The 144,179-nt window shown below is 39.7% G+C and overlaps 1 protein-coding gene across 6 annotated transcripts; it reads left to right on the top strand.

Moving 5' to 3' along the window:
• Window positions 1-37,537: 37,537 nt before the first annotated feature.
• On the top strand, window positions 37,538-110,673 carry CYRIA (CYFIP related Rac1 interactor A). Of its 6 annotated transcripts, none has more exons than XM_063314728.1 (13): window positions 37,538-37,828; window positions 67,307-67,357; window positions 69,635-69,670; window positions 94,912-94,992; window positions 100,584-100,705; window positions 101,787-101,892; window positions 102,356-102,492; window positions 102,589-102,666; window positions 103,623-103,739; window positions 103,839-103,918; window positions 107,097-107,223; window positions 108,831-108,901; window positions 110,347-110,673. In XM_063314728.1, exons 4-13 carry the CDS (start codon window positions 94,923-94,925, stop codon window positions 110,408-110,410), a joined length of 972 nt encoding a protein of 323 aa, XP_063170798.1. In that variant the 5' UTR covers window positions 37,538-37,828; window positions 67,307-67,357; window positions 69,635-69,670; window positions 94,912-94,922; the 3' UTR covers window positions 110,411-110,673. The 6 variants fall into 6 exon arrangements, with proteins under 6 accessions (XP_063170798.1, XP_063170833.1, XP_063170806.1 ...); XM_063314736.1 differs by lacking the exon at window positions 37,538-37,828 and adding an exon at window positions 37,982-38,075; XM_063314763.1 differs by lacking the exon at window positions 94,912-94,992.
• Window positions 110,674-144,179: the final 33,506 nt, after the last annotated feature.

Here is a 144,179-nt window from a genome sequence, read left to right as displayed (position 1 = left end):
GTAGCTTATCTGTATAACTTCCCAGGCTCTTGGATTAAACAGGTGCTCCAGATCCTGGGAACTGTCCAGTCAAGGTCAGATCCTGCAGTCTTGGTCCTGTGGAAACAGGGTCATGGGGCTTTAGGGCCAGACTTTGATAAAAACCTGAGGATTGCCTTTTGAGTTTGGAGCTTCTGCGCAGACCCTGGTACTGGGTGCTGTGTGCAAAATGGGCTTGGAAAGCTTCCCCTCAGACTTAGGGCTGAGTACTCTGGGTGGAGCCGCCCTGGGGTATCCCCGCTGTCCTTATTAAGGGGCTCCTGACAGCCTCTGGGAGTTTGGGTATCAACTTGTTTGGTATGTTATGATTTTTATTTCTTTATGCTATGCTTTTTATGCTTCTATTTAATCTGCCTAAACTGTGTTTCGGTTTAAATCTGTTTGCTTAAGTTAATAAGAGCCAGTTTGGTCTAGTGGTTAAGGTGCTGGGCTAGAAACCAGGAGACTGAGAGTTCCTTTCCTTAGGCAGGAAAGCTGGCTGGGTGACCTTGGGCCAGTCTCTCTCTCTCAGCCCAACTCACCTCACAGGGTTGTTTTGTGGGGAAAATAGGAGGAGGAAGGAGTATGAGGTATGCTTGCTGCCTTGAGTTATTTATAAAAATAATAAAGACAGGATAAAAAAAATAATTAATTAAATAAATAAATAATAAAGCTTAAAATCTCTTTATCTACTGGTGTGCTTATTGTCTCTGGATCTAAAAGAGCTAATTTTCTGAGCACCTGATCACTGCTTGGACACTTGGCAGAACATGTATATTTTATGTTTGTAAGGAAAGTTACAATAATGTTTACTAGTTTGTAGACAATGCTATTTTTATCTGCATAAGCATGTGTGTGCATGTATAATGTATTGTATAAATGCAATGTTATTTATAGCATTATTACCCCTCTCTGTAATGGCTCAAAATTGTAATAGTGCTTATTTGGGTTAAGCAACTACAGGTGTGGATTTGCAATCTTAGTCCATTTCCATATTTGATGAACATGGTTTTCCTCCTCAAATATTTTATCCGTTCAATCGTGTCTGATTCTCAGAGACTGCCTGGAGAAGTCCCTGCAGTTTTCTTGGCAAGGTTTTTCAGGAGTGGTTTGCCATTGCCTCCATCCTAGGGCTGAGAGAGTAACTGGCCCAAGGTCACCCAGCTGGCTTTGTGCCTAAGGCGGGACTAGAACTCACAGTCTCCCAGTTTCTAGCCTGGTGCCTTAACCACTACACCAAATTGGCTCTTTTTCCTCCTCAAAAGCTACTGCATAATACAAGATAATGTTTTTGAATAGGCATGTACTGGTAGTCCTCGCTTAATGACCACAATTGGGACCAGAATTTTAGTTAAGCGAAGTGGTCATTAAGCAAATCTGACACAATTTTACAACCTTTTTTGCGACATTTGTTTAGCGAATCACCATGGTCATTAAGCAAACCATGTGGTTGTTAAGCTATTCACATGGTTCACCATTGATTTCGTTTGCCAGAAGCTGGCTGGTTGAAAATGGCAATTATGTGACTGCAGGATGCTGCAACAGTTGTAAAGGCAAACTGGTTGCCAAGTGCCCAAATGGTAATCACGTGACAGTGGGATGCTGCAATAGTCGTAAGTGCGAGGACTGGTCATAAGTCTGGTTTTTCAGCACAGTCCAAACCGTCACTAAACGAATGGTTATTAAGGGAGGACTGCCTGTATAGAATCATGCTGCCAGATAACCCTATCCCTCAGACAGCCACAATGGGTATGTGAACAACCACAGGTGTGTAGTTCAATCTGAGAAGATGACTCAACTGAGCAAACTGCCCTGTAGACAACACAACACGCTTTCCCATTTGCCATTTAGGTACATGGAATTGTGAATTTAGTTTCCAAAGTCCTGTGGATTCGTTGATGGTTACATTCTGTTCTTCCCCAGCTTTTAATAATTTCAGTTGTTTGGTTGCACAGGAAGTTATTAAGTTAGCTGATACTTTATCTGTTTAATAGTACCTTGAAAAATCAACAAGGGAGCTTGAATTTGCTTGGGATGAGAAAGTAGTTACATTCCCCACCCCTTCAATTACAGTTTATTTCGATATTTTGCTAGGAATGAACACCATCTGCTGGATCTAAATTGACAGGAAAAAATGAAAAGCAGATTTTATGTGTATATGTGTTATGTATTCCTGCTACTTTAATCCAAATTGATCAATCAATCAATCAATCAACTACTGTAAATTGAGAACAAGGAAGAGGGAAGCCAGAAATTAAATATTTATCTATATTGTTTTAGGGTTTTTTTTTTCTGTCTCTCTCTTTTCTTTTTCTACTATTTTTAACAGTTACGAATAATAATATAGTAGAGATTTTTCTATTAAGCTCAAAACTTCATATATCTTTTTTTTTTAAAAATATCATGAAAATAACAATGTACTCTGCTTGGTATCTCTTATTAATGTTATATTGAGCATTAATTGTATAACCTCAGTAACTATCTATAGGTGCTTTCTTTTTTGGAAGTATTTCTCTGTTTTGAAAAGAAAAGCGATGGGAAGGGAAGAGAAGAGATCCAATAACACTGCATTCTTATAAATATCTGTTTCCATAGTAAATCCTCTCTCGGCAGGCTTTACATTTTTTTAACTTCTGATCTTCTAGTAAGGTAAATAGACATAATTTTATCACATACACTTTTAATGTCACAGCATTTGTAATGATTAGATAATGATGCCTATGCTGGTGAGACATAGAATACAAGGAAGCCCCTCTTGGACTTCTATAATGGCACAAAATCTGCCTAGCTGAATTGTTTTCTTTTCCATTAAGGAAAAGTGGGAAACCCAAACTAAATGCAGCTCTCAATTAGTATGTTTCTGGTATTCTTGGACAGTTTCCAGGGTCCCTGGGCTCACTGCTAGCACCTGCCTTGGGATCCTTTTTTAAAATTATTTTTAAGGCCAGACTGGTTCTCTGACCATCACCAGAAAACAAGGTCGAGATGCCATTTAAATGACCCAAGGTCTTAGAATGAAGGTACTGGACCCAGACGCTTGGGTCTAGAAATGGGAGATACATTCATTTAATTTTCAATTTAACGAAAAATTATCTAATTTCACATTGTGAACTAATTCACAAATCAAGATCCAATTTTTTGTTCAAAGTTCCATCTCTAAATTTTGGAGAGCAATTTGCCAGTTAAAAAAATCTGTTTCAGAAAAGTCTATGCAGAAATGCATATATGCCTCCAAATAATGCACACAAATATATTAGTTAAATGGTTTCTAAAATGAGTGTACCTTTGGCAGAGTTAAAAACCAGCTTGTGTACACCTAGAAGATAGGTGGGATAGTAGGAGACAGGCCCAAGTATGGAGACCCAGACAGCTTCTGGGAGAGGAGGTTTGATACCTTCAGCTTTTACCCTATGGCTTCAGCCATCCCCTGTTTTATAGAAGACAAGCAGGCGGATTTGTTTGTTTGTTTGTTGTTCCAGAAACATTTATTTCTGTTTCCAGTGCGCACACATATTTTGACCATCTTCATCTTCACAGTTTCTCATTTACTTACTAAAATATGTATTATGACTCACTTTTGGATTCCATGCTACAACTGAAACAAATCATAGTAAAGCAACAGATACTTAGGAAAACAATAAAATATTAATACCCACCTCCCCAAGCATATTCGACCATTTCAGGTGCCATGAGTGAGGAGAATGTCCATCACACTTGCTGATACCACACAGGACCTGGAGCAAGGCCTCTTGTGAGGTCTAAGATGTACAGGCAGCATTATGCAAACATTGTAGTTCAACCACCTAGACTGTCTTACAAGATTCTGTTAATGTAACCTTACAATAAAGATAGAGTTAGTACAGTAGTCATGGACTACCTTGAAGGGCTAACATCTATCTTGCAAGACTGAAAGTATTTCTCCCCTCCTTCCCTTTTACTCTTCAGAAAACTAGAGAGAATCCCTTCTGAAATGTCTCCCATGCCCTCCCTCCTTCTGTGGGCTGAGACCTCTTTTATATGCCGGTTGTCCAGTCTGCGGCTCTCCCTTCTGTCTCCCAAGGTCATTCCTACATACCATTACACTTACTTACTTTTTCCAGGGGCCTTCTGCCTGCCTTCCCTTTTTCTTGAATAGCTCATCTTGGGCAAACAGAACTCAACAGACAATATGTTGTTCTAACATTCCAGATAGAATGCTCATAAAGCTAAGTTTGCTTTCTCCTATTTTTAATATCAGCTGAGGTCAAACTGTTCTGATGATTGGGGTCAGCTTGTAATGAACTCAGTCATCATTTCAATGGTTTAAAACTGGGACCTCTGTGGTTGCTTTGTTGAACCAAAATCATCACTATCCTTTACATGGGAAGAGTAAATTTAGGAAACACCAAACTTTGGTTGCTGTATGTGACAGTTTACTACTTGCATGTGACTGGCACATCCTGACGTTTCTGATCCTATAGGTGATAGATTAGAATATACGTGTACATTCCTATGTTTAATTCTCAGTACTGTGATGGAGGTTTCTCCAGCTCAGACCTAACTAATCTAGGTAAGATGAAACACAGTTCTCTGCAATGGGCTACCTATTACCCTCTTTTAGATCTACTAGGATGAAATAGTTAACGAACATTGATTTAATCATGAATGATGTTTTCATTTGCATCTTGCCACTGACAAGGTCATAGTCATAGCTAAGCTTTGCTGGATATATAAAGTTGGATTTTGACACAATGAATGTATGAAAGTGATAGTTTGCCCTTTAGAAGCTGTAAAAGCAGGAAGACAAAATGGAAGGACATTTCCCAACAATTTCCATAATGAGAGAGCTTACACGTAATAGAAGGCGCAGACAAGTTAAGTAGAACATACGCGCTTAAAATAATTTCTTGTGCTTCAGGGGGATTTACAGAGATTCTTTATTTACATTTTCTTTTCATGAAGCTAGCAGCATACAGATGGTTATTTTAATGATTCATAATAAATACTAGGAAGCCGCACTTTAACCTCTACATCCAAATCCTGTTCTTTTTCTTGATAAATGCTCCAACCATTTTTTTCTTCATAATAGTTCAATAAATATAATTTTGAAACTACTGAGCATTCTCTGAGCATAATTTCCTCTCCAGTGGGAGGTTTCCATTGGTCAGTGTTAATGAAGCTCTCTGCCCTTTGCTTATTTAACTAAGAGGCTGCATAGAATTAGCTTTCTCTTTTTTCTTTTTTTACAAACTGTTGAGTAGATTGTTTTGTATGCATAAAACTGACAAGTGGATGACCCAGGCCTAACATTTAACTTACCCTGGAAAAAGGTAGAATGAGGTTCACCCATTTCATGATCTTTTCAACAACTATGACAAAAAGCACAGAATGATTTCTATGCAAGTTGCAGCTAATGTAGGATTATTTTCTGCCATCCAGTGTCAGATTCTTCTTAGACCACAGCTATTATGAAGTGTGTAGATATGGCATGTACTCTTGATAAACTGTTGAACAATTAGACGTCCCTGAAATATGTAGAAATATTTTAAATGAAAATAACTCAAACATACTGGAATAAACCTTACATTATTACTTTGAAATTTATAGTTATATTGGCTACCAGGAGGTGGCATATGACCTGTTTCATCTTTATTGGGACTCAGCAGAAGTACATAGCCAGATCTGTTCTTTGGGGTTCAGACTCTCTACTTATGGACCATTGCACTTGAGATGACTATACACAATTTATTAGCTTTAGAAGCTATCCAGGTTCTGGTGCTCAGTGGTGTGGCAGGAAGAATTATACTGTAGAATCTATCAGAATAGTACATACAGTTTACCTTCTCTTAAGCTCTCAGAGTAGAGAGATATGGATATTATATTATATCTTGTCCCCATGTACAAGTTTTTACACAACGTACACTTCTCTAAATAACACAGAATTTTTTTTACATAATATACACTGTCTAAAAATAGAGAAATCCCCCTACAAGGGAGAGTGGAAGTCATGTAAAATCTTATGCATGGGAATATGGCATAATGTAACATCTGAATCTTTCTACTCTGAGAGCTGACAGGGACTGAACATACCATTTTGACACATTTGAAAATTATAATATAACTATGCATTGATCAGAGAGAGCAATAATATGTCCATGGAGTCAAAATTACTATGGAAATTATGCTAAGAACAAAGGATAACCTCACTTGGAGCTATCTCCCCTGAACTGGAACTAATAGTCTCAGGGACCCGTATGCAAATTCTATTGAAATAAATAGCATTCATATTCAATATAATCCAGATGTCCCCCTAGTTCTAAGGTATAAGCCATGGATTCATGATTTAGAAATTCTGCCAAAACTAACCAGATCTGGATCAGGTTAATGCTTGTGAACCCCATCTTGAATTCCCATGATAGAAGGGGTGGGGGGAGAAATAGAAAGGTATTAGATAAAAATGTAGTTTCAATGTAATCCAGAATAAATTGAGGTTGAACTTTTGGAGAATATGTTTCACTGAATTTAATAAGATATACTTTTGTGTACAATACTTGGGTTGTTACCATACAATATTATGACTGTTTATTCAAATGTAATTTACATTATGACCAATGTGGCTTACACCCTTGTAGGTATATCTGGATTTATAGCTCATTTATTTAAATAGGTAAAAATAACTAGGTATAAATAAATTGCCTAATTCTGTGCTTGGTTATATGTGAGGGCTGTTCTGGCAAGATCAGAAGCAAACAGCCTGAAACCAGTCTAGTCAGTTGCGACAACAAGAGGTAGGAACTATTCCTCCACACAAAAGCATGAGCTGTATCATATGGGCAGGAAAAAGAAGCACAATAATTTAACCTTGATTTTACTGTAAATAGGGCTTGAGTTTTATACTTGGCAGTTAATGGAATTCACTCTTACCAAATTTCCTTTGTTTTTGCAATTTTGTTGGATGGCAAAGCAGAGAGGGAACAACATTAGAGTCTAGCTGGATAACAGTGTTGTATGTTACAAAATATAGAGTAACATCCATAGGAGGGGGCAAGGGAGGAGGGATGATGAAAGCAGCATCCTGCTGCTGTGATGCAAGCCCCATCCCTTCTGCACATGTAACATGATGTGCACACATGTACAAAGGGGGTAGACCTTGCAGTGCAATGGCACCACCCTGCCTTTGTCATGTGATAACCTCTCCTCTGCCTCATGAATTTGCCCTCTGTCTTCAGGGCAGGGCAGAACTCTGGCCCATCATTCGTGGGGAAGAAACGTTCTACTTCTCGTTGGTTTGCCTTTTAGACAGAGAACAGATTCCATTTTTCCTTCAGACAGTGACATTTTGAAGGTTGGCTCTGCCTAAGAGCCAAGTGGGTATTTCGCTTAATTTTTATGCCTTTGAAGTATGTGCTTTCCCATGATCCTCCAGATTCCCCCCCCCAATCACAATTCAGAGTAACAGCAACAAACAGATTAATGTACAAGAAAGAGTTGTAGTTATATAATTATACGATATCTAGTTAAAAAATAAGATTGTCATCCTGATCATAACCACTTTATTTGAAATGAAGCTGCATTTACTTATATAAAATTTCCAAGAAAAAGGTTTTAGAACCAATTCTTTACATACACACGCACACACACACACATACACACTATGCTAATCTGAAATAAGTCACACTTTAAAATCAAGAATACAAACTAAAATTATTCTCAGGGTCTGTATGATAAGGAGGAAAGTTCTGACAAGACATTTTATCCCCCCCTTCTCAGATTTAAATAACTGACTATTCATCACATTTGCCATCTTTTATCTTTATATTTTACGTTTTATTGATTTTATTGAAATGTCTTTCTTGTGAGCCACCCAGAGTTGCTGAGAGTTGGGCGGCATAGAAGTTTAATAAATTATGGCTATTACTATTATGCCTTTTATTTGATTTTCCTGCATCTGAAAATGTGAAAGGAATTACTTTGTCAATGAAACATCTTGAAATCAGGAAAGGCCATTTACCAATCTCATACTTTCCACTAGATGGCACACTTTTCCAATCATCTACACTGAATCCTAATTTTAGATCTAAAAAAAAGTACTACATTATTTCCTGTTCTTTGGTAGATAATATGAACAATTTACCCATATATGGTAAAGAGAACACAGCAACAGTAAGAGGCTAAATTAAATGAAAAAGACATCAGACTGTCCAACAGTTATTAGGGAAGATGTATGATACTATTTTAGAGCTGGGATGAGCTTTTACAATGCGTTCAGATTTGCAATTTCTATGTTGAAGGAGCTTCAGTCCATACTGGAACTCTGCCTAAACTATTGTCAGCAACATCTCTTAGACAGCAGCTCTTCCCAGAGTGGCTTTCTGAAATATGAGAACTTTAAATCCTGGGGACTGAAGCTGAGACCAGATGCACCTAAGACATTTGTTCGTTCAAAAAATATGTATACCCCCAAAGAGTTCTTAGTTGCTTACTGCAAAATCAGTCATGTAAAAATGGGGTGGTGGTGGTGGTGGTGGTGGTGGAATACACCCTTCCAACTTACAACAGAACAGGACACACAAAAACGAAACTGAAGTCCTTGGGGCATTTCTGACTGCAACTTGAAATCCTGGCCAGACCAGGTGACCTCAGTTGGAATGTCTACTTATCTCCTCCCATGTTCTGGTTTGGGGTTTGGATTGCGCAGAGCTCAGGACTTCAGATCAAGTCAGTTTTACCTTCTTTCTCTCCTCCCCCACCCCTACTGCTTTCAAAATTATTTTACTGGCTTAAGTGATCTGCAGATCTCACAAGCTTGCAGGTTTTTGTGAGTGGTGCCTGAGCCCAACCAATAAACATATTACCCTAATACAGACTTTGAAATAATGGAATGATTATAAAAACAGGGACCAGTAAAAACAGCAAAATCACATTACATATTTGAATGCCTTATTTAAAATGAAGGCCTTTGCTAAGTAAGACAGGCTTCCCTTGAAAAGAATTCCAGAGCTTAGGTACAGCTGCTGAACAGTCTTATTTATTGCAACAGAGACCATGGCTGATCTCAAAAAGCTACACAGAGTTGTATCTGGTTAGTAATTGGGTGTGAGACCATCAGAAGGTTGAGCTGAGAAATCAGAAAATATCCGAAAGGAAGGCAATAGTAAAGAATCATTTATGTGTGGCTGCCAAGAAAGCTACGTGGGTGTGCACTTGGAGTCACTAGGAATAATGCTTGACTTGAAGGAGAGTCTTACATACAAAGCCAACATGGCAGTACTTTATTTTTTTCTAGCTTCCCACTTATGACAGTGTATAAGTCAGACACTGACAGTCTCTCCTTCCTCCTTCTCTTTTTCTTCCAGCTCAGTTTTTAATATAAAGGTGGCCATGACACTGAGGAATACGAGTCCCCATGACACTTTAAGTACTATAAGAACATTTGAGGGCTATTTTAAGAGGCACACTTAGTTTATTTGCATCAGAAAATTGTTAACAAAGATTTTTAAACGATGCATTCACATAGCCTATCAATGAAAAATCTTCCTGAATCCAATTGTCATGCTAGTTTTGAATACAGACATCAAGGTAGTTTAACCCTAACCCTAACTGCAGATTTTTGCTCATGATGTTTTTAACCTAAGTTTTTCCCCAGGAGTAAAACTTACAAAAAATAGAAATGTAAGACTTAACTCTAACCCAAATTTTAACCTTAACCTGAACCCGAACCTTTCCTAAATCTGATCCATAGTCATGAACCTAAAGCTAAGGACAATATTAGCCATAACCCTAACTCTAATTTAAAGCTAATCCTAACCACAGATCTAACTCTAGGCTAAATCTAGCTCTAACCCTTACCATTAAACTATTCCTTACCCTAACTATCCATAAAAATTCAGACCTTATCTTACCACCACACTAGTTTTGAACATAGAATTCAAGAAACTTTAACCCTAATCCTTACTGCAGATTTTCAGCCATAATATTTTCTCTAAGTTTCCCTAACCCTAAGAATAAAATTTACCAAAAATGTAAGGTCTAACCCTAACTTCAACCTAACTCTAACCATTAATGTTTGGACCTATTCACCTCCCACTGGTTCCTTGCCACATGGGCGGCCAAGTGGTAGCACAGGGGCTCTTTCTGGTACTGTCTCACTGCCTGGGAGTGAGCTGCAGCCCCACCCTTTTTCTGTGACATGTCAGCCTCTTCCTCAAGTACAGGATCCCCTCAAAATATTTCACTGGTCTCTCCCCTTCGGGGGTGGAGATCTAAGGGGCCCAGAGATCTCAGGATGAGGCAACAGATATTCTGCCATGACATATATGAGGAGGACTTGCTCGAGACCGTCATCAACCTCTGGTGGGCCTCTTTGTGGCAACAAACTATGTTGGGGCTTCCTTTTTGTGGGGATGATTCCTCCACCCCCAGCCTGGTTCAAGGAGTTGCTTGGCACATTCTGGGACAAACAGATGCCTTAACGCCTTCTGGGAAGGCCAGTGGTACTCCTTCCACCTGGTTCTGGATGTGGGCGCGGCCTGGCCATGTGCTCCTGCCAAGGAGTGACTGTGGCCCCAAATGTACTGCATGTTGGGCACTGCTGTGGCAGGCAAGAGGCAAATGGAGATGGTGCAGCATGTCCTGAGGAGCTGTCTGGTGGCTCAGGTCAGCTGAGTTGGCCTGACCTGCTCCACTTGCTCTGGCATGTGGTGTTGTTGTCAGACATGGAGCTCTGGAGCTCAACCTGACCTTTCAGGGCCCGGCACGAGTTCCGGGAGGCTATGTGCCCCTTTTGTCTCCATCTCAGCAGGAGCGAGGAGAGAGGCAGACCCAGCAGCAGCAACAGAGTCAGGGCAGCGGCAGCAGCAAGGCCAGTCACAGTGGCAAGGCCAGCGGCAACACCAAGGTCAACCACAACTGCTGCCACAATACCCGAATGGTCAACCAGATGCATTCTGGCCAGCTCCCTGGTCCACAATCTGGCTGTTGCTCCTTCTTGTCTTCCAGGCTCTGGTGACCCTTCAGTGGGAGCAAAAGTGAAGTTCTGTATCAGTGGAGGCCTTTGATCTCGCAGTTGAGCAGGCTCACTCATTGCCCACTTTTGCAAACTGCTGAGGTAAACGTGACCATTTGAACTTTGCCAAATGACACCATTTGTGGCCTTGGGAGGGACTGGGCGTTCCCATAACAAAGTGGATCTGCTACTGGTGGACATGAACTAAGTCGCCTTTTCATTTCTGATTCAGTTTGTTTTGGTTGTGATGGCTTTGTCGTCTGGACATGTGGATGTGGGGGAACGAGGGGGTGGGGATAAGGGGAGAATTAGGGTACTTAAGCGGGATATTGTAGGGCTTTGGCTCACCGATCTCAGATTTTAGGGAGTGGGTTTTGCATTTGTAGCAGGATTATATTTTCGAATTAAAAAATTGTCATTTCTTAACCATTAATGTAGCTACCCATTAACCTATCCATAAATCTAACCCTAATCTTACCCAAGATCTTCTCGTAATCCTAACCCCAACAGGGCAGCGAAGGAGAAGGATGTGGTGTAGCACTGCTCTGTCCTTAAAACCCCAGGCTTTTGGAGAAAGAGCTGGGCAACTTTGGTTGAAGAGGATGGGGGAAAGGGTGGGAGACTGTAGGGAGAGTGGGAAGGTGTGGGAGGGTTCTTTTTTCCCTTGTGTTTGGGGAATTTGTATTGTTTTCCCTGGTTTTCCACTTAACTCTTTGGTAAAACATACCAACCCTAACTGCAGATATTCTCTCCTAATGCATTTTCCCAATTTTTCCTACTCAGAACTAAAAGTTACAAAAACCAGAAATGTTAAGACTCCCACTATCCATAAAAAAATTCCCCAAATCCAACAGTTCTGCTCAGTTTCAGAAAAGACATCAAGGACGCTTATGCTAGCCTTTTGTCAGGTCCAGCCCAAGAACAACAAAGAACCAGTCCAGCCAGACTCTGGCCAAACCTATTGGCTCACACTGTATAGAGAGAATCTTGCCAGACTAAAGCGACTCTACCTAACCTAAGGGGAGAGTAGCTGGGAGAGCTCTAGGGTGGGGCTGCTCTGAACCTCTTAGTCTTCCCACCATCGCTTCCCAGACTGTGTCTCCTCTTATCTCTTCCACCTTCTTGGATTGTGCTCCCTCCTTCCTGAGAATCAGCGGAACTGCCAAAATCCACCACATCACCTCCCCCTTTAGAGACACATTCCATAACACCCCGGCTGCTCATGATAATTTTTTCCCTAAGTTTTTCTCCATCTACTTATGGTGGTGGAGGACAGCCATTTGAACTTTCCAATAATTACAGACATAATGAAAGTCATCTTATCTGTTCTTTCATCTTCTATAACAAACCTCCAATCTCAAAGGACAGCAATCTTACAATCATTGAAGGATGAAACCTCTATTTCTAAATTAGGTTGGCAGGAATGTTAATGTTGATATTCTTGTAGGAAGCAGAAAGCGGAATGTTTATATAGCACTGGTGGGGGAAAATATGCTGTGGGCTTCTTTTGCACAATTGGTAGGTAAACTTGCCTGTAAATTTCAGAAAATTCTAGAATTCAATGACAAAGGGACCAGAGTTTACTGCAGGCTTCCCAAGGTTCCAGTGTGGGCTTTAGGACAGAATAATCTCTACTGTGCAAATAAATGTATAACTACAAGGCATGTTTTTATCAAAAAACTAGCCAATATCACAAACATCTCACAAAGACAGTTCTTTTGGATTGACAGATATCTCAGGGAAGTATTATTGTGATTAGTAAACATAGTCACTGCCAGTTTACTTAGGAGATACAATGGTCTGAAGCCACACTGAAGCCAGCTGAAATTATCCTAGCATAAATGGGTCTGGAACTGTCCTTTCCTGTAACAGGGCTCAGTGATTCCCAGAGCATAAAAATAAATAAACTGAGAAGTATTTTAAAGAAGAGCAGTGACTTTGATGGGCCATGTGAATTGAATTAAGCATCCCAGTATTTCTGCCCAGGCTAATAGAAACCACTGTAAGACTTTCTGTCTTGGTTTCACAAGATCTTCCCCAAAAGCTATTTCCTAAATATGGCCAGTCCAGCCCTTTGGCAAGCATCAGACTATTCTACAGACACAGTAGAACTTTCTGTTTCTTTCTGGAGTGGGGGGAGGGTGCTTGGCTTTAAAAAGTTTTATGATACAATGGCAAATTGTAAGTTAACAGACTGTAAGTTGACTTCTCTCCTGCTACATCAGGAAACATTCATATTCAACATGTTCCTGGCTGTAAGAAAGAGAGGGACTAATTTTTTTTCCAGTGACAAATAGAATAATTATATAATATTCCGGAAATATATTTCAGAAAAAAACATGTGGATTTTGAAGTTATATATTTTGTAGGTGTAAAAGAAGAGGGAAAATATATTTTAATGATTAAACTGCAGTGTTGTACAAAGTAGGGGTGGCCAACTTGTGATCTCCAACCCTTTTCCCCTTGCACCTGAATTGTTGACACAGTTGCTCAGAATTGGCAAGGTTTCCTGCCACTTTGAGTGAAAAAAGCGTGAAAACTGTTCTGAAGCCCTAAAATAGTCTTAAGATAGTTTTAAAATATAAGCTAAAGAAAATCTGGGAAAATCCTAATTTATCCTAAATATGCGGCATCCCTCTGCCTACTTTGAGCCATTGATCTCCTCACTATGGTCCTTGGCTCTCCCTCTCTTCCAATGTTAAGTGCAACACCTGGCCACCAAAGGTTGCTCATCTCATGTACTGAAATCCTGAAATACCATGTTGCAAATACAGTATATTATCCCAGCCCCTGTCATTTACACATCGGCCAGCAAAGATGTGTCCCTCATTTTTCATTTCACACAAAATCTTCAATTTTAGAGGGTAACAAGAAAGCCTTCCTTTGTAGTGATATCACTACCATCAGTATTAACTTCTTCCTAAGCTAAACAAGTTCCTCCGGGTGTCAACTTACATACCAGAGTTGACAGAAACCTGTTAGTTCCTAACACTAGCACAGCAAACTCACGTAACAGCCTGTTTCCTAGTGATACATTAACCGGACTCCATCCGAAGCCTTCTCTCGAACGAGAAAGTCAGCAAGGGTGCAACAGAAGCTTTGACTCAGAAACAGCCTTATCAGAGGGACTGAAGGTTACTCCAGCAGCTGCCCCAAGCAACAGTGCGGCCATCCTACTACAACAACGTACTTTGTCCTAGTTTTGGCACCAGCTTGGAACAGCTTAAAGAGAGCTTTGACTTTAGTGATGGCATATTAATAACTCTTGTATTTAGTAGAGCTGAAATAAGCCAGTGAGTGTTAACAGTGTCAGAAATAGTGAGTCCTCCCACACTATCCTCTACTGGATTTTAAACTGTTGCATGTAAGCCTTATAAAGGATGGTTAACACAGCCTGCGTCAATCTCATCCAAAGTCATTTTCAACCCACTTTCTTGAGGCCACTGGGAAGCAGGGGGTGTGGTAGGAAGTCAACCTCTCCAATGGAGAGGCTAAGGACAGGTAGGATGCACCTGAAAAACTCTTCCCTTCTAATGTGAAAGCATCCTGGCAATTGCAGAACAGCCATTATTGGCTGCTTCTGGTATTAGAGGGCAGATATCTGTGAGCAATGGGGGTTCAATGTCAGAGTTTTCCCTGGCGTGGCAGACCTCAATTACACCGTCATGTTTCACTTCTGAACAGTAGCAACACTTCTCCTTTTTAGTGGGCACTATGGCAAAGATCTGGAAAACTGAGAAAAATCTCTGCTAGAGCTACTTGAAAACTGGTCAGATCTGCAGAACAGAACCCACAGATCACTGCAAATGGCCTGCTAAAAACTTAGCTGACACCGGAGTAGCTGTAGATACTGAATCTACGGCTATCTACAATGCCACAATACAGTTGAGGATTGCTTACGCAAATATGAACTGCATCGGAGAGCTGTCTGAATTCAGCACAAAAGAAGTATGCAGAAGGGAACCTTGATAAGCCTGAAATGATTTGGAATAAAGTGCTGTGGACTGATGAAACAAACATTCAACTTGATGGCACAGCCACACAAGATACATTTGGGGAAAAAAGAGTGAAACATTTGAAGAAAAGAACACCTTGCCAATCATTAGGCATGGAGTGATTCTTTTGAAGTTGTGTGGCAGCCAATGGAACAGGAAATATTATACAGGTGGAAAGGAGAATAGGTTGAATTAAATATCAACTTCTTCTAGAAGCTCATGTCCCAGAGTCAGGGAAGAAATGGAAGCCTAAAAGAGATTGAATATTTCAGCAAGACAATGATCAGAAACATAAAGATGAAATCAGCCATGAAGTTCTTACAGGAAAGAAAGAAAAAGACTCTGGAACAGTTTCACAGTCCTTAAGTATTCTTAAATATCTCTGGGGAAAATCTCATGCCTGCAGTGCATGCAGGAAGACCTAAGGATATTTTGGAGCTAGAAGACATCTTCAAGAAAAAGTGGGTAAAAATTCCAAATGCAAGAATAGAAGACATTTAGCTGGCTCAGGAAGCATTTGTTTTTGTCGAAGGAGGTGTTAGAAAGCACTGACCAAAGACAGCATCCAAACTTATGCATCTGCCAAAATCGCTATTTTTTTACACTAAATCCAGAAGCAACTGTACCATAAATAGTAAGCATGCATTCAAATTTGCAAAAAGACATCCTGTTTAACTTTGTATTATGTAGAGGATGAGTCTCATCATGAAGAAAATCTATGTGGTTGCTAGGAGTCAAAAATGACTTGATCAGTCAATCAATCAATCAGTCAAAGAGGTTGTGTCAGCTTTTGTTCAACTGAGGAATTCATTGAACCATGCAAGGTGAGCTGGAGTGCCTGAACTTTTGCATGCAACTGTAAGAGCAACATACAGTACCCACAATTCTGGTCCTGGCCGCAGTGCTGGTTTAAAGTCCAAAAGGTGTGAAGTAGTTATTTTATTATCGTGTTGTGAAGCCAGACTGTAATTTGGCCAATAATCCTTTGAGACCTTTTACAACACTGAGGGTTGAAAATTCAAATCTGGAATATGGTGGAGTAATTAGACAAATGTAATGCTTATAAAGTTATTTATAGGCTATAAGCACAGTGCTGGCTCAGAATGGTAAGATCAAATTTAGTCACATAAATTGATTCCATCATGTATCACTTTTGGAACTGATTTTTTTTTCCTTTAACATTTGAACTTATTCCTGACTCCAGCTGGCTGGGGAATTCTGGGATCTGAAGTCCACACATCTTAAAATTGCTATGGTTGAGAAACCCTGTACTAGTTTCATACAAAATGTTAAGTGGCAAATTAGGAATGGACAACTAGCCCAGGCTTAGCATTGTTTAAAAAAACTAATATAGTGTAATGACTGCCTAACCTAACAGAGCCAGACTCACAAGTGAACTTTATGAAATCTGGTTTATTGAAGGGTTAGTATGCAAATACAGAGAAAGCTGAGAATGAGCAAAAGCACGCCAAATACAAATTAAGAACCCTCGGCTCAAAACGTAACACCTCCCCCCACCCCAGCCGTTCCAACCACCCCCTCCCAGGTGCCAGTAACCATCTTTACCCATCCTGGGAAAGCAACCTTGAACATTTGAGAAAACCCAAACATTCCATTCCCTCATTCCAGAGATAACAGTCCGGGCAACGGAAACCTCCTTTCCCTGTAGATCAAACACGCAATCAGTAAATGACATGTGAAGTGTTACGATGTACCAGGCACATTGAAACAGTGAACATGACATACCGCCCCCCCAAAAAGCATCAAGGCGCAGGTTTCAAAGGATAAGCAGCATGAAAGCGTGTAACTAAAAGGGGAGAGCGCACATCGCGGGCAGCCACCCACTCAGGGTGGAAAAATGCTTCCATCGGATGAGGTACTGCAACGTGCCACGAAGCCGGCGAGAATCCAGGATCTCTTTCACCTCAAAGTGTTGCTGCCCGTCAATCATGATTGGCGCGGGAGGAGTAGGCTGGGGATGCCAGCAATTGGAGTGGGTAACGGGTTTGAGCAAGCTGCAATGAAAAACAGGATGTAAACGTCTAAGATTGTGTGGCAGGTCTAACTTAAATGTGACAGGGTTCACAACACCTACAATGGAAAAGGGACCAACAAATTTAGGGGCTAACTTCTTGGAGGGCTGAGGAGATTTGATGTATTTCGTGGACAGATAAACCTTATCCCCCACCTTAAAAGCAGGTTGAGGTGCACGTTTTTTATCAGCATGCAGCTTATAAGTCAAGTGAGCGTCAGCCAATGCCTGTTGAATCACTGGCCAGGAATCTGACAAGTGCGCAGCCCAATCCGAAGGAGATGAAGGTGGAACGGTGGGTTGAGGAAGATCAGGAATGGGTACAAAGTCCCGGCCGAACACAGTACTGAAAGGTGTGCGTCCTGTGCTCTGATGAACGGAGTTGTTGTATGCCACTTCAGCAAAAGGCAGGAGATCCACCCAATTGTCTTGTTGGTAGTTGACAAATGAGCGGAGAAACTGCTCAAGGGTGGCATTAAGAGCCTCCGTGGATCCGTCAGTCTCAGGATGCCACGCAGTGGATAAGGCTTGTTTAGTGCCCACCAGTTTTAAAAATGCCCTCCAAAACTGGGAAGTAAACTGTGTTCCGCGATCCGTGACCAAATGGGAGGGGCTCCCGTGGATTCTGTATATGTGGATTAGGAAAAGGTGGGCCAATTGTTGTGCAGACGGAGTGGAGGCACATGGAATGAAATGGGCTTGCTTAGAGAAATAGTCCTTTACCATCCAAATCACAGTCTTCCTCTGGCTAGGAGGCAAATCAACGATAAAATCCATGGAGACCTCCTCCCAAGGGCGGCAGGGACTGGCGACAGACTGCAGCAAGCCCTGAGGCTTACCCCCCTTTTGTTTTGACATGGCACAAACTGGACAAGAAGCAACATAGTCTTTGACATCATGTCTTAAGGAGGGCCACCAAAATTGCCTGCAGACAAGGTGTAGGGTCTTTACAAAGCCAAAATGACCTGCCAGCTTATCATCATGAGACCCCCTTAAAATTTCCTTTCGCAAACTGTCAGGCACATAGAGGCGGTTCTGCTTCCAACCGAAGCCTTTGTCAAAAGTAACATTGTCTCTATTCGCTTGCAGCCAGGTGTCAGATTTCAGCTCAGAGAGAAACTTTTGTTGCAATTGCGAAGGAACAGCCGGCGTTCTAGCAGCCAGTGAAAGTGACGCTGAGGGCAACTGCCCACGGGTCCGGCTGCCTGTGACAGCTTGCATCCCCAATTGGGGCTCTGTCCAAAGCGTCCCCACGATGTCAGGTGCCTGGGCTGAATCTTGAGGCAAGCGGGAAAGCACATCGGCCAGGAAGTTTTTCTTTCCTGGGATGAACTTTAACTGAAAATCAAAACGGCTAAAAAACTGAGCCCAACGAACCTGCTTAGGGCTGAGTTTGCGAGGCGTGCTAAGTGCTTCCAAATTCTTATGGTCAGTTCACACTTCAAACGGACATTTAGCCCCCTCTAAAAGGTGGCGCCAAGTGTCTAAAGCCGCTTTCACTGCAAAAGCCTCTTTCTCCCAAACATGCCAGCGTCTTTCCATCTCAGAAAATTTCCGGGACAAGTAGGCACAAGGCTTAAGGCAACCGGCAGCATCAGCTTGCATCAAGAGAGCCCCAATGGAAAAATCAGATGCATCTACCTGAACCACAAAAGGTTTATTGGGATCAGGATGTTGCAGAATAGGTTAGCAGTGAACAATCTCTTAAGTTTGTCAAACGTTAACTGGCACTGAGGCGTCCAATTGAGCAAGGCCCCTGGGTTTTTCACCCTCCGTGTGTCGCCCAGCCCCTTGGTTTTCAATAAATCAGTAAGAGGCAATGCAATCTCAGCGAACCCCTGGGTGAACGGGTGATAATAGTTACAGAATCCAAGGAAACTTTGGAGCTGCCTGCATGGGCGCGGGCGCTCCCACTCCAAAATAGCTTGAATTTTGGCAGGGTCCATCTCAACTCCTTTATCAGAAATTCTGTACCCCAAATAGTGAAGTTGTGTCTTATGAAATTCACATTTATAGAGTTTAGCATACAGCTCAGCCTTTCTCAGTTTGCCAAGCACCTGTTTCACCAAACGCTCATGTTCTTCCATTGTTTCAGTGTAAATCAACACATCATCCAGATACACCAAGACCCCCTTGAACAAATGTTCATGTAAAACCTCATTAATTAACTGCATAAACACCCCAGGTGCCCCTGCCAACCCAAACAGCAAAACCTTGTACTGGAAAGAACCCAGAGGGCAATTGAAAGCAGTTTTCCATTCATCCCCTTCCCGTATACGAATATGGAAATAGGCCTCCCTCAAATCCAGCTTAGAGAAGATTTTGCCTTTAGACAGATGTGCTAGCATGTCTTTTATGATTGGCAGAGGATATTTGTTTAGGATCGATACCTCATTCAGCCCGCGGTAATCTGTACATAGTCTCAAAGTCCCATCCTTCTTTGCTCGGAACAAGACAGGGGCGCCAACCGGCGAATTAGCTGGCTCAATAAAACCCCTAGCTAGATTTTTGTCCACAAACTCACGCAACGCTGCCAGCTCCTTTTGCGTCATGGCATTGATTTTCGGTTTGGGCAGTTGCGCATTCGGGACCAACTCTATTGCACAGTCAGTTCTCCGGTGAGGAGGGAGTTGGTCCGCCTCCTTCTCCCCAAACACATCTGCAAAACTCTGGTATTGCTCCGGCAGGCCCTCCAGGGGGACGGCAGTGAAATGTGGGGTTGCCGCCGCCGGCCTCCCCACTGCAGCCTGCGGAGCGTCTTCCTCTATGGGGATTTGATAGAACCCATCCCCAAATGTCAAAGTCCGGTGCACCCAGTTTATGTATGGATTTTGTTGGACCAACCAAGGCATCCCCAGAATGACCAACGGACCTCCCACAGGCGCCACGACAAATGGCAGCCCTTCCCAGTGGCTGCCCATCTGCAATGCCACCATACCCGTAAAATGGGTGACTGGCTTCCCCTCCCCCCCCCCGCAGTAGAACCATCCAGCTGGGTAAAAATCATAGGATGTTTTAGGGGGAACGTGGGCAACTCCAGCGCATCCACCACGTCCGGGTGCATCAAGCAGCGGGAACACCCCGAATCGACCAACGCCCATGCTTCGACAGTTCTTGTTCAGAAGCCCAACTTAACTTTCACTGACAACATAGGAAAGTTTCCACTCACTGAGAGGTAGTCGCGCCCTCCCTCTACCACCTGCCCAGCGGCGCCCTTTGGAGCAGGTGGCTGGCATTTCCCGCCAGCTGGAGTAATTCGGGCTCCCCCTCCTCTCTGAAATACAGGCTCCTTCTTCTTCGCCCTCAGCTACATCTTTCTGGGGAAGGAGGGTGACTTTCCCGACAATTTCCCCTGACGCTCCTCAGGTTTCTCTTTCGGGCATGCTGCCGCTCGGTGACCTTCCTTCCCACATCGGAGGCACTGTCCCTTCGCATAGCGGCTCTCCCTCTCCTCCTGCCACGCCGTTCGCCCTGCTCTGGCTGCGGTGCCCATGGGTTTGGCAGCTCTCATCATGGCCATTTGCTTGGGACCCCTCTTGCTTTGAGCAAACTTCGCATGGGCTTGCTCCACGTTCCCTGCCAGCTGTATCCAGTCATATAGGGTGGTGGGATCTGCTCTCCCCAACGACCACCTCAACAACTCGGGTTGCAGACCATCCTTGAACATTTCTATCAGAGTCGTCTGCGACCAATCATCCACCTTTGCAGCTAAAGCTTGAAACTCTAAGGCGTAGTCTGCAACAGACCTTGATCCCTGGATCAACTCCCTCAGGGCCACCTTGGCTTTCTCCTTTGCCAACGGGTCAGCAAAATGCAATTTGAGCGCCCACAAGAACTCCTCGAACTCGTTCAATTCTAGGACCTCCATTTCAGTTAATTGTACGAACCAATCAGCTGCCCTGCCTTCCAGTTTGGTGGCCACAGCATTTGTCTTAGCCCTCTCAGAAGGGAACAGCATCCCAAACTCCTCCATATAGCTCTTAGCATTTGTCAGGAAAAATGACAACTTCGTGGGGTCCCCATCAAACTTGACCGTAAACTCCCTGTATCTGGCACCCAGCGGGCTCCTCTTCCTCTCCTTCTGCCCAGCCTTTCTCTTGGACCCCATCGATCTTCCGTCTGGGGGGGGGGGATTCGAAATCCTGACTTTAGGATGTCTCTTCTCCCCTCTTTCTGTTCTCCTTCCTCGGTCCTCTGAATGCCGAGGGGGCGATGGGGACGACCGTCTGGGACTGCTAGATGGTGAACCCGCCCGATGCCTTCTCCGATCTCTCATCCTCACACCCGGGGAAGGGGGAGGAGGGGGGGACGACTGTCAGGAATGGTGCTCCCTTCTCTTTCTGACTGAGTCCCACAAAGCCAATGATATTTTCAACATCATTTCTTCTAGGGATTGTATCCTGGCTTCCCACCCTTGTGCTCTCACAGGGGTTCCAGAGTCCTCCGACCCTCTCTCACCGGCCCTGGCTACATTCGGGGACAGCGGGTACCTCAGCTTCCAAGACGTCTTTGACGTCCCTGGTAGGGTTCCCTGCTCCTCATCCCACATCACCTGTTCAGTTGGCGCTTCTTCTGCTTTCTTAACCACTTTGGATTTCACAGCCTTCTCATTCACAGGACTGGGACTCGAAACCCCCGATAAGTCCTCCGACTCCGGAGTGGGTGCCTTTCCACTTCTGTTGGCCATGGAATCCGGCTCCACAGCATCTGAATACTCGCTCTCCCTCGAGTAAGGAGTAGGCTCAGTCATCGCTAACTTTAGTTCTTCACAGATTGCTCTGGATAGATGTTAGCGGTAAAGGTTTAAGATTCTCAGCTTTATGTAATGACTGCCTAACCTAACAGAGCCAGACTCACAAGTGAACTTTATGAAATCTGGTTTATTGAAGAGTTAGTATGCAAATACAGAGAAAGCTGAGAATGAGCAAAAGCGCGCCAAATACAAATTAAGAACCCTCAGCTCAAAACGTAACACCTCCCCCCACCCAGCCGTTCCAACCACCCCCTCCCAGGTGCCAGTAACCGTCTTTACCCATCCTGGGAAAGCAACCTTGAACATTTGAGAAAACCCAAACACATTCCATTCCCTCATTCTAGAGATAACAGTCCGGGCAATGGAAACCTCCTTTCCCTGTAAATCAAACACGCAATCAGTAAATGACATGTGAAGTGTTACGATGTACCAGGCACATTGAAACAGTGAACATGACATATAGTCCCTCTATCTGCTCCAAAAACTTAGGGGGAAAACAGTGAAAATCCCATCCCCATCTGTGTATATAATCTTTCCCACTTAGCAGCATTCTTATGCTTATTGTGTCCCTTATCTGCCCCCCCCCCATATTTTTAGTGTGATCCCCAGCCATGCTGTTTTACAAACTCAAATGGCTGGATTAAACCAGAATCAAACCACCTTATGGTTTAGCGTGTTGTGTGAATCAGAGTAATATGCTCTCAAATTACAATTCCTATTGTTGGATCTAGTTCTGATGGAACCCCTGGTGCAGCAGTATCAAGATAGCTACAGGTTCCTCCTCTCTCCTTTTCATGATTTATAGAAAGCTCCAGGTAGACTGAATTTTAGCTGTGACTACTGCTTCTTTCAAATTTTTTCTGCACTATATTATCATTATCATTATTATCATTATTATTATTTCCTGCAGGTTCTTGTTCTTTACTCATAAAACCACATATGCATCTGTTTCCTGTTTGAGGCCAAGTTCATAAATCTAGGGTATGGAATATTAGTGTGGCAAATGCATTATATAATTTAATTTAATGTAATTTGGTAGAGTTACTGTATTCCGGGGAAATACTGCAACTAATCCAGTAATACAGGAATTATACACAGGAAGCAAAATGTTTCAGAAAGGGTGGGGGGAGGAAATAGCAGTGACTGGAGTTTCCTTTGAAGTAGTCCAGGAAGTGATTCTTTGGAAGTGAAAGTTATGGTTTCAGGGTTAAAAACATTATCATGCCTTTGCCCCATCTCATTCACAGAATTTTAATTGTGGGGGTAGGGGTTAGGGAGTCCAGAGAAGTGTGTACCACTTATAAACCTCTCATGTTTCACCATCACTTTTAGCTATTTACCTTCTATAGGAAAAATGGTTACTGAAGAATAAATTGAATTGCTGAACCATAATATTTGACTAGTAGCCCTCCATTGGAAGCATCTCACATTCATATTCGGGATTTAAAAAACAGGTTAAATCATAATATGGTGTGTTTGGTTTACATTAATGTACTTAGACACAGTACATACAGCTATGCTGGCTGGGGAATTCTGAGAGTTGAAGTCCACCTATCTTAAAGTTGCCAAGGTTGAGAATGCTGCTAGAGAGTTATCAGAGCTGGCCTGCTAAGGTCCAGATGACTACTAGATGGTAGCAAAGTATTAGAATTTCCCATATATCTTCATTGCCATCTAATGGTGATCTGGACCTTTGCAGCCCAGATCTGGTGCTCTAAATTCTCACAAAAGCAGAAAAAAATGGTTAATTATTTGAGCCCAGGATATCTTAAATAGCACCTTCTCCTCAAGACTGTTCCTAGTTTTCAGCAGAGGGACCTGTATTACCATGAGGATTTAGGTTGGAAGAGCTTCCAATACATGAGCTAGGACATACTCTTTCAGAAGAATAACCTGATGATGGAACATCAGAGAGAAGTCAAGTTGGTTCTGCACATACTAGGATACTCAGGGAAAACTGTATTGCTTCACATTATTTTTAAAAGTATTTTGTCTTTATTTGGGATACTTTATTATATTATTGGGAATACCAGTTTGGTGTTATGGTTAAAGACATCAGCCCATGAGTTCTAGTCCTGCCTTAGGCACAGAGCCTGTTAAATGACTTTGGGGCAGTCATTCTCTCTCAGCTGTAGGAAGAAGGCAAAAGAAAGCCACTTCCAAAAATGTTGCCAAAAAAACTTCACAGACTTGCCTGTGGATGGATGGATGGATGGATGGATGGAAGGAAAATAAAAATAAAGCACTGGTGGGTAGGCAGGATGTACCCTTTGCCCTCTTTTGGAGTAGGCAGGTATAATAAATCTAGATGATGATGTCTCTCTAAGTATCCTCCTTGCAAAGCAACATCTTCTTTGCAAATGTTATTAGATCCAAAGTACAGCACAAAATATACATTTAAAAAAAATAGTGATTTTTAAAATATGCCTGAAAACAAGTGTGCATATGAAAAGAATTATGGGGTGGCATGAACAACACTTTTTTTAAAAAAAAATTATTGGTCTTTTCTTCCTCTTCTTCTACTGGTAGCCATCTTCTCTTTGTCCTGATTCAGCTTATTTCTGACTCAGCTTTTTCTCCCCCTGGATTCTGTCCTTCCCTCCCCCTGAGCCTTTTTGCCACCCAGATCTACCTCCATCTCCAACTTATTTTTTTGTTCACTTAACTAAGTGACAAAAGCAGGCTGCTGCTCAAAGGAAAAGGGATAGTAAACTGCTTTGTCCTTTCACTAGTGGCCTCAGAAGAAAAGCAAAAGAAAGGAAGAATAGCTCCTTGCAGGCTTCCACTGCATTTCAGAAATGAATTGATCAGGACATTGATCAGTTCTTTAGAGCTGAAGCTAGAAGGGAGGAACTCGGTGAAATTTCCCACTAAAACTCTTAGGTAGGAAATATGGCAACCTGTCCTTGGCAAAAAATCACCATCAGCAAGTCCTTGCTGTTCTCTTGTGGTGGTCAGATCAACTGGAGAGCTAGAGTTTAATCTCCCCCAGTTTTGTTCAGCAAAAGAAGTGCTTTTGCTAATTAGTAATTTGTCTCCCACTCTGAACCTGTAGCTCCTTTGTTCATAGCCAACAAAGATGGCTTTCTTTGTTGTGGGTCCTCCTTTCCTTCTCTGTTGTTTTGGAATATGAACCCAAGCAGTGCTACCAAACACTCTAAGATGGTTTACCTTTGGTTTCACACCATAAAACAAATGGAATGGAGTGTCCTGAATCACAGTTATACAATCTGTTTTGTACATAACAGGCAGTAGATATTGCCTCTCCCCAGTACTTAAAAGATAAATGTGAATCTTTAAGCATGCATTCCATTGCATTTTGCAAGGTTCTGCCCTTTCTTTCAGCAACACCATTTTGCTGAGGGGTGTAAGGGTTAGAAAGAATTTGTTCTATCCCCTTTTCCACTAGGAACCTTTTGAATTTGTGAGAAAGGTACTCTCCTCCTCTATCACATTGGAGTGCAGATACAGGTCTTGGGAATTTTCTATTTGCCCATGTCACAAAACCTTTAAATTTCTCAAATGCCTCATCTTTGTGTTTTAAGATGTAGATAAATGTGTATCTTGAGAAATCATCAATGATGGTCATTGCATACCTTGCTTGTCCAAGACTTGGAGCAAAAGGACCAATAATGTCAGAGTGTACCATTTCCAAAGGTCTAGTTGTAATTCACTCACTGTGCTTACTCACAGGAGCTTTTAGTGTTTTGCATTCTTTGCAAATGACACAGTCTAAGTATTTATCACAGGGTTTTATCTTTAGGTCAGCACACAGCTGTGGCATTTGTGCTATATACTTGAAATTAGCATGACCAAACCTCCTGTGCATCAGGTGTACACATTGGTCATGATATGGCGTGTTGCCAACTGCAGACTTGCAGCTTGGCTTCCTTGCATTTTGCACAATGTACAAGGAGTCTTTTAACATACCAGTAGCACACAATTTTCCATGTTTACGTATCTCACAACCATTTTTCTTAAATGTTATGACATACCCTGTTGCAGCCAATTGTGCCACAGATAAAAGGTTTGATTGTAAATTTGGCACATACATCACACCTTTTTACAGTTTCTCCCAAGCAGGATAAATACAAGTCACCTTGTCCCATAATTTTGGTCACAGACCCATCAGGCAAAGATACACTTTGTCTTTCAGTTTTAGACAGTGACACAAAAGAGCTTTTACAATTACATAAATGACAATTGGCCCCAGAATCTAATACCCATACATCAGAATTACCCTTCTCAGCAACCTGTACAATTTGGCTTGTCTGAAGAGCCTTCTTCTGTGTTGCCCTTGTGTTCTTCTTCTCTGTCTTTCTACTCTTGGGTCTCAAGGCACAGTCTTTCTGCAAATGTCCAGCTGAACCACAAGTGAAGCATCGCTGGCTGGCTAGCGCTGTGGCCTCAGCTTCCTTTCCCTTCTTTTCCCTTGTTTTCTGGTACTGCAGCTTTCCAGAAGAGATGGGGGGGGGGATCTTTCCTCTCTTCTCCCATTCAGCGAGTAAGCGCTGTGTAACATACAATGGGGTGAGGTCTGCTTCAGGCATAGCCTCCAGGGTACAAATCAGCGTGTCCCACGTTTCATTCAGTGAGGACAGGAGGATATAGGATTTTGTGAGAGGTGTAAATTCCATTCCTCTCTCCTGCAACTCAACAAACAGCTGCTGAACATAATGCAGGTGCTCAGGAAGGCTATCTCCTTCTGCAAGGTAGGCTTTGTACAGCTTTTTTGTCAGGGTAACTTTACTCCCTGCTGTTGCCTTTACATACAAGTCTCTCAAAGCGTCCCAAAGTTGCTTTGCAGACTGCATACCTCGCACATGGACTAGCTGATTGTCCTCAACTCCCAGGATAATGGTGGCTCTAGCCTGCTCATCCTGTCTAAGCCATTCAGCACTGGGATTTTGGGGGGTTTGCTCACCAATTGGCAGCCAAAGATTCTCTCTGCGAAGATACATCTCCATCTTCAGGGCCCAATTCAAATAGTTGGTCTCTGATAGGTGCTTCAGAGGCATTGCTGAGGGCTGGGAGGTAGCCATGGCTTCTTCCTTCCTTTGCAAGTCACCTCAGCTGGCTTCTTTGTCCTGTAGACCGGCAGTTGCTGGAAAATCTCTAGGTGGCTCCAAAGAAAATCTTCACAGGTCTTTGCTACCTGCCTTTAAATTGTGCATGAGGTGTGGAGCTGATCTCTCTATTCTCTCTGGGTTTTACTGGGCTTACTGAGTTTACTGGGCTGCTTACTGTGCCCATAACCTGTTAGCAGAGTGCTAGAAAGCCTTTGGCCCGGGAGAGATCAGAAAAGTCACACACCAGGCATTTCTATAAAAATAATTTTGTTTACAGAAAGCAAACATATTTAAAGGCTGTTTGCTGCGGGGAGAGATTTATCTCAACTGCATACTCTCTGCAAGCCTACACAGAAGGGAAACTGAAACTAAAACAAGTTCAGGCCAGTTCCTCCCTTAGGCAATGCAACCACTGACACGTGAAAAGGGGACAATTAAATTCAACCTCTTCACCTGGCCAAAATGATTAGTTACCATAGTAACCTTAATCTGTAGTAGAAAACATATTAACAGTAATGTCATCAGGATACCTGATGTAAGTATATAAGTTAGGTCATTTGAGTCATTTGCTTCACAGCCACTCACGTTGATTCATGTATGTAAAAGCGGAGTTGGGTGGATATGTTGTACTGCATTACAACAGCAAGAACAGTATTAACAGATTTGTGTTGCAGCAGGCCAGATAACCACCCAACGGCAGCAAAGAGCTACAGAAATTTCTAACTTTTTGTTGCCTTCTAGTGGAGTAATAGGGGAGACTCAAATGCATGGAAGATGATTTGGGACTAGTCACTAATGTTCAGCCCAACCTACCTTGGAGGAGAAAGTACTATGTATGATGCCTGACTCAGGTGACTAGCTTTAGGATTGGAGCTGACTGAACACTGTATTCTCCCCTGATTTCACCCTTGGTCTAAGAATTAACAATGGCACTTGTCCACTGCTGCTGGCCAACAGCAATATTCTTTGGTGACCTTAGTTACACTGACCACCAAGAGGCAGGCACTGTGTGACAGGTTTTGTCTTTATTGGGACTCTTCAGATGCAGGTAGCCAGTTGTTATTCTACAGGTTCCAACCTTCAACTGGGAATTGAACTTAGGGACCTTCACATTTTAGATGACCATAAACAGTGCATTAGCTTTAGAAGCTATCCAGGTTCTGGCACAAAACAGTTGCAGGATATCTAGAAGCTATCCTGTGTTATCAGAATGGTATACCCCGTCCATGGGGGCATGGCATAACATACCTGTGTCTCTCTTCTCTGAGAGCTTAAGGGAAGGTGGACTGTGCATGTTGTTGTTGTTACTTGCCGTCGAGTCGTTTACAACTCATGGTGACCCTATATACCACTCTAATAATATTTGATGACCTTAAAACACAATGGAGGCTCCATTTTGAACCATCATAGATTTTGGAGAAGGCATGACTTCATTTTGACCCTCTTGTTTTTTTGTTTTTACAAACATATTGGTTTGTACTCTGCAGTATCCCTCTTCGAATCTGTACCAGTCTAGCATGCACTTCTAATCTGCACTACTCTAGCCAGATCCCCTCACGTGGATTCTGACTTTACAAATAGACTGGTGCTATTTGGTTCTGTTTGTTTGATTTAATCAGTCCCCTTTCCAAAAGCTTTTGTCCAGTGTAATTTACTATATATTCAATTAGCATATAATCATTCATGAAGCTCTCGGGATGAAGCTGCTCCTCTGCAAATAGCCATGTACTACTATGAAGTGTGCTGGAGTAGTAATTTCTGCAGTAGAAATTAAATGAAGATGGAAGAAGCTCCACACCCATTTTAGAAAGGAAGTACAACCATCTTAATTGTAAATTGAAGAAAAAATTAATGCTAGCTAGATGTTGCATTTGCCTTGCCATGAATCCACTGGGAGGGGAGACCCAAGTTTGCTCCCAGCAGCTTCTCTGGTAGAATCATTTTTGATATATAGTTGGGATTACAACTTCTAGAATTCCTATTAGTAGAACCATTTGCTGAAATGCTGGGAGATGTCATCCCAGCCATTGGGGGGATGCAGAGTTTTGCAAAGCTAATATACTTTGTTACAAAAATTAAAAAAAATGCATAATTTACAAGAGAATGCATTAGTGACCCAAAGCCAGTGCTTAAAAAGAGTTCTAGAGATTGCAGAATTTTTCCAGTGAAACATTACTAGTTCTGTATTGCCTACTAACTATTCCAAAGCCAATGCTAATTACTTTCTGGAAAGGTATCCATGATGTTTAATTGATTTTGAGTAATTATGAAGAACTGCACCAAGCAACTTTTTGCAATTACTGAGAATGCAAAGACTTTAACAAGTGACAGTGCTCTTCCAGAGGTATACGGTTTACTAAGAGTTCTGCTCATACCATCAAGCTGCAAATGCAAATCAGCACCACAGAAGCACCATGCCTAAGTGATCATTATAAAACCTGTGGCGCTTAACATACCACTATCCTATTTCTGATCATTTTAATCTTCTGAAATAACAGGAAGGAAAGTACAGCAGATTTTTTTTAAAAATAGCAGTCCCTGGGAGGGGAAGTTTATTCGTTCTTTCCTGTTTTGCATCTATGTATGTTTATAGGCACTGGGCTAAATTGTAGTTAAAACTCTCTACCCAGAACATGCGTAGGCTTTGTGGTCATCGTCTGCATAAGTTCTCTGATCCCAGCAAACTGTTTCAGAGACAGATTGCTTTAGATAGGAAAAGAAACTACCTTTTGAGTTACTTCTATGGCATTTTGTCATAATGGGCATTGTCATTTTATCATCTCTGTGCAGCTTTTTTCCCAAGCTCTTCAGCAAGATCCATGGCAGAGAAATGAATTCAGGCATTGCAATGTGAGGATTTGGAGCAATTTTAAGAGATAGGCTTGCAATCCATACAGAAATTCTGGTCTAATCCAACTTAAACCAAGCACCACAGTGTACATATGCAGCCTAATTTGCATCAAAAGGCATATTTTCAGCCAGTTACTTTGAATATATTTTAAAATTCATCGCTTGGATTTTTTGTTCTTTATTTCTATTTATAGTATTTTTACTGTATTTTATTTTTTGTATTATTCTGATGGTTTTAATCACTTGTTGTAAACCGCCCAGAGGCCTCCGACGGGAGGAGATGGGCGGGGATAAATTAGATAAATAATTAAAAAAATGCAGTTATAAATAATGTTAAATGCATGAGCAGAAACTTCTGCCTGTGAATTACTAGAGGATGTTTTTCCATGGAGTCAGTGTTTTGCCATTAATAGGTTCTGGGATTTGAGCACACCAATGGGGAAGAGCTTATATTAACAGAAACAGAGTAATGATCATATACACAGCAAAGGTCATCTTATGTCCCTTCTGCTTGTCAGGAACACCAAAGATGATGGTAGATGAACCTCTCATGTGTGTAGCACCTTCCCAGGATCCAGGTCTACACTGAGGTTCATCAGTATCATGGCACCCTACTAACATATACTTTTGAATGCTCATTAATTACACCTGGTGATGATCTGAGGATGTACTTTCATATCAATATATGTTCAAATCTCACAGGTCCTTATTTCTTGAGCAGCAGCCAAGGGCTTTTCAACTAGAGATACTGTTCTTGGCTTACATCCCTATCCTCCGGGGGTGGGGGGGTCATCCTTAACGTACATCTCAGGACTATGTTTTAATTAAACATCATCTCTACCTTGCAGTTCTAGGTTGTACATAAAATCCAAACACGAACACGAAGAATGAAGATGATTACCAGGTGAAACCTACAAGTGAAACCTACAAAACCTACAGTGTATCCTTTGTGTACAGATAAATCTACAAAAATCCTATATGCCAAAGGAGAAGAGGTACATACTACTAAACTTCCTCATCATTCCTTTTCCATGTCACTACAGACGGGTATCAGGTTTATCAGTAAAATAAGAAGTAACTCATTCCTTTTATAGTTTTTCTTTATTTGCTAATAACCACAAAATTTTGATCCTTCTTAGTTGCTGTCCCCCTTTTGTAGAACAGCATTCTTCTGGATACGCACATAGCCCCTCTCCCCGGAACCCTGAAAATGTGGCTATTTCATCAGGCTCCAAGACTGGAATGGTATGATCTGTTCCCTCTAGCAACAGAGAATGTCTTTGTTTCAAGAATATATTTACTGATTGGGTTCACAACTCTGCATGTATTAACTTTTCACACATTGCTGCAGATTTCTGAAAAGCAGAATATCTTCTTCCACTTTTAATCTTTTATCTTGGAATTGAAAGCATCATCATGTTTTTTTAAAAAAACTGCAAAATAAAATCAGAAGGGGGTATATTTTTAGAAAATACACATAAAGCTTGTATAACTTACAGTATATATACTTTCTATTCAAAAAGTAGTAAGAATCTCTCAGATCAAACTGACACAGATCCTTTTGATTTCAAGGACTCATGATTTCATGGCTTTGGATAGGACTTCGGCATTGGAAATTTTGTATTTTAACTTTTTTTTTTTTTAGTTTTTAGTCTACGACTGTACAGCTACTAATTTTAAAAAGAATCAAATAATTTTTGACAGCTATTTTTACTGGGATTTTTCAGAAAATATTGCTTTTCACCCTGACATTATTTTATCGTGCAGAAAGGGAACACATTTGGCATCAGAATGTCTGAATCAGTAGTGCTGCACCGCTAGTCCAAGACAGAAACTATGCAGTCTAGTCATGACTATGCACCATTGGCTGCCAAGCTAAAAGGTGCATTGGGAATTTCATTGGGATGATAAGCAAGGATGGCATTTTACTTTCATTCTGTAGAAGCTCCTTTGATGAAAGCATTAAAGTTTTCCCCCCCCACATATTTAGGTTCCATTAGAACAAAATCTAAAATGTTTCCATTAGAACAAAATCTAAAATGCTTTATTATCCAATTTTTGGGAAAAGTATGGATAAACAGTAAATGTTTACATTTGTTGGTGTGCAACTGAAAAATCTATCAATCTTTAATTTTTAATGGATCAAATATATTAAGAAAAATGAATAGCACTATCTTGGTCTTAAGTTTTTCCCCTTCCTTCCTTCCTTCCTTCCTTCCTTCCTTCCTTCCTTCCTTCCTTCCTTCTTCCTTCCTTCCTTCCTTCCTTCCTTTTTTTCTTTTTTTTTCTTTTTGCTGTGTGCTTAAAGCTCTTCATTTTGAGGGCCCTGAACTAGCATCTTGCAGTTAGTTCCATACAATAAACAGAATATAGTCAAAGATCCAAAAATATAATGCTGTTGCCAAGGTTACATTTTCTAAAAGCAGCTGAAAATGCCTTTTTCCAACTAAGGGAAATCAGTTTGGTAACATGGTAATATTAATATGATTTAAGTAAATATGACAGTTCTATTGAACAACATCTGGCAATTTTATTAACAATCTTTAATTTATTAGCCAATTCAAAGGAATTTTCTTTATCTGTAACAAAATATAATTTATGCTATTTATATTCTGGCCAGATCAGCTGTTGCTATGGTACAGCCATCACACTGTATATTTTGCATGTATTTTTCTTATCCAATGGAAGGTTTACGCATCTTTGATGATTAATCATTACTTAATTTCCTCAATTTTTATTACTGCGGGAGGGCAACTATAGACATTTTTTTGCTGAATGTCTGCGTGCATACAGATTTTGTTTTGTATTGTTCCATTGCAACTGTGGAGTTTGATATTAAATTTTTGCAAATAGATTTGCAGTGATTTAATATCTCCTGTGTCTGCATGGGGCATGATAATGGTTCTGTGTGTAGGAGATGAGCTGTTTTTGAAAAAGACACTGTTGCCAACAGCAGAGTGCTATTCTTGACCGTGCTGTGGATGAGCCTGCAACTGAGCAGCTTTCTTTAAATTGGCAACCTCAAGTTAGAACTGCAACTCTCACAACGTTCAGCCATTGCAACTTTTAGGCTGATGACAGTTTTTTGTTGATGGAAGCATAGACAATGTAGACTCCTTATCAGGATGAACTTTCATGAAGATTCTCCAGTTTTAAGGAGAACTAAGATTAGCAAAGCATAGAAGGGGAAGCGGTAGGTCTCTGTAAAATGGCAGTTTGGGGAAACCTGGGGAAACCCAGATTTAGGAAGAGGGCAGATAGAAAAGTTGAGCAGGCATGTGTGACAAAGTGAGAACATCCTTCCACTGTGGTTCGTGCAGTTGCCAAGCAGGAAACTACCTGCTTTGCCCTCCCTTAGACTCCTGGCTGCTTATGCTTACGCGTTGTCGATTGTTGCTGTTGCTGGACACACATTTCCTCCCCGCTCTAAGTACTGTTGCTCCTGACACTGTGGTCCTGTATTCTTGTGATTTAGGCCATATGGAGATGACAGTGAATAGCTGAGCTGTGTAATCAGACCAGATGTCTTCCTTGTACCAAACGTACAAGCTGGCATATACCTAATTATTTCTATTGAGACTGATAATCACCTGCCATTCTTGCTTCGGTAGTTGTATAGCTAGAACTATAACAAAATCTAAGCCTGTCAATACTGACCATGAATATCTTTTCACAGGTTACCTGTGTTTGGAGATTTTCACTGAGATTTTGACTCCTGGGGATCCTTGTTCAGGAACCTTTTTATTTATCGCAAGACTATGAAGGGTATGACCCTCCAACATTCCTCTTGCAGCCCTCAGAAACAGATGTCCCCAGAGTAGGTACAACCAAATTTGGCCTGTTTTTGGAAATACTGATTCCTTCTTTCCAAAGCAGGTTCTTTTGATCCTGATCCTTCATAGGGAGCACAAAACCTGGTGCTCTCAGGCCAGCAGGAGATGCTCACTGCTGATTTACAGCATCACTGTTCTTGCAGACAGAAGGGATTATGTTCAATCAGATTGTAGCATCAAGATCTAATAGCCAGATTCTAGAACAAAGAAATAAATATAAAGAGCAAAGTCTGTAAAAGGCTTGTGATTCTGAGAAATCTTATAATTAACAAACCAACCTGTACTACCTAAGCAGTTCTTAGGCTAGGCATGGTGAATTGTAAATTGTCATTTATGAGATGACAATATAGCTTAAATGATTTGAACTAGAACAGATATTTAGTGAAATTAATTTGATATCGCCATCAACTTGGTAGGATTTCTATTTTTGTTACAGGACTTGAGATCCTTTAATAATGGCACAGGGAGCAAGAATTTTGTATATGAATATGAATTTTGTATATGAATTTGTATTTTCTTGTTTGGAAAAAGTTTGCTTGCAAATTGATTTTGTCTATTTATTATCATAATGATCTCTTTTTAAATGTTCAGATTAGAAACTGGCTTAGAGCATATGCGGAAAGATAGGTTAGAAATATAAAAAATAAATATTTTTCTCTCCCTTAACTTTATAGGAACAGGAGTCCTATAGAATTTAGCAACACTGTATGATGACTATTTATGAGACTGTGAGGGAGACATCCTTTATGCTAGAACCAGGCATACTTCCTGATGGGGATAGAGAAGTGCATTTTTCTTCATTAATATTTTTGTTTGCAATATATAACTATATTTGAATACAGAAAATAATAATTCATAATTCAGATAACAATTCAAAATAATATCTCTAACACAGAGAAAAGAAATAAATGGCTAGACATTAAGCTGAAATTTAACATTGCAAAAGTTTATGATGACATATTTTGAATAAATGTAATTTGTCTGAGTTATGTTAGCAAAGTATATTAATTTTGTAGGTATGTTTGTAAGTATGAAAATTCCCGTATTTCCTGTACTAATCTGTAAATATAGATGTTTCAGCTACGTGTGTATGCTTGTGTGCATGCTATTGTCATAGGTGAAAAGGGCAATAATAAAATACAGGACTGCAATTCCAATTCTTTTTTCTCCTATATAATGATGTTATAGAACTTATCACCAAGCTTCCCTTTAGGCTACCGTGATTTAAAATAACTGTCATGGCTGCGTTCATCTGAGAAAATTTAATATGAACCATATATCAGCTCTGGGTAACAGTAGAGCTGGAGTTGGGCAAACTGTTTTCAGCCATTTTAGCTCTCTTCCCTTTCCTTTCTTCACTGTAGGCCTTTTGGATCCCATCCTCCCATTATGTTGATGTGGTTATTGGAAAGATATCTTATGCTGAATTCAGCATACCTACACTGAGCTGCTCTGCATGGTGCATACTTAATTGGAAGAAAGAATTACTGAATTCGGTTGAACCTACTTCCAAATAAACACAGATTCTTAGTCAGGACTGTCTATAACTGTTTCTTAAGGGATCAGACACATAGCTGAGGGTATTCAGGGGCCTCAAAGAATGCCAGTGTGGGGAAGATAAACACCCCTCCTTAATATGAATGCAGACAACAAATGAACAGTCACAGAATGCTTGAGCTATTGCAGTGGTCTTTCAGGGTAAGAATATACGACACAGAGTATGGGAAAGGAACACTTCCAAATTTTCCATCTGGTGTGACATTATTATTATAGTTGCTCTTGAATCATAGAAACCACATAGGCATCCATAATAAAAAGAAAAAAAAAAGGTGGATGGCTGTCAGTTTGCTTCAAAAACAATGAAGAACTGTGGTAGGAAGTAGGGCCATGCAAAGCATTCAAAAGACGCTTCGCAAAGCTTGTTGGTGCAACAAAAACCCTCCTCAATCTGTTGAGGCAACCTCTGCAAGGCTGCTTTGAGCATTTTCCAGGTTGTTACCGTGATGGGTGTGTCCAGCTGCTTTGTTTTGCTGGCAGTCCAAAGGGAATTGCTGTCTGTGCATCAGATGTGCAGACAACTTGGGAAAGGCCATGAAGTAACTATGCTGAATCTTCCAGAGGAAAGGGCTGCCTCAACCCTTTGAGGAGGGTGTTTTACAAAGCACCTTCTTGAATACTTTGCATAATTGCAGTAGGGAGCAACCTGAGGCATAAGGTCATGCAAATACATAAGGGGGAGATGTTTTATCACTTGCCCGCCCCCCCCCCCTTTGCCCTCCATGGATGCTCATGTCAAAAGATGCTAGAAGGTTTTGTTGTTTATTCGTTCAGTTGCTTCTGACTCTTCATGACTTCATGGACCAGCCCACGCCGGAGCTTCCTGTCGGTCGTCAACACCCCCAGCTCCCCCAGGGACGAATCCGTCACCTCTAGAATATCATCCATCCACCTTGCCCTTGGTCAGCCCCTCTTCCTTTTACTTTCCACTCTCCCTAGCATCAGCATCTTCTCCAGGGTGTCCTGTCTTCCCATTATGTGGCCAAAGTATTTCAGCTTTGCCTTTAACATCATTCCCTCAAGTGAGCAGTCTGGCTTTATTTCCTGGAGTATGGACTGGTTTGATCTTCTTGCAGTCCAAGGCACTCTCAGAATTTTCCTCCAACACCACAGTTCCAAAGCATCGATCTTCCTTCTCTCAGCCTTCCTTATGGTCCAGCTCTCACAGCCATATGTTACTACGGGGAACACCATTGCTTTAACTATGCGGACCTTTGTTGTCAGTGTGATGTCTCTGCTCTTAACTATTTTATCAAGATTGGCCATTGCTCTTCTCCCAAGGATTAAGCGTCTTCTGATTTCCTGACTGCAGTCAGCATCTGCAGTAATCTTTGCACCTAGAAATACAAAGTCTTTCACTGCTTCTACATTTTCTCCCTCTATTTGCCAGTTATCAATCAAGCTGGTTGCCATAATCTTGGTTTTTTTGAGGTTTAGCTGCAAGCCAGCTTTTGCACTTTCTTCTTTTACCTTCATCATAAGGCTCCTCAGTTCCTCTTCACTTTCAGCCATCAAAATGTTTCTTCCAGCGATTTTAACTCCAGCCTTGGATTCCTCAAGCCCAGCACGTCGCATGATGTGTTCTGCGTACAAGTTGAATAGAAGTTGCTAGAAGGTAGCAAGGGACGATCTCATCACTTGTTTTTGATAAATTGTTTTTTGTGGTTCTCCACAGCTACCATGGCAGACATTTAGTAGATAGGAAACACCATAGTGACAGCCACTGTATTGGGGTACCTTCAACACATTCTTAACATTCCACACAGCCCAGCCCCCCAGGTTTCTAACCTTTGTTGTACACTTTCAATAGTCACAGATTTCCACACCTCAAAGCCCTTTCTCTAACACATGTCAGCTGTTTAGGGCTACCTGGCTATGTGGCCTGACAGTATATGGCCTTATATTTAATAGGAATTGGTGGTGAATTGTACTTTAAAAAAATTGCTTTAGGACATTTTGAACCACTCTTAAAGCTGAACAATATTTTATATGAATGGTCTTAAATTTCTACACGTTGTTTATCCAGAAGTGACACAGGAGATACCAAGATATCAAGAGGGAAAGGAACCAAAAAATTTTAACTGTGGGAAGGTTTCAGATCTCCCGTGCTATTCCGCCATTAATACATTAAACATAAAGACATAGCATACAAATTGCTTTCTCGCGCGCGCGCGCTCGCACACGCTGCCAGGGAACCCGTTGCACTAATATCCTGTCATAGCTGGCTTGGCACTTAGATTGCAGCATTTATTATTCCATATCCATTTTTTTTCAACGTTGTGAGCGCGCCTTCTCACAACTTTTATTGGAGTGCTTAGCCAGAATCCGTTCTGGTTTCTTGTATGACATCCTTCACGTGCCACGCAGGGCTGAGCCGCGACAATCAACCATGAGCGCCGGTGCACGCGCGCGCCTCGGCTCCAGAGGGGGCTGCATTTGTGCCCCCTTGGCAAAGGAGGGAGGCGGCGGCTGTGGCGCTCGCCACTCGGGGAGGAAAGAGGGCCGCGCGCGCCCTGACTGACAGAGGCACGGAGCGCCTCCCCCCAGACGCCAAATACAGAGAGAAGGGAAAGAAGAAGCGGCTCCCGGGGAGTGTCCCGCCCGTCCGCGCCTCCTCCCTCATCATCACCTCCCTTCCCCCGCGTTTGCTGAGCTAAGTCGGGTCACTCTGGCGAGCGTCGGCTGGGCATGGCTCAGCATTTCCTTGTCTGCTGCGGGGCCGAGGCAAGGCGAGCAGGTAAGGGCAGCGGGCGCGGGAGCCAAGGGGTAGAGTCCGAGGAGCAGAGAGCCGCGGCTCTTCGCCCGGGTGAGGAAGGCGGGAGCGAGCGGGAGGGAGGGAAGGAAGGAAGGGGCCCGGCCTGCGATGCGCAGCCTGGTCTGGAGACCTCACTGCAAGCTGACGGGTGGGAGAAGAGCGCGCCGCGGGTGACTCGGAACGGACGCAGCTGCGCGGGAGTGGTTCCAGACCTCGCGGCTTGCATTGGGTACCGTATCTCTCAGTATTTAATCCAGGGTTGCTTTTCTTTTTGCGAAGCTGCGGATTGCCTTCCTATCACCATCTTTGATGAGACCCCACCTTCTCCGGGGAGTGCTTTCAGCTTTGGATGTACCTTGTCCACCCTCTCACGGCCAGGGCATTCCTTTCCCGTTGCATGTGTTACTCGTTGCATGTTTTGCCTCCCCCCTCCCCCGAAGGTTATTTCCAAGTAACGTGAACGGACTGAGAGTTGGACGGGGGTGGAAAAGACACCTGTTGCTGATTTGCCTGCTTTCCCTTCCTCCCTGCTGTGACCTCTGCTTCAACTGTGATTTGGAGGGAAAGGATTGTAGAGGTTGCCGTTCTTTTTCTGCCTCCCTCCACCCCCTTCGCAACGAAGTTATTCATGTCCCTGCGTGTGTGTGATGGTCCTCGGTTATGTTAGTTATAGGCCTTGGAGTGCTGGGCTGCCTTCTCAGTTCTCCTCATCCACCCTGTTGCAGGTGGAATGAATGACGTATTTTGCTTTTAAAATCAGTTTGGGTTTGATCTTGCTTCCTCCTGTCATGTGCAGCACCGGAAACCTCTTCATGGCAGTGGTGTTAATTTTTCGTGTTTGTGTGAGCTTTTTCTTCATGAATTCAGGTAGGCCTAAGGCCGCGTGTAGGGATTTTGCCTGATGGTGTGGGTTAAACTGACTGCATCCAGTTGCTCATGTGGGCTGGCAGAGCTTGAGAGAGATGTTGAATGAGATTCATATGTATTCTCGCTATAGGTACAGCTGATTTAAGATGATTGCAAGGGAGGACTGTGGCTGTCAAAAGCTCTTGCTGCTGCGTGGTAGGGGCTCCGGACCACAGTTTTAACATTTGGATATGGCAGCTGGGTGGACTTTGTTTTGAATGCCCAACTATAATGAGGCCATTGATGCCTTTGGGGGAAGGGGGCCCATCATGGAAAATGGATTTTTGTCCTATGGCAAAATTCATGATGCTTGCACACGGTCCAAGTTAGCAAAGAGTCATTTCAGATGTCCTGAAGGGATTCAGAAGGCTGTCCCCCAGAAAGTATATTATATGTATTCTGATGTTTTACAAACCTGTGATAGGGTTAGACCATGCCTAAAAGAGTATATTTTAAATGTATTAAGGATTAAACTGATATAAATACATGTCTTTGTTAGCATGTACTATAAATTAATAGCATGAAAATATTGTTCCACCTTTTTTATAAGGAGGTTCTATGGATGGATTTCCTGGTCTTTCTGTTTTTGTTGCAGACATCAAATTTGATTGAAGTGGTAGTGTGGGAAAGACGTCAAAGTGTTGTTGTTTTTGTTTAGTTTCCTCAGTCCAGATGTTCTGTGTCAAGAGCTGGTATTTGCTACCTCCTTCTCCTCCACCCCAGAAAGCTTTTGGTGGAGGTGGGATTTTGACCAAGGGAGGTAACTCTTAAATATTGTTTCACCCACCTCCGTTAAATTCCGTTTTTTTTTAACAGCAAAAATGTCAGGTTACAGGTTATAGCTATAATTTAGCCTGCTTCAGTTGCTTGGTTGTTATTGTTGTTTACATCATACACATTTCCTCATGTGTATTGAAAGACAGCTGACCATTGCAGTACAACTTACTTCTTCATTGTATCTTAGGTGGTTTGCTAATTAGGACACTATGGACCTGAAATTTCAATATAGTGTTGTGCAGTTATCACGCCAGTTAATGTGTGTGTGAGCCTCTGCCTAGCACCCTTCTTTTATCTCATGGAATTAAACTCATTGTTGAAATCAGAATATTACTGGTACAGAATCAGTTCTTTAGCAGCATCTCTCAACAATTATATGAATGCCAGATTTGTCACTCCCTTTGCTCTTTGCATTAAGCAAATAGCTATTAATTAAGATTTTTTTTTAAGTTATTACTTTACTTTGGCCCCTTTGCTTTGAAATGTTTTTGAAAAAGCAGGACTTGGCAGAGTTTGTTCTGCCTCCATATAACTTGCATTCCACTCTTAGTCATGAATGTTAAAATCTTCTTAGTTCTTAAAACAAAGTTTGGATTCAGGAGTTAAGACTTTTAAGAAACTTACAAATACAATAAAAGTTTTCTTTTGGAGAGTATCATGAGTTGATAATGTGGCTGAGATCCTTTCTAGTGGTCATGACTTATTTGGGTCATAGTGATGCCTTTTAGTGCCAACAAGGGTTTCAGTGTTCCCACTTTGTCATTAACCAAGAGATGGAAAAATCCATTTCCCAGACAGTTTGTTGTCTTCTGCCAGGCCATTCTAGAGGGACAAGGCCAGAAGAAAGTTGTAGCATGAAGATTATTGATGAGGAGAGCAAGCAAATGCCGTTCAATTAGTATTATGTTTTAGGTGAACCATTTTCTGCTTTAGCATTTGGATTTTCTCTTTTCTATATCTATAGTGAGCAAAGGGAGCCCAATTCTGAGCGTGTGTTTATTTTTCTTTATATGTTCATATTAACATATTTCATATGTTTGTTTATTTATTAGATTTTTACTCCACCTTTATATAAAAAGTGCTGTTATACCGAAAAAATTATTTCAGATACATTACTTTTCCAACCGGAAATGCAAAAATCTGGCATTGATTGGCACCCATTTTACTCCTAAAATGAAAAACTATATCTTAATAACTTTTTTCAGCCTATTTACCTTTTGCTTGTTATTAAAAGTAGATGTGACACAACTAGATTCTTTCCTTATCTAAAATAACACAATTTTACGTTGTATATATGGGAGGCTCTGTAACAACTGTGTTTTGAGTACAATCCCTTTTTTCTGTTTGCACATTAATACATTTCTTGGGGTATTGACTTTGGGCTTGTTTTTATTATTTCTCTTTGCCAAATTTAGTTGTACAGAATTCTGTGTGTTATTTAGGATATTGTTCTCCTATCATCACTATATTCAGCTTTATAATATACAGGAATAACTAAGTATATAAAATGACAACTGCATAAGGAACTCTTTTAAAAGTACTTTCTCTTTTCATATTCTCTTATTCTTAGTATTCTATCTTCACTTCACATACCCTGGCCACCTCTTCTCATTCTCCTATCTTTGTACAGAAATAAATGGTGGTGGTGGGAGAGAAAATATAAGATAGATAGATAGATAGATAGATAGATAGATAGATAGATAGATAGATCGATCTTGAAGCAAACCTGCCATATATGCACCTTTGTTCCTGGCCTTCTGGAAGAATTTAAAAACCTGGTTCTGCCGCCTTGCCTGGGATAGGAAGGGCAACAGCTCTTCCTGTGGGTGGGTGGTGCCATAGTGCCCTCCCCATTGAATGAGAGCTTTTTGCCACAGTGGATCTTATATCTATTTATTTATAATGATAGTTTGCATTGTAAATTAGGTTTTATGGTTTTAAATTGTTTATTTTGTTGTAAACCGCCCAGAGTTCCCCCTTTGGGGGGAGATGGGTGGTGACAGAAATTTGAAATACAAACGAACAAACAAACATCTTTCGAACGTAAGAGAAAGCTTACTTTTCTCCTTTGTTGTGTTAGTGCAGCTTTCCCTAAGTTGGTACCATTCAAGTTTCTGTGTTAGTACATAAATTTGGTTCATGTTTACTTTGTGAATGGCAAGAAAGTCAAAATGAAATCTCTCTTACTGTGTGTACTTGTGTATAAGCCGACCCTCACATTTTTAACCAAAATACCATGGAAAATGTGCCACCTGTAGATAATCCAACCTTCAAAATGTTTGTATGTTTTAATTTTCATAATTGGCTTATCCACAGGGGCACATTTTTCATGCTATTTTGGTTAAAAATGTGAGGGTCAGCTTATATGCGAGTATATACGGGTACTTTAAAAAGGTATTACCGTATATACTTGCAGATAAGCCCATCTGTGGATAAGCTGAATCCTATTTTTGGGGTGTATTTTTGGAACCTAAAATCCTTGGCTTGTCCACGAGTATATACAGTATTTCTCCCATCCTATAATTTGGGTTTGTTTGTTTTTTTACATTTAGGCAATTTTAAATTACGAACTTGACCTATGCTCAGAGTGTATATTGCAGTGTATATTCTGCATTAAGAGTTCCTTATTAAGAATACACTCTGCATGAAATTATGCTGCCCTGTGTGGACAGATCTTCAGTCTGAGGCTTCTCTTGGACTTCCAGCTTGTGCTCAAAAGTAGGTGGGTAGCTGGAAGGGCCTTTGAACCACTCAGTTGTGGCTGTTTCTGAAATGTGAGGTAATAAGGATACTCACTTACATCCTTATCATCTCACACCAGGATTACTGCATTTCACTGTAGTTGGTTATATCCCTGAAGAATGGAATCATTTGAAAGCTGATCCAGAATGTAGCAGCCTGGGTAGTAATGAGTTCAATGTGTTTTACCCATGTAACACCTCTACTGTGTGAGCTGCGCAGGTTACCAATAAACTTCTGGGTGCAATTCAAGGTGTGTGTTGTTGTCTGTAAAGCCGTCTGTGGCTTAAGATGGGATATCTTTGAGACCACCTACTGCCCATTCTTTTGAGGAACTTGCTATGCATACCTATCCAAGGGAAAGTTGATACCAGGTTTCCAAGGGCACACCTTTTTGTGGCAGTTTGGAATCAGCCCTGCCCCTGTTAGTATTCTGGAAGGCAGTGCAGATCTGCTTTTTTGGAGAGCCTGTGGAGAAGGAATGGAATGTTAATTATGGCTCCCTAGGATGTGATGTCAAGTGATGGGATGAGAGAGTGGTGCTAATATGACTGATGTTCTCATTTTGCATATCTTAAACGAGAATTACTGAACTGAAGAATTTCCTGAGTTTGTTGCTTTATCAATAAATCTGGGGATTATGTTGTTTCATTTCCTATACCACTGCTCCACACACTAACTGTACCAGTGTGACAGCATTGGAATTATCCTGTTTCTTATTTCTAATTCAGAGAATGGCAGGTTGCACTGCAGCATATTTGTTGGATGTAAGAAAGTGAAGGATCCTGAACCCAAATGCACTTATAAGCAACTAACTATCAGAAACTTCTGGGAGCAGTGCTGGTGTTTTACAAGATTCTAGTGTTTATGTTCTAGTATGACAACTTTAATATTTTGGGACTGCATTTTGGTTTGCAGTGATAGTAGTAATTCACAGTTGCTCAGCTGGTACTTCTTATCCTAGCTGCATAAACATGAAAGATATTCTATTATAAGCTTCACTACACTACAGTGTACTTTTATTACTTAGGTATAATTTTAGGATTGTTTGTAGCCAGTCTACTTGAGTATTTTTTTTTCCTTCTGGCTTTGTAAAACTCAATTCTCCACATCTGTCTCACATTAGTTAACTTTTGGAATATATAATAGCATGCTGTAATTAAAATTGGAAGCTCATTGGAGGAAAACTAGTTGGCTTGCCATATGCAGTGTTGAGCAACATCTAGTCCTCCAGGGATTATTGGACTGAAACATCCATCATCCTTAATCATTGGGCATTCAGACTAGTGCTGATGCGAATTGGAATTGAACAATATTGGTGGACCATAACTTGCCTATCTCTGGCATAATGGCAGTAATTGTTCCAAAATCAAGCAGGGTTTTTATATATAATTCTTTTACTCCAAATCTAGGGAATACAGTAGAATCTTGGTTAACTGGCACCCATGGGGATTGGTAGATGCCGGATAAATGTAGTTTCTGGTTGCTTGAGGGTTACTATTAAAAATAGGCGCACCAAGTTTGGGCTTACCTTTCTGCTAGAGAGGGATCGGCAGATCCCCTTCTGGCAGAAGGGTGGGTTTGGGCTTACCGTTAAAAAGGTGGGTTTGGGCTTGCTGTGTGGTCTGGTCTGGTCCCTTTCTGGCAGATGGGTGGGTTTGGGCTTACTGTTAAAAAGGTGGGTTTGGGCTTGCCTTTCTGCTGGAGGGGATCGGATCGGCACGGCACGCCAAGTTTAAACATAACTTTCTGCAAAAAAATTATTTTATTTACATTTTTATTTAACATATTATTTCTCCATTTTTGTGCCGGTTGCTTGAGTTCCAGTTAACTGAGATTCTACTGTATATGAATTCTTTGCAAATATGCATGCTTCCAGAATCACATTTTTATTAGTCAAAGATTATTGTCACAAAAGATACCAAGTGACTTCACTCATGCCTTTTTATATGAATGAACTAACCCTAAAACAGAGATACTATCCGTTCCAACTTTAATTCATGTCAAAATATTCAATTACCAGACTTGCTGTACAGTGTATGCAGGAAATAAACGTTTGTTGTAGAAAAAGTAACCCAAACTAGCCAAATATCGGTTACAGTATATGCTTGCTGTTAATTAGTTATTTTCCTATTTCAGTGTTTTATATTTCTTTGTTTTCTGTTTTGCAGATATTTGCTTTCTTATCATCCTATTGACCCGGTTTAAAATTGATAGTGTCTCTTTTAATTTGACCCAATTTCGTTCATGCATTTTCTGCCCTCTAGTAAATTTTGAGTTATTTTATTACTCATACTGGATATACTACTGAATATTGTAATATCCTAATTTCAAATTTATGGAGAAAATCTATGTGGTCTCTAGGAGTTGAAAATGACTTGATGGCACATGATCAACCAAATTCGGTTAATCAGTGAAGTGTATTTGAACTTGTTCTTTAATATGACTGCAGTTCTGATTTTCAAATCAGAGAATTAGATTGTTATGAGCAATTAAAAAAATGACTGAAATGTTTAATTAACAAAGTATTTATCTGGATTTTGCCCAGTGTTTTAAATATATGAGATGCTGGTGTTTTAAAACTTTGTTCTTTGTACCATCTTCTGTGTTTCATGTTGATGAACAGAAGATATAGAAAACATTTAAAATGCTTTTGTTATAATTCATTATCATATTTGAATTAGGGTATTAGTCAAGATGTAAGTCAGTGGTTCCCACCCTGAGTTCACAGTGATGTATTGGAGGAGCTGAATACAAGTTCCATAACAAAAGTTTATTGATTGCCCGCTCACCTGGCAGTCAAGAGTTTTGGATAGACAACTGGTTGAGAAAGATTTTGGTTTGTTTTTTTACCTTAAAAGTGGTTTGGAGGCTGCGCATATGTTCATTGTTGCTTTAACAGGCTGCAGGTTTAAAAGCTGCAGCCATTTTGATTTCTGTAGGAAAAAGGATCTAACTTCCTATTTTACTGTAGCAAGTACATAAGTTGACTTGATGCTGTACCAGACGGGAGGATTTTAATATTCAGCAGATTTATGTTCTACAGATGCAAAACACTCATCCTATTAAAGATATTTTTGTTGAGAAATAAGCAATCAACACACAGCATTTCTGTTACGCACAAAAATGAAGTAGCTGTTGCAAGATGAAGTACTTGTAAGACTATTTAAGATGCATCAGTACTGTATTAGTGTCCATTGATTCAAAGTTTTAACTGTCTATTAATTTATGTTGTTTATTTGTTTAGTCGCCTCCGACTCTTCGTGACTTCATGGACCAGCCCACGCCAGAGCTTCCTGTTGGTCGTCAACACCCCCAGCTCCCCCAGGGACGAATCCATCACCTCTAGAATATCATCCATCCACCTTGCCCTTGGTTGGCCCCTCTTCCTTTTGCCCTCCACTCTCCCTAGCATCAGCACCTTCTCCAGGGTGTCCTGTCTTCTCATTATGTGGCCAAAGGATTTCAGTTTTGCCTTTAATATCATTCCCTCAAGTGAGCAGTCTGGCTTTATTTCCTGGAGGATGGACTGGTTTGATCTTCTTGCAGTCCAAGGCACTCTCAGAATATTCAAAACACTGGTGGAAATGGTGCTTCAAAGCCTCACCAGTATGAGACAGGCTATTCATCTTTGTTACACAGTTCAAAGTCAGCAGCAGTGGGATCCACTATCTTCCATATTGGTGTGACCACATCAGTTTATCCAATTTTTGTCCAAATTGTACACCTATTTGAAAAACAAGTTCACTTCCTTAGAATTTTAGTAAATGTAGGGCTCTTTTGAACTCAAGGCAGGGCAATTTTGGATGAATCTTAAAGGTTCTTTTATTTTTGAACTGTAGATGTTTTTATTCTTGCATAAACTTATATTTATTGGAATTATCATGATGAAGTGAGAGTTTTGGGAGAAAGAATTGAAGTGGCAGCTAACATAAAACAAAATATATGGATTACAAGCAACTTAGAAATTCATCCAGTAGTAGAAATGGTTCCGCTATTGTGAATATTATATAATAGCAGTGGCTATTTGCACTATGGTTAAATTCACCTATGTGTCGTTCACTCTCCTGACAGATACACATAATGAATAAAGTTACCCCTAGTAGTTATCGCTTTCATTGTTATTCAGTTGCTATAATAGTTACACAGATCTATAGACCATCAAGCTATGACAGTCTAATTGAGCAGGTACAGCACTTGAGAAAATGGAGACAGTGCACACTGGGCCTTCCACTGAAAAATTATTGAACGTGATGTAAATAGAACAGCAACAGTAACATCTTCATAGTTTATGATAATATTGGCATTTCTAGTTTGCTCTGGAAATACAGAATTTAACTATACTTCAGTTATTAAAGTTTATGTTGTGGAAGGTAGCTTGTGATACCACTGATAATGTTTCAAGTACCATGGTAAAAAAATCCCATTTTTCTTTATATACAGGACATTTTTTATGCTGTACATCTTTTGTAGTTAACATGTTTTACTTATTTATTTCATAGGATTTGTATGCTTCCCTAATCATAGTATTATTAGTGAGAGATAAAATTTTCTTTGGTGCATGTTTAGGAAATGACAAATTTGGAGTTACTGTATTCATGTTTTTTATTATTTAACTATCATATTTGTGTCACATTTTCTTTCATTGCAAAGTGTCATTCTTTTATCACATTTTTATCACATCTCATGCTTTATCACATCTAAAATATTTTATGGTTGTGAGTTTCCAAGAAGTATGGCTCAGGAGTAAACTTATTCCCATGGTATCCTTGATGGTATTAATAATATTAATTCATTTATCTTAAACTATAATATTATTGATATATAAAGTGAAATGTTCTTTCTCTCTTTGACATATTTAAAATAGGATAGAATTTAGGATTCCTTCAGCTTCCTTTGCTCTTTCGTAAACTTAGCTCTTACTATAGTTTTTCACCTTTAGCATTTAGATGGCTAGTTTCCAAAGAAGAGCAGTGTGTTTGTTATAATATTTCTCTGTAGAGCCAAGGTTTTTTAAACACCCTGTGACAATTATCATGGAATTCGGCAGTGTGGATGCAACAGCTGAACCACTGATATTAGCTACAGTTGATTTATTGAGAGAGAGGAATATGTTCTTAAATATCATTATTCCTTTCATATTATTTTAGGAATGGAGTTACAGAGGACACTTTATCTGCATGTGTAGCAAAGTTAGGAGTATTTGAATAGCATTAGCTATCATGCATTCAGATGAAAGCATTTTCATATGGGAGGTCTCTTCCAGAAGAAAGTATGTGATTCATTGTCTTTCTTTGTAGGGTGCTTTTGATTTCCTAAGTCTACAGCAAGATGTCAGTATGGGATCCATGAAGTATAAATTTAGAGTGCCTGGTAGAAAAAAAAATGAGCACAGGTAGGAAAAAAAACAAGAGATGAAACATAGCTTTTAATTCAAGAATACAAAGTTTCTTGTAATGAAGCTTATGGAAGATTCAAGACAGATGAAAGGAAGGTCTTCTAATAACAAAGACACCACCACTCTTAACACTTGTTGTAGCGGAACATGAATGGGGCATTCTGTAGCATTTATGTTGTTATCAGCCACAGTGGGAACAGAATGTTAGACTACATGAACATTTGGTCAGATTCTGCCAGATTCTTATGATTTTCTACATGAAGCAGAACAGACATTCTAAAGTGGGAGAAATGATTGGTTATCTCACAGTACATGAAAATTGTGGTGAAAAAAGCAAGATTTGCAACTATTAAATTATTCAAATCTCAGCATTTCTAGAACATACCTAATCTGATGTGGTATAGTAACTACAAAACTGAGTGCACAATGTTTCTGCGTGGTTTGCTAGACAAGCCATAATGGCCTGGTTTGCACATACTATTAAAACTGTGGTAGTGAGTTCACACGTTGTATAAGCCCAGAACAAATCACATGGCTTAGTGTAATATGTACAGCCAGCCATTGACTCAGTCAGGATCCATATAGGAGCCTGGCTCTATTAGTAGCACTCACTGTTTAGGGTTGTGGACTGAGCTTAATAAAAATAAAAGGTAAGTATGTTATGATGATGAACATGGCAAAATCTCAATAGATGTATTAGGAATGAATATACAAAGATCAGAATTCCAGTATTCTTTGTTGTTGTTTATTCGTTTAGTCGCTTCCGACTCTTCATGACTTCATGGACTAGCCCATGCCAGAGCTTCCTGTTGCTCGTCAATACCCCCAGCTCCCCCAGGGACGAGTCCGTCACCTCTAGAATATCATCCATCCATCTTGCCCTTGGTCGGCCCCTCTTCCTTTTGCCTTCCACTCTCCCTAGCATCAGCATCTTCTCCAGGGTGTCCTGTCTTCTCATTATGTGGCCAAAGGATTTCAGTTTTGCCTTTAATATCATTCCCTCAAGTGAGCAGTCTGGCTTTATTTCCTGGAGTACGGACTGGTTTGATCTTCTTGCAGTCCAAGGCACTCTCAGAATTTTCCTCCAACACCACAGTTCAAAAGCGTCTATCTTCCTTCTCTCAGCCTTCCTTATGGTCCAGCTCTCACAGCCATATGTTACTACTGGGAATACCATTGCTTTAACTATGCGGACCTTTGTTGTCAGTGTGATGTCTCTGCTCTTAACTATTTTATCGAGATTGGTCATTGCTCTTCTCCCAAGGATTAAGCATCTTCTGATTTCCTGACTGCAGTCAGCATCTGCAGTAATCTTCGCACCTAGAAATACAAAGTCTTTCACTGCTTCTACATTTTCTCCCTCTATTTGCCAGTTATCAATCAAGCTGGTTGCCATAATCTTGGTTTTTTTGAGGTTTAGCTGCAAGCCAGCTTTTGCACTTTCTTCTTTCACCTTCATCATAAGGCTCCTCAGTTCCTCTTCGCTTTCAGCCATCAAAGTGGTATCATCTGCATATCTGGGAGTGTTAATGTTTCTTCCAGAGATTTTAACTCCAGCCTTGGATTCCTCAAGCCCAGCTTGTCTCATGATGTGTTCTGCGTACAAGTTGAATAGGTAGGGTGAGAGTATACAGCCCTGCCGTACTCCTTTCCCAATCTTAAACCAGTCCGTTGTTCCGTGGTCTGTTCTTACTGTTGCTACTTGGTCGTTATACAGATTCTTCAGGAGGCAGACAAGATGACTTGGTATCCCCATACCACTAAGAACTTGCCACAATTTGTTATGGTCCACACAGTCAAAGGCTTTAGAATAGTCAATAAAACAGAAATAGATGTTTTTCTGAAACTCCCTGGCTTTTTCCATTATCCATCGGATATTGGCAATTTGGTCCCTAGTTCCTCTGCCTTTTCTAAACCCAGCTTGTACATCTGGCAATTCTCGCTCCATGAATTGCTGAAGTCTACCTTGCAGGATCTTGAGCATTACCTTACTGGCATGTGAGTTGAGTGCCACTGTTCGATAGTTTGAACATTCTTTAGTGTTTCCCTTTTTTGGTATGGGGATATAAGTTGATTTTTTCCAGTCTGATGGCCATTCTTGTGTTTTCCAAATTTGCTGGCATATAGCATGACAGTATCAACTTGCAAGATTTTGAACTGTTCAGCTCGGATGCCATCGTCTCCTGCTGCCTTGTTATTAGCAATGCTTCTTAAGGCCCATTCAACCTCACCCTTCAGGCTCTAGCTCACTGACCACACCGTCAAAGCTATCCCCAATATTGTTATCCTTCCTATACAGGTCTTCTGTATATTCTTGCCACCTTTTCTTGATCTCTTCTTCTTCTGTTAGGTTCTTGCCATCTTTGTTTTTGATCATACCCATTTTTGCCTGGAATTTACCTCTGATGTTCCTAATTTTCTGGAAGAGGTCTCTTGTCTTCTTCCACTTCCACGCATTGCTTGTTTAAAAATAATTCCTTATCTCTTCTGGCTAACCTCTGGAATTTTGCATTTAATTGGGCATATCTCCCCCTATCACTGTTGCCTTTTGCTTTCCTTCTTTCTTGTGCTACTTCTAGTGTCTCAGCAGACAGCCATTTTGCCTTCTTGGTTTTTCTTTGGGATGTATTTTGTTGCCGCCTCCTGGACAATGTTGCGAACTTCTGTCCATAGTTCTTCCGGGACCCTATCTGCTAAGTCCAGTCCCTTAAATTGATTCTTCACCTCCACTGCATATTCCTTAGGAATATTAGTGAGCTCATATCTAGCTGATCAGTGGGTCTTCCCTAATCTCTTTAGTCTGATCCTAAATTGTGCAATAAGAAGTTCGTGATCGGAACTACAGTCAGCTCCAGGTCTTGTTTTTACCGACTGTATAGATGTCCACCACCTTTGGCTGCAAAGGATGTAGTCAATCTGATTTCGGTGTTGTCCATTTGGTGAAGTCCATGTATAAAGCCGTCTCTTAGGTTGTTGGAAGAGAGTGTTTGTTATGCAGAGTGAGTTGTCTTGGCAAAATTCTATCAGGCTATGTCCTGCTTTGTTTTGTTCTCCCAGGCCATGCTTACCTGTAATTCGAGGTGTCATTTGACTGCCCACCTTAGCATTCCAGTCTCCTGTGATGAAAATAACATCTCTTTTAGGCGTGTTGTCCAGTAGGTGCTGCAGATCCTCATAGAACTGCTCTACTTCAGCTTCTTCAGCATCTGTGGTTGGGGCATATATTTGGATCACTGTGATGTTAGATGGCTTGCCCTGAATTCGAAATGAGATCATTCTATCGTTTTTTGGATTGTATCCAAGCACTGCTTTAGCCACTTGACTATTAATTATGAAGGCTACTCCATTTCTTCTGTGGTCCTCTTGTCCACAGTAGTAGATCTGGTGGTCATCTGATGTGAAGTGGCCCATTCCAGTCCATTTCAGTTCACTGACACCCAAAATGTCTATCTTTGATCTTGATATCTCACCAATAACCACATCCAATTTGCCCTGGCTCATAGATCTTACATTCCAGGTTCCAATGGTGTGTTGATCCTTAGAACATCGGATTCGCCGTTCACCACCAGCACCGTCGGCCGCTAGCCGTCCTTTCGGCTTTGAGCTAGCTGTGTCATCACGTCTGGGGCTAGTTGAACTCATCCTCTGTTCCTCCCAGTAGCATTTTGACCATCTTCCGACCTGGGGGTCTCATCTTCCGATAGTATACCGACATATCTCTGGTTGTAGTGATCCATTTAGTTTTCACGGCAAGAATACTGGGGTGGGGTGCCATTACCGTCCCCAGGAATCGCATTTAGTCTGACCTCTCTGTCATGACCTCCCCGTCTTGGGTGGCCCGTCACGGTTTAGCCCATGGCATCATTGAGGTGCTCAAGCTCCAGCACCACGACAAGGTAACGATCCTTTGCAGTATTCTTGCAGTGATCTATTATGCAGTCACATTTGTGATATAGTGTGAAAATTACATTGACAAGCTGAAAAACAAGCAGAAAATGGCTTTTAAGTGCTTGGAATATGCATAAGAAAAGACAAGTTTTGCTTGTTTGCTTTTGTTAGGGGGTTTTTTGAAGCCATTTTATAAAATAGGACTGTGCAAATCCTTTGAAATAGATGCTCTGCAACATGCAGGAACATGTTTGAAGCTTCTTTTTGAATAAATGAAACAGTCATGTCTTTTTCCATGCCAGTGCAGCTATTTTTGTAAGCTGCTCCCAGCTGACTCTCCTTGCACCTGCATGTGAAGCAAAGTGACTGTGCGTGCACATTCATGCAAAGAGAGCTAGAAAGAGTTTTTGACATCACCGCGCAAGCCTGGAAAAACATATAGGTCGTTTATTGATTCAGTGGGAGGTGCTTTGTACCCACTCTCTTTTGAAGGATTTGTACTGCCCTATTATAAATTAACAATAAGCAAGGATATGCAAGTTGGTGCATTCTAGATGTTATAGACCACTATTTCCATAATTCTTTGTTTGGGACTGGCTGGTTGGGCTTGATTAGAGATGACATGCAAAACATTTGGAGAGCATCAGCTTGCCTATCCTTGATGCAAGCGGAACGAATATTGCCATGGCAAAACATTTTAAGGCATTTTATTCATGTTTTTATTAGTTTAGCTTAGAAAAATTCTGTACCATCCTTGAAATAGTAAATGATTAAAGCAATAATGTGGATTTAATTATCTCCAACAGCTTTCCTCAATATTTTCCCTCTCCAGATGTGTGACCTTAATTTCCCAGTCAGCATGGTCATCCTTGCAAATTTTGGGAGTTGAAGTCCACTCATCTAGCATGTCCTCAGATTAGGGTACAATTTTATTATGCTATTTATTATGTTTAATCATTTAAGCTTGTATTACAGCTATAGGTAATGGATTTTGACATGATTGTTCTGTATGTTGCATGATGAAGCTGTTGATCCAGTATTGTGGCTTCAAATTATTTTCAAATACAGGCAGTCCTTGCTTAATTATCCTAACTGGACCTGGAATTTCTAAGCAAAGCAGCCATTAGGTGAAATATCATGTGACTGCACCGCTTAGCAATGGGAGTTCTAGTAGTCCTGGTTGCAGTAATTAGGTGAAGACCTCATACTTCTCACACCCTGCCATGCTCACCTTCACTTCAGCTTTCCCTCACTTATCTCATCGCCCTGCACTCTGGCTCCACCTCCTAACCCTGCTGCCCCCCCAGCTGACCTTCGCCATCTTCTTCCTCCCACTGCTGAGGAGGTCCGCCTGGCCAAGGCAGCTGCTGGCCCTTCGCAAGGCCCTTGCACCTCAGCAGCAGGAGGAAGAAGACAGCGAAGGTGAGCCGGGGGCAGTGGGGGAAATGGGTAGGCCACAGAGTGCAGAGTGCAGGGCGGCCAGAAGGGCAGAGATGGCAGGGAAACAGGCAGGTAAGGGGAGTTGAAGTACATGCTACGGTCGTAAATGCGGTTGGGCTGCCAAGAACCTGAATTTTGATCATGTGACTGCAGGGGTGCTGCAATGGCCGTAACTTCAAGGACTGGTCATAACTGCCATTCATTCAGCACCGTCATAACTTTGAACGGTTGCTGATCGAATGGATGTTAAGCAAGGACTACCTGTAAGGAATTACGGATATTTTGAATAGATGCGTGTAGGATTGCTCTGCCAGAGCAAGATGAATCTTTGTCTTTTCAACAGTCCTTTAGTAGCTTACTACCAAGGGCTTATTTCAGTTTTGTATATTTTAAAAATGTGTTTTACAGCTGTTATCTTTTATAGATATAGATGATTGCTTGATTCTTGAAAGCAAAGTGGAGGAATCAACCATCACCCTTTCCACTGCTGCAATAGAGAGGTTGTAGAGGAGTACCACAGAGTGCAGCACCAGTGATGTAAGCATGGACACTGATGCTATTTATTTAACTCAGAAAACAGATTTTTTTTTCAAATTTAAATCTACATAAGAACAGGAACCTTTATTGACGTAGATACGTTGAGTGGTTTTCTTTAGTAACTTCTTTTGTTCAGACTGCTAAATATTTTTGGCATCCTCTAAAACTATCTTCATCCTATATTGTAAATCCCAATCCTGCTTCATTTTACAGTTAAATCTTTGGTAGATCATTATGTTCTTGCTGAAAGGACCAGAGAGCTGCTTCCTCTCCTGACATAATATATTTTCTTCCTTATCTTGAAAGTTCTTTTCTGAACACTTGCATTTTGTCTCCTCTTTGAATCCCGTTAGATTCTTTCTTTGTTGCCCATAATCCCCAATAGCAAAATTGGACTAAATTGTGCTGTCTTAATTTCTGAGTGCGTTCATTTTTCTATAATTCGTTGGAGTGTTTCCCTTTTGGCATAACAGTTGTGATTTTTGCTGCAACAAAGGATACTTCGCAGCATTCATGCCTGTATGAAAGGAGTAGAAGAAGTGAGACTTGTGGGGAAGGCTGAGCTTTGACCGTAGTGGCCGGCAGCTTGGCTAGCCACAGCAGAGATGGAGCTAGCTTGGAATTAGTATAGATCTCTTGAATTGGCAGATATGAAATCCACGTTTTTGCTTTTGTTATAGCAAAGTGATCTTACATGAGTCAACTAGTAAACCTATGCAAAAGTAATTATATTATATTTTTCATGTCAAGGACCATAGTAGGGAAGTAGGCATGGTGGACCTCCTTGTCCCTGCTGTATAGCACGTCTTTAAAGGGTACAGTAATTGAGCTTTGGGCATACTGACTAGGAATCTGTGATAGCTAGTTGCCAGTCCTGCCCCTGGGAGTGCCTTCTAACGGTTTGGGTCTTTCATGTAACCTCTCCTCTGTCGATATAGCTAGCATGCAGGCTGGATTAGTTTCCTCTTTACTGTCTGGCTTCCAGCAAAACTTCAGCAGACCAACAGATGCAAGAGGTGAAGTTTTCTTTGCGTGATTCTGTCTGAAACATTTTTTCTTGAGGTGTGTATAGTGCTATCTGCCACTGTCGCCTTACGCTTTTATTTCAGCATGCTTTTAATTAACGTATTAGTTCCATGATTTCATTATATGCTGTTAGTGGCTCTCTTTTTCACATTTTACAGTATAAGAATGACTGAAACGATAAAATTACATTAACCTTTATATTACCTTTTGTTATTTTCTTGATTTAAAAATGATTTTATCATAGCCTGTATGATTCCCGCATCCTTTTATGTTTTTTATTTTATTTTATTATTAGTGAATTTAATGAGCAAAAATGAAAACAGTACAACAGCAATGATGCAGACAAAAAGAAAAATGTATATATAGTAGTGATAAAAATGAACTAAAACTAAAACTTTTTAAAAAGGAAGAAGAAAAAAAATCATGTAATATATATGTGCGTGTTTCCAGCATCCTGAGTGTGTCAATTCACTGTATTTCCTTCCTAGTTTATGGGATGCAGGCAACAGTATGTTGGTTTCCAAGTCTTGCGTAGAACAGTGTGAGCTTTCTTGGAGTAAAACTGGACTCTGGTTGTACTTGAGACATATTTTCACAATGCTTCATTGGACACAGGGCAACCAAGACTAGTAGTCTAGTCTGTATTTATCTTATTAAAAAGCATTATGTGAAAGTTTCAGTTGATTAAAGCCATGTTGGCTGGTGAAGGTCAATATCTATGGCCTATCTCATGATGACTGCAGCATATAGAAGATTGCAATCTGGAATATAAAGAGGAGTAAAAAATAATGCATTATGATATAAAGGAAGGAAAAGTGGATTCCTTAGTGCTGGTGAAACTAAGAAAAAGATAAAATGTGTAATGGATTTGAAGAAAGATTGTCTGATCTTGTGAGGTAGAATTGATGAATGCATACATAAAAGTGAAAATGTAACTTTAATTATGAGTGATAGCGCTGAAATGTTTATCAGTGTATGGATTGGAGTAACCTAGGTTGTTATGGGTATGCCTGAAAGCAGGAATCCAGAGGTTGATGGTTAAGCATCTTACATTTCAGTGAAGGGTCATGATGGAATAATTAGGTATGACTTTGGGGAAATATTCTGCAGTGGTTTGAATTAATAAGATCTGGGGAAATTATTCTGCTAGGTGACATGAATAGATGAGTGGGAGTGAGACAAAAGAGCACAGAAAAAGTGATTGGGCTGAGAATGCTAATTAGTGAGTATCTGCATAGAAAAAGGTCTGCTCTGAACACGATTTAAGCATAAATCCATTCATACATTTACATGGCAAAGAAATGAATATAAACATGATTGATTTGATTGTTATGACAGATAGGGAGATTTTGGGAAGGATGCAAGGGAGGTCAGAGATTCTGAATTTGGGAGTGACCATTTTTTTGGTTGTCTCAAGAATAGAACTTGAGAAAAAGGTGGATGTGGAAGAAGTAAGAGAAGAACAACTGTAGATCTATGTTTGACAATTGAAAGAATGTTTTTATTTCTTAACATAAAGGGAAAGGTGGCATGTGTGAATGCAAAAACTACTGGACATAAGTTGTTAAGTGTACCTTAGGTTTGCTGGATTCTGTCTGAAGGTTGCAAGTAAGAACAGAGAAGAAAATCTGGAAGTTATGGCATTATGCCAGTCATGGGGAGTACAGTTTCATTAAAGTCAGTAGGCAGTTCCAAATCAGGTGAAAACCTGTATAACCTTAGAAAAGAATTATATAAGATAAGGTTTCTGTATCATTTGTCATTTACAGAATAATTCAAGCAAATACTGAATAGCAGTTAAATGAATCCTTTCTAGATTCTTATTAGATTTTTTTTCATATACTAGTAAATTTAAGTTGCTTAACAGTTATTTTGGGTAACTATAACTACCATCATCTACATCTTTATCCAGTATGGAAGCCACTTCTGCAGACAGATTTAAAAGCAACTCCAAACTGCTGCATTCCCATGGTATTGGTAGTGTTGGAAAACTGAGCTGCATTTTGTAGGTCAGCTCTGATGGAGTTTGTGTGACGCTAGCATTTTTGTTCTCGTTGAGGGGTGATGTTTTGGTTTATTTATTTGTGTTATATATTTTTTTTGAGATGTTTCTCCACACAAGGAAAGTCTTGCCTTACCCTTCCTCCTGGATCCTGAGCTTCCGCCCCCTTTGCTCTTTGTTCTTAGCCTTTCAAGGCAGCAAAAGTGAAGGCAATCATAGTTCACCATCAAATTGCTCTGAGTGTTTGGGGAGTGAAAATGATGGTTGTTTGGAAACTGTTTTACGTCTAACTGAATCAAACAGAACTTACATTCTGTGCTTATACACTTAGCTGTAGCTATTCATTTTATATACTGAAATATATTATAGTGAAATTCCACAAAGATAAAAACGATATAATAGTGGTGAACTGAAATGGACTGGAATGGGCCACTTCACATCAAATGATCACCAGATCTACGACTGTGGACAAGAGGACCACAGAAGAAATGGAGTAGCCTTCATAATTAATAGTCAAGTGGCTAAAGCAGTGCTTGGATACAATCCAAAAAACGATAGAATGATCTCAATTCAAATTCAGGGCAAGCCATCTAACATCACAGTGATCCAAATATACGCCCCAACCACAAATGCTGAAGAAGCTGAAGTAGAGCAGTTCTATGAGGATCTGCAGCACCTACTGGACAACACGCCTAAAAGAGATGTTATTTTCATCACAGGAGACTGGAATGCTAAGGTGGGCAGTCAGATGACACCTGGAATTACAGGTAAGCATGGCCTGGGAGAACAAAACGAAGCAGGACATAGGCTGATAGAATTTTGCCAAGACAACTCACTCTGCATAACAAACACTCTCTTCCAGCAACCTAAGAGACAGCTTTATACATGGATTTCCCCAGATGGACAACACCAAAATCAGATCGACTACATCCTTTGCAGCCAAAGGTGGCTGACATCTATACAGTCGGTAAAAACAAGACCTGGAGCTGACTGTAGTTCCGATCACGAACTTCTTATTGCACAATTTAGGATCAGACTAAAGAGATTAGGGAAGACCCACAGATCAGCTAGATATGAGCTCACTAATATCCCTAAGGAATATGCAGTGGAGGTGAAGAATCGATTTAAGGGACTGGACTTAGCAGATAGGGTCCTGGAAGAACTATGGACAGAAGTTCGCAACGTTGTTCAGGAGGCAGCAACAAAATACATCCCAAAGAAAGAGAAAACCAAGAAGGCAAAATGGCTGTCTGCTGAGACACTAGAAGTAGCCCAAGAAAGAAGGAAAGCAAAAGGCAACAGTGATAGGGGGAGATATGCCCAATTAAATGCAAAATTCCAGAGGTTAGCCAGAAGAGATAAGGAATTATCTCTTGGTATGGGGATTCCAAGTCATCTTGTCTGCCTCCTGGAGAATCTGTATAACGACCAAGTAGCAACAGTAAGAACAGACCACGGAACAACGGATTGGTTTAAGATTGGGAAAGGAGTACGGCAGGGCTGTATACTCTCACCCTACCTATTCAACTTGTACGCAGAACACATCATGCGACAAGCTGGGCTTGAGGAATCCAAGGCTGGAGTTAAAATCGCTGGAAGAAACATTAACGATCTCAGATACGCAGATGATACTACTTTGATGGCTGAAAGTGAAGAGGAACTGAGGAGCCTTATGATGAAGGTGAAGGAAGAAAGTGCAAAAGCTGGCTTGCAGCTAAACCTCAAAAAAACCAAGATTATGGCAACCAGCTTGATTGATAACTGGCAAATAGAGGGAGAAAATGTAGAAGCAGTGAAAGACTTTGTATTTCTAGGTGTGAAGATTACTGCAGATGCTGACTGCAGTCAGGAAATCAGAAGATGCTTAATCCTTGGGAGAAGAGCAATGACAAATCTCAATAAAATAGTTAAGAGCAGAGACATCACACTGACAACAAAGGTCCGCATAGTTAAAGCAATGGTGTTCCCCGTAGTAACATATGGCTGCGAGAGCTGGACCATAAGGAAGGCTGAGAGAAGGAAGATAGATGCTTTTGAACTGTGGTGTTGGAGGAAAATTCTGAGAGTGCCTTGGACTGCAAGAAGATCAAACCAGTCCATACTCCAGGAAATGAAGCCAGACTGCTCACTTGAAGGAATGATATTAAAGGCAAAACTGAAATCCTTTGGCCACATAATGAGAAGACAGGACACCTTGGAGAAGATGCTGATGCTAGGGAGAGTGGAAGGCAAAAGGGGCCGACCAAGGGCAAGGTGGATGGATGATATTCTAGAGGTGACGGACTCGTCCCTAGGGGAGCTGGGGGTGTTGACGACCGACAGGAAGCTCTGGCGTGGGCTGGTCCATGAAGTCACAAAGAGTCGGAAGCAACTAAACGAATAAACAACAACAATAAAATCTGAGGAAAAAAAGTATACCTGATAAGGTAAAGGTAAAGGTTTCCCTTGACGTAAAGTCCAGTCGAATCCGACTCTAGGGGGCGGTGCTCATCTCCGTTTCTAAGCCTTGGAGCCGGCGTTGTCATAGACACTTCCGGGTCATGTGGCCAGCATGACGACTCGGAACGCCGTTACCTTCCCGCCGAAGCGGTACCTATTGATCTACTCACATTTGCATGTTTTCGAACTGCTAGGTGAGCAGGAGCTGGGATTAACAACGGGAGCTCACCCCGCCGCGCGGTTTCGAACCGCCGACCTTCCGATCGACAGCTCAGCGGTTTAACCCGCAGCGCCACCGCATACCTGATAGTTATCAAAATAAACTAAAACTTAAAAAAAAGTTCCATATTTTATATATCTGTATCTTTATCTATCTATGATGCCTTCAAGTCACTGTTGACAAGTCCCTGCAGTTTTTTTGCAAGATTTTGGAAATGATTGCTGTTACCTTCTTCCAAGGGCTGAGAGATTAAGAGAGTGGCTCAAAGTCACCACTCCACCACTTAGGCTTCATGCCTAAGACAGGACTAGAACTTAACCATGTCTAGTCTGGTGCCTTAACAACTATACCAAACTGGCTTTTATAATAATATAGAACTAGCTTAATCCTATTATCATTTTATTAAATCTAGGCCATACAGAAACATGTTGTTTCATCTTTTCATTTTTATAATATAAAGACATTTTAAAATTCAATAGGGGACACATATTTTGAATCCATTCTTTAACATGTTACGTGTTGATTCATTTCCACTTATGTAGGATAATTCTCTTTGCCGACTCGCAGACTCAATAGAGCCAGTTCTTCATAAAATTTTGTATTTTTGGAGTATAATTCAGCATCTCATTTACATCTCTAACTGCTATGGTTTTCCCCAGGGTTATATTAACAGATGTAATCACTTGAAAACAAAAAAGAGCCTTAAGAAACATGACCAAATAATATGAGTCAGACAACCCTCAAATTACAGTGCCAACACAAAAATTCTGATATCCATCTTTTTAAAATCATTTTTGAGGAGTCCAGTATACATAGAACAAGATTTTCTGATGAATTAACTTTATTCTTTAGTCATAAGTATATTTTACATTTTTCTTAAAATTTTGGTCTATTGATGTTCCAGACTTGGATATTTCAATTCCATATTCTGTGTATGTATGGATCTTTGTGTGTGTACAAACTGTGTGTATATGTATGTATACTAGAGCCACATTGTTTTATCAGTACATGTTTTCATTGTACATACTGCCAAGCAGATGTATTATGCAAGTTATATTTCAAACTGAACTTTTCAAAATCCTTAAAATAGTTTTATAGATGCAAACATGCATTTGTTTATAATTTCAGTCTAAACATACAATAATGCCTTGTCAAGTTGGTGACAGTACTGTATGTTATAGCACTTGAACTCGGTTTTCAAATTTGTGACCCACTAAGTTGACCACATCTCAAGAGCCACATATTTTTGCCTTTTCTGTCTTACCAGAAAAGCAAACTGGAGAACTATAGTGTTGAGCTTGGCTTTAGAATCCCTCCTTAGAATCTGTGCTGGCTGTGAAACTGACCAGAGAGCAACTCATGAACCATATGTGATCTCCCCAACTACCTTATTTGTGGCCATAAGCACTCTGAAATAGTGCCAAAATTCAGTGGCAAAATGGCTGACTTTCAGTGGTGGAAAATTTGGGATTTAAGAGTGAGAAGGGAGTACTTCACTCCTGAGAGGCCTCTCACTCCCATGTACACAATTAAAATGTGCCAAAAAGGGGACAGTTTTTGACCACAGTATCACTAAATTGCTTTCTGTAGCCATTTAGAAAGTTATGATTCCTCAGAAGTTGCCAGCCCTGGACCAGAGGACCTTAATTGTGTCATTGTCTCCCACATAAGCAGCTAGAATATAATTATTTCTTCTTTGACCTGCTTAGAAGTAAAGAATACAATTGAACAGTCTGTAGATTTGTCAGCTACAGACGTATGAAAAATCTGCATTATTTTTCTAGCTAAGCATTCACATAAAAGTCATTCCCAATCTATTCTCCAGAAGTGTTGGACTATACTTTTCATTATTACCTTAGCCGGTTGAAGGGTGATGGATGTTATAATTCTATTATAGTTTTGGTATATCTGATAATACTGGATTGAGGAAAACTTCCATAAAAAATTGAATTTCTTCCCCATTGCTTTGTGCAGGAATAGCTGGTCCAGCCACAATAGTACTGGTTTGATACTAGAGACTAAAGATAAGAATGAATTGCAGTACACAATTGTTCATTCTTTATTTGCCATCAAGCTTTTTTGATCTTGTTTTTCCTTAAAGTGGCTGGATGTGTCCTATCCCTGACCTTTTAACTCTGATATCCAGGCTGTTTCTGAAGTTTGATTTATACCTCATTAGAAAGGGGTGTGGATGGATGGAGGTATTTTTTTTAATCAAGTGAAATAATTAGAAATAAATAAATATTGTCTTCACCAGAAAAAAATAATCTCTGGTACCATACTCACTGATATGTCACTCATTCATATATTGTCAAATTCAGTTGCGTATGATCTAAATTAGGACATCTAAACCAGGACATAATGGGATGCTTCTACCCCCTGGGGAAATTGCCTCTGTAGTATTCCTAATACTTGCACAAGTTGACTAATGATGGATTTTTTATTAGCTTTTCAGATTTTTTTTCCTAGTTGTGTTAAGATACCTTTTTCTGAACAAAGACAAAATTTATTATATTGATAGAGGGAGACATTGTAGGACATCTGTAAAAACTGTAAATAGCAGATAATGCATATGTTCATCTTAATCTGTTTTAAAAAACAGTCAAATAATCATGATAAAGCTATGAACACACTTAAATCATCACAAATGCAAATATATAGAATGTATTTATGCCACTTATTTTTAAAGTATTTTTATTCCAGGTTACTAAGGAACAAAATCTAACTCACTGAATGTTTGAGAAGACGTTAAAAAAAAAATTCAGGATGTGTGCATTTTCACCAAGGGGGGAAGGGACAGTTGTATGAAATGAGCCTGAAATGAGCAGTTTACTGAACTGAATTGTCTTCCTTCTTCTTTTTGTCCATAAAAGGAGAAAAGCACTACCATGTGACTTCTGATTTTTTTCCACTATATAAGATCAAAATACTGTCTTTACAAGATGAGGTATTGAGGTTTTGACCAGAGTTGTCACAGTTAAATTCTGTACAATTTACTTCAGGAGTTGCTAAAATAGAGGATGTGTTTCACTGAGGTTTGTCTTCAGTTTTTTAATGGTTATCTATGGGGTTTTAAATATATCTTTTACAGTCTTTATTTTAAAATAAAATCATTAACTTTGACTGTTTTCAGCAAAATGTTACTTATGTGAAAATTATGCATGCTGCACTGGATTCAGATTTTATTATGGTGATAAGGTAAAGGTAAAGGTTTCCCGTGACATTAAGTCCAGTCGTGTCCGACTCTAGGGGGCAGTGCTCATCTCCGTTTCAAAGCTGAAGAGCCGGCGTTTGTCCGTAGACGCTTCCGTGGTCATGTGGCCGGCATGACTACACGGAACGCCGTTACCTGCCTGTCCCTTATTATGGTGATAGGCCAGGATAAATGCAACTAAAACTAAATAATTTTTATTTCAGCATTTCTTCAATCTTAGCTTCTTGATTTTTTTTAAAAAATAGCTGCTATTTACAACAATAAACATTCAGTTAGCTTGTTCAGGTATTTTGCTGAATTTCAAAACAATTTTTATGCTGCTTATTTGATGATTGATCAACAATTGATCAACAATTCTAAGTAGCCTTTAGTTCTTGGAAGATGATTTCAAAAACTTATGATGAAGTCTCATAATCTAGAAGTTCTCTATTTCATTCTTACATGTTTTTGAAAGCATGTAAGACTTACAAAGATTACTTTGCCTGCCAACATGTGCATCTTAGTTACAGGGCCAACCTGTCGTGATTCTCTGAGACTAGAGAGTTAATTTCCAGAAAATGTTATTACTTATCCTGACAAAAGATTAACTGCATGGCTGTCAGTTCCAGTCACACAGCAGATATATCCAAAATATAATTTTCTATTAGCTATGCTATTTGAGTTACTGAATAGTAAAAGTAGAAGAAGGGAAGAAAATATAAGAATATATAAAAACTAGGATCCTTCCTTTTTTTGTTAAAATCTGGAAAGTTTTTCTCCTGAAATTTTGACTGAGTTGAGAAAGAAGGTGACCGCCAAGGCTGTTTGGCCTAACAGCACAATAATATTGATCACTAGTGGGTTTTTTTGTGTGTGTGTTACTGTTGTATTTGATTGCATGCTGGTGGCAAGTACACAGCTGAAGGCCTTGAATGGAATCTGTTCTGCACATTAACATGGGCATCAAAGAAACAACTTGTTGTTTTTAACACATCTTTTATGCAGCTGCCAGGATACCCACAACATCCTGAGATTCCATGTGAGAATGCTGAGAGTTCAAGAATTCTCCTTTAAAAATTGTGGGCCAGGCAAGTTGCTAATTGCTGTGTTAACATATCTGTAATCCATTCCATAGGAGCTGCTATTTGGTTAGAGAAAGAACTTCATGACAATAAACTTAAACTAAAGATAAACATAATTTTTCAGTCTCCCTTATGTCAAACATGACTCCTGGTGACTCTGTGGTAGTGCTTTGCCATTACAGTAGACTCTCAGTTAACCGGCACCCATGGGGATTGGTAGTTGCCGGATAAATGTAGTTTCTGGTTGCTTGAGAGTTACTATTAAACCCTAATACCCACTAGATGGCAGCAGAGAGATAGATTTTTTTTTCTGGTTGCTTGAGAGTGCTGGTTTTTTTCCGGTTCGATTTTTGTGCTGGTTACTTGAGAGTGCCAGTTGCTTGAGTTCCAGTTAACTGAGAGTCTACTGTACTTTCTTCCAGGAGAGTGTATTAAACGTCCCTGTCTAGTGTACAAGCTGAATATTTCTTGGAAGACTCCCCTCCAAGTACTGAGCAGGCCCAATCATCCTTGGCTTCTCGGCCAAAAAAGATCAGCCAGTCTTAAAAAAGCCTGTTTACTTAATATGAAAAAAGAACTAAGGTAGATATTTATTGTCTATTCTTAGGTAATTCCATTAGCAGCTGGAGATGGGAAGGTTAAGGGAGAAAGCTTAAGTACATTATATCTTAATCTAGTTTCTATATATAAAAAGTATTTACTCACATGCAAAGTAAAGAGAATGTTAAAACAAGCTTAAAATTCTATGTCTCACCCTTCATCAGATGGCCAACATTCTGATTGCTAGAGCACACTGGCTCCACCTTGAAACCATCCATTTATAGTGGGAGCCAATGTTATACTATTCCTATATCAAGTCAAGATCAGTAAGAGAAGTTCAGAAAGGCTGGGTAACCCATATTTCCTGATGGACATGTTCTTTTGCTTCTGTTTAATGTGCCATTTTGGAAAGAGGAGAGAAAATAATAATTGAGGACAAATGAAGTTTTACAGGACACTCGTTGGGGCCTAGAAATTTTATTTTGGAATATTTTATTAATCATAGTGTAAGTTGTTTTTAACTAAGCTGTTGCATGGACACCCCCCTCTTTTTTTTGGGGGGGATAATGACTTCATTTTTAATGCACGCTGGAAGTCTAATCATATGGCCTTCATTATTTCTTCCACAGCAGGAAACTTCCAAAGCAGCAGTTGTGTATTGCCCTGAGTTAAATTGACTGTAAAGTGTGATTGCTCAAACCTGGCATGTATACTAAGCTTTATTCTCAGGACACATAGTTGACTGCTGTGCTACAGTTCTGAATTGGCCATTTAGAAAATATGGTTAAATGGATTTGTTCACTGTCACTTAAGTGTTACACTGTTGTGGTTTACCATTCTTGTAGGCCAAGAACTAAAAACTATGTATCTTGAGTTTTGAAATACCTAAACAAATCATAAATTTGTGTCTTCCTTTCCTTATGACTGACCTTAATACTGTACACCAGCCTCTCAACCTTTTGACGCTGAAGGAACCCTTGAAATATTTTTCAGGCCTCAGGGAACCCCTGCATATCCAGGCTCAAATATAGGCCATAAGTTATTAAATTACGATATTTGTTTCATGTGTAGACCTGTATATAATGCATTAACAGGTTCTTAAACTGAAAATAAAGAATGAAACTTACCTCTTTAATGTGAAGTTGCCCAAATTTGAAATAATTTTTTAAATAAATAGTGATCTCCCAGGGAACCCCTAGTGATCTCTCGCAGAACCGTGGTTGAGAAACCCTGCTGTACACTGTCTATTGCTTTTGAAACAACAAGGAATCTGAAAAACAGTGTGTAATATAACATAAGGAATTGCTCTTTGAAGAAAAAAGTTTTTAAAAGTAGTTCAAATAATTATTTGGACAACAATAACAATAGTTTATATTTGGCTGGAAATAAAACCTTTTGGTAGGCTTTTGCTGGTTGAAAGTGAGCATTAATAAAAAGAACTGCAGTTTAAGGATGGTATAAGGGTTAGGAATTGTAGTGACTATAGATATTAACTGGGATAAGCAAATGCAGTGATTCTGCCCAATTACATAACGTAGAACATTAGGTGCATAGAGGTTATTATATCAGATTTATATCTCCTCATAGATATCTAATGGAAGGCAGTTGTGAAGTAGCTCCACATTTGTTCAAAGCTCAAAGAAAGGTCACAGAGTTAACAGATACAGATAGTTCCAGGAACACCCAGCAAAATATTATTTCTCCATAAGATGGAGACTCAGCATACATTTTGTCTAATTGATAGTCACTATTATGAACAACTGAGAACCAAACACTGCGTGCTGTCAGAAATTAAATTACATAAAATGAATATTGAGGGTCACCTAGAAGGACAAGGACATTGCTGTGACATTTAAATGACTGAAATGTTCTTGGTTTAAGAGGAAGCCCACAATAATAATGTACTGACTTAACTGGAGGTTGACCCTGAATTTGAGACATTTCCCCACTCCCCTAGGAAGGTTAGAAAAATAAAACATGCCTGTTTCAACTGTCATATTCTTAGGGAATTTAAGATAACTTTGCATTTTAAAAGTACTTACTGGGTAAGGGGCAAAATTCTTCTTCTTTCTACATAAATTATGGTTTGACTGCTGCAACATGTTCTACAGGGGCTGCCCTTGAGGACCCCCCAGAAGGTTCAACTGGTACAGAATGCAGCAGGGTGGGCAGTGATGAGCATGCCTCAGTATGCTCATGTAACACCTCTGCTTCATGAGCTGCACTGGTTGACAGTTTGCTTCTGCCCAGCCAGTTCAATCTGGGAGGGTTGGCCCACTCCAGGTTCCTTCACTTAATGCCATATGTTGCAGCCCTGAAAGCACTCCTTCTCTGTCACACTGCTTGCCTTCTGCAATGACGTTCCCCTTGAGATCCAGTTGGTCCCCATCCTGCTGGTGTTTTGAAGAGCCTTGAAGACCTAGCTCTTCGACTAGGCCTTTGGCAAGGGAAATCAAAACTTTAAGTTGTGTGGGTTTGTTTTTGCTCCTGTCCAGTTTGTTGTCTTGTATTCTTCGTTTTTTGTTTATAATTGTATTATTCCTTTTAATGTTGTTTACTTGTGAACCACCCAGAACCCTTGGGAGTCGGGTGGAATGAGGAGGAGGAGGAGGAGGCAGGCAATATGGTGCTAATTTACCTCTACTGGGGTCTTTTAAAGATTGGAGTTCAGTTTTACATATCAACTGTTTAAGGAAAGTGCTCTTGTTTGTTCTTCTTAAAATGGTGTGAAGGACACTTGTTTTTCTTGATGATGGTTGAGCTTAACCCAACAAGACAGTGAAGGAATTTGGCTGTTTCATCTTGTCAGTATGATTCTGAGAACAGACAGCAGTACTGGAGTTGAATCACTGATGATCAGCAAGAGTTGACCAAGTTATTGGAACATGTTTCAGCTCAGAGGCTGGGCCCTTGACTGGAAATAACCCATGTATAATCCTAGTTCTGTATTTCAAAAATATTTCCTAAGTGTGTATTTAATATGTGAAAAGAGAGGAGAAAGTAGAAAGTGTTAAGAATGAGACAGGAGAAATGTTTTAAATGTAATGCCAAACTTCTGTACACTGAATGAGATCATTTGTATGGAAGGAAATATTCTCAGTGTCTTAATCAGCCCATACTTAGATGAAAACACTTCCAAATGCCAAATAATACCTGCTAGTATTTATCAGCATGTATATATAAAATGGAATACTTATTCTACCTTTCTTTTATAGTGCATTTCCTTAAATTAATGCATTATGATAAATTAACATTCTGAATTTAAATTTGCAGGTTTCATTTTCTTCTTAGATCTCTAGGAGAATTTGGGGAATCTCTAAACAGGTAAGGTTACAAAGTTGAATATATTCTTTGCGGAGGGGATACTTCTTTTCTTAAACTACTTTTCCTGAAAAAAAAAGTATGGTATAGTTATACAGTGCTTTGCAGTATGCTAGCTTCCTTTTTTTAGATAGACAGATATCAAGTGCAGGAGATCTAGTAGGCACTAATATACTGGTAAACATATCCCCACTGGAATAGAGGATTATAAATAATTGGAGATCAGTGACCATGTAGATGAGCTTAGATTCTGGTTTCTCATCAGTTCCAGATAAAATATCTGAGGTAGTATGACTTCTGTATCTGGAGAAACAGAATAAAAATCTGGAGGCCACAGAGTCCCTGTCCCAGTTTAAATAATGTATCATTAAATCTTCCTGATTTTATCATCATTTGAATTATTAAGAAAAAGATTTTAAGGTCACTGCTCTTTAAATTCCTTTTTGATATTACTTCATATAGTCCTAAATAATTGCTGAAAAATGGTAATTCATTCATTTATTTGTTCTGCAGTCAGGCCTTGCATCTGTCAGTTGCACTGTAGACACTTTTTTTGCATTCCCTTTTTATTGTTACAGAATATGTCTTCAAATGTTTATGACAGATGGTCTTTTTAAAAATGGGTATAGGAAACCAAGTATCAAAACATAATACTACCCAGCATTATCAATTTGTAGGCATTATAAAGTTTATTTTTAATTTATTTGTTTGATTTACGCCACACCTTTAGTAAGTATAGAACTTTCTTTAATATAATGTATCTGTAGAAACTTTGATTCAGGGTAGATGAATTTACTGTGATAATAGGATATAGCAGGTTCTCCATATTTAAATTTAAACGTTATTAGTTGCCTACTGGAAATTGTCATGATTTTCAAAATGCATATAATGCTTTGAAAACATTGAGGTTTTTTCCTACATCAGTTTCCTCAGTGATGTATTTCCAGATTTCTCCTACCCTCTAACCAGTTCTACTTAATGTGTATACTTCCTCTATAGTAAATGCTGACAGACAGGATATAATTAGGGTAGTAACAGAATAGAAAGTTGTACTTCCTCTTTTGGAACTATTTAAATTCTGGGAAGTGCTAGTGATGTGAAAAAAGCTCATGATTCTTAGTGACTTAAAGATGAAGAATTCTGAAATTGTAGGAGCATACACCACATGCCTATTTGTAGTTTTGTTGTTATTTTAATGGCTGGACGTCCTGCAAAAGGTTTGGGTTGCATCTTGTTTATTAAGACTGAAACAGTATGTGTCTTTAAATGTTATAAGTATTAGGAATAAATGGGAAAACTGGGTGCTTTTACAGTATCTAGAGTTCTAGTAGTCCATGTTGTGCTGAGAATAGAGTTAAAGTTGTGAAATGGAAGTGGAAAAAACATAGGCCATAATAATCAGACTGTGTCAAGCTTAAGTTTCAGATGGGGCATCTGCCTCATGAAAGAGGCTTGGCCTGTTTCTCTTGAGTTCTGTGAGATAGGTAAAGATAATTAAATTTCAGATTTATACTCTGCTCTTCCAGCTCTTGGTGTTCAGGGCAGCTTCTAACTGTAAATTCGTAAGTGAAATGACATTAGTATTTCAAACATTTAAATATAATTAAAATTTAACAAGTCTAAAAAAAAATAAAACCATTTTTAAGTCACACAAATTTCAGGAGTGCCAGGGCTTTGAATTCACTAGTTTTAGAATCCATCCTATTAAACTCCATGGGCTTACTTCTTAAGAGTCAGGTGGAGTTCTGATAATCTGTTTTAACTCTTTGTTGTGGCAATGGATTTTTAAAGTGGCACACTCTGATCTAGCTCATTCCTTGCACTAAGCCATAATGTGGTTGGTTGATTTGGGCTTAATGCACCAGGTAAACTCTAGTGACTGTGGTTTGTTGTTTGATTTAGTGTGTTGTTTGTATCCAACCAGTAGTGGATTATTCAATATCTTAGTTAAAGAAATGACTTACTATCTTAAGCAAACCTAATCTCAGTTTTTCTGGGAATATTTCTTCTAAATATAGACACACATCCATGTAATCTTTTGTGTCTGTCAATAAATAAGATACTTCTTTCCCTTTTATCCATCTATTCATTACAATGTAATAAAGACTATTAATATTGAAATAAATATATATTGACAGTAAGCAAGGTTTTCAATACCCCCAAAAGAATCCATATGATGTATGAAGAGAAAGAAAATGTTTGAACAGGGTGTGTCTGTTATTCTGTGCACGTAACTATTCCTTAGGAGGTGTAATTGATTATACAATTCTGGTTTTACAGATTGGTGAACTTGATTCAGAAGAAATACATTATCAGGTAAGAAAATAGTCATTGTATCAAGTATATCAGTGTAAACTGCATATAGTTTTAGATACGTTTTCTGAATCTAGTCTTTATATATAAATGCACACCACCAATTCAAAACTTTTAGGTCCTGTTCCTATGTGGTTCTCTATGTAATTAATGGTATCTTCATATGTACATATTACTGAATATGTCTAGTTGTGAACTAATTGAGAAATCCCTGATCTCTTCAAATTTCACTAACTTATTACCATCTTGGGTACATACCTTCTAAAGCATATAATGCCAAACTGCTTATTTAGGATCAATAGCTAATTAAATTATGGAAAGAGTATATTTTAACAAAATATGTAACTTCGGTGTTCTTAAATTAGTAAAGTGCTTATGTTACTAATACTCCCGAGACAGTCAAAACTTCCATAGCTAATATAAAACATGTTAGTTTCTAGCATTAGTTATACCTGAGGTTTTTATACAAGATACATTTTCAAAATGAATACCTGAATTGTGCTGTCTGAATTATACACATTCTTTGGATTATAGGTAGTTCTCATTTAGTGACTGCCTTGTTTAGTGACAATTTGCAGTTATGACAGTGTTGAAGAAGTAACTTTATAACCAATCCTCGCATTTTTGACCTTCATAGGTCTGTAAAGCAAAGGAAAGTTGGAAGTAAGTTCGTAAACACAGCCTTGGTTTCACCTAGTGGCTGCTTCTCTTAATGACCAACTTGCTGGTCCCAACTGTGGTTGGTAAATGAGGACTTCCTGTACTGACTTCTCCAAAATAGGCTAAACAGGTATCAAAAATAAGAATTTAGCATGGCACAGCATTCACACAATAAAATATTTCTAAATCAAGATTTCTGAAGTAAATTATTACATCTATGTGAGCCATATACTTAAAAAAGAACTGACTGAATTGTCAATTTCAGATAATTGAGCTGGCTTTAGCTTGACTTCACCTTTTATACTTTTCCTAATCTAATATTTAATAGTTTATATCTTGTGTTCGATAGGTGTTGTCTCAAATTATTTGCTCATAAATATCTCATTGGAAAGGTAGTTTGTGTTATTAACAAAACTCTGTAATTGAAATTATTGAAGTCTTGTATAGTTAGTGTAATATGAAATCAAACAAAACTATTGTTAAAGATAATAAAATCCACGTGCAGTTTCCCAGACAGAAAAAAAAGATATAAATTACATGAACATAAAATGAAGCAGAAAAATGGGTAGCATTAGTACTTTCCCAATCCTGAGGTTAATCTTTCTGGTGCTTGTCAATATCCTGTTCTTGCTTCCTAACCAATGCAGACATGAGATTTCAGATCTTATTTATATAAATGATATTTACACAAATTTGATAGAATTCCTGCGTAGGAAACAGTCACTAAAATGCAGGTCTGTGTACACATTAAATCATGAATATTGAAGCAAGGCATCTTAGATACTGTGTTATCATCAATCAGAAAAATAATCTTAGGGCTGTAATGCTCATCACCCAATAAATGTCTATTTATGTTGAGGGAAAAAAAGCAACTAACAGATTCATATTGAAGATTAGGGAAGAAATCAGAAGTTAAATTAACAGTATCATAATCCCTCTATATAAATCAGTGACCAGACTTGGAATACTTGTATTGTTACTGTATATTAGAAGGGTATTGTAAATAAGTGAAAGGCAAATGACCTAGGGATCAGACCACTTTCTCTTTGTAAAGAAATTTAGTAACTTTTCTGCTTAGTTAGGAATCAAGTGAGTTGGGGATGGAAAGCAATTTGGATTACTTAGTTTTCGATTTCTTAATGGTCCTTAAATATAGGCAAGTTTTTAATCTGACTCAACGTGACATATTCCGTATGTGTTTTTGGAAGGATAATACTAAGGAGAGGCATGGATTTGTGTAGCTGTCTGTTTGGATAGAGAGAAGTGGAGATAATAATTTGCATCGGCTGTTTTTAAGAAAGTGGCTTATCCTACCATTATTATTGAAGTATCTGGTAGAGGTTCTAAATTCTACAAAGTGTACTTATTAAGGGATCATGTTATGATATTGCAGGCTAGGAAAAGAAAGTTCAGAATTTAAGATTTTAGGGGGGACTGATACATTTTTTGAGTCACTGGATTGTATATTTATACCAAAATATAAAAGTATGTATTTATTTATTTCCAGCATTTTTATACCATCCACCTGCAAAATTGGCAGGATATAATAAAGCACAGTAAAATACTAATGCAAACATGTTGCTAAAATAATGGTCAGTATATATGGAACTACGATTAAAACATAAAGTCATGTGAAGTGTGTATGTCTTGATGTACTCTCAGTTTTTTCTTAATCATAGAATGACATATTTATATGTGTTCTCTTGTTTTTGCACTGCAGCAATTTTTTATGGAAATATTTAAATTCATGCATGGTGCAGAAAAATGTGGGGAAAGGGAATCTCTCTTATACTAGAATCTGAGTCACTGATTTTTTTTTTTCAAATAATTTTATTAAGGTTTAGGTTTGGATTACTTAATCCAAAATAAGATTTGGATTACTTTTCCAAAATAGGGATTTGCTATTAGCTTAACCTAAATGAAAAAAATAAAAGCCATACAGGCTACAAAAAACACAAACAGAAAAATACAAAAGGAAAAGAAAAGTGTGAAAAAAAAATAAAAATAGGAAAGAGAAAAAGAAAAAGAAAGTAGCTTCCCCCTCCATCCCAGCAAGTAAAGACAATCTTAATAGCTTATCATTATCTCTAAATACTACATAATCTCTCTTCACTCCATATCTCATCTATTGAATAAAAAAACCCAGTTCCAAATGCTTCGTCATTCGTTCTTTATCAGCAGAAGTCCAGTAAGGGCAACTAGCTGTAACTATTTTTCTTCTTTAGCCCTGATTGAATCAGCCAACCTTGTATTCCTTCCCTGAGTTTTTAAAAATATCTTTTAACCCCTTCAGAAAGAGTCCCAGAGGTAGTCTTCTGTTCTCTGCGTTTAAAGCCAAAAATCTTTCACAACTTCAGCAGATTTCTTTTGTATATCCAAGAAGTAAAGTTTGTCCTTTTGTTTGTCACTTTTAATAAAGTCCTTCAAAACCTTAACAGAGCTCTTTTGTATATCCAGTATCTATCTATCTATCTATCTATCTATCTATCTATCTATCTATCTATCTATCTATCTATCTATCTCCAAGTCAGTTTCATGGTTCAATATTTGTACATCTCCTTTTGGGAATAAGTCATCCATCGCTTCCATTGGTGTACCCATACCTTCCTCCATATCTTTCTCATATACAGTTGAGTCCCCCTTCAAAGTAATTTCGAAATCACCCATTACAACTTGTTCTGTAATTTCATTACAACATGCTCTGTCAATCTTGTCAAGAAATTTATCTAATTTGTCAAAAAGCTTGGCAGACAACTATTCCCAAGTTTGTGTTATAGATTTCTGCTTCATTTTCTTTATCCTCTAGCTCTCTCTAGTGTCCAACATTCAAGGTCCCCTTATCATGAAAAAACTCAAAACAATCGCCATTTTCCCCATGAAAAATGAAAATTCCTTCTAATTAATTCAAAGCTCTTTGTGTGCACCTAAATTCTAATTCCAACTCTCTCTGTGCCCTTAAACTTTCTAAAGTCTTTTCGCTGTTTAATCCAAAAAGTAATATTTTTCACAAGCTTTAAAAAAATCACATTTAAAAGTTCTTTCTCTAAGGAGAAGGTGACTCACCTAGTGAATACAGTATAACTTGCCATTTCAAAGGGTCTTAATCCTTTTAAGGCAGTAGAAAAAACCCCAACAAATCGAAAGTGATTAAGAAGTGAGGCTCAGTCAAGCTTACTGTACTTTAAAAGGCTGCATTAACAACTATGAGCGAAGATGGTTCCTCCCTCTACTCCCAGCCACTTGACCCATAGGTAAACCATAAAATGACAGTTCCTGCGGTTCACTCATAAGGAGCGGCTGTGCAGAGTCACATGGGCTATCTCAGTGATCTATCTTTAATCCAGAGAGCATTTCAGCGACCAGGACCCTGCATCCCATGCCAATCTCCATTGTAATGCGGTCCTGCTACAAAACGGGACGATTAGCTCGCCTTGGCTCTCAACTGGAAGTGTCACTGTGTAAAAATGAGTGGTGGAAGCTCCAAAACGAACAAAAGAAGATGGATCTTCACAACTTACCCTAAGATATAATGACCATCAAGTTGGGTGGCTTTAAATAAGGGTTTAGATAGGTTTGTCTTTCATGAATTAATCAGCGATTACTAGAAGAGATGACCATGCATTTTCTCCAGTATCAGAAGAAACATGCCTTTTATTTATTTTTATTATTTACATCCCATATTTTGCCCATATGGCATTGTTAATATATTACTGGGGAAATCAGGCAGAAGGGCATTATTACAGTCATGTCTTCTCTGTATCAGGATTTACCTGAGTCATCTGAATCTTGGCCATTTGTGGGACAACATGCTGGAGCAAATATGCATTTGGCCTGAACCAACATGGCTCTTTTTAGACGTTCGTGATATTTGAGGTGTAAAATATCCAATTTCTTTTGGTTTGCCAAAGTGGTATATAGGGAGAAGGCTTATCTTCTCCCCATATTTGCCCCAACAAACAGCCCTCTCCCCCCGCTCCCCAATAAACCTATTACTAGGGGAAATAATTTGGAAGACGTTTTATCAGGATAGCAGTTCAACCCCTATCTGTCATTTATAGCCCTTATGTTTGTTTCTGTTCTCCTTTCACAGGGCTGTTTATTTAAAGGAATCAAAATAAAGACATTAAATGCAATTGCACATTTAATGCATTGTAGTTGGCCCCCAGCTCCCACCCATGTAGCTGAATTACTTTATCAAAACCCTCCTATTCCGTTCTGGAATCACTATAGCCAAACCAAAGGGATTAATCCATTTACAGTATAGAATTCAAGTAGCCATCATAATGTCATCCCCTTTCATATACAGCATAAATCCCCTTTTTGGGGGGAGATGGGCAGTGATGGAAATTTGAAATATCTGTCTGTCTGTCTGTCTATCTTTATTCTAGAATGCCATTCCTTTAAGTAAAAAACCCAAGACTTCTAGAGTATAGTAAGGGCCATCACTGCTTCAGAGTGTCCTTGTCATTTGCCTTTTGCTGCTGGGTATAATGTCCTGTCCTGCTAAATTCTAGTGGTTGGTTTGGTTTTGGCTTTAATTCCAAGATTGGTGTTTATAAACAGTACTGATTATGATTTAGATAGGACATGTTTTGGGAAGAATGAGAACCACCATAGGTGGGACTCTATGTGGGAAGAGCAATGACTGTTGTTTTTTTGAGGAGGGGATTATTAAACCTATGGTAGCATTTATGCTACAGTTTCCATGCTTGTCTGCCTAAGAAGGGCAGGAAACTGTGCTCCCATTTTCATAGTCGGGGGGGAGATCCAGTGCCCCCACAAAAGCTTTGGGACCACATCTGGTTCTGGGACCTCCTATTTCTACTGTAACCATATATTACTGTGAATAGTGATTTATTTTAGTGAAGTACTTTGGAATTAATTTATTTTGCTATCTTTTTAGCTGTTCCTGCCTTGTTACCACTTCTATTAAGCTGGTAACAAAAATACCCAATAACAAGCCTTGGTTTCAAGCTGCAGCATACTGCCTTAAACCATGGCTTACGACTAATGTTGTCACACATTGCATTAAGCCAGGACACAAATCATAGTATGATTCCGTATGTTGTATGAATCCAACCTATAGCAACCTAGTTGTTTAGTTTAATGGTATGGCTATATGGTTTTACATGTGCATAAGAACATTTTATTAGCAAAGTTCAGGGTTAGTTTGGACAACAAAATCTTGTCCATAGTCACTAAGAGAAGAAAAAGCCAAACACCAGACTGTATTTGCTGCGCAGCACGAACAAATCTGGATCTTTACTCTCACCAGACATATTGCCAGAAATGGATTCAGAACCCCACCCACACCGTCACAAAATAGATACACCTGAACAATTCTTCCAGAGATTGGCAGTGGAGGACTGGCTCGGAATGTTGCTGACTGCTCCATACTGAGCACCTCCTTGCCTTCCTTCCCAGGGAGCTGATCCTCTGCCTTCAGGGCACCTCTACACAAAGACAATGCTATATGAGGGTGGGCACATAAACACACATCCGCCCATGCGCCCAAAGCACCTAGGAACCCACCTTGATTATACTGTTCCAGACAAACACATACAACAGTATGAGCACACACTGATAAGTCCCTGGGAGAAAATGTGCATGCGCACACACACACCTCCCCCCCATGTTATTTTGTTACACAGAAGAAAATACAGGCACCTCCTATGGCCACTGCTGGTAAAAGGGTTGGAAAGCATTCCTGAAGCCAGACTCAGCAGGATTTCCTTGCCTTGCTTTTTCATCCCTTATTCTTTTTGTCAGTATTAAAAAAATAATTTTTCTACTCCTGCTGATGTTTCATTTCAACTATAGTGTATAGTTGCAGCCTTCATCACTGTCTGTGATCTTGATTGTCTGAGATGCCACCTACATTCTTGTTCTAGGATCAGGCATCTGCAGTGCACTGGGGTGGGTGGAGAAGATTTTTGTTCTTGTCTTTTTTTTTTAACTTTGGCAGGCTAAGATTGCCACTTAGTGGACAAATCTTCTAATGACAATTTTTTCCCAGCAACAATGAGGCCTTTAAATTGGTTTGGGTTTTGGTTTACTTTTAAGTTAAAGGAGTGGCCTTAATTGTCAAGTTCCTTAAATAACATCTACTTGGTGTCCAGTGTGAATGCCTGCATTTTGTTTACATTTATGAGAATTCATCCCAGTGCCTACAAATGGAATGTTAAATGATATCAAACTCCTCTGCAAATAGGTAAAGGCACCAGGACAATGATCTGCATGGCTACTGATTGCATTTCCACCATCATTTTTATTCAGTTAAAATAACTGAATGAAAAATAAATTACAGTAACAATAATAAAATAGTTAAATTTTAATAAATTATGTAACATGATTAAGACATTCTAATTTAAAAATAAATGTCAATTAGATTTTTGTTGTAGTAAGCCATTGTGAGCTGGACAGATTCAGTAACATAGGCATTTAATGAATAATTATTGTGTTTACATTGTTTCTTAATTAGCACACTTGTATCATTCCTTTCTTTGGAAGTTTAGTGTAGGGCATTTTCTCATTTTATTCTCACCACACCAGGCCTTTGAGAAGTGTTACATGGAAAAATGCTGACTAGCCCAAAACCAACTATATAATCAAATGGGTTCCTGAACCCTTGTCACCCTGATCCCTTCCATGGTAAGTCCAAAATACAAAATATTATCTTACAAAAGTATATGTGGAGATTTCTTGCACAGACTTTTGCCTTCTCTTCCTAATTGGATAAAAAAAGTTGGCTGGGATTAAAGAAATTCAAGAGGAGAATTTAAAGAGTTAATTACACTTACAAGCTTACTGAGAAACACAAATGATAATATAATGTATAACCACTCACACAGCTTTCCATTTTAAATTACACAAATAAAAAAAGGACATTATATTACTGTATTTATAGGCTTTACCCAAAATAAGTTTTAATGTACTTGAATTATGTTCTGTCCATAGAATTGATGGTTCACTCATTGTACTAAACAATGATTTGTTTTAACCATGGGTGGTTGAGTAAGGTACAGCAGCCTCATATATTGTACCTATAACATTAAGACATAAACCATAGTTGTAAACCACAGTGGTTTGGTTCACGTGTGGCACTTAACAAAAATAAAATACATAGTTACCTCAGTTTGTGAACCTGGAGATAAGATTTGGAAGGACTGATGCCTTATGTCACTTAATCCATACCAGTCCAAAATTGAAAATGGGAAGATAATAATTTGTAATAATATCATATTCCCCTTCCCTCCAAGTTCCTTCATTCTGTATGGAGCTTAACTTTCAGTACTTTGATAGTCTTTCTTGTCATTTCTTAATCTCATCCAGTTTATTGGAATCCTTCTCAAAATGTGACCTGAATAAAATACAGCACTTAATATAGGGTTTGATGAGTATAGAGCAAGTAGAACAATTATTTTCCAAGATTTAGAAAATATTGTTCTACTGACATACTGATAGAAGTAAACTGTGATACACCATAGCTTATCCATAGTATATGATATATTCATTATTCTATTGTTTTTGGCAAACATTTTGTAAAGAACTATTGATAGATTCCAGTGAGATTCCAATAATAAATGTTTTTTAATTAATCAGGCTATTTATGCTCTTTAGTTAATTTCAATATGTAATTTCTGAACTCAAGAGACTTATTATACCAAATCAGAACATGTTGGCCATGTTGACTGCCATCATTTACATGGTTTCAGACCGGAATCTTCTTTAGAATCTGGAGAAGGCTTGGGCTTTTTGCTGGGATGGGTGAGAATATATATTATATCTACACACACACACACACCTGTTTTTATAAATGTGGGAATAAGAATCTAATTTTTAAAAAAGATAGGATTTGGAAAAAATGATTTATTATATATCTACTTTATGCAAGATGAGGTATATAAGACACACAGTTTGTATGTTGTACTATTGTTTGGTATACATATCTCCTGAGAATCTTTCAGTAGACAGACTTTGCCAAATATGCTTTGGCAACATGGGAAGTAAAGTGTTGTATGTGTGTGACATAAGGACAATTCCAATTATGAAGCTATAAGGAAGTTTATAAAAGCTCAGAAATTACTTCTCCTGTAAAATGGCCAACCAGAAGAATCTATTTACCAACTGACCTGTGGTCCCAAGACTTTATATTCTTTTTGGTATGGAAAACATATCCAGGTTTGCATGTAAAATTAGTGGCTCTACTTCCCTCAACAGCAAAATTTGTTAGAAATACCTTTTCCCAGTGCACTATCTCCATAGCTTTTAGGGCTGGCATTAATCAGAAAAGCCATATATTTTGGTTCCTCATTTCCTTGTGTGCCAGTGCATCTCTTAAGATCAACCAGTGCTATACCCTGTGATTAAAATTTACCTTAGAAAAATCCTTCAGTTTTACTGCTTCCTCTTCAGATTTTAGCTTATTGAAACCCAGTAAAATACTTCATGTATTGAAACTTAGAGAAAGACAGGGTAGATGAAACAAAATGGGTGTAAACTGTAATAAACTACCTGGTTTTGGTTTAGTTTATTGGGTGAACCTTGGCCAACAGATGCTTTTCAGTAAGGTATGGTTAAACAAACCATGACTTAATATAATGTATGAGCCAGAAATACATGAGGACCAAAGGAGCCATTTAGGCAGCAATGGTTCCTACAAACAATTAATAGTAAGTCCTTTTGTAGTCACTGGGATTTACTTCTTCAGCAAAGGATCGTTACCTTGTCGTGGTGCTGGAGCTTGAGCACCTCAATGATGCCATGAGCTAAACCGTGAAGGGCCACCCAAGACGGGAAGGTCATGACAGAGAGGTCAGACTAAATACGATCCCTGGGGAAGGTAATGGCAACCCACCCCAGTATTCTTGCTGTGAAAACTAAATGGATCACTACAACCAGAGATATGTCGGTATACCATCGGAAGATGAGACCCCCAGGTTGGAAGATGATCAAAATGCTACTGGGGAGGAATAGAGGATGAGTTCAATTAGCCCCAGACGTGATGACGCAGCTAGCTCAAAGCCAAAAGGATGGCTAGCGGCCGACGGTGCTGGTGATGAACGGCGAATCCGATGTTCTAAGGATCAACACACCATTGGAACCTGGAATGTAAGATCTATGAGCCAAGGCAAATTGGATGTGGTTCTTGGTGAGATGTCAATATTAAAGATAGACATTTTGGGCGTCAGTGAACTGAAATGGACTGGAATGGGCCACTTCACATCAAATGACCACCAGATCTACTACTGTGGACAAGAGGACCACAGAAGAAATGGAGTAGCCTTCATAATTAATAGTCAAGTGGCTAAAGCAGTGCTTGGATACAATCCCAAAAAAGATAGAATGATCTCAGTTCGAATTCAGGGCAAGCCATCTAACATCACAGTGATCCAAATATACGCCCCAACCACAGATGCTGAAGGAGCTGAAGTAGAGCAGTTCTATGAGGATCTGCAGTACCTACTGGACAATACACCTAAAAGAGATGTTTTCATCATGGGATACTGGAATGCTAAGGTGGGCAGTCAAATGACACCTGGAATTACAGGTAAGCATGGCCTGGGAGAACAAAACGAAGCAGGACATAGGCTGATAGAATTTTGCCAAGACAACTCACTCTGCATAACAAACACCCTCTTCCAACAACCTAAGAGACAGCTTTATACATGGACTTCCCCAGATGGACAACACCAAAATCAGATTGACTACATCCTTTGCAGCCAAAGGTGGCGGACATCTATACAGTCGGTAAAAACAAGACCTGGAGCTGACTGTAGTTCCGATCACGAACTTCTTATTGCACAATTTAGGATCAGACTAAAGAGATTAGGGAAGACCCACTGATCAGCTAGATATGAGCTCACTAATATTCCTAAGGAATATGCAGTAGAGGTGAAGAATCGATTTGAGGGACTGGACTTAGTAGATAGGGTCCCGGAAGAACTCTGGACAGAAGTTTGCAGCATTGTTCAGGAGGCGGCAGCAAAATACATCCCAAAGAAAGAGAAAACAAAGAAGGCAAAATGGCTGTCTGCTGAGACACTAGAAGTAGCCCAAGAAAGAAGGAAAGCAAAAGGCAACAGCGATAGGGGGAGATATGCCCAATTAAATGCAAACTTCCAGAGGTTAGCCAGAAGACATAAGGAATTATTTTTAAACAAGCAATGCGTGGAAGTGGAAGAAGACAATAGAATAGGAAGGACAAGAGACCTCTTCCAGAAAATTAGAAACATTGGAGGTAAATTCCAGGCCAAAATGGGTATGGTCAAAAACAAAGATGGCAAGGACCTAACAGAAGAAGAGATCAAGAAAAGGTGGCAAGAATATACGGAAGACCTGCATAGGAAGGATAACAATATCGGGGATAGCTTTGACGGTGTGGTCAGTGAGCTAGAGCCAGACATCCTGAAGAGTGAGGTTGAATGGGCCTTAAGAAGCATTGCTAATAACAAGGCAGCAGGAGACAATGGCATCCCAGCTGAACTGTTCAAAATCTTGCAAGATGATGCTGTCAAGGTAATGCATGCTATATGCCAGCAAATTTGGAAAACACAAGAATGGCCATCCGATTGGAAAAAATCAACTTATATCCCCATACCAAAAAAGGGAAACACTAAAGAATGTTCAAACTATCGAACAGTGGCACTCATCTCACATGCCAGTAAGGTAATGCTCAAGATCCTGCAAGGTAGACTTCAGCAATTCATGGAGCGAGAATTGCCGGATGTACAAGCTGGGTTTAGAAAAGGCAGAGGAACTCGGGACCAAATTGCCAATATCCACTGGATAATGGAAAAAGCCAGGGAGTTTCAGAAGAACATCTATTTCTGTTTTATTGACTATTCTAAAGCCTTTGACTGTGTGGACCATAACAAATTGTGGCAAGTTCTTAGTGGTATGGGGATTCGAAGTCATCTTGTCTGCCTCCTGAAGAATCTGTATAACGACCAAGTAGCAACAGTAAGAACAGACCACGGAACAACGGACTGGTTTAAGATTGGGAAAGGAGTACAGCAGGGCTGTATACTCTCACCCTACCTATTCAACTTGTATGCAGAACACATCATGCGACATGCTGGGCTTGAGGAATCCAAGGCTGGAGTTAAAATTGCTGGAAGAAACATTAACAATCTCAGATATGCAGATGATACCACTTTGATGGCTGAAAGCGAAGAGGAACTTATGATGAAGGTGAAAGAAGAAAGTGCAAAAGCTGGCTTGCAGCTAAACCTCAAAAAAACCAAGATTATGGCAACCAGCTTGATTGATAACTGGCAAATAGAGGGAGAAAATGTAGAAGCAGTGAAAGACTTTGTATTTCTAGGTGCAAAGATTACTGCAGATGCTGACTGCAGTCAGGAAATCAGAAGACGCTTAATCCTTGGGTGAAGAGCAATGACCAATCTAGATAAAATAGTTAAGAGCAGAGACATCACACTGACAACAAAGGTCTGCATAGTTAAAGCAATGGTGTTCCCCGTAGTAACATATGGCTGCGAGAGCTGGACCATAAGGAAGGCTGAGAGAAGGAAGATAGATGCTTTTGAACTGTGGTGTTGGAGGAAAATTCTGAGAGTGCCTTGGACTGCAGGAAGATCAAACCAGTCCATCCTCCAGGAAATAAAGCCAGACTGCTCACTTGAGAGAACGATATTAAAGGCAAAACCGAAATACTTTGGCTACATAATGGGAAGACAGGACACCCTGGAGAAGATGCTGATGCTAGGGAGAGTGGAAGGCAAAAGGAAGAGGGGCCGACCAAGGGCAAGATGGATGGATGATATTCTAGAGGTGATGGACTCGTCCCTGGGGGAGCTGGGGGAGTTGATGACCGACAGGAAGCTCTGGCGTGGGCTGGTCCATGAAGTCACGAAGAGTCAGAAGCGACTAAATGAATAAACAACAAAAGGGATTTACTTTTGAGCAGATTCATATAGGACTGTGCTAATGGATTATCTAGCCTATAATGTAGTATCATGTGAACATAGGCTGATGCTTAAAAATGCTTGCTTCCATTAATATTTTTCTGTTAATTTCTGCGTAACATATAATAACTGAAAGTTCCAAATAGTTTAACAATAATTTCAGGTAGTATCATATTTCGCTGCTGTTTATCAGCATTGGTGTCTAAATGCACAATTATGTGTCTAGTTAGTGGGCAAGGGAGGACACATTTCAGTAGTTATAAAGACTAATTGACTAAATTGAATATATTTTAAAATGAGCACTTGGTTTACATCCTCCTTCTATTTTAGCTTGTTTATCCTTTTTTCCTGAAGAGAATGTAGATAAAACTTGTTCTATTTTTGCTTTTTCATTGATGATCTGGTTAAAACTATACTCTTAAATCTGTTTAGATTTTTCCATGAGATCCCGAAAGAATATAATTGTAGAAACTACTTCGAAGCCTTGTGTTTTCATATTTTTTGTTTTCAAGGTTTTTTTTAAAATTTTAAGTGTAACTTGTATTTATCCCCTAGTGAGTATATAACACCAGAAGAGTTAAATGTTTAATTGGACTAAAAACATTTAGATAGAAGACTTTTTTTCTTTTATCCTTAAAGTCAAACAGCAGAGGGCGCTCTGTCACTAAGAAAATCCATTCTGAGCTTCTGTTACTCCCTCTTTAAAATTCTTCCTTCATGTGAAGCCATGTTGAATGAGCAAATGTCTATAGACTGGTCTGTGAGTTTTAGATGTCTCCTTCACAGGAAATCCACTGTGTAGCACTGCAGGGTTGTCCAAACATCGGCACAATGTCCACTTCTGTGCATATGTTTAACTTTGCTCATATCACTGAACAATGTCTGTTTTCTTTGAATAATAGATCACTTTAATCACATGCTTCTCTGATATTATGAAAGGAGCAAGTGATATTTGCTATAAAGGTTGTCTGTGTGTGATTAATCATCATGCAGATTTGTCATGGCTTCAAACTAACCATTTTAGAACAAATTTGATCTTGAATATATAAGTGGACCTTTGTACAACTTAATTGTTCTAATAAGATGTTAGCATATAGCTTTTACTGCTGAACTAATTTTAGTTTCTAGTTGCTTCCTATTAAATAGGCCACCTTTAAAAATACTGTTCTGCACACTGTATAGTTTTTAAGTTGGAAAATGTCCTTGCTTGTATTTGACAGTATTTTTAATCAGCTGCTGGAGTTTGGTTTTGCTTTTTTAATTGCTGAATTACCAGTTACTTGCCTTTTTAGGGAATTGATTCCTGTTTCAAGTTATAATAAGAAATTTTGTCCTGTAAATTGATTAACAAGACTGGATGATTTTAAGCCTTTCTTTAGATAAACCTGATTGATGCCTTGCCCAGGAATTTCTATTGGTTCAGCCAGAATACTTTTTTGCTTATTAATTTATGTTGAGTAGTTCTATCATCTGTTTGCTATTAATAATAAAAAGAACTGTGCATAGATTGGACAGTTCCTGATTTTCCTGTTTTATGTAGATATCTGTTTTCTTTCCCCTAGGCTGTCTATGAAAAACAAGTCCGTATTTTTAAAAAGAAAAAACTGACACACACAAATTCACACACTAAATCAACTAAATTTTGATTTAGTTGACATCATTTTCTAAAGTATCATTTTGGATTCAAGTTGTATATTCAAAGCTGCAGTTCTGTGCACCTTTGCTTGGGAGGAGGCCCCATTAAACTGGGGAGTGGTGAGTAAATGTGATAAGGTGCAAACTATAGGGAGTAAGGAAGATTACCTTGATTGAAATATGCAAGAGCCATTACCTAGGCAAAAGGGGCTGAAACATGTTTTAAGTTCAGAGAGATGAGATAACATTCGGTGATAGCTCAGGCACATGCCGCCCTGATTCACTGGAGTATGAGGAGGAGAAGGAGGTACAGCACAATCAGACTTGCAGGGTTCTGTTACTATAGCCAGTCTCAATAAGCATAGTTTTAGCTTTCTTGTGGAATTGATTTCCTGGTCTGGTTCACCTAGTGGAGCTGACACAAACTGCACAAGGATGAGAACTTAAGGCTACTTGTTTCCACTTGTTTCCCTTTTATACTCTCTAGTTTTATTTAAACCTTTCACTGAGTGTGGGGACTGTGCTTTCATTTTCTCTTGTGCTAAGTTAATTCGTGAAAACCTTATTTGAGCTAGAGAACAAGCTGTGTCAGCTTTGTAAATAATTTCTTAATGAGCTTGGTAGCGTGTAATTTTCTGTTACGGCTCTCCTGATGGATTCCTGCCACAAAGGGAAAAAGAAACAGAGGCCTAGGAGGTGTCTGTAGATACCTTCTATTGGAGCAGGGTGCTGACTCAAGCAGCACTATAGAAAATACAACAGCCCTAAAGGAAGAAGGTTCCTGAAAAGGCAAATGCAGAGATGATGAGGCTTCTCAAGACCAGATGCTCTCCTAGAGGTTCATATATTGCTAACAACTGCATCAACATGGGAGATGCTTTAAGGTTTTGGATATAGATAGGTTGAGAGCCAGTTTTGTGTAGTGGTTAAAGGTATCAGGCTAGAAACCGGGAGACTGTGGGCTCTAATCCTGACTGAGGCACAAAGCCAGCTGGGTGACTTTGGGCCAGTCACTTTCAGCCCTAGGAAGAAATCAATGGCAAGCCACTTCCAAAAATGTTGCCAAGGACAGTATAAGGACTTGTTCAGGTAGTCACTAGGAGTCAAGGCTGACTCAAAGGATGTGGAGATTTATTTATTTTTATATCTATCTATCTCCAGCTCATAAAGCTATAGACAACCAGCACCTGGTCTCTGTTGTTCAGTCCCCCTGCCTCTCCAGAAACCTAGGTTCCTGGATTCTCTGAACTTTCCTGCCTCAGATTCTGGCTGTTGTGGAGATCTGTTCATGTAGTCTGTTTTAGTTGGTGAACTACATTTGTTTTGCTTTCCTGGCTTCTCAACCTCTGACTTTGAAAATGGTTTTCTTCCTATTCTTATTACTTCTTAGTTGAACAGCTCCTTGAAAGTGTTTTATTGCTGACTTTAGGCCATAAAATGGGACAGATTGAAGCCATAAAACACCTCAACTAGCTACAAGGAGGTTTTCAAATAACAGAATAAACTTTTACAAATGTAGCTGGCTCAGTTAGCTGTTGCTATAGATGCTTCACATCTGTGCAGCCAGCACAGCCCATGGCCCTTACCCTGGCTCACCCAGATTGCCTCAGAAACTTGAGGTCACTCGTAGTTGCTTCCCTGTATTTTTAGTGGAATGTAGATTGTATATGTCTCTGTAAGATTTTTCTAGATTACCAAATTAAAGTGGGATGAAGTTTGCGGGCTTTAGTGCTCAGTTGCAGTTGATTTACAGAGGTCTTTGAAGGCTGCTCCTGCCAGTAAAAATAAAACAAATCTCTGGTGGGTTCAACTGGTAAGTGCTTATATTGAGGCATGAATGGGCAGGGATAAGATGTCCTCTCATTCTCATCTTGCAAAATCCATTTTAGATGAGCCTATATATTGATGAATGGGTGGGGAGATGAAGAATGATAGCCCATTCTAGATTACTTGCCTGAGAAGAACTGATGCAATTTCAAGGGCCAGATTTATCCTAGGAGAAAGAAATCAGCAGCATAGGAACAGTCTCCACTTATACTATGGGGAAGTTTTCTAATTCAAAGCTAGGAAACAAGTCTCAAATTCTTGTTGAATCCAGATGCTGGAGGGCCCAAACTTCTATCCAAGAACCCCCAAGTTTAAACATGCCAGATCAATATTTTGATAAGCATTAATGCTAAGAATATGGTTTCTTTTTAGAATGTATGAAAAGCTTAAATTAGTGCCAAAAGATACTTTAGAATTATTTTTTGTTTTGCAGTGTGCCTTTGAATTTATGTCTAATAAAGCCAGAAAAATGAGATATTTCTCCTGAATAAAACAGCACTCATAAACTGACTGAAGTATTTTAAATAGTAGTTAGATTATAAAAGGTCGAATGCTTTTGCTCATGGGGATCAGATGGAAGTAAGTTAAAATGATTATCCATGAATCTCCAGGCAATAAGGACTATTATTTCTGTAAGCCGTATTTCTTTCTGAACTATTTGTAAATACATTCAAATGTGCATTTGCTTGCATACTAACAAGTGTATGGAACTATAAATAAATCCTGAATGGTTTAGATCACTGAGTGTGCCTTGGGTGTTCATGACCAAATTGCTCTGCAGTATAATGGAATTCCCATTAAAAAGTCTCCGAAGAAACACTGTATGCTTTGTAAGCCTTTTTCCTATAACTTTGATGAAAATTGCAGTATTAGCAGAATTAGAGGATGAAGCAAGATTAATTTCCTGATATTCTTGGTTACCATTAGAGTATCTGGAAGGGCTTCTGTATAAATAAGAGTCTTGATTAACATAGAGGCTACTAGTAACTTTAGATTATGTTTGCACACCAAAGTTTCTGGAATCATGGTTCTAGAACTTCTGCTGCTATAACTTTGGGAAGAGCCTTCAGGAAGAGATATATGGCAACAGCACCTCACTTACCTATGATCCTAGGAATGGTGTGGCTGAAACTCCATGACCCCCAAATTATTTGGTCTGCTAGTCAGGTCCCTTTCAGGTCTTCCCATCGTCAGGAATACTTCTGCCCCAAGAGGGAGATGATGACTACCTGGACAAGGGAGTCAGAATGAGGATGCTTGCTAAAAGAAATCTAAGGAGTTTCAGGATGTGTTTGGAAACTAAGAAACCAATATGCTACCTTACCATCCTTATGGAAAAACCCAGTAGGACAGATTTCTTCCTTGTCTGAGCCTGAACTGATGATGTGAAGACATTTTATTTACCAGAATTGCTTTTGTTTTCTTGTGGGGAAAAAAAAAAGTTGGAGAGCCCTGTATTTGTAATAATTATAAGACCCCAATAAAATCACAATTCATAACCAGTAGCTGCTGAATTTCATTCTGGATTTCATTGCAGATATACTAAGGATGGACTACATTTTAACTGTGGTGTTTGTCAATTTATTTCACACATATTCTCAGAATACTTTATCTCAGGTGATTTCTAAAACTTCATGACCTGTTCCTGGTAAATAGTATTTTGATTATCAGACATCAGGGCTGTTGGTTGTTTTGTTGTCACTCACAGTCAGACATCTAGATGGAGCATGACAGTGTAACTCTTAAGTAATATTTGCATAATGTGGTACATTTGTAGGGCAATTGGATTAGATTCTTTTCTCTTAAGGAGTTCACAAATAATGTTCATTCATCTATGCAACAAACACTTGTCTATCTAGAATCCCTACCTGGCCTTGCAAGAATTGCGAACTCTTCATTGAGTTCTCAAAGATTAACAGTGTACTGTTAAGGTAAGCAGTACACTGTAGCAGAAGGCCCTTAGAAGGGAAAAGTATCACACCTCTCCTGGAGGATTCCTCCTGCAAACAGAAAAAGCAAAGGTCTGGGCCCAGGATGTGTCTGCAGATTTGTATCTTCTAGGAGAATATGGTGCCAGCCCAAGCAGTGATACATAAAATACAACTGTTAATCTTGATGGTCAAGATAAGCCCCCTCTTGTCTTCACTAAACATTCCCTTGAAAGTGTTTTATCAGCATTCAGCCATAAAATGGTATAGAAGCATTGACTTCATGGTCTTTAATATCCTCTTCGGACTACAGATATGGTTCATTATATTAGTGGTTAAGGCAGCGGGCTAAAAACCAGGAGTCTGTGAGTTCTAGTCCCACCTTAGGCATGAAAGCTGGCTGGGTGACTTTGGACCAGTCCCTCTCTCTCAGCCCAACTCATCTCACAGGGTTGTTGTTGTGGGGAAAATAGGAAGAGGAAGGAGTGTTAGGTATGTTCGCCGCCTTGAGTTATTTACAAAAATGAAGGCGGGATAAAAAAAATACATAAATAAATAAATAAATATTAAATAAATGTGTGAATATATTCTTTTATCTCCCAATGTTTTTCAAAATTTATTTTGTAAATTATGTTTTAGGAAGCTGAGAATTAGTTTCATCAGATAGGATGTGGAACATATGTGTGGGGTGGGGGAAGTGCTCAAGTTGATTTGTGAAGTAGAGGCTAAATTGTTTTCGAGGTAATTTATTTGCAGGTGTGGTAGATTTATGTTCTGCTTTTCCTTAGCTAATGAAAGGTTCAAGATGACTGAAGTAAAGAATGGTGCCATTTTTTTTCACTAATATGTTAAGGAACAAATATTTTTCCATGGAATATACAACCTTCAGTCTAAGGGCCACACATGGACTTTACATGGTAGGCTAATGTTCTAATTCTCTGAAGTAGTTAGGCAGGCAAGGCAGACGAAGTCTAGGATAGGGCAAGAACAAACACTAAATTCAATCTCAATTTAAGGTTACATTAAAATTTAATTATTTTAAGATTAAAGATGTATTTTTCCTCTTGTAGCCACACTAAAAATTATAATTTTTAGATGGATCAGAGGGCTAAATTCTGTGGTGCCTCATATAGTTCTGAATTTGTACAGCCCAATTCCTTCCTTTCATATAGGTAAGGTTCCTATCATGAGTTAGTCATACATTTATTATTAATTAAATAAAATAAATTATAAAATAAATAATATAAAATAATATAAAAATATAAAAATATAAATTATAAAATAAAAGTCAACATTTCCTGTTGCCATTGGAAAATATTTTAAACTTTTCATTCATTTTTTCCCTGGTATTTAATTCTCAAGTGTAATTTTTCATTGCACTGAGTCATCTGAAAGCTCTCAATGATCTCCACTAGGAATTGTTTATATTTAACAAGATGGAGAATATTTTTCTTGGAACCCCCATAGTGTGAGAGTTCAACTTACAAAGATTAGCATAGACTCATTCAGTGCTTAATATCATACCTGTTATTCAATGTATCTTCTGTGAAAAATTACGTATGAAAATGTTACTTACAGTAGGGATGAAACTCCAGGTGGCAGGCCTAGAAAATTTAATTTAAAATAATTTATCCTTTTCAGTTACTTAATTAATAATTTAAATGCTTCAAAGTATCCCTGAGTCAATAGTAGCCATGTGTTAATTTCCACCCCTGTGTTTCTTGTTAGTGTGTGTGTATAGAAGAAGGCAGCTTAAATACAAAGAATGTAGTTCTGAATACCAGTTATTGTAGAACAATGGGGGAATGCCATTGTTTTCATTTCCTACTTACGGGCTTTCTGGAGGATCATGACTGACCATTTTCGGAGATGGGCTAGACTTCTGGAGTTGCATTCTTGTGAATGCTTTTTGTCTGTTAATGGTAGTTGAGGATAACCAGGATTTTCCTCAATCCAGTCTAGGAAGCCGTGGCTTTACAGGAAGAATTCAGGACTTATATTCAGAGGAAACTCGGGCTTAATGCTAGTGAAAGGAGGACCATGGGATATTCATTTTTTTAAAATAGAAAAACCACATTATTATTAATACAGTGATAACCTAATCAGAAAAAAAATGCACAGTGGTGATTAAAATAGGAATATTCATTTAGCATGTTTGTAAAGCTCAAATGAGTTAGCAAACTACTTCATGTCATGTCATGTCTGTTTCCCCTCTAATAGCTAATGCAGTAAGGGGGAGAAATCTAAACTATCCAAGGTGGCTGGACCCTAACGCCCTCCTGTTTGTAAGGGATTACAAGATGCCTGTGAGACCAAGTTTCCAATAAGTAAAAGCTGCCATTCATTAACCTAAGAGGGAGAGTATGCTTTATGGTATAAACTTCCATTTGGAAAATTAAGACCTCTTTCTCTATCGTTTAACGTTCCCAGAGTTAAAAAGGAAAGGGAGAGCTTCCACAAAGAAGACTTTAAAAAGGGCATAAAATTTCTGAAATTTTTTTTAGAGTACCCTCTGTGATGGATTCTGACCTCAGGGGACTATAGACGTGGAATCTGGAATTTCACCAGACAGCATTAATTTGTATCCTTCTGGTGGTTCTTTATAGTCCAAAATAAGTTTATTGTTTATATTAGCTTCAAGCTGAAGACATTCCAGCTACAGGAACAGTGGAAATGCAGATGAAAATCCTCTCATTTCGAGGCAAATGCTGGTTTCAGAGATGAAGTGAGATGATGAAATGAGAAGAAGGTACAGAATAACAAGGTGAAAAGAAGTTTGGGCTTCAGTTGATGCTGACAGCTGTTGATCCTGATGATCACATCTCAAAAGAGGATCCCAGGATATCTGGTATAAAGAGAGTACTCTGGGATCTCTTTGGATCAGATTGAAGCCAGGCATAGCGAAACATCAGAAGTGGCTGTAATGTGGATTTATCCCTGCTATACCATCTGTGTCTAAGTGACATGCAGGCTAAGAGCCAAAGGAGGCAATAAGGGCGACATGGTGAACCCTTCATTTTTTAAAGACTTAATACTGAGCCAGAGCCTCAAACTGAGCGAGGCCTGTATGATCTGTTGCATTTCTAATAACAGCAGAGTTAATTCAATGTGTCTCTAAGTACTCACAGCCCAAGATAAATTATTGTCTCTGGAACCCACTGAAACTGTATCCAGAAATAGCTGATTTTGGTAACGTCTAAGCCTCCAAAGGCACAGTTCAGATTTAGATCAATTTATGTGATGCCCAGAAAAGACTCCAAATTTTGGGATTAGATCAATAACAGATGATATGTAAGGAGAACAACTTTAGAATCCTTCTCTGAATACATACACCTTAGTACTTTTTTTGATGATTCACTTCAAATACAACAATAAAGAAAAACAAGGACAACTCTGCAGTATGCTTCCCCCAAAAGAATACTGCATGTATTTTCCTCTTAGTCTTCACTTCAATTTTGGAGAAAATTTGAAGTATTTTAGTTTAAATTCCTGGTGAAAAGAAAATTCTGAAAGTTTTTTTTTAAAGGCTTGCTAATAAATTCAATTTAGCATCTCTGCATCTAATGAAATAATTACAGCAGGATCCACCCTGATGTTATTTAAAGCTATAATATTTTCTAATGTCTGTAGCAGGGTGCCTGTGTCTATAGGGTAGAAGCCTGGAATTCTCATATATATCTATAAAAGGGAAGGGCTATGTATGTTGTGTATGTGACACAGAGCTATCTCTCCCTCATGGGAACATTCATCCTGACTGAGACGAGATAGTGTTTATTCTCTCTGAGCCTGTCTGCCATGGAAGATACAGCATCTGTCCTTTATATTGTTCTCTGGAAAACCAGGAGTCTTTGGCATTTTACCATCTCTCATATTTGCAGTAGTATAACTCTCTACATATTTTAAAAAGCAAAAATACAGCTTTTTTTTTTCTTGGCTATCCAGACATTGAAGGTTCAGTTGAAAAGGAAAAGTAGGGGGGAGTCTTAATTCATTTTCCATGAGATCCTAATCTTTTTTGTAAAGCTTTGGGTAAATTTCTTGAAATCTTAAAATTATGTCTTCAGGCATTAGATATACATTATGACCATCCAGAATTATTGGAATAGAACTCCAACATTGCTGTTTGAATTGATACAACAGTTCTCAGATTCTCAAAATTTCTGCTGTAGAGCAATCCACTTCACCTTGTTAGACCTGGTTCATAATTATGGTGAGCCTTTATTTGTTTAACCATGGTTTGTTCAATATCACAGGTGACTGCATTTGTACATTGCATTTGTCAAAATTAAAGAAATAATATTATCACTTAGCATTATATGTGATCACAGTCTTATGGGGAAGAAGGGAGAATTTAAGTGATGTAATAACAAAGAGACATATATGTGATATGTGTGAAAGAGTAAGTGAGCTTTGAACAAAGGAACCATAATTTTATTTCATTTGTATAAAACATCAAACAAAATAGAAAATACTTTTCTGTTCTGGAGTTTCCAAATCCAGAATAGAAAAGTATCTCCCTAGCAAAACCTTATTTAGGGGAATAGAAAGTGCAGGGTTGCAGTCCAGGATTCTGAATAGAAGTACAGAAAGCACATAATATTATGTTTCATATTCAGTTTTGAGGAGAAGCTGCTTGAAGTAGTAGGAAATTTCAGAGCAAAAAATATCAATCATGTTAATACAACTAGTCTTCAAAATGCAAATAGTCATCTTATTTTGATGATTAGGGAAGAATGTAGGGAACCATAGTGCATTCCAAAGCAATTAAGGGATCATTTTATATATTAAGGTATGGTAATGACTTCCTCAAATTGATCTAGACTTCTGGACATGGACACAATTATGCTGTTTTCTTGGGAAAATTTGGGAGTGGCTTCCTTTTGCCCTCTACCAGGAGATAGGTAAACAGAACAGAACAGAGGAAACTTTATTGTGACCTGTGCAAGGTAGGTAGGTAGGTAGGTAGACAGACAGACAGACCAGACTTTATTATGATCAGTGACAATAGATAGATAGATTGACAGATTGATTGATTTCCTATATAGTCCATGTATTCATGATGGTGACCCATCTAAATACTTACTAGACATGACCAAAGTGCTGAGACATTTTATACATTACTTATCAAGTACTGTCAATTGCTTTCTTGCCAGGGAACCACATTTCATTCTGGCAGTATGAATTTTATCTGCAGAATGGGCCGGACCATCTAGTTCTGGTCTCTTTCTCCTGGGAAAACTGCTGCTATGGTAGAACAAATGGATGTTTATGGCAGTGGCAGCATAAATAGCCCTTTCCAATTGTGTGATAACATGGGTAAGGAACCTGCACTCCTGCTGAACCAGATGATGCTGAACTAGAACTCCTACAGTCCATCACCACTGGGCCATCCTGGTCAGAGTAGGGGGAATATATCATTCAGCAACATTTTGGAGAGCTGCAGGTTCCCCTGCCCTTGATAATGTGGGCATATACCCAGCTGCTGAAATCATAAGAATAGAAACATTATAAGAACTTGAGCAAATCTCTGCTGGAAATCACATCAAAGGTTTACCTAGTGTAGCTCTCTGTTTCAAGGGTAGCCAACCAACGTTTGCTCATGCTCCTCAGCAACTGCCATTCAGAGACATGCTACCTCTGATGTTGGAGGCAATATAGTCAACATGGCTAGCAGTCATTGATAGCACGTTTGCTTTTAATAAGGATGCCTTGAGATTAAGAATCTCTTGAGAATAACTCTAATGGTTTAGGACAAAGTACACTGGGCTTGTTCTGTGACTTCATTTTTTTTAAATGAGGTAAGTTGTGCTTTTAAATTAAGCTTCGAAGCATGTGGTCCTTAATTGTATTGTACTATACTTGAAAATCCATTTTAAGCATGATTCTTGTGTTTTGTGTGGTGGCATTTATGCATGATATATAAAAGTGTTGTTGGGTTCAGAGTTAAGTTTACATAATCAGTTGTATTTTTAATTTGTACTGCGCCATGTTGCCAACACTGAGATAAAAATAGACTCCTTCCTTCCTTCCTTCCTTCCTTCCTTCCTTCCTTCCTTCTTTCCTTCCTTCCTTCCTTCCTTCCTTCCTATACTTTCTCTAGTATTTATTAATATATTGTATGCAAAATATTGCTAATTGAAAAGGTTTGACATACCTACTGTTGGAGTACGACTCTGGCATACTTCCAGGATTTTTTAAGCCTTAGTGTGTTTGATATTCATTGAAAGGAGTAAATTTGTTTAGAAGGATCACAAATTAACAATTAATCTTACCAGTCGGTGTGTTAGGATATTGTTCAGAGTTCTTACCCAGTATTGTTCAGAGATCTTAAATCCAGAATTAGAGTAGCACCTGTACCTGATGTGAGAAGTAGCACTGTAAACCCTTCTGAATCATTGTTCTTTCATTACTGAAATCAAGTTCATTGGGTTTCTATAAACAAAATAATAAAGTGTCAAACCAATTCAACAAAAGTGGCTTAGACAGAGCTAATTTTACTACACTGTTATGTGTAACAGTGGAAGCTGCTTATGACCTGACAGTGGCCCACTCTCTTTATCTAATTATAATTAACTAATAGTTATTTACATCCCAAAGTAATATGCAATCGTAATTCTTAAAGAAAATCTGTCACACTTGATTTGTTGAATAGAAAAATGATTAAGAAATAAGTGCTGTAATTTAAATTACGTTCAGCTGTATTTTGCATGTATACACTAGAACAGGGTTGCTCTTTTTTTTTTATGTTTATCTTGAATATATTGAGTTTCTTCCAGTGGTGTCTGTCTCCCAAAGAAATTGATTTGCTTCCTGGTGAAACCCCCAGCATGCCTCCTGAAATCTGCTCTGGAGCAATGGATGAAACACAGAAAAGAACAGGAGAAAAGGATATCCTTTTGCAGAACTCTGTACTAAACTATTAGCTTTAAGAATCGGATGCATTCAAAGATGCATTCACTTTCATTAAAGTAGTCAAAACCTACAAAATTCTGCTTGTCCAAATATAGCAAGGAAAGAATGTACACCCCACTGGAAATTCTACATTTATTACATGTTTCTCTCAGTGATGAAGTATGGGTTCTGTATATTCTTTTCATATTTGGTCAATACTCCCAATACATTTATTGTGGCATTTATTGTTAAATACTTCAGTAAACAGTCTGAATGTTCCTGTTTCAGTTTGAACTAGCAGTGCATGCCAAGCCCTTACTTTTTCAGCTTCTACTTTTGCATATATAACTCTTTATGATTTTGTTGCATTCACTAGGTTTTGCTGGTATGGGTAATCTTCTTAAAGTCCTTACCAGAGAAATTGAAAACTACCCACATTTTTTCCTGGATTTTGAAAGTAAGTTCAAAGATTGGAACATTGTTTTCCCTGACTTAGGAGCTAGTTGAGAAGGAATGTTTAAGCCTGATTTGCCTTGACAGATAAACATGTTCAAGCAGTACAAAAGAGATAACAGTGCTTTCAAGGTTTGTTCCTGAATATCTTTTCTGTTCCTTTTCTGTTTTTCAGAAACCAAATGGGAAATCTTTTAAAAGTTCTCACTTGTACAGACTTTGATCAAGGGCCCATTTTTTTCCTAGACTTTGAAAGTGAGCAAAGTTTGGCCTGTGTTATTTTTTGGAGTTTTTTTTAAAAAAGTCTAATAAATGGCATGTATTAATCTACCATGCAAGTACTATAGCGCACGCCACTTGGACTTCTCCTATTTCATCCTGAAAAGTCACTGCTCAGTTCATCCAAAATCCCAATAATATTGCTAGTGATCATTAGCATTCACTAAAAGAACTTGGCTCATGGGCTCACTTTGTGACAAATTCTGATTAGTTCAGCAGCCTGCATTTTAAAAATTGTTTTTAGCATGGATGAAGACTATAGCCTGTAGAGAGTAGATTTAGTGCTGCTTAGTTCACAGATCCAAATTTTGTCACTGGGTTGTATCTTTACAAAAAGAAGAATTAGGCCTCAAAATCACTACAGACTATCCAGAATTGATCATTATGAGTGGCTTGTGCTATATTCAAAAGAAACTTGCAAGGAAATTATTTTGGCTGTTGCATTATTGGTGTGTCTAAAACCACATTACTAAAATTCTGTGGTATATTATTTCAAAACTTAAGTATATGAAGGGAAATGGGCAAATTCAAAGGGTCTAATACAATTAAATGAAAGGAACAAAAATCCTGCTTAATGCTTCTCTATCTTGTCAACCTAATGTTGCCAACTCAGGGATTATATGTATTTGACACACTTCTATTTCTCCACCTAAGGGGAAAAAAATGGGGGGGGGCAGAAGAGCAAACAACTAAATTTATATTAATTGAACGGATTAAAACTAATTAAATTAATTGCCTATAAAATAAGATATTCATTTACAAAATTAATGGGTCGCCATCTGCATGTAGAGCGTTTCTCTCACACACATATAAAGTCTTACCTATGCCAGTATGCATGCATGTACGTATGCCTGCACACACATACACCCCTCTTTCTCCTTCCAGAAGAAACAGCAATAAAAAAAAAAGAAAGAAAGAAGGAAAGGGAAGATGGGGCAAGAGTAAGGACAATTGTACTGGGATGAAAAGAAAAAAGAAAAGGGGGCAAAACTGAATGGAGCTAAAGAAAGGTGAAGAGGTAACTGGATAGAGAGGAAAAAGATATGCCCTATTAAGCATTACAGCCTCTCCCAGGCAACAGCTAAACTTCAGGCTAATCTTCAAAAGCATCCACCCTGTCACTCATTATTTTGTTTTCAGTAGCTCCTTCTGTTCTTACCAGTGAATGTAAGACAACCCCTCCCCCATTAACAAGTAACAACAACAACAACAACAACAACAACAACAATGTATTAAACGTGTATGCTGCCTGGCTCTCAACAACTCTAATTACATGGAGGGAGAAGAATCTTCCTTTTAGATCAAGTATAAAAATTATTGATGAAAATTTTAAAATATACCTGTCCTTTAATGGATATACCTAAATCAGGTTATGTGATATTTGTCTTGCTTTCTTCTACTGTTGAATAATTGACAACTGAGCATTGGACAAGAAGTGAATTCCCACTCATTTCTTTTTTCTCTCTCTCACTCACACACAGAAACACCCATCTTGTTTTTTTCATCTTTTTCTTCCCAATTGTAGTACTTGCAGAGATTTAAACCTTCATTTCTGGCTTGTTTGGAGTGAAGGTAATCAGCTGATATAATCTAGCTGATTCACCTCTGTTTCCTCTTATTTGAATTTCCTCCCCCTGCTGCCTAGTTGGTTACTATTAGGAGGGGGGTCCAGTGTTTTCATGGAAATCGACTGAGGACCACAGGTAGACTGTGGGCAGTCCATATGAGAACTAATCTCTATTATACATATAAACAAAACAAAATGAAGCAATTGAAGTGAACTTTTGACTATGTTTCCTGTATCAAAGCAGGTGAAATAATATACTTTTACACATTAATTTTTTTTACTACATCTTTCTACTACAGCTTGCAGTTTGTATATAGCTTGAGCTTCCCTTTGAAAAGTGATCAACTAGTGCATTAAATTCCCTTCATCCACTAAGTTGTGTTCTATCTCTGCGTGCTACTTAATATCTTACTTCAAAAACAGTAAGACAAATGTATGTTGCTTTTCAATACAAGCAGTTATATTTCATAATAAAAAATTGATTAGAAGTTCTTCTAAGGGCTGTTTTATCACTTTCAGGCCTTACTGGATCTTCCTTTTCAATGTATTCAGTAATTTCTTTATACTTGGGTTTTCTTAGAGTCCTGAAAATTATTTACATGAGTACTTGTATGGGATGCAGAGATTCTAGGTATTGTCAGATTCATATTCACAATTAATACCGATACTACATGAGACTTAGATTTGCTGCTGCATCTAATATACTTCTATTATTAGACAGTGTTACAGAATTAAAGATGCTAATCATACCAGAACCACGAAATAGTACCTGATATGTAGTGATCTTTTTGGAAAAAAGTGAAACAGGAATGCTAAAATTAACATTTTTTCTGAAGAACATTGGTAATAAATATAATATGGAGTCATTATAGAGATTCTACTTCTGTGTAACTAATACAAAACTTGTCATATTCTCTAAGTATCTTGTTTTTGGTTTTAAAAGAGATTACACTGATGCATTTCTCTAAAGCATGATAACACTCCCTGCAGTGCATATTTAACAGTGTAACTCAGAAATGGGAAACTGGTGACTGTCAGATGGTGACTATTTCCATCATGTCAGCATTCAGGGAAGAGAGAAGCTATTGACCAACATATGGTTGGCTTCATATTGTCTTCTTCTGCTGTAAAGCATTTCAAAACTGCTACTACTGCTGAAATGCCAGATAAGGAACTGTTGTATGTTACTGTTTCCATTTGAAGTTAGCAAATTACAACACAGTGCATCTTGTGTTTAGCTGGACCCTAAAGAGTATTTACTATGAAATTAGGAAGAAAAAGAACTTTCCCAAATAGTATAATAGTAAGAAATTCATGTCACTTGTATGAAAGTGCATTCTCCACATCATAATCCCCCAGTCCATAGAAAATTGTATGGAAAATACTGAATATATACCAGTGAGATTTCAGATATGATGCATGTGAATTTCACCATGATGCACAAGAATTTGAACTTTGCATCAGTGTGCATTTAGCTTATATTAAAGGCTTGTCAGGTTTCATGGACAGAAGAAGACTGCTGATAACAATACAGTTCTGGATCTGCTTCCAAAAGATGGGGGTGGGGACCTTACTTTCTGTAGTGGCTGAGTCAAAGCTTGTCAGAGACACTGGAAATATTTTTGCATTCTAGCCATTCTCCCCAGTGCCTCACTTGATTTGTCCCACTGGATTGAATAGAAGATGTTGAAGTGATGAGTACAAAATCTTAGCTCAGTTTAGATCCTCCAGACTTATTTGTTAAACATATAGCCATCCATCTACCCAAAGGAACTCTGGGTGACAAATAAGTACAAGATTTTACTTTTTTTTTCTCATGAAGGTTTTTCCTTTGCACCTTGAGTGTATTTCAATGTAGCATTGTTAAAAGTAAAGATTTTTAGCCATTGTTCCTGCCTAATTAATACAGGTAACTGGCAAACTGCATTTTGAACATTTAAGACTTTGCAGCAAGCATTTCTCTCATAAGATGCATACCGTTAAGATTTCACAACTGCACTTTAATTTGATGCAGATGAAGCAGGAGAAAATTGATTCTTGGGAAATGCTTCTTACAATTCTCAGAGTTGATCTCTAAGACTTGTTTATGTGAACATTTGGAATCTGAAATAAATACACATTATTGCTGATTGGGACAACACTGAGTGAACAGAAAACTAGTTGTTAAGGTTAGTCAAGAGACACATGCAGACAGTGTGGTCTCTTCTGTTAGAAGATGATTACATGAAGGATGGGATGAGTGTCTTCTTTCCCAATGACCTTTGCAGAATTCAGGAAAGGTATTTTTGATAGTGGAACCAATCCAAAAGATTGGCCTTCCTGGGTCTGGATGAATTGATTATCCTATTACCTCCACTTTCTTCCTGTGATATAATACTCAGTTTCTAAAAATAGTAATCCACATATCCAGCTTTATGTAGCTAATAATGAACTAACCCTTCAGGTACTACAGTTATGAGGAATTGACTTCTGGAGGACATCAGTGCGTACTGGGAAGCCTTTATCCAGACAAACTGTCCTTCCATCCCATGTTTTAGAACACTGATTTTCTATGGGTAGAGAAGGCTTCCCTCTGCTACTGTCACTTGCTACAAGTAGGGTGGACAGAGCCACACTCTCTCTCTTTGCATGTAGGGATTAGAGCTGCCCTCTCCCCAGTTCGGTTGACTGAGCTGACCTTAATATGGTACCTCTCTTTCTCAGTTGCTTACCATCTCAGTACCTATTAAACTGTGCTTTATACCAATTGTATTTTGGTACCACTCTGGTCTAAGACCATAATAAAGCTTTCATTCATTTAGTCTCAGTATAGCATGGACGAGCAACTCAATAGGTTTGTCGTAAAGATTCTGACATGCACAGAGAAATATTTTTGCTTCAGATTCTGCTGGGGTTAGTACCTGGATTCTTGAGAAAGATGGTTTCCCACCACTACTCTCATTCCTATGATAATTTCAGAAAATAAAAAGATATATAGCATGTCACATATCAAGCAAATGTCTGGTTTAAATTAAATGTTGAGGGAGACAAGGAGGCTTCTAGGTATTGCCAGTCTCTTGAAGATGTTACTGTTGTGGGTGGACTTTTGGAGCCCAAGAGGGCTTGCTAATTTTTAATTCTATTTTTTAAAGAATGGATTTGTCCAACAGATACTCTTAATCAATTTTAGTGATTTTTTCTAAATCTGATGTTATGGGGCAATAACTTTTGCTACTGAATATATTTTATGTTAAAGATGAAGAAATGAAAAGAGTAAGTCATGGGAAAGACACCAGGATAACACTGGACTATTATTTAGACTGGAAACAAAGGGAGAACTCTTGAGTAGTACTCTATACAGTAGTATTATATTGAATAGTAATATAGAATATCTGTCACATTCCTGGAGGTGAATATAAAACTGCAAAAACATATTAAAAGTTTATCTTCCTTACCTAGAATGAAGTTAGTCCATGGAGTCTTTGATGTGAAGTTTGGTTAAAATCAATTACATTAAAATATATATAAAGAGTTCTTCCTATTTGTGTATATAAGTGGCAGGAAGCAGTAATTTTAATCCTGGTTATGCTTTAATAAAATACCAAGGCATGTATATGAAAATGGATGAAGTGTCACCTGAACTATATGAAGGTAATAGAATATGGATCAAATAACCAATAAATTTTAGTTGACAGTAATTGTGCTTCATATGACTGTTCTGATTACAGTCCATCGCTTTTTGCAATACTTGCTTTTTATGTTTTATCTAGATGCTCAGCCTACTGATGGAGAAAGGGAAATATGGAACCAAGTCAACGCTGTTTTACAGGACTCAGAAAGTATGCTTTCAGACCTGCAGTCTTACAAAGGAGCTGGACAAGAGATTAGAGATGTGCGTTAAATCCTATTATAGGAAAACAATATATTCTGAAGAAGGAAATCAAACACAAGTGTGTGTTTTACATAGTTTTCAGTTTTGAAACAATGCAGTCAGGATTTCTTTCTCCAGTGTTGGGATTATAATCTTCAAAATTGAAAATTTTAAACTAAGAACTATTCACATTTTCAGAGACATTTGCAGAGATCTCCTTTTTGGAAGGAAAAAATGATCATTAGAGCCAATTACCATATGAGATTATCAAAATAATAATCTCATTTAAATTTATAGTGCCGTGCTTTGCCATTCTGAATTAAAAACTAGGAGTTCAGTCTGTGCATATGCATGTGGTACATATGGATGCATAAATTTGGATCAGACGAGATTTTGTTCCTACGGTTATTATTTGTTACTGACCTGGATAATAATGGGACCTGAGCACTGAATATGGGCTGAAAAGTTTCTAGCGTATTTGCCAGAGCAGCCATTTATCTGTGCATATTTCTGTTTTTCCTTACAAGTTCCTTTGAGTGATCATATTCTCCCAAAGTATAAGGTGCCACCAGTGTTTAAGGCCCTTCATAGAAAAACATGCAGTACGGAGGAAGATAAAAAACCAGACTTCTACCCCTTGACTCTAAACTGGCGTGTTTTTAATTTTTATTTTATCTACACAGAGAAGTAAAGAGTAAGAAGTAAAAAATCTGCTGGAATAATTGGATCTTTCAGTAAAGTACATCCTAATAAATCAGGAGGGGTTTTTTTTTCTGTTAGGACACATCTACTCCCACCCACCCACCCACCCACCAAGACACATTTCCTCTCATCCATCCAGTTAATTCTAGAACAGGGGCAAATTGCTCTTGCCAAAAGATGGAACAGTTTTCTTGTAGAAAGCTTCTGGGGTTCAGAAATGGGACACACAAAATGCTTTGAGAGGATCATTTTCAGGTGTAAAGACAGATATCATACTGTATTAGGGTTAACTTTCTTTCTGGCTGTTGTTTATGATGATTCATTTATGTGCATGAGAAGGGCAGGATAGACACCTTAACATAAAATAAATGAAGTTATTCGAGTTATTACTGTTTTCCAGGCAATACAAAACCCGAATGATATTCAGCTTCAGGAAAGAGCGTGGAATTCAGTATGCCCGCTGGTTGTGCGGTTGAAGCGGTTCTATGAATTTTCTCTCAGACTAGGTGAGGTTCTGTCTTTCATGCTGGCAAGAACTGGTTGGCTCCTGAACATTTGTGAATATTATCAGACATTTCCTGCCTTCCTGTTACATTTTTTTCCCTTTAGATATATGTACCTCTGAACATTGTGTGTGTGCATCCCTAGAAAAATGGGATAGATAATTTGGGGGCTGACAAAAGATAAGCTTCTTAGTTATTTTCTTTTTTACAACCGCTAGAACTGCAGGGGATAGAATGATGATCTAACACAAGGCGGTCTGAATTTTTCAAATTTGAAATATGGTACTTACTGGGTACGTACCAAGCTGTCTTCATTTGAATATCCAATTTAAATCTATTTACCTCTCTAATCAGCAGCCAATATATGTTTGAAATTTTAAGTGGTAGCTTTTCTAAAGCAGCAGGAAGATTCCTTTACAAAATGAAAACAACCTGGATGGTTTTGTTGTTTATCTGTTTTTTTCAGAAAAAGCATTGCAGAGCTTATTAGAATCCTTGACTTGTCCACCCTATACACCAACTCAGCACTTAGAGCGAGAGCAAGCGCTAGCAAAGCAGTTTGCAGAGATCTTGCATTTTACTCTCCGCTTTGATGAACTTAAGGTTGGTAAGGAGAAGGCAGTGCTCAGCTGATACAGAGAGTTTTCGTTGTCTTTCTCACTAAGAACATCAAAGTTGATCCTCCTTTTGTTCTTTCAGATGAGAAACCCAGCAATTCAAAATGACTTTAGCTATTATAGAAGGACATTAAGTCGCAACAGAATAAACAACATGCATGTAAGTAAAATGTTTCTTTCCAGAGTCTGGGGCTTCATTTATGAGACAACTAGATAGCAACGTAGGAAACTGCTTCAAACAAAGCTAGGGAATCAACTTGGCCTATTTATTTAAGTATTATCTAAACTGATTGAGCTATACCACCTTTCCTCCCTATGCCATAATCATTCCTTTGTAATTTTTATAGTTATGCTAAAGGCAGATTTCATACACATTTATGTGGGTTAGCTCAAAAGAGTTTTAGTTTTGCTTCCTTTGCTTCGAAGTGTTGTAGCATGGAACTCTTTTTAAAGGATCCACTGCTGTAGATGGATCCTGACATCAGCAGGAGGCAAGATTTTTAAATGGCATGCTTATAACTTTATAAATATATTGTGTTTTTTATAGATCATGAGAAATATTTGCTTTGCATAGTGTCAGTCACTTTTACTTGTTGGGTTTCTGCCCTTAGACTTCTATTGTGCTGCTACTCCTGCTTTCACAGTGATCACAACATATCCAAAATCTCTCTATGTATTGATGCAACGGGGGTGGGTGTTTTCTTCTGATTGCTAACTAGAATGGGAAAGCCATATGTTAATGGTAAGAAAAAATGTAAAAAATATTAACAGCTACCATACATGTTCATAATCATTAAAAATAGCAGTGGTATTTTAAGTTTTTCTTTAAACATAACAACTTTCATAGTGCCATACAATGCTTTTGAAAGTCCACTTCAAAGCTGTTTCCCTAAAGGAGGAATGGTGTTTAAACAACCAGAATTCCAGCTTTCCTTAGGACACAGTGGTTGCATAGTTTTTTGGATTTTGGTTACAAGGTTTGGATCATGTTATGTTTTGAATATGAGGGTCATGAGATATGGCTGGAAGTTCTCATATGCTTCTGTACACCAGTAGGACAAAATGACTCTTCTGAACACAAAACAAAAAATTAGTCTTCTCTCATGTTTTAAACAGCTTGACATTGAAAGTGAAGTGAACAATGAGATGGCTAACAGAATGTCCCTGTTCTACGCAGAAGCTACACCAGTCCTGAAAACGTTGAGTAATGCTACCACCCATTTTGTTGTAGAAGTGAGTGATAGTTTTAATTCTTTCAGAAAATTGAAAATCATATGAGAGAAAAGTCTAGACTGACCTAACTCTTTTGTTGGCTTGTTTTAACTTTTGTAGAATAAAACCTTGCCAATTGAGAATACAACAGATTGTCTTAGTACGATGGCCAGTGTATGTAAAGTCATGCTGGAAACACCGTAAGTTATGAGCAATGGACTTATGTATCAATGTTGCTATAATAGGAAATGATTCAAAGAAATCAAGTTATACTTTGCCAAGATTCTGGCTTAGCAGTGAATGAACAGCTTGCTGGTGGCAGCGCTCCAGTAGTTTTCACTGACTCTTCTACCAGTAGGAGCAATTAAGCAAGCTACTGATGAAAGCTGCACAGCAATCCAGATTTGAAAGGGAAAGGTGATTGGGAGCACATGGAACACCTTTCAACACCTCCTTAAATCAGACAAAACTTTTACTAGGTCTGTACTGTGCCCGGGAAAAGGCACAACCTTGTTAGGAGTTGCCAGCAGGGGCTACATGGATGCTTTGAATAATCTTTTCTCTATCAAATATGAATCATCCACAGCCCTAACACAGACTGGCCTGCATGTGATTAGGTTAACAATCTGAACCACAGTGAAATAAGACAGAGGCCCTTGTTCAATCACATGCTATTTAGAGGTGGGAAACTTTTGAGATCCTGGGGCTGGTTTGATCATTTTTGAGGGGCTAAAAGCCACAGTGGTTTGGGCAGCTAGGCAAAGTGAGTAGGATTGTGTCACACACAAAGGTAGGGCTGTGATTTTCTGGAGGCTTGCATGACTATTTCCTACCTGAAAAGGATGATGTTTTTCAGCAGTTGTGGTCACAGGGGGCTCTTGTGACCTTAGAAAAGGAGTTTGGGGCTGCATCAGCCCTGATGCTGCAGGTTGCCTACTCCTTCCTGCTTTAAAAAAAATCACAGTTGGAGCTGTCCATGGTTTGCTGGCAGAAGAGTAAGCAGGAGCCATTGAAGTAACATAGGCCAACATGCTGATCATTCACTACTGACCCAGCATGTTTGTGAATTCTGGCTTGCTGTGTCATTTAGATGCAGCTTATGCATAATGCTACCTCTTGCAGAGATGTCCTTTCTTTGAATTCCTCAAGGCAGAACTAAACAGAAAGCAGAAAATACATGATTTCATTGGCTATACCTAGAGATAATCTGTATGTGGCATGGCATGTTTGGTAGTAATTTGAGACATTTCTAATACCTAGTTCTGGTTTGGTCTCTTCTGGAGTTTAGATAAAGTACAAGTTATGTCAAGGCCCTTTTTGTTCTACCCTGGGGAATTCCTTGTCCATGGAACCCATCATCACTTACCTATATACTTTTTACTTTTAGTTAGTGAAATCAATCCTCCTTCAAATTAAGTTCAAGTTCTCGTGGCTTCATGAACACAGCAGTGTAGTTTTATTGGCCACCTTGTATAAGTGGCTTGCTTTTGCCTTCCTCTGAGAGGCCCTGGCAGTCTCCCATACAAGTAGTAAGCAGGCCTGCCCCTGTTAATTTCTGGGTCCCAACAAGACCAGACAGGGACTGTCTTCTGCTGAGGCTGTCAAAACAGAAGGAAAGTCCTGCTGAGAACAGATTAAAGGCCTGTGGAAGCTTTCATTCTGTTCACACAGTGTCCTTTTATTTATGTATTTGCATACGCATATTATGTAGTCCTCCAGGAGGAATGGTATTTTCTTTTGCTTGCTTCCAATCAAATGATATCCAAAATTATACTGCTGCTAGTGATGGTTCTAATAGATGTGTTTTTAGTTTTATTTCTGTAGGTCACTTTTCTGAAAAGAAAAGGTTACAGCATTTTAAAAATACTTTTGAATATTGAAACAGGCAATGCCGCATTATAAATTAATCGTTAAGTGAATTACATTAGCTTGTTATTCTTTTTTTTTAAGTGTCGATATTCAGTTGGGGAGAGTGGAAAATGATATGGCAGGATGAAAAGGTTAAAGATCTTTAAAACAGGTCACTTTCCACATGACTTATCCTTTTAGCCAGTTGTATATTTTCACAGGCTTTGATGTTTGAAGATTGGTCATTCTGTCAGGGAAACTCAGTGAACCTTGCTCCCATCATCCATGCTGAAATGGCTATATATAGAAAATGCCAACAATTACTCTTCTTCATCTATGTATCTATCTACCTATTCATCCATCCTTTTCCCCTACTTTTCAGATGGCTTTCAGTAATAGAATAGTGTTTAAAGCGAAAGAATTTTTAAACAGAATCGTGTTATTTTTTTTTTCCACAGCCACCTCATTTTTATTGATCCAGTAATGTTCAGATTGCTGATGCATAGGTTCCTTAAAGTCACCGTAAAATAACAATTCTGTAGCTTTAAGTATTCAGGATTAAAATTACACATTGTTACATATTCCCTTCACTTTCTGGATTATGAATTTCCTGTGGCAGGTTTTAATTTCCTCTGAAAGTTCGGAATACCCAAGATTACTGTAAATGATTTATTTAATGGTAAAAGACACAAGTAAGCCATACTGGAGGCCAGTAGCATAGCTTTTGATCTTGCATCATATGCCAAGAAAGAACGGTTCTTCCCCGAAGATGTTGCAACAAGTGGTCAGTTCACTGTCTCTTCCCCACCCCTACCTCACTTCAGACAACAAATCTGGCTCACTGGATTCCTCCACATCCTCCCACTAGCTGAAGATACCAGTTTTCTGTGAAGGTGCTGTCCTCCCAATGCTGGAAGAGTTTCCCAACTTATCAAAGCATATTACTGTTACTTTATAGTGATTCTGCAAAACCAGTGACAGTGAGAGACAAATCCTCCTTCACACCTCTCCATTTTAAATCATGTCTTATGATTTAAGGAGACAGCACAGCATTCTAAAAGACAAGGTTGTGTGAAGTGAGTTTAGCAAAATCAAGGGTGATTAAGTTTGTGCTTGTGCATATGTGTGCAGCTGTGGGTACCGCCGCACTTGTATTGATTTGTGTCTTACAACCATTTTATGACTGGACCAAATGCTCCAAATTCCTTTTGGCAGTACACTTAGGATCAACAGTATGAAATAAATGTTCATTGGAAAGGAAACAAACCTTTGTATTCATTCTGTGTTCTCTCTTGTTTGCTCTTCTCCCTCACCCCTTTTTACAAAGCCTTCTATTTTGCCGGTGACTACTGGGGCTAATCTTTGCAGTCATTGATATTGTCCTTTGCATTATTCTGTTGTGAGTAATGCTTTCTACATGGCACTGAAAGTAAAGCATTTTTAATTTGAAAGATGGAAATGAATGAAAATAATGCTGATTTTAAAAAATACTGACATACCATTTTTTTTTAAAAAAATCTTATTTTTCAGAGAATATAGAAGTAGATTCACCAGTGAAGAAACCCTCATGTTCTGCATGAGAGTAATGGTTGGTGTAATTATTCTCTATGACCACGTTCATCCTGTGGGAGCTTTCTCAAAGGCTTCAAAGATAGATGTAAGAATAATGACTGTCAAGGTCTTCTTATCTTCAGCAAAAGTTCACAGATCTTGTGGAAGAAGATACTTGTACTGTCTTCAGTGGTGGTTTAATGCATACCATATTTGTATGATGGGGGAAAAATCTTTATATTGGGGGTGTGCTCTTAATAATGCTTGACTGGAATCTCTGCCCTGACTTATCGGATTGCAAGAATTTCAAAGCAGTTTGCAGCACTGAATAAAACACAGTGAAAAGTTGTTTTAACATACAAAGAAGCAGATCATGGAAAACTGCTAGTATCCTCTATCGTTGGAAAATAATTCTCAATAATTTCCTAAATTATTCCAATAAGACCTATGTCTAATCCAAATATTAACATTTTAGATAATTAATTACTGAGTATAAAACTCTATGCAATAATAAAATCACAACAAAAACAAACAGTAAAATTTAGCAGCTATAAAACCCATCCAAGCTGTATCAGAAACATGTTTAAATGCCTTGCATGAAAAGGACTACTGGTGCAGGCCCCCCAGATGGCAGAATCCCTGTTCTCAGATTTATGACTTTAAATGATACAAGACAGAAAGAAATGGGGATGAAGAGGAAAAAGGTAAACCAGCTGAGTCAGGCACTTTAACGTTGTATGCTACTTATAAAGTGGATTGGTCCAAGAGGCCGAGTTGATCCCTTCAGGTCTGTTGCTTTTCCTTGTAGGGCACTTAGCCTTCATAGGCTCTGTGGGCGGGGCGGGGGAGGCAGTCTGCCGTTCTGTTAGTAACTTCAGCAGCTAGTGAAGACAATAGTTTGTCACTTGTTACTGCAGCTGCTGCTTTTTCTCCCTTGTGGTGGAAGATCCCACCCCAGCTGATAAGAGGAGCCATCAGCTATTGGGGCCCAAGGCTGTGCTATTAATTTAAGGTTCAGAGTTCACAACCAGCATTTTAAAATGGGATTATCAAGTATGGGGACGGGGGAAATTGGGAGCACTTCCCAGTGCGACACGTTCTGTCACACTTTTCTTTCTGTATTGCTAATGTTTCAAATGGGCATGCATGCCTCTGTCACAGATATCCATTTCTAACTCCTCAAAGCAATGTTAAGAGATTAAGCTGTAGGTAACCCCTCATTGCAGAAGCTGAAAGAGGTCAGGAAGATAGTGGTGGTGGTGGTGTTCCCTAGATAAAAGTACTTAAAGCTCCTGTGGTTGGAATCATTTATGGAGTTTCAGCTCTGCTTAATAGCTCTAAATAGCATTCAGAACTATGTGAAGACTCTGAGGCATGGATTCAAGGAGATAATGTAATTGTATTTATAAAAATTGTTATCACCTTGTTGGAAAATATCTGAAATGCTTTGCATAATTGAAGTATAATTTGCTGAGAGAGGCCTATTTTAGAAAGACTTGATTTGAAGGCAGCAAGGCTCTCTGAGTACAGTGGGATTTATTTCCTATCTTTTCCTGCCACATAAGACAGGCAGAGGAGGTGTTCTTCTTTTGGAAAAATACTCCAGGAAAAGACACCATTCTGACAGAATTCAGTGTTTTTCATTCCTTCCCTTTGGGTACTTTGCGTGCATCCAAATTCAAGTTTTGTTCTTGCACATTTCTTTTTTCACAGATGAAAGGTTGCATAAAGGTTTTAAGAGAACAGCCACCAGACACTGTTGAAGGGCTTTTGAATGCTCTCAGGTATCTCCTGGACCAACCATTATTTATTTTTATAGACGTAACGCATGATTTTCCCCTTCCCTTCTATTTACTAATACTAATTGCAAAGCTGTAGCCCACCAAAGAATGAGTTCAGCCCTCAGACTGGGTTATGTCCTCCACCTGAGGAAGCTGCTAGGAAAGATTCCCTTTCTCTTTTGAAATGGGAAGGGGTGGGGGGAGGAGGAAGATGAAATGGAGAGGGCTCAGTGGAGCCACTTTTCTTCCCCGTCTTGAGTCTGACACATGTAAATGGACACTTGCCTTCATTAGAGGAAAGCTTGTTATGGACAAAAGTGTCAGGAGTTGCTCGTGCAACTGCAACCTTACTTCACCAATGTTGCACTTTCTTCCATTGTGGAAGGCGTAAATTGGCTGAAGCAGAATCCTGCCTTCAGTATTTCAGATGCATTCAGTTCTCCACCCTTGTAAAGGACAGGCATGAGCTACATACTGGCTCAGAACAATTACTCATTACACAGGGTATTCAGGTTTTAAAACATCAGTTATGGAGACTTGTGGTTGACTAGTTAAGTATATTGCAGTCAAGGCAGTGGGTCTAAGGTTGCAAAGAAATGGGTCTGCAGAGAGAAACATGGAAGGAGGGAAATGAGGACAAGGCTGGAGAAAAATGGGGAAGGTAGATATGCTTGCGGTATACAATATCTGCATTAGAGAAGCAATACCTCAAGTTCATTTCTAGTACAAGTTTATAATAAAAGCAGCAAGCCATGTTTCAGTCCATGAATTTCTTGCAATTAGTCATTACATGCTCATATTGCATATATGATAGTATAATGTGAGTATGATGTTGTTATTTATTTTGTAAGTCTATACTTGTTTCTATATTGACCAATTTTAATCCTGTGCCTTTCAATGCATTTAGTATCAGTTATGCCCAAGATAACTGATAACTGGAGATAACCAAGACAACTGGATAACCAAGATAACAGGAGCCTTGGGTGGCGCAGAGTGGTAGGCGGCAGTATTGCAGCCGAAAACTCTCCCCGCAACCCGAGTTCGATTCCAGCGGAAGCTGGATTCTCTCTCGGGTAGCCGGCTCAGGTCAACTCAGCCTTCCAGCCTTCCGAGGTCGGTAAAATGAGTACCCCCCTTGCTGGGGGGAAGGTAATTATGACTGGGGAAGGCAAAGGCAAACCACCCCGCTATCGTCTGCCAAGAAAACATAGCGAAAGCGGTGTCCCCCCAAACGGCCAGGCATGACTCAGTGCTTTCACAGGGGACCTTTCACACATCACCATGCCCAAGATGGCCTGGGAGGAAGGTATTATATAATGGAGGCTGAAAGCCATACACATTGAATCTGGGGCTCAGCTCCATTGAACACAGTAATACTTCTGTGAAGAGCTGCATAGGATTGCACTTCGCCGTGGACAGCCTTTTGATTGTGTCTTTGTCATTTCTAGGTTCACCACAAAACACCTGAATGACGAATCCACTTCAAAGCAAGTTCGAGCTATGCTTCAGTAATGCCCTCCTTTGAGAAATGGACTTTTAAATTATTTAGAGAAGGTGTTTGTTTACATAATTTAATAGTTTGTGGTGGTGTTAGTAAATATGCATAATTTACACGATGATATAACCATTGATTTCTTCCTGTTGCTGCAGTGTGCGGATTTGTATCAATAACATGACTGACTTTGTAATGCACGACATCCGTTTCTGTGCTTGTATTACCATTCAAAAAGTTTAAGAGGTACCTTTAATTTGAATATATAAATAATGAAAGTGTCTACGTGCCTTTGTTTTTTGTTATGTTAGGGGGTTGCGTTTGGGGGGGGGGCGTTTTTTGTGGATGTACACAGAGTAACTCTTGGGGATAATCTCTAGGCAGTCATAACTCTTGACTGTGTGCCTGTGAGGACCTTGTTGCAAAACCCTCCAGGGGTCTCTGCATTCTCTTAACTTTTGCCGCACCAAGTGCATGTGCTGCGTGGAGCAAGGCGTGTGTTCTGAGTAGCCGGATCTTTCTGAGACTAGTAGACCCTTTTCTAACAGATTTAGCTGGGTTTGCACCAAGGCCTGCACATGTATATACAATAATTTTGTTAAGTTTTTAAATTTATATGCGTAATGCTTGCATTGTGCCTTTGGGCAGATAAATGAGATGTGAACTATGGATGTAAACCAATACCAGCCCAGTTTTGATGTACAACTCTCAGCTTACTAAGCCAAGATAGGATATGTGTAAGACTTGCCCTTGCATTCTCTCATTATACTATCTTCTCTTTTTTTCCTTGTAAGCCATAATCAGTGCTTCATGAATTAATTAGCCATGGTTTCCTACTAGGTCCAAACCTGGAAATTTTGCTTCCTAGTATCAGGACGCGCCCCAATCTTAAAGCAGACTTCCAGCTGGAGGAGAGAAGGAGCAGTGCAAGGACATATATGCAGCACAAGGCTTATGCATCTCTTGACTCAGTAATCGAAGGTACATGTACAGTCAAACCAGGCCAGAATGTAGGACTGCAGAAACCTAATGAGAGGCAACACTGTTGCAGATAGTATTGCCTGTGTTTGTATGCTTGTGACCATACCAACAGCACTGAGTGGCTTTGTGGTATAAGGCACTTCCTTGCTTTCTTCTTCATACTTCTCTCTGCTCTTGAAAGATTGAAACATGACCTACCACAATTATTCCTTAATCATGCACATCATCTTGGAATTAATATTTGTGCCATTTTTTATTTAGGCCTTCCTTAAGGCCTAGCTCTTCCTTTGTATCACATCAAATACATTCACTAGGAAACTATGGGGGAAAAGGCTCTAAGATGCTTTTATTTTTGACGCCATTTTTAAAGATGTATTTAATAGGTGTTTCACAACTCAAGCAACTGGAAATTGTAGTTCAGCTGTCTCTATTAACTGTGTTGTTCATTCTGATGCTGAAAGTAAGAGTGGCTTTGCTGGGTCACATAGTAAGCTTTTTTATATTAAAAAATAATTAGTTTTATTTGTGAGATTGGAAGGGAACTTAGGTAGAAGGAGATTCTCTCCTGGGAACCTTGTTTGGCTGATTGCATGGCATGATTAACCCTTAATATACCTGTTCTAGGAATACAACTTGTAAAATTAACATTTCTGCCTTTTCTGAGCAACAACCATATCTGATCTTCCTTTGCTGACATTGCTGAGGTTATGGTCTCCTTTCACAGATTCCACCTATATATAATAGAAAAACAAATTTGAGTTTATACTCCATGGGCCCAGAGTCATGCTGTCTAAACAATAGTCAGTAGTTTTTAAAGACACTGCAGTTTTTGCCAATTTCCCATTTTTTTAGACGGCTTTATGTTACCCAACATTACTGATTCGGGAATGCACTCACAGATCTTCTTAAGTTCAGAAACATGGTGCAGATTGTGTAACTCAAAACACTTGGCATAGCATTGTCTTGATTTTTGCATATTAATCAGTTTCAACTAATTACTATCTTTAAATGTGATGGTAGAATCTTCATGAAGCTGCATTTGTGATAATTCATACTGGAGTCCTTAGCCAAGGAACAGTGAACTTTTTGCCTGTTCCTCTTTTGAATGTTTCTTCTAAATGATGAGCTGCAGCTGTGAAATGCTTAGCTTGTAAGATTTCCCAGAAAACATGCTAACTTTGTATATGGAATACAGTATTCATATATTTAAAATTGCTGATTTAAGTTTGGGTCTAATTTGACTAAGTTTGTGCAGGTCAGCTAGAATAAATATTTGTATGTTTGTAGAAACTTGGACCCCTCAAAAAATTAGGAGATAAAAAGGCCTACATTGGAAACATCCTTTTCTTGCTATGAATTTAGAAATCAGGTACTTAAGAGCAGTCCCAGTGATGTTGGTTTGACCCCCATAAGGTTATGCTATTTAGGATTCTAGTCTTTTAGGCCTTGTTGAAAGTTGTTTAAGACAGGTGGAAGCTCTCTATTTTTTAATCTCTTATTGGATTTAGAAGTTTGTCATGTGGATCTGAACCACTGCCACTTCATGATGCTAGGCAGGCAATTCCTGAATAAAGAATCCCGGAGTTTTGGCTTCAAATGTTGCCAAACTACATCTTGCAGTAGGTCTAACTAGCTTGGCCAATGCAATGTCAAAAGACATTTTTATCTTATCACCACTCTACTAGCTCCGAATGCACCCCATTTTCAACCTACTTATTGTTAGGAGGAAAATAGACAGTTGTAGCAGTGAGTCCTTGAGCATATACAGTTCCCCCCCCCCCTTCTCTTTGTGCTTGTTTGGATTTGACAGTTTTATCACAAAGTAATTTTATTTAGGTTTCAGAACTCTAGAAAACATTGCACATTTTATTACAAAATGAAGCTTGAGGACATAGTATTTTCTCCTGTTATGCAATCAAACTAATATATTGAAATATGTACATTCATGCAGAAAACAACCTAGATCAGTTTGATTAAAATAAATTCAGTTAGAAATATTGTTTGATGCATTAAACCAAACTATTGCTTCTCACCACCCTTCCTCCTGCCTAATTGTTCACGTGCACACACACATATGCACAGACATGTGCTAGGCAGGGAGCTTTTATCCATTTGCAGCCAGTTCTGCCTATGGTAGAAACAACTAGTAAATGAACTGGATAGAGCTGTCCTGGCTGTTTGTTTGATAGCAATAAAAAAAATTCTTGCCTGGTCACTGCAGAACTGCCTCTGAACAAATATTCACAGAAGAGCCTGCTGCTTTCAGTACATGAAAACCCACTGACAGTCTCTATTCTGTAGCAGTAAAAGATGCTGGGGATTAACTTTCAGCAGCATGTGGAGAGCCAAGGGTTCACCACCTCTGGTTTAGAAGGCAAGTCTTCTAGATGGTTATTTTTACATAGAGATAGTCCAGATAACACTGAGAAGGTACAGTATTGCAAGGCGTGATTCTCCATGAAGCGACCCTTGCTTCTTAAGGCAAATGCTTGATGTACTTCATAATGCATCAGAGACTGAGTTGTTTGTCGCTTGCCTCTTTCCCCATTTTAGGTAGACAATTTCTCTTTTTCTGTTTTCCTTGTGTTGTATGTATGGGTAAAGGAGGGCCATTATTCCACCATCTCTGGCTCCAGCCAATACTGGCTATATTCAAAGTGATTTTGTTGTATCCGCATGGAGCGGTTACCCCCAGAGCTTGATCAAGAAGAGAAGATAGTATCTCCTAAAAATACACAGGGTCCATTCATAGCAGGTTCACTGCTCAAGTGAGGAATGCCTATAGTAGCTTCAGAATAATATTCTCCCTGCCACTGGAAAATCAACAGTCCATACAGATCTATACACATGCAATAGTATAATGCACTTCATTACTTTTATTCATAGTGGAATATTCAGATTTTACTGTACTTAGAATTAATGTTTTAACAATGGAGTTCTGTTAAAAAAAACAAAAGAACAATTACTTGCCTTCTGTATAATAAAAAAATTAAAAACCCAATTGTGTTACTGTTGCAACTTGAGCACACATGTACTTGTTCCTGTTAGAATTGACTTGTTGGCAGAGGTCTACTTGAAAAAATGCAATTTTTAAAAACCTGGACAGCTGTTTTGTAGTGGTTTACCATAGTAGGAAGGCTAAAAGCAATAAAAGGCCCAATTAAAGCATATAAAAAACAGCATAAAATCATAGGTTTTATTTTTAGGACTGTGCGTTGCTTTGAAGGAGTGCTTTTTCCACCAAGTTTCAGGCAAATCATCATGCTCAAGTAGATTTGCCAGTCAAACTCAGCAAGTTGGAGCAGGTGACTTCAGAGCACTTCGTATATCTGATGGCTTCCTGGTTGCTTCTGTGGTGGTTACACAAGGTAGACAGTACTGCAGTCTCAATCCCAGGTGTGGAAAATGTGAAAGGGTGAGGTGGGGTAGGAACAATGTGATGGGCCTTCTGACACTGATGTAGGTAGCCTGCCATTCAGTTTAATCTCTCATTAACCTGCCTGCCACGGCTCTTTTGCCATGGGAAGGCTAATACTACATTGGGTTTCATTCACTTTCTCAGCACTCAATTCCGTTAAAATGGCCATAAGCCCTAACAGTGTTCTTTCTTCTGTTCATGCCGTGTTATACTTCTAGGCTGGTCCTGCCATCACAACTCAGAGCACAGCTCAGCTCTTAGCGTTCTCAGTATATGCTGAAGGCTGCCCTAACTTTTAAATTACGCACTCTTGGGTTATGTTTAAGACTCTTGTCGATAATTTTCTTAATTTAATTTTTATCCCGCCTTTCCTTTATTATTTTTACAAATAACTCAAGGTGGCGAGCATACCTAATACTCCTTCCTCCTCCTATTTTCCCCACAACAGCAACCCTGTGAGGTGAGTTGGGCTGAGAGAGCGGGACTGGCCCAAGGTCACCCAGTGGTAATAAAGACATAATGAGTGGTGCTCAGCTAATAGGCATTGGCCCAATGTTTTACTGCTTTAAAATAGGCACAGGATAAAAAGGCTACAAATTTCTCCCTGCCTGTTTCTTTATGGCCTGCCTGTCTCTGGGGCATTGTATCTTGCTGGGCCATTCTGCTTCTGCTAACACAGATATTGCAAGCAGGCCATGATCCTCATACAGCTGTGCCAATTGGGCGGGGGGAGATTTTCCAGGAGGGGTCAAGCTTGCCATTTGTAATGCCAACCCTCATGGCACCAGACATCTTCGACTTGCCAATGTACCATGTTGTGCCATGCCCAGCCTGGCATTTCATTAAGGCTACTGATGAGGGAATCCTTATACAAGAGGCCAAGTTTGCTAATGAGCCATTTTCATTTTCTGTCTTTTATTGGTAGTGTTCTGTTTGGGTGTGGTATTTTATTGTTTTTATAGTTGTTACAAGGTGAATATTTACTGGGTTTTTATGCTCTATGTAAGCCACTGAGTGTTTCTGGATTGTGGCGAGGTAGAAATGTTGACAATAAAGAAGCAAATGAGCCATGCCAAGTCTTCTTGTACTCCAAAAATCCCAATTATCAGAGGCAGCAAAATTATACCACCCCCCAAGGGCAAGTCAATGGAGTCTTTCAGTGGAGTCTTCCATAGAAAGTTGCTTTGCCAATGCACCCTACAGAGTTTGGCACTGAAACTGGCAATGAAGGGGTTCTTACCAAACAGATACACCAACTCTCCTGACATCCCAGAGGATCGTCTTATTAATGACAGCAAAGCACATCACAACAGGAAGTCAGTGGTCATTTTTCAGTGTTACTCCAAGCAAATGGAAAGGCATGTTTATTTTTAAAAATGTATTTTGAAAGTTTGCATTTTCAAATTGGAGTAGGATTCGTTCTGCATGGGTTCAGCCAGCTTCTGTTTAGGTTTTTTGCTGGAAAATTTGGAGGCTGATGTACTGTCCTCATCCCTGTTATCTTTACCCTAAAAGGCTACCATCTCTGCTATTTTCATTACATTCAGCCACAAAATGAAGTAGCTGCAGGTATTTTGAAGTTTCCCCATTATGGATCATGTACCAAACTTCCTTTCAGACAAAACTTGAAGGGTCTCAGATTGAATCTGGTTGTCCTTGACTCTTGGATCATAAACTCATATTGAATCATGTCTTCTCCCAAATCTCTTAATTCAAATCAGAGCTAATTTGTACAGAAATAATGTTGACAATTGCCCTCCTGATGTTTTACTGTGTTCACACATGAATCAAATACTTGTTGAACTTTTTCCATGATCTAGTTCCCTGTGGCTTGCTGCTTTAAGCAGAATACGAAAAATATTTTGATGACGGCCTGAAAATTTCAGCATTATCAGTAGGCATCAATTACTGGATACAGTGGACAAAGATTGTTGTTAGAGACCCAATGTATTATTTAATTGCCAGATCTGTCTAAAAAAGAGGACATGGCTTCTTGATATTGCAACAGAAACTTGAATTTAGAGGTCCTTAGGTATCATAAAGGAAAACTGTTCTAACGGTTGAACACATTTTTCCTAGTTTTAAAAAACTTATAAAAAGTTCAAAGCATCAAATAAAAATTCACCCACTCCCGCATACACAAAGCAAATGTTCTAAATTATTTCTTACCATACTTCCTGGTGATCTGAAATTTTCTATAACCAGTGAGAGAGATTGGTGTGCATGGCGTCTAAACATTAGCTGCCACATTGGAATAAGTGTCTAGCCATATAGGCCTGAGCAATGCAATGACAGGCACCTCCTTCACAGAGCAATGTTCTCTTTAATTGGGTGTCTGCACACTTGACTTCAGAGTCTAGAGGCTCTGAAGCCAAGAACCTTCCTGTAGATCTGTTCTATTGTTCCTCGCCCAGGAGGAGAGAACAAGTAGAAATTGCACTATTAACTTTTTTGGGCAGTGCCTACACCCTTGAGTGAACAGGCGGGAGAAAAAACTCAGGCTTGGAGCACTTAATTTGTTTTTTAATTAACTACCCAAAACAAAGACAAGAAAATACACAAAACTGTTCCTTACCTATTTCAGTGTGATATTCAGGTGACAGTAGCAGAAGCACCTAATCACAATCTCAGTCACTTGTGTTACAAAGGAAAAATGGATAAACTAGATAGCCAAGCCTGAAAGGATGCAGTGAGATAATGATAAGATTATATTTGCTCCAGAATATTATAACCCCTTCCCATATGTATGGTTACACACCAAAGAAGCACCTTTTCTTCCCTTTGCAGATTTTGAAACCTGCAGATTGAATGCATATGCTTAGCACGCACTGCTGGAGTGGAGAGGTATACGGTCCACTGCATAAATTTTCTTGTGCTATAGCAGCCTTCTTGAACTAGACATTCTCCAGATTGGACTATTACTTCTTTTGAAGAAAACTAACGCAGAAAAAATAAAGTAAGACATCATGCCAGTTGCTAACACCCTTTCCTTGTATTAGATGTTCCAGTAAGTGGTTGCAAACCAACTCTGGCACTTAGATGACATTGTTCTAGATCCATTTCAAATCAGTTCTGCATCCAGTTCTGGGACAGTAACTGCCTTCGTTGTTGAATGCAGCCCTGATGTTTCTCAGGGTTGATATTTCAACTATCAACCCTGGTGGTAGTTTTAATACTATCAAGAATTGTATCCTTCTGAAATAGCTTATTTGGGGTAAGATTGCTACTTACTGCTCAATTTCTTCCCCACCCATACACACATATACATGCACAATACTATTAACTGGGTCTATGAAATCAGTTGTGGGAGCGATAACTGGCTGTCATCAGTATGGAGATAATATCGAAGGTTACCTCAGCTTTTCACCTAATCAGGTGAGGCAATGGATGTTCTGAATTGACACCTGAGCAGGATAAGTTAACAGGAGAATCAATCCAGATGGAAGTACTGTTGTTTGGTCCAGTTGCCCAGATGAGTTGTGTTCCACCCTTTGGGAGAGTGTTCCCCTTCCAGTGGAAAAAAAGGTTTGCAATTTGGGGTGCTGATTCCACTGGAAGCACAGATAGCTACAGTGATAAGGAGGGCCTTTTATCAGCTCAAGCTGACATGCCATCTTCCACCTGCAGTCATTATACATGCTCTGGTAAACTCTTGCCACACACTGTGAGACTAACTTTGAAGAAGATTCAGAAAACAGCAAGTCCAAAACAACTACGAGATTTTAAGACTAAGTGGTATGTGATATCAGTTGTTTATTCGTTCAGTTGCTTCCGACTCTTCGTGACTTCATGGACCAGCCCACGCCAGAACTTCCTGTTGGTCGTCAACACCCCCAGCTCCCCCAGGGACGAGTCCGTCCCCTCTAGAATATCATCCATCCACCTTGCCCTTGGTCGGCCCCTCTTCCTTTTGCCTTCCACTCTCCCTAGCATCAGCATCTTCTCCAGGGTGTCCTGTCTTCTCATTACGTGGCCAAAGTATTTCAGTTTTGCCTTTAATATCATTCCCTCAAGTGAGCAGTCTGGCTTGATTTCCTGGAGGATGGACTGGTTTGATCTTCTTGCAGTCCAAGGCACTCTCAGAATTTTCCTCCAACACCACAGTTCCAAAGCATCGATCTTCCTTCTCTCAGCCTTCCTTATGGTCCAGCTCTCGCAGCCATATGTTACTACGGGGAACACCATTGCTTTAACTATGCGGGCCTTTGTTGTCAGTGTGATGTCTCTGCTCTTAACTATTTTATTGAGATTTATCATTGCTCTTCTCCCAAGGATTAAGCGTCTTCTGATTTCCTGACTGCAGTCAGCATCTGCAGTAATCTTTGCACCTAGGAATACAAAGTCTTTCACTGCTTCTACATTTTCTCCCTCTATTTGCCAGTTATCAATCAAGCTGGTTGCCATAATCTTGGCTTTTTTCGGGTTTAGCTGCAAGCCAGCTTTTGCACTTTCTTCTTTCACCTTCATCATAAGGCTCCTCAGTTCCTCTTCGCTTTCAGCCATCAAAGTGGTATCATCTGCATATCTGAAATTGTTAATGTTTCTTCCAGAAATTTTAACTCCAGCCTTGGATTCCTCAAGCCCAGCATGTCGCATGATGTGTTCATGTGATATCAGTACTGAAAGCTAATTGCAGACAGATGAAACGAGCCTAATAGCATCTGTACTACAGATCTGATAAATAGAAAGCTAGGGAACAGGAAGGATAAAAGAGTATTAAATTGGAGAAATGTAGAAAGAACAAACCAGATTTTTAAAAAGCAAAATAATAAATGTATCACTTTCTTCAAGTGAACCTGCCTAAACAAAACGTTGAGAGACACAAGCAGCAAAGCATCACTGTCTCAAGTACTCTGATTGGGAAAGTAATGGAGGTGATAAAATTAACTGGCTACCAGTATCAGCCTATTGTGCCATTCAATCCATCTCCCTCCTTTGGCCAAATATGGAAAGAGTACAACCATGATAGAGATTTTGCAAAATCAGAAAGCACCAGGATGTTCACTGACTTTCTGGATTGCCTCTGAATCTCTTCAGAGTGATTCTAATGCACCTGATTTGATTTGAAAATCAGTTTGAATTTTCAGAATTGAATCAACCCTTTGAAGCTTTATAGAGGCATACTCTTCCAGGAATATAGGTTTTGATAGTTTTGTTTTAAATGCCTGCATTACAATGGAATACATGTTTTTGTAGAATTTTATTTCCTGTGCTATTGATATATTTACTGTATTTTTTTAACTTTTTAACTATTTTATTCTTTTAAAAGACTTTGTAAACAGCACAAAGAACCCTGGTTATGAGATGTAATACAATAGTAAATAAATTAACAATCATCCCCAAACATTACTGACATGCTATATGCAAAGTGTCTTATAAACCCTTACTGTTGTTTTATCCAATTTCTTCTCATCTGACATATTGTTCCATTTTGCTTTATTTAGTTTATTTTACTTTTATTCAATAGTTTAGCCTACCACAAAATTTTTCATGCATATCTTAGCAGTCAAGACTTCTAAATGTTGAAAATCAAAGTTTTCCCAGTGTATATGCTTCAAAGTGATGTTTGGGGTGGCACAAGGGAAAAATCTCACTGTTGTTTTGCATTTCAACTCAGGGTAATGTTTATTTGCTGGGGGCAAAGGAAGAACTGGTTAAAGAAAAAAAGGAAAATGTCAAAAATGAATAATAAAATGATATATAAACAGAAGCAGATTTACTGTGATACGTTTCCTCCCAATAAACCTGATAATGTTTCCCAAATGTGTTGGTTGGAATCAGAGCCATAATGACTGGTCAGGTTTTATGTGCTATTTTTAATTTGACTGCTTAAGAAACTTGACATCATCCTGGAGGAATTCCCTCCTACTGCATAGCTGTATCTAGTTATTTGTAGGGTAAAATTCATCTTAATAGAGCTTCATATGAAACACATGTTAGCACCAAAGCAGATACGGGTGGGTAAAACATCCAAGGCCTGCCAAGAGACCATATTTCTGTTTGGGGGTGTAAGGGTTTGTTTTCCCCATCTCCCCCACCCCCTGAGGAATATGTTTCTCTTTCAGGTCACCTCACCATTTGATACAGTAGACTCTGAGGTCTCTGCTCCGTAAACTTCCTCTGCCCCTTATGAAGTGAAATCAGGCTGTGCAGTGGGAATAGAAACAGCCTAGGAAAGGAAAGCAAGGAGACGTCTTATTTTTATTTTTGTGGAATTCACAGAAACCGTCTGGCACACTGCTGGGATTCCAGCTTGACAAAATCATTTAGGGTATTGCCCTTATACAAATAAGGATACCTTTCTCCTTTGTTTCGTATCACCATCAGGGCAGATGGGGTCGGTTCTCGTCTTAGAGATCAGAAAGCTGTAACTCGAGGAGTGAACACTAACTCCTATCAGCCCCAGCCAGCACGGCCAGTGGGAACATCTATAGCTGGGCCCTGAGCTTTGGACAGTGGTCAAAAGCAACTTCTGCTTTTCGAAGGGAGATTCCTCTTTCAATCCTAATTGCTTAGAGCAGCCTTTCTCAAGCTTTGACCCTGGAGGAACCCTTGAAATATTTTTTGGGCTTCAGGGAGCCCCTGCACATCCAGGCTCAAATACAGGCCAGAAGTTACAAAATTGCTATATTCGTTTCATGGGTAGGCCTGTATATACACACTAACAGTGTTCTTAAACTAAAAATAAAGAATGAAACCTATCTTTTGAATGTGACGTTGCTCGAATTTGAAATAATTTTTTAAATAAACCGTGATTTCCCAGGGAACCCCTAGTGACCTCTCATGGAACCTTAGAGAGCCACGGAACCCTGGTTGAGAAACCCTGGCCTAGAGTAGCTTGCAGAATGACCATGACGACTTCATGCTTGAAGAGAAGCACTTCCATTGAGGAGAAGCACTTTCGTTAAGCAGAACTTAAAATTCTTAGCAGGACTACACAAAGTGGGGCCCCATCTCAAGTTAGCTACCTTTCCGTATTTGCCTGGGCTCTTGTTCCTTTTTTCCTCTCCAAAAAGTTTTTGTCCACCAGTGAATTTGCACACCAAACAAATTACATCTGCTTACTTCAGAGGTCTCGTCCTTTTTTTCCTGCCAAATGGTTGACAGTTACCTCTACAAATTTGTAATCACTACAAGAGTCTTGCGCCAATCGATTGCATTCATGGTGGGCAAAAACTTTTTGGATATGAGATCTGAACCCAATGGTGGGTGAAAAAGGCCTTGCCTGTTTTGTTTTCTTATCTTTCAGAAGCAAAGCATAATGGGGTAGACTTAATTATTTGTCTTCATAGCAAAATGCTTTCACTCGAGACTGAGCAGTCTTAGCATAAAGCAAAGCAGTCTGGCTAATATTTATAGGGCCAAAACGGCCACCAATTTTATAGCAAGCTTGATAGTCCGGGAAACATTCCACCTTAATGACTGACTGTGCTTAAAAGGCTGCTTAATTCATAAGCATGGACACCACCTGCCTCCACTTCGATGAATAGGAAAAGCAGCTTCAGCAGGACCCTGAGATCTGATCTGACTTTGGGGCCTAGAAATCAATGGCACAAGCTGTGTTCCATAGTATTTGTTCTACCCCAGTTACACCTAGATGTAGTAGATTTCACAGCACTTCATGTCAGATGTCCCAAAGAAGAATTTAGCAATAATGGATTTGTCTTTGGCAGGTGTCAGCCCTTTGATAAATATTCAGCCAAGGAAAGGGGGAAAACTTCCAATTCTTCAAGGTTAGCTATTCCAGCTGTTGGGACTCATCCGCCTGCTGGAAATATGTGTGGGTACTCAGGGGCAAGAAGAAAAGCTCTCTGTCAGCTCTCTTGCTCTTAGAATAGAAATGGCACACCCAGTCCAGGAAGAGGGTGGACAGTGCACACTCAGTGTAATCTCTTGGCTCCTGCCCAAGGCCATCAGCTGCTAGCTGGTAAAGCAGATATGCTCTTCACCTGTTTTTGCAGCTGTCAGCATGTGATTGGGAGTGAGAGCTAACTGGCTTCAGCTTCTGGCATCTCCTGATTAACATTTGACATGATTCATTCTTTGTCCAAACCATTCATAACATGTCCATGTCGACCCAGATACTTGACATTGGGCAATGCCAAGAAGAAGGGTTATAGGCAGTCCTTCCTTTTTTCCAAGGGAGGCTTGTTTCATTGGCTGGACAGAGACATATCATCAGCCAAGGGGAAAGAAACACACCCTATAGAATTGTCTGTTCTCCAACACCAATAATGTTTTTAAGCAATGATAAAATCTCATGACACTCACTTATTGCAGGGTATGCATAGCCCTACGTGAAAATTTGTGTATGAAAATTCTCATCCTAGAAGTTCCAACTAATATCTTTAAATGTTTCATCTCCTTTCTTTGCTAACCAGATAGGCCTTAGCCTACAAATGGTACATGTTTAGGACCAATGGAATATAGTTACTGGAAATAACAGTGAGGTCCCTGTTCACATTTCATTTCCACTACAAGCGTGCTAGTGGGGCTTGGCCAACCCGGTATTCATTCAGCTTCTGTGCCCTGTCTGCAATATTGCTATTACAATATGTAAGTTAAACTGCTAGAGCCCACTGGCTTTAATATCTGTCTTGAATCACCTTTGTTGGGTGGGTGGATCTGGGAACTGACACACAAGGTCCTGTTGAATGCTTCGAGACAGTTGAAATTGCTGTTTCCCAGATACCTGGAATGGGCAGAGCTTGAGGGCCATTTCTATGGATGAAAGGAGCTTGTTCAAGTTAAGAACTTTATTTTATGATAAAGGACTATCTCTTAAGACCATTAAGGAAGTATCTGAAACTTTTAACACTTTAAGCGGGCTATATAGTACCACCAGCCTTCCATTTGGAAAGTTTTCAACTGGCTAATTCCTCTGGTGAAAATCATAGGAAGAGACTGATAAAAATAAACGGTGTTACATTCAACAGTTATATATAAAAATGGATTTTATTTCCTTTCAGCAGCATGCTAAAACATTGCTTCTTTCTTTCTTGTTAATGACCATAGTAAGGGCACAATCCAGCCAAAGTAAAATAACTTTCAGTCCCACTGGTTTCAGTAAGTTTGAAGTTCAACTTCCCTACTGAAACCAATCAGTGAATTTTGAATTGCTCCAATAAAACTTTGTGACCAGTGTGAATATTATTATTGTTATAAGGCACAAGAACCACAACAAAAAAAGCCTTGTGGGAGAAGATGGACTCTATAATATCTCCTCTAGCAATGATCCATTCTTGAGTCTAACTAATCTTATGTATTATGAGTGATGGATCACTGGCATAAAATATGAAAGATAAATATGATGCCCTTGATTTAAATCCTGTCCTCTTAAAGTGCACAGCTACATTAATTTATGTCCATCTCTCTTTTAGCCAAGTCAAACAGGCAGGCAGAGCAGCTCTGCATGTGCTTTCCAGACATGGTGACTAATTGCATTTATTTGCTTAAATTTATTTCCCGCCTTTCTGCAGAAAATGTTTTGCTATGTTCTTAAAAAGTGAACATTAAAGTATTAAAAATCAGCCATAATGGGAAAGGCAGATGATAAAGGAGCACTATTTGAGGAGAAGCACCCCGGAGTAAAATTTTTCACAACCTACTAAGGGAAACAATGAAGCCAGAAGTCAGTATGACTACTATAAGAGAGAAGGCATTTCTCTGGTGCCCATTCATCATACATCAAGTGCCCACCATCACTATGATAAAACTGGACTTTGATGTCAGAGAAAGAGGGAGTGTGCCATGGTTAAAAAAATAGGTCATCAGAACCTACCGCAGTGAAGAGAAGCTTTTCCCAACCCAGAGCTGGCTTGAAAGAAGAGCTGCCATTTCTCAGCTGTTTGAACACCCAGAACCTCTCTCTGTTTTGAAGGAGGAAAGCAACCTGAAGCTATTTTACCCAGAAGATGCCAACTTTAATTTACATTACATTCATACAGTGGGTGCTTTAGTTATAGCCATAGCTCATGAGCAAAGATCTTGCTGATTTGGTTTGATGCTGGTGAGTTAAAAGCAGAGGACTTACTCCATCTTTAGCAAGCATGTCATTCAGCTACCCAACTTGGACTCTGGCCATAGTTTAAGTGTTAACACTCCCCACCTGAAAAACACTTTAGGGAATTATTTATGAGCTCCAGTTGTCAATGATTTCCTTTAAGAATGAGCTGAATGAAAGCACCTCCTGTGGCACTCTAGCCCATATACCATGTTGGTCAGCACACCCAATAGCTTTCTCCCAACAGCAGGAGTCATGTTTCCATTGCTGTCAATGAAAGGAGAGAATATGCATGCCTCTATGAAGTTGGTCATCGGATTATTCCAGCATAGCTACTCTTAGGGACTGTTGTTAGGCATGAACTCTTCAGTGACTATGGCTGGGAGTCTAGCCCAGTCTACTCTGGTCTCCAGTTGGCCCACTGCTGGACTGCCCTACCTCCTGTCCCACCACGGGGCTCTGCACCTCCATGGCTGTTTTCACTGTGGCTGCCAGAAGGGCCAGATACCTCACTAGCACTGTCTATGTCAGCCCTTCGAAGTAGACCAGACTATGAAACCAAAACATGCAGGCCAATACTACTTTTATTATAAGATTACAGTAACAAAATCTTGTAAGTCTGAATGTGCTTCCCTCCCTCCCTTCCTTTATCTTGGTGAAGACTAGGGAGGGTCTTGTCAGATTGATATTCCCATCAATAAGCAAAAATAAAGCGTAACTTCACCCATAACAGCAGCCTTTTTCTCCCATTGGCAGGTGATGAGAGAGAGCAAGTGGAGAAGAGCAGCAATTCTGAATATGGCCACACAAAAGTCTGTCTACCCACCTTTGGGTGTACATATGTGTGCACATTTATAAGAACATATGAGTTTGTGTGGAAAGAAAGGGGGTGAGAAACAAAAACAAAAAGAACTATGATAGAGAAGGTTTCTGAAATATTCTTCCTGTCCCTGTGTCCGATAAGCATGAGGCAGATCTTCTAGCCACTGCAAGATTGCAGAAAGAATCTGGGTGTATTTATTCTGAAGTGAGTCCAATGCGTTCAATACAAGCATTTCCTTCAGCACACAACAGCTTAAGGATGGGGAGTGTTGGGGGTGGGAATGTCAGATGGAAATAATTTTATAATACGCCAGTTTTATAAGCAAGAAGCTTGTTCCAACTGGGAAAGAGGGAGTGCCACATAGTTCAGGGAGACTCAGCAATCCACTTCCTGTTCACAAGAAGAAGAGGTGCTCAGAGACCCCCAGATGGATGGAGGAATTGCCTGAAGGAGAGAATCTCACCTTTCTGGATCTGTGAAACTCTCATTCCATTTGGGGAAATGATCATTCATCTCCAGTAACACTGGAGGAGGCAAGAGGAAAACAACACTCTTCAGATCTCATCTGGCCAGCCCCCCAACAAGTAGGAGAAACACTGAACCGTTCACAGCTGGGGAAGCCCTTAGGAGGTCCCACATGGGAGCCCCCATGCCCTACCTCAGCATTTCTTTTCTTCTAGGGGTTGGAAATCATACAATGCTTCAAAAAAGCGCTATCACTAGTGCAGAGATAGTCTGTTGGCAAAGCAGGGCAAAATTAAGCAAACAATACGAGTGACAGTGGGAGCAATTGCTGGCTGGTTTTCCTGCTGGTAGATGTTGGGCGGGAGGGGAAAAGTTGTCAGGGAAGCCACTAATAGCTGCTTGGAAACTGTCTTGAAGTGAACTGGCAGCAACACTATCTGGCTTGCAGCAATGGTGGACTTGGGCCAGGCTTTCTACATCAGCTTGCTTTTCTCTTGACTCAAGGACAGGAGGCAAGTCCATGGCCACAGAAGTGAGGAAGTGTCCTGTAACTTGCAGCGGGAAGAAAAAAAATCCTCAGAACCAGACATAAAGCAACACAAGGGTTGAGACAAAGGAGACAATAAAGGTGATATGATGGGAAGATCAGGAAGGGTTATAAAGGAGTTGTAGCTGCAGCATGGTGGCATAAGCACAAAAGTCAAGCAAGAGAATGGAGATGGGGGAGTGATCCATGAGCAAAGCAGACTGGGAGAAAAGCAGGAGCAAAGCAGGCAGGATAAACGAGAAGATACCAACGCACCAACTTTGATGGGACAGATTTGAGGTTTTGGTGGCCACAGGCATGAAGCCCATAGGTCCCAGATTGGATCTTTCTACTTTGGGGAAACATGTTGAGACAACTGGTGCTGCAGAGAACCCCAAATAATTGTTTCCAGAGGGAGGGAGGAAGGAAGGAAGGAAGGAAGGAAGGAAGGAAGGAAGGAAGGAAGGAAGGAAGGAAGGAAGGAGCGGATACTGCTCTGCTCTCCCTCTCAGAGTCCCTTCCTCTGAGGGAGGCATTGTCTAAGATAATCATCTTGCCCACAGTCTCCTGCTCCTTTTTTTTTTTTTTAAGCCCAACTTTTGCCTGGGAAATGTTAAATATGAATCAAGCTGGTGCAGGAGAAGGATGTTTCTCATGCTGTGGCCAAAACATGCACGCATTCCAGGTTTGGCATACCAGGGGGTGGGGAGAAAGAAACTCAGAGAATTTGCTTTGAAGTAGAGAAGCCACAGCCAGGAAGGGGAAAAGGCAACGTCCCGCTGCCCCCATCACCAACCCCCATGGCCTCTCTCTGCTGCCTTTCCAGGGTTAGTATTGATCTTGAAATGATTCGTGAATAATGTTGTGACTTAATTCAAGGCATATCCATCAAGGTCAACAAAGGGCCCGGCTGAGTTATTTATTGGTGCTTTTCCAGTCACAGTATTATGCCTCTGATTGTTTGGATACAGGTGCAAATGGCTTCGTTTCTGAATATTCTGAAAGGGGGAAGGGGATGACTTTTTTTGTAAACAATTTACTGCAATGGCAAGTAATAGAAAAAGCTGCTGCCTGCTTTAATTGGATTTTCAGAGAAAGTAATATTTAGAAAAATATTGACCTTTAAAACACATACACACGCACCAACAACCTGATAAGGCTGTCTCCTGTCTCTCTGCAGTATACATACAGGTAGTCCTCTCCTAACAACTGTCCTGTTTAGTGACCATTCAAAGTTACGACAGCGCTGAAAAAGTAACTTTACAACCGGTCCTTGCACTTATGACCATTGCAGCAGCCCTGTGGTCACGTGATCAAGATTCGGGCACTTCGCAACCGATAGGCATTTAGACCATCATTGCATCCCCATGGTCACATGATTGACTTTTGGGTGCTTCGCAACTGGTGGGTGTTTATGACTATGACCTTCGTAGTGTCCCATGGTCATGTGATTGCCATTTGCGCACTTCACAGCTGGCTTCTGACAAGCAAAGTCAATGGAGAAGCTGGCAGTAAAATTGCAAGGCACGGTCACGTGATGTCTTGCTTAACAACCATGGGGATTCGCTTAATGACCATGGCAGAAGTGAGGTCATAAGTCCATCATGGTCATGTGATGCTTCACTTAATGACCACATCACTTAGCACTTGAGTTTTTGGTCCCAATTGTGGTCATTTATACTTATATATACTCATTCTTACAATGTGTATGTATGTGTATTTTGCCTTTGAGTCAGTCTTGACACAGGACAGTTTTGATGCAGTCTAGATAAAGTCCTGACAATCTTGACACAGGACGCAGGCAAGTCCTGGCAACATTTGCCTTCTTCTTCCTAGGGTTGAGAGAGAATGACTGGTCCAAAGCTGCCCAGTTGGCTTCATGCCTAATAGGGGATTGAACTCAGGTCTCCCTGCTCTTAGTCCTAACTACTAGACCTGGGGGGTATGTGGGTGTGGGTATGTGTACGATTTCTGATATAGTACATATAGACTCCACCTTATAAAGATCTTTCTTTTTTAAATGATAGTCTGATTGTCAGTCTAGTCCTGCTTAACTAGTTGCATGCAATGGGATGTGGCTCCAGATGGTAACACACATCAAAAGATACATCGATTCAGCTCAATCAGACACAGATGGTCAACATGAAGAAGGTATGGAGCAAGGAATACATCTCCACAGACAGATCTCCTTTGATAGTTCCGAGGCCCCTCTTTTTATCTAAGTTTAGTCTTACCTCAACCAAATGGATTAATCTCTCCTACTCATAAGAGCATGATATCTGAACCCAATCATCTAAACCAGAGATGGGCAACCTTTTTACTCTTTCCAACCCAATGGAATGTTGAAAATCAATTATGTAAAGGGGCTCAGATGGTCCATCTGTCCATCTGCAGAACAACTCTCTGAAAATTGAACAGAACAAGACCAAATGTGGCCTAGTAAGAGAAGCTGATAAAAGAAAGATTGAGTTTGAAAGTGGGCCAGATCCAGCTGGGAACTGGAGAGGAAAAGAAACCAGAAAAGCTCCTGCAAGTATCCTGAGACAGAGATACTTGGGCAGTAGCTCAGAATGTTGCTGATTGCTCCCTTCTAAGCCACCTCCCTCCTGGTCATGTGACCCAGACTGGAATTGCTAGTAAGAATTGGAAAGAATTCCAGAAGCCCCTCTCTGCAGCCTTTCATCACGGGCCACATTCTCACTGCAGTAATGTGTTGGAAGCTGCATGCCAATGACAGGCAGAGCTGAAGAAACGGAGTGGGTGAGTGCGGCCATCTGACATACCACTACTGCCAGAAATTTGAACTGATCATCTGCAGAAAAGCAATTAGGTTGAGATTGTAGGTTGCCCCCCATATTTGATTTAAATTATGGATTAGGTTAGCCATCTCTAATTAGTCTTTCTACATGTGCTGGAGCTAAAATGCTCAGGATTCCCAACCAGCATGGCCAAAACATTTGTAGAGCATCAGGTTAGAGCAACAGAACAGCCTCAAATTCTATACTTTCCTATATTTAAAGTATTATTAAAATATAAATATAAATGTTACTCACACTGTACAGAATCGTTACAGCGAAGAGAAGAACACTGAAAGTTAACATGAACTGTATTATTTCAAAACATTCCAAATACAGTCTATTTTTCAACAAGTACAAGGGGTTTATGACATGTTTCATTATGTTTAGTCAGTTTTGCTATCTTATCTGTATTCCAAATTAACTGACAGACCAGCAGGGATTTCTTTTCCAGTCAGCTGCAATGCATATCTCAATTGTAATAAGCAAATTCTCAATAACTTCCAAATCGCTATCATTAATCAGAGCAATACAATAACATTATTTTGGGATTTTGCAGCACTGACTTTACTGTAAGTTAATGAAACTTCTAACGATGGTCTGCACAACTAACCTTAACACTCAAGAGTCCTTGTACTTATGGGATTATATTGTGAGGGGATGGTGATGATGATGACCATCACCACCTACGACCATTTTTTACAAGGGTATTTTGGCTTTGTGGAATTTAAAGAAGAAGAGAAGAATATCCATTTGAACCTCTGACGGATCAAATGATGTCATCCAAACCTTACAGCAGATGCTCTTAAATTAGTAATTTCCCAGTGAGAACAGGGTATAGTTCACTCCACCAGCAGCTTGAAGGAGAGCAAATGGGCATTTTAAATAACAAAATTAGGTATACAATGTACATATTTCCAACAGCAGCAATCAGTTTGCCTAGTTCTGTGTATTTGGAGCATCCTCCTTGGGCCCCTACATAATAGGAAACTTGGTAAAATTCCTGCTTCAGGTTCATCAAAACAGTTTATGCAAGTCACGAGTACAGATAAAGGCAAATGTAGCGTGCTGGGTGTTTCACATCCATGCACACACAGGCACACTTTTGCCTATTCAGTGGGGGACCCAGAAGGCTTTATCGGGTCCCTGATTCGTTGCCCTGAAAGCCACGCGTGAGTGAATTCTGGTTGGTGGATCAGAACTTAGGGAACCCTAGTGGTAAGCACTCCATAATGCTAGTGCTGCACTTGGGCAGGCTCAATACAACACCGGGTTCTTGTGGTGATCCTAACTAGAGATGTCAAGCTAATGTAAATGAGATTCACTTTATATCCCACTTCGCAAAAATCAGTTTCCTCTCCAGGAGGTTTTCCTCTTTCTTTCTAATTTAAACATCTTTTGTAAAAATATTAAAAACAACCACCACCAAAAAAAACAAACCCCAAAACCACTCTCGATAAATAAAAATATATTTCCATGATTTAAAAGTACCGTTTTATTATTTTGAGGTAGCAATGCCTTTTTACAAACAAAGGAAGTGCAAGCTGGCTAGGGAATTCTGGGAGTTGAAGTCCACACAAGTTGTTGAGGTTGAGAAACACTGTTAAAAAGACAGTGGTATTTATATAAGCAGCGGCTGATCTGGCAGTGATGTATGGTACCAATATGTTTCCAGTAGCATTTGGTACTCTCTGGATTACGAAGATCACTTGATGACTCTAGACCAGCCCCCCCACTCTCTTTCCGTCCTTGTCTCGCTTGCTTGGTGTAGCCTACCTTGCAAGCTTGTTGTAGGGATGACGTGGAATGAGTCCTGGGCTGTGAGGTGTGGCGCGAAGAGGATGCATATATGTTCACAAAAGAGCAGGCACCCTGTTCAGTCATGCTTTAGGTGAAGGACTGAGAGGAACAGTCGGGCTCCTCCTACGCGCCCGCCCCCGGCGCTTTGTGAGCGGCTTCCTCCTCTCTGCATCCCTTTGTCCGGCCGGCCTGGCTGATCCCCAGGCCCACAATGTCCCCTTTTACCGATCGGCAGAATGGCCGTCCGGTGGCTGTTGCAGGGAAGGGTGGAGGCGGGCGCGCCATCTGTTAGCAGAAATGTAACTGGCTGGCACCAAGGGCTGAATGCCGCCAACTGCACCCCCACCCAGACAAAGGAAAGCGCCCAGAGCAACAGCGCTTGCAAAGAACGATGCCCCAGCCCCAGCCGCTAATCTTGCTCTCCAGCAATTCATCTGCAATGCAGATCCTATCCATTTTCCCGCTGTGACAGCAGCCGGCGAGATGCTGATTAAGGGGATTCTGGCGGCCTGGGAGGGAGAGAGAAGGATAAACGAAGGAGAAGGCTTCGGCAGCAAGAGGAAAAGGGCTGGATTAAGGAAAGCAGGCCCTGTGAGAGGAAAAAGAATGGGCACAGTGTGCCTGAAGATAAACTGTACAGGGTTTCTATGAAGACATTAGGAAGTTGTGTTAGTTTCTGCTAATCCATCACCTGTCAAGGGGCTGTTTCAACAGGCCCGAGATTAAAGAAAGCAGCATTGTCTATTCTCTTGATTACTGGTCATTCTGGAGCTGTTCCCACTTCAGAGCCTTGAAGTTAATCCCAGTTTAGTAGGGGGGCTTTCAAGGAAAACATTCCTTTTAACTGCTGCAATTTTGTAGCATGAAAGAGAGGGGGGGCGGGGGGGCGAGGAGAGAGAAATCATTTTGGGGGTAGACTCTCCGCTGAGCTATCTTCCTGATCATACTGCTTGGTGTTGAGGCCAGCAGGCCTAATCTTTTCTCCATCAGCGGCAGGGCAGTGGGGCCACTTTGTACTCTGTCCCCCTCTCACACCAAGGAATCCCCAGTGGGATCGTTGCAATTATGGACTGTGAAAAATCTTCACACCACTTCCTGAGCAGTCGAGCTGGGGGTGGGGGGGTGGGGCAGGGGGAGAGCCTCTCTGAAGTGCTAAAGATCCACCACAAAAAGCAGAGAACCGAGACAGCTTGGAAACGTAAGCCTGTTTAGCTCTTTGACCCGCCGAGTTTCCCCCTTTTTACCTTTATTATTTTAACCCAGTTTTTTTCTGAACCAGGAACTGACACGCAGCATCCTCAGCCCAAGGGAACAATGTAGTCCACACTAGAGCCTGTATGCCTTGCAGTAGCCATTTATTTTATTTTGTTTTATTTTAAAAATGGCCCTCAGCCTACTACTGTACCTGCTGTTTTATGACAAAACTGCAAGGCGAAAGTGATTTCCTTGAGAATAAGTCATATATACATCAATGCAACATACTTCACTTGGTATCTAAATTCATAACCTGCCCATTCCATTCACTAACACTGTCAAACGTAGAAATATGAAAGAAAATGATTGCCAAGTTAATATCTTCAGTTGGAAACATCTTGATCTTAAACCTAATCCAGAAAGTTCCATATTTCTATATTCATTTTCAAAGTTCTCCCAGTTTAGTAACAAATGAAGTTCTAAGATAATCAAGCACAGTCCTCCATACCCTGATACCTTCCATATCTGTTGCAAGTGTAATTTCTAGCCAGCCTCTCCAGCATAGTCTGATAGCTGTAATCTGAATATATTTGGAGGGTATCAGGTGGATGCACAGAATTAGGGTGTGGTTAGGAGCAGACAGCTTTGAGTTAGGGTGAGAGGTTGGGGGGGAGTCTGGGAAAGAATTGGGAGAGCAGACATAAATCGTCAAGAGACAGAAGTCATGTCTGTTGGTGGTTTGTCTCATAAATGGCAACTCAGCAATTTCAGATCATTCAAGGAGATTCCTCCATAGTGAATGCACTAGAAACAATGCTAGGAAATTGCTGCAGTTTTGGAGAGCAGGGACTGACATCATTGCTCTGTACCCCCACATGGATTGCCCCACTCCCCCCACATCCTCTGGGTGCATTTCCTGCTCCATTTTCAAAGTAGTGTTCACATGCTTCGGTTGGCCCAAGTGCTGCCATTCGTTTCATCTGCTGTGCTTTGCTTTCTTCTAGGCCATCTTCAGTTTGGCTATTTTATAGAGTCAGGAATGCCCCCTCATCTCATTTTCCTCAATTAAATTTGCTACAGTGCCTGTTGCAGCAGGTATTTCCTATGAGCATAATCGTTATAACACTTGCCTGACATAAAGAACTTCTTTTGTTCAAAACTCAGCAGGATTTCTTTTTTAAATTACTATTTTTCTTTCCCTGAGCTACCAACTTTTCTGCTGGGCTGTTTTATTCTTCCCTTTAAAAAAATAAGTTCACTGTCTGCTGTGAAAATGATGAAATGGTTTTTATAACTTATTTATGAAAAACCAAAATAGCCCACCAGAAAAGTAGGTAGCTTGGGAAGAAAAACAACAATATTTCTGCTGGGGATGTTCTACAGATTAGGCAAGTGCTATAACCACTATGCTAGTGAAAAAGGCCTGATATAAATGCTCTGCAACAGACCTTATTCAACAAAAGCAAGGAAAAAGCAAACAAGATTTTTTTCATTTTAAATCTGGTCCTTGTGTCTGCATATAAGTGCATTTTTTATATTTTAATTTTGCATATATAAACTTAATTTTGTGTGTGTGTGTACATGCAGATATATAAATATATGTATGTCCAGTAAGACCCACCACAGGAAGGAAATCAATTGCCTTTTACTTTCCTGCAACACAAGTTAGGAGGGCACCAGAACAAGGAAATTATCCAGCAGGAAGGCCTGGTATCCTGCAGTCAGGAAGGAATATTTTTGTAAGGGCAACTAACATGTCTCAGTCTGGACAGGATTTTCTTAAATCAGTTTAAAGTCAAACCTAGCAGAGGAGCAGCTTAAGAATACAGTACAGCTGTGCCTTTATGGTGGAACTACAGCTCTACTGAAACATGTTTAAAAGAAGAACAAAGTACCAACCCATCCTCATTATTCTAGCTTTTCTGGTCACTAACATTTCTGCCTAGCAACCTGTTATATTTTTAGAGCAAAATGCTTGTGACAGTAATATCCTGTTGTCGCCTAGGAAAAATGGATCTTTTTTTTTCTTTTCTTGCTCTCTGGTTATCCATTTCCTCCATGTATTGATTACAGACTGAGACAGGATGCAAGTACATCTGTCTCAGGTAGTTTGATGGGTGCAACATTTTGCAAAGCAACCCTCTCCTTGGAGACCCTTCAGTTGGGTGGCGAGGCCTCTGTGCCTAGGGTGAGGAAATTCATGCTTTGTCCATGGAAGGGGAGGGAGCAGATTTCTTTGACCAAAATTAATGTTCAGAATATTTTGCACACAATAATAGGTTGCTACCCGTTAGCCTCAGCAGAGTATCTCTGCAGCTGCATAGCAGATAGAAGTACAGACAGACACCCCCATCACGTGAAAGGAAACACTTCAATCCTGCCTGTCACCAAAACAACCATGCAGTACATCTATAATGGTTCATTTTTTAATGTAGCCTCTCCTTGTTGCCCTGCAGCTCACCCGCAGAAATTCAGATTTTGAATACAATGACAATTAGTTGCTGTTTTTGGCCAGACTTTATATTGGTCAGAATTTTGTATTCGCAACAATGAACACTCTTATGAGAAATCCACAGAGAGGTGTTTGCCTAGGTTATGGACCCTTATTTTGATTATTTGCCAGGGGAACGTAAGGTTCATAACATTGTTATGACTAATAGATGTGCTGCTGCATCAGCAGTTAGGTGCTTGCCAAACAATCCTAAGCTGTAGTGGTGAAGGCCCTAGGCTAGAAACCGGGAGACTGGGAGTTCTAGTCCTGCCTGAGGCACAAAGCCAGCTGGGTGACCTTGGGCCAGTCACTCTCTCTCAGCCCTGGGAAGGAGGCAAGGGCAAACCCACTTCTGACTATCTTGCGAAGACGACTGCAGGGACTTACTAGGCAGTTGCAAGGAGTCAACACTGACTTGAAGGCATCCATCCACCCACCCAACTTGGTGGACAGAAAGAAACACAGAGGTCAGGCCAGCAGTGGGGGAGGCAATGGGATCTGGTTGATGAAAGCAACAGTGCAGCTTTGCAGTGCAAGTCCTCCCTCCCCCACCGTTTTCTACAAATGTTGAAATGTTGCATGTAACAATTTGCCAGTTGGAGGAAAGCATAAAAATCCTGCAATCACTGCTGTCTGAGACATCCAAAGTAAGGATCTCATTTGAATAGCAATAGGCTTGATCAATGGGTCATGCAGAGACCCAACAGACAGTTGTAACTCTGTGAGAGAGAAAAAAAGTGCTTTGTCTGCATTTTCTATACCATGCATAATTTTATGTATCTCTCTCATGCCTGCCATTACTGATTCTTGCTCTAAGCATAAAACCCCAAATTGCTGTAGCCTTTCTTTGCAGAAGGATAGCTTAAGTCCTCTAATAGTTTTGGTTGTCTTGTTTGCCCTTTCAGTAGCAATTATTGAAACAATGTTAATTACATGCTGAAAACGATATTTCATTCATTTTATTCCCCTGACCATGGCATTTTCCTGATCTGTATAGGTTTCTTAACCAGGGATATTGTTATTTATATGTACATATTCCCTAAAAAACCAGAGGAAGAGGCAGTTTGAAATTCCTTCTTCCTAAGCACCTGTAGGGACATCTAAGGAACACCTTTCTCAAACTGATCTGATTTTTTTTCAAGTTTTTCCCTTTAGAGTCACTATGATGATGTATATAATTTTCATGTACTTTTCACTTAAAAATACAGAAATAAGAGGGTAAGTGAACCATTTTGGAATTCTCAGTTTATTAAGAACTCTGGACTTAGTGTGTATGGAGTGCATGATGAAAATATTGCTTTATTTCGATAGAAAGAACCTGCTCCAACAGATGTAAAATCCTGATTTGAAGATAACTGCTCCTTCTCTGGCTGTGGTTTGGTTTACTGGCAATGAAAGGATAGTCATAAAGCTTCAGATTTCCTGAAATGAGTTTCTGATTTGGACCAAAATCAAAGAATGTGGTCCTTGAAGTGGCCAGAGTTGAATCAGATTGCTTTCCACATCATCAGAGCTGAACCAAACTAAATCTACTCTCTTTTATTATCTAGGTTACTTTTTATTTTTATTTTATTTATTTATATCCCTTCTATCCCACTTTACCACCCTGTTCAAAGAACTGCCTTATTGTATGTTTCTTCACAATCATACTCTAAATAATGCTTTGTAAGTAAGTATGCTGTAGTTATTTATGGATTTAATAACGTGTACAGATTGATCCTGAGGCAGACCCGTCCATAATAACCCATCCAGTTATTGTGGACGGGTCTGCCTCAGGATCAATCTGTACATGTTATTAAATCCATAGCATACCCTGTTCCTTTCATCATTAATAGAAGTACAGGTGGTCCTTGTTTAGCAACTGACTCATTTAATGTCCATTCATAGTTACAACGGTGATGAAAAAGTAACTTTGCGACCAATCCTTGTATTTACGACCTTTGCAGGTTTGTAAAGCAAAGGAAAGCTGAAGTAAGATTGTAAGCACAGCTGCGGTTTCACTTAGCGATGACTTAACTTAATGACTGAGTTGCCAGTCCCAATTGTGGTTGCTAAATGAGGATTACCTGCATACAGAATCTTATACAGAGTCAGTTGGGCTGATTGTGTATGCATGTACAGGGGCTTTAATATTCTCTCCTACCTGCTTCATTTCCACATCCTACCCCCCACACATATCCATGGGTGGTTCTTTATTATTATTAATCTTGGTGGGTTTCTGGCAGGGAAGATTAAAAAATGGAACAGCTGAGAGGCTCCCCAACCAGTACACAGTGAATCCAAAACTAAGTGGAAGCATCACAACAGAAGCTTGGTCAGAAGATGTACTTGGGACTATCTGCCTCAGGTACCATGTTGCCATAGCCTAGTACTAGGTAAAGATCTATCCAAACCCTGACTTATATTTATTATGCACAAATAGAGAGATATTTAAAGGTGTTCAGGCAAACACTCTGGAGGTAAAAAGACTGTAGAAAATATTTGCAGTAGGCCAGATCATCCCTTTCCTTGTTCAGTCCCTGTGTTGTTGGGTCAGGAGAAAGATGAAAATCACTGCCTGTGGCTTTTTAAGAACAATAAGCTCAGATCATGTTTTATGACCTCAGTATGCAAACTCTCGCTGAATCTTAACCTGAGGTGTCATGTGCAACTCTCTTCATGTCGGCTAAATGGACTGTTTGGGGATTTCCGCTGAAAGGCTTGACTAAAGCAATCCCAGGAATGCTGGAGAGGTCAATTGCACGGATCCCGGTCTGACTTTGATGAGAGGGCTGCTCCAATCCCTGTGTTAACAGTCAAACATTTGTTAGAGAGGGATAGAGAAGGATCAAGGAAGGCCATCTTTTCATCAGCCGTCATTACCTCATTTTATAGCACTCATTTTTCTAAAAGAAAAAGGGGAAAAAAGGGGGGGGGAAATAAGGATAGAATTCTCTCATACTTCTTTTTCTATTTTGGAATGCACTGTTTGGATCTGAAAACATACCAGACTTACCACGTGATCCTCTGTCCTCCTTTAACTGCTGTAGGGCAAGTAGAGATTTCCCCCAGAAGATCTCAAGTGGACTGTAGTCTATTTCATTAAAGTTTTAATTCCTCCCTCTTTAAAAGTAATCCTTTTGCTAATGAAACAAATTGGGGCTGTGAAATACATGTGAAATAATTATACTACCTGCATTTAATTCCATTATTGTTCTGATTACATTTAGATTTAGTTTCTGTCTGAATCCCACCCACTTTTTGGAGTGCAGGCCCCCAGCAAGCCACCTCTAATTTTTGACAACAAAAAGGTTGCACATCTTCATGCACCTTGAAGAACATGTGAGGGAGCACACTATGCAGGGGGAGAATGTCAACACATGATTGTTGACATCCCCTCCCCTCTATCCTCTATGAGGTTGAATCCAATTTCCATAGTCCAAGTGCAGCATAGAGCAGAAAAGTCTGTACTGAAGTTCTGTACATGTTCCTCACACATAAACATAGCCATCTTCATGATCATGAACTAGCTAAAAGAGGCCATGGGCTCTTCCCCACAGCTTAGCTAAATACTGGCATAAAATTTGCTGCCTCCGCTCACAGTCCCTAGCCTGCTAAAGGCCTAATGCCAGCAAGTGATGCTCCTTATACTTAATGTGTACAGGGCCTGTTCCCCTAGCTGTGCTACCTTCCTCTCCCTTCAAATATAGGCTGACCATATTTCCTTGAGACAAAAATGGGACATTGGGATGGCAAAACGGGACGGGGTTAAAAATGGGACATTGGGATGGCAAAACGGGGCAGGGCTGGGCAATGGGCTGGATCGGCAGGCAGGAACTTCTCTGGTTTTCTCAGGCTGGGAATCTTCAGATTCCTTCGTTTGTGAGAGGCAAGGCTGGGCTGGAGAGCCTAGTGAACGGTTGTCCCCGACAAGCCGTTCCTCCTCTGGCCGTGCTTTTACGTTCTTCCCGCCGTTTCAAGGCAGGAGCCAATTGGCTCGCCCTTTGATCACCGCCTATCAGCTGATCCTGTTTTTTTCTTTTTAAGTTTCCCGCTGGGTTGAGCTCTGCAGCTTTTTTCCCACTGTTTCTGCTGAGCTCCCCCTCCTTCTACTGAAGGTCAGACTGCATTCTGACAGGTTCGCAGGAACTTTCACATTTTTAAGTAAGGTTTTTAAGAAAATGGGACAAAATGGACATTTATGTTAAAACAACGGGACAGTCTGGAAATGTTAAAAAAATGGGACTGTCCCGTTCAGAATGGGACATATGGTCAGCCTAGTCAAATATCACCAACTGGGAGGAAAACATAAAACAGTCAGACTCCTTAATATGGGATGGGGCTGGGAAGGAGAAGAATTCTGACAGATGGCTACAATGACCGTTTTAGGCATTTGTTAACATTTGTTTCATTACGCTCAACTGTTTTGCATGAGCGTATTCAAAGGGAATAGCACCACTCTGGAATAGCACTACCTCTGTATTCAAAGGCATCTCAAACAACAGCTGACAGGCACAGAGAGGGCTGCACCATGAAACAGCAAAGAGAGCAACCCAGGACTTTCCTGCTTCACCAGACAGGACAGCCCACACCCTCACTGGTAGTTTGGTCAACTCTTTTTCAGGCTATTCCATGTCTCTGGGCTTGGACACCAGGAGAAAGTAGGATTTGAAGGACTGGATTTTCCTGCTACTCAAAGGAGAATGGCCTTGGATGACAATGCCATGGCACCTCCAGGCCATTATGGCCAATAGGGGCTGGCTGATCCCACCTGTGAATGGGGAAATGGCTGACTGGTTGGTGAAGGGCCTCAGATTATACCAATGGCAAACTGCCATGTCTGCTTAATGGGGACCACAGTACTTTAGCACCAGGCCAACTAAGAATGATTTTAAGCTGTTGGGGGTGAAATAAAGCAATGTCACGAAGACATGGCAATTAAAAAAAGTTGTTGGGCATGTTTATGCCATGGTTAAGTGCAGGGGGGACAAATGTACGCTGACTTAGTCCTGCTGGATTCTATTCCGCATCCAACTCTGCTTATTTTTTTCTGTATTAGTCAAGTTGGCCAGGTGTTGCCACCTGTTGCAGGCTTAAACATGCTAGGCCACTGGTATTTACATTTTTGTCATTTTTAATACTTTCCTAATCATTTAACTCCTCCCTGCATGAAAATTTCCAAGCCCAGTTACTGTTTCTTCCTCTCCATCTGCTCTTGGTTCAGGTCTGCCATGCTAACACGATCTCTGGCATTCTTGCCCTTTATCTCCAAGAAATGTTCCATCATACAGAACAATCCAAACAATTCCCTTTCCCCTCAAACTTCCCATGTTCTCAGAAAGATCAGAATGCAGGCTTGAAACTATCTGGGGCCTGACAATATTGGAGTGCAACAGACTCTGATGACATACAGTAGATGTAGCTCATCTTGAATAATGTTAGTAGAGAAGGAAAGGAGGTAAGAAAGGAAACTGATTTGTTGTATGTGTGGGTGAACTAGCCATAGATACTGTATAGGATTACATCTCTTCAGCTCAAATGTTTCAGGTACAATCTCATCATATGAAAGTGATGCTCTCTAATGAATGATTTCTTTAACATGAAAAATGGCAGCTTTTACAGCACCATGACAGGATCTCAGTTAATGACTTTTGGAGTCATAATAGCAGAGAATAGCTTTTATATCTCACCAGAGATGCTGGGGCTATGCTCTTAAGAAGCTCTTAAGTTACTAGTAGGGACCTGGCAGTGGCCTACAAATGAAACAGAGGACTAGAAGGAAGCCAGCAGGAAATGGCAAACTACCTTCATGTTGTTGTCCCCAAACTCAGTGTGGCCATAGCCATGAAGTCACCAGGAGTTTTGCTTAAGGGAATTTTTCTGAGAATGAAGAGTTGTCACTTAAGTATTATTAAAAAATGGATACTTTTAAAAATAAATCTGATATATGGTGAAGAAAGCATAAACCATGAGACATTAAATGTACATTCTGTTGTTTATAGGCTTAAGGTATACCTTTATTTAATGTGTAATTTAAAAACAAGCAGAAGCATAATCTCAGGTAACAGATGGGGACCTAATAAACAACAAGCAGTTGGTGTATGAGGAAAGGAAGAAATATTTTTCTCTGAGATGCCTTCTCAACCAAAGGTTCATGTGCGGAGGAGCACATTTTTTGTGACACTGAAGCAAAACAAAGCTGAAAATGAGGCATGGCTATAGACTGTAAGCCTCTCCTTACTCCACTCTGTGATGATTGCAGTCAGTTTGCCTCGATGAGGCATTTTGCTTCCTGGAAATGCATTGCTCGGCTTCATCCCCACAAAGCTCCTCCCTGAGGTGAGACCCTCTGCCTGTGCAAATTAGCCACCTTGCTTTGATGGAAGTGATATATGCATGTTTGCTGCAGCTTCAACCTCAGCTACAAGCCCACAGGTAGAGAAGCCCCACCAGGAGAGCCACAAAGGGCAAAGCTATAATTAGGGCAGGGATGGAGAACCAGGAACCATCCAGTTAGTACCAGACTACAACTCACCATTCTTCTCAGTTGGAGTTCCTGGAAGCCATAGCACAGCAACACCGGGAGGATCACAACTTCCGTAATCATTAAATTGGAGAAGGGGCTCTGAAAAGTAAAAACAATAAACATTATTATAGAAAATGCTGAACTGTCCAGCTGAGATTCCCTTTTGTGGAATGTTCAAAATCAGTCTTATTTTTCAGGTGCTTGAATGATCTGGGATAAGGGGAAACCTTCTTTAAAAATCCTCACTGGTATACCAGAATGGAAAGGGAGGCTTTTAAGTCTGCCATATCTATGAAAGAAAGATACTCATTATAAGCTAGTAAAAGCTTCTGAACCTAAAAATAATTTCTCTTTCAGTATTTCTCATGCTAATCATTCAATGGCCTGCTTTACACTAAGCCATAATGTGATTTGTTTGATTTTGGGTTAGCACATTGTGTGAACCCAGCTACTGTAGCTTCCAAATCAGGCTTGTGCTTTACCATTGTGCCTGAACACACAAAATTGTGATTTCAGTTGTGACTTACAAAATATGTGCAAATCCAGGTGTAGCTATTTAAGCACTAGTGGGCTCTGACACTCTAAGCATTTCTTTCAATGAAAAGTCGTTCCCCATCATGAATATTCCCACTTGGGGGGGGGGGCATTTCCTCACCTTCTTTTCAACATCTACCAGTCTTTTTAAGAAACCTTGGCATACATGGCTTTTTCAAAATATATCTACCATTCCTCCGACTGGCCAGATGGTGGTGGTGTCTGCATGGCTTTCATCAACAAAGGACATTGTTGTTATTGTTATAAAATGGGAGAGTTTATATTCTGCTGATAAGATGGGAGTGGGGTGGGGGGTGCATACCAGGACTCACATTTATTTCTGTCTGACTGAACACCATTGGCATATTGTATTTCCTGCTTAGTTACAGCCTGGCACATCATACCGTTTATATTCTCATAACTCCCTGAATTGCAAGAGGGAATAGTTTCTGACTGGAAGCCTTACACTGACTTAGGGAGCTAAAAGGAAGGGTGAGAGAGAAAAGTTATTGCAGATGCGGAAGTGTAGCTTTTAATTTATTTCTAATGGTATTATGCTTCACTCTTGGTATAAAGAAAAGAGACACGGACATTTGGAAAAAGGACAGGTAACTAGTCTGTTCCAGGAGATCCTCACAAGGCTAATGGTAGCATCGCACTCCTTATTTATACATTCACGTGTGTACCTGGGAGTGTGTACAAGCAGCACAAGAGGATGATGGAAGGAATGGAAAGTCCAGGCATGATTCTTCCCATCTCTCAAACTTTTCCTCCATCTGTTCTGGTGCACCTGTGCAGAATATGTTGGCACTGCCTCCTGGAAGAAAACAACTTTTCAGGGTTGGGTGGTGGTGGTTCTTCATTAATCTGCAAGCTAAAATATTTCAAGCATCTTTTTGAAATACCCAGAAAGTGTTCATATTATGTATAAAAGCAGTGCTGTTATAAATATCTTGTTTTTGCCATCTTAGAATGGAGGATGCTACACAAATTTCAAACTTAAAAAGCTTTTTTAAAAAAAAAAAAATCCTTTAATATATTTGTGCTCCTTTTTGGCTCACAAGTTATTTTACCTGTGGATTTGCTTGATTGTGATTCACCTGCTTTTCCTGGATGAGCATACCTTGATGTGGAATTGACCCAATGTTTATACACATTATTGCTGAGCATCTGACTGGGGTCAAGGGCCTAAACATTCCCTTATGACCCATAATGCTGTCACAAGTACATTCCCAAAGTTGTTTTCATTTCTCCTGAAGACTGTCATGTTGCCCAGCATCAGTTGTGGCAGGAAGTTGTTCCAAACAAAGCTGTCCCACCAAGCAACAAGAATAGACCCAGGAATAAAAACATACCAATTTAGCTCTGGGTGCAGAGTAGCACCCATAACTTTTGCAAGAAATGATAAAAAGAGTTGGCCAAACAGAGATCAAGCAAATATTAGTAAGTCAGATTGTTTAGGGTCATGATCATAGCCATCCATGAGTTTCAGAAAGAGTAAGATTTTTAACAGGGAAATCAGGAAAGCAAATGTTCTGTAAGAGGAACTGGGAATTGAATCTGGTCTGTGTGCTGGATTCAGCCCCATCTCCTTGACAGGCTGGCTTGCTTATTTGTTTGAATAATTTTTAAGGCCACCTGTCTCCCAAAAGTGACTTTGGGTAGTGTACAAGGGTTAAAGCTACCACAACCAGTTTTACAAAAACCCAATGCCCAAGGCCATAACACAATCCAACTCTTCAAGAATATCCACATTAACCAGCAGAGCTCTTCTAACTACATGGCCCCAAACACCTGGGGAACAGTCAGGTCTTTAATGCTTTATAAAAGTCTAACAGGGTCAAGACCATCCTAATCTCTGGATGGCTGCTGTTCCGTAGGGCAAGTGCTGCCCTAGAGAAGACACAACTTGGATCCGATAAGATGACATTGTCTAACAGAAGAGCCCTGGAGCATGCACTCCATGCCCTAGGTTTGGTAGGGTGAGCAGACACAATGGGGGGTAGGCAGTCCTGCAAATAGCCTGGCCCTAAGCCATGTAGGAATCTCACCCAGAAGCCCACTGGGAGCCATAGAGCTTATACAGATGTAATGAGAAATGCCCAAAACTACCCATTCCACTGCATTCTAGACCAGCTGCAGCTTCTGAATGTTCTTCAAGAGTAGCCCCGTATACAGTGTGTTATAGTAATCCAAACGAGGTGACTGAGGCAAGAGCCACCATAAGCAAGGCCTTCCAGTCCAGGAAGGGGCA

The sequence above is a fragment of the Candoia aspera genome, chromosome 1, assembly GCF_035149785.1.
Source record: "Candoia aspera isolate rCanAsp1 chromosome 1, rCanAsp1.hap2, whole genome shotgun sequence".
Lineage (NCBI taxonomy): Eukaryota > Metazoa > Chordata > Lepidosauria > Squamata > Boidae > Candoia > Candoia aspera.
The sequence above is the reverse complement of the archived record's forward strand: the minus strand, read 5'-3'. Positions and strand labels throughout refer to the sequence as shown.

Bases quoted from the DNA above. Each gene is read 5' to 3' on its own strand.
- CYRIA (XM_063314720.1), top strand. From the start codon at position 95,171: ATGGGAAATCTTTTAAAAGTTCTCACTTGTACAGACTTTGATCAAGGG. The intron at 103,740-103,838 runs GTGAGTGATAGT...TAACTTTTGTAG, and splicing joins CCACCCATTTTGTTGTAGAA to AATAAAACCTTGCCAATTGA. The intron at 108,902-110,346 runs GTATCTCCTGGA...TGTCATTTCTAG, and splicing joins GGGCTTTTGAATGCTCTCAG to GTTCACCACAAAACACCTGA.